Source organism: Rana temporaria, chromosome 5 (assembly GCF_905171775.1).
Source record: "Rana temporaria chromosome 5, aRanTem1.1, whole genome shotgun sequence".
Lineage (NCBI taxonomy): Eukaryota > Metazoa > Chordata > Amphibia > Anura > Ranidae > Rana > Rana temporaria.
The window spans coordinates 348,249,257-348,393,435 of NC_053493.1; the positions used below are offsets into that span (position 1 = coordinate 348,249,257).

General features: G+C 44.3%; 1 protein-coding gene across 2 annotated transcripts; it reads right to left on the minus strand.

Annotated features, from left to right (window-relative positions):
• Positions 1–1,714: 1,714 nt before the first annotated feature.
• SNX16 (sorting nexin 16) lies at positions 1,715–61,369 on the minus strand. 2 transcript variants are annotated; one of them, XM_040354516.1, is made up of 8 exons: positions 61,204–61,366; positions 49,434–49,875; positions 38,437–38,523; positions 35,602–35,750; positions 14,789–14,858; positions 14,401–14,537; positions 5,351–5,467; positions 1,715–2,804 (listed from the first exon to the last, which is right to left on the minus strand). In XM_040354516.1, the coding sequence occupies exons 2-8, from the start codon at positions 49,788–49,790 to the stop codon at positions 2,699–2,701; spliced, it is 1,023 nt and encodes a 340-aa protein (XP_040210450.1). In that variant the 5' UTR covers positions 49,791–49,875; positions 61,204–61,366; the 3' UTR covers positions 1,715–2,698. The 2 variants fall into 2 exon arrangements, with proteins under 2 accessions (XP_040210450.1, XP_040210451.1); XM_040354517.1 differs by lacking the exon at positions 5,351–5,467 and having other exon boundaries at positions 61,204–61,369.
• Positions 61,370–144,179: the final 82,810 nt, after the last annotated feature.

Below are 144,179 nucleotides of genomic sequence, written 5' to 3' on the forward strand. Positions count from 1 at the left end.
TAAACGTCAGTCTAGTCATGAACACAGCGAGGCATGGGCAAAGTGAGGCATGCGCACATTGAGGCATGCGCACAGTGAGGCATGGGCACAGTGAGGCATGGGCACAGTGAGGCATGGGCACAGTGAGGCATGGGCACAGTGAGGCATGGGCACAGTGAGGCATGGGCACAGTGAGGCATGGGCACAGTGAGGCATGGGCACAGTGAGGCAAAGTGAGGCACAGTGAGGCATGCAGATGGACACCCTAGGCTTATACTCGAGTCAATACATTTTCCCAGTTTTTTTGTGGTAAAATTGGGTGCCTCGGCTTATATTTGGGTCGGCTTATACTCGAGTATATACGGTATGTGCTCGATTGTGAAGGTTCTCCTCTATTTAGATTATAATATATAGTAGTAGTTTGTCACATTCAACTAGACTTGTTCAAGACATTTTGTAGCTTATCCAAGAACATAAGAAGTAGCTATGAAACATCTTCAATGTTACAGTCCTGAACGCGGCCAACTACTATTAGAGAAGTCATGTGATTCCACACCACAGATGTGGGTATAGCAAAAAGAAAACAACAAAAGCATTACACTGCATAACATATACACAAGCATCCATTTCCTCTTAATGTATAAATACTTTGGAATTTGGTACAACTAGATTCATAGTTAAAATATTGGAACATTTATATATAAATGTATATATCTAAAAACCATCTGGAAATTAGGATTGTGTTTGAAGACCTGCCATGAACGGAGATAATGGAGTTCTTTGGGAGGCAGGACACAAATTCAGTATACTGCAGAACCCTTTTCCAAAGTCTCCCTCTAGTGGAGTGTGGGAGTAACAGCAGCACAGCATGAAGTAGATTGAAGGAGGCTGCAGACCCTGGGGGGTGTAAGGGGAGAGCATGCAGGACCTGCAGTCAGTCACTAGCATAGCATGGGGATCTGAGTAAAAAGAGCAGTTACACTATATTACCAAAAATATTGCAACACCTGCCTTTACATGCACATGAACTTTAATGGCACCCCAGTCTTGGTCCGTAGGGTTTAATATTGAGTGGCCCACCCTTTGCACCTATAACAGCTGCACCTCTTTTGGGAAGGCAGTCCACAAGGTTTAGGAGTGTGTCTATGGGAATGTTTGACCATTCTTCTAGAAGCGATTTGTGAGGTCAGGCACTGATGTGGACGAGAAGGCCTGGCTCGCAGTCTCAGCTTTAATTCATTCCAAAGGTGTTCTATCTCACTGAAGTCAGGACTCTGTTAAGGCCAGTCAAGTTCCTACACCCCAAACTTGTTCACCCATGTCTTTATGGACCTTGATTTGTGCACTGGTCCAAATCATTTAGGGGAGGGAATTTTGGACAATTTCATGCTCCCAACTTTGTGGGAACAGTTTGGGGACGGCCCCTTCTTGTCCCAACATGACTGCGCACCAGTGCACAAAGCAAGGTCCATAAAGACATGGATGAGCGAGTTTGGGGTGGAGGAACTTGTCTGGCCTGCACAGAGTCCTGACCTCAACCTGATAGAACACCTTTGGGATGAATTAAAGTGGAGACCGCTAGCCAGGTCTTCTCGTCCAACATCAGTGCCTGATCTCACAAATGCACTTCTGGAAGAATGGTCAAACATTCCCATAGACACACTCCTAAACCTTGTGGACAGCCTTCCCAGAAGAGTTGAAGCTGTTATAGATAAAAAGGGTGGACCAACTCAATATTAAACCTTATCAACACTGGGATGCCATTAACGTTAATGTGTGTGTAAAGGCAGGTGTCCCAATACTTTTGGTACTATAGTGCATCTTTAAATATGTTGTGATCTCACCTCAATGGTCAGTCCCCATGGCGCAGTTCTACAGATCAATGTGATCTTATGACACAGCTTATAGCTCTTCTCTGAGAATTGGGACACACGATTGCATTGCAAGTGGATCATGACAAGCGATTAGAAGACCAAAACGCTGGGTAAGAGCAGTTCATATTTTAAACATAAATCGTCATAAACAGTATTTAATTCCATCTCCGTTCACGACAGGCTCTCTAACAATCTAAAAAGCAGCCATTTAAAGATCCCTTAGATTGTAGTTCTTCCTCAGGCACCAATGTACACAAAGGTTTCAGGTCTTCATGGAAACGTGCCATAAATCTCGGAGGGCACTGCTGGAGGTCAGGTGTGCTGCCAGCACAGCAGAGTCACCCGAGTCACAGCGCTCTAAGAATAGAACAACCTGCACTCCTATGTTGTTGCTCAGTTACTACAAAATCTCCCTCTCTGAGCCGTCGCTGATTAAAATAACATGATTGGCAATGTCCACAGCAGGAAACAAGCGATTCTTTGTGTGGAAAAAGAAAGCAAGCAGGAAGCAAACTTGGCAAAGCAGAAGAGGCCCGTGTGGCACTGATGAGATTAATGTGGACTTCAACAAAAGTGCTTGAAACAAGGCCAGTCCCACAGACACAGCGAGACAGAAATGTATCATTAATGTGCAGGAATCGAAGGTGCAAGTCACCTCACGTCCCCGGATTGTAGAGCAAACTTCAATTGGCTGGCCACATAGCAGCAAAGACGGCACTTTCCTGTTTAGTGTTATCTGTGCGTGTAAACATCCCGCATTAGTGAGTTAAAGGCTCCACTACGTCACTGGATGGCACATAGACACCTAGGAGGAGCAGAACTCGTCCATTGTATATATAGGCACATTAGATGTCTTCATCTGGATCTGCAACCTCAGCAACTTCAATCTCTGGGGGAGGCTCTCCATGGGAAGACTCATTCCAGCAGTTCTCATGGCTGTCTCTAAAAGAGCTGGGAAATAAGAAAACAACAAACATCAGGGCTAGATGTAAACAAACTAAATATCAATAAAATGGATCCAACAATGTAATAATTGCTCTGTAGCTATTTTGTAAAAAAAAGGATAAAACTCTACAGCATTCAGCATTTTATCCATAAACTTTAGGAAACATTTATAATAAAAAATAGGGCTGTGGAAATTAAAGATTAATTCCCCGATTAATCGTTATTTTTTTTGATCGATCAAAATTCTTTTGATCGGTACTAGTGGTGCGACGGATCTTAAATGAACCCATGATCCGAACGGGTCACCATATGCAGATCGGCACACCATGTGATCCGGAGCTCTGCTGCTGCCTCGGCCATAGGAAAGGCCGCGGCTTTGGCCTAGCTCCCGGAGCGGCGGCCATCTTGGTCCACCCGGCGGCGGCCTAGGTGAGCCTAGAGCAGCGCGCTGACATCATCACCCGGCCTCAACTGCTCGTGTTCGGCCGGCTTCTCTGGTAAGACTAAGCAAGCACTAATCTTCCTGTACAGTGGGGGAGATGTGGACCATATTACAGTGGGGGACATGTCTGTGGCTATTACAGTGGGGGACATGTCTGTGGCTATTACAGTGGGGGACATGTCTGCGGCTATTACAGTGGGGGACATGTCTGCGGCTAATACAGTGGGGGACATGTCTGTGGCTAATACAGTGGGGGACTATATATGGTGGTGATCCGAAAAATGTATGTGCGCTATAATTAATCGAAATGAATCGATTAGTCAAACACGAAAATTGTAATCAGTAACAGCCCTAATAAAAAATAAAAATACAAATTATATATAATATACATACACACACAGTATCTCACAAAAGTGAGTACACCCCTCACATTTTAGTAAATATTTTATTATATCTTTTCATGTGACAACACTGAAGAAATGACACTTTGCTACAATGTGAGTATACAGCTTGTATAACAGTGTAAATGTGCTGTCCTCTCAAAATAACTCAACACACAGCCTTTAATGTCTAAACCGCTGGCAACAAAAGTGAGTACACCCCTAAGTGAAAATGTCCAATTGGGCCCAATTAGCCATTTTCCCTCCCCGCTGTCATGCGACTCGTTAGTGTTACAAGGTCTCAGGTATGAATGGGGAGCGGGTGTGTTAAATTTGGTGTTATCACTCTCTCATACTGGTCACTGGAAGTTCAACATGGCACCTAATGTCAACATATTGACACTTTGGACATTTTCACTTAGGGGTGTACTTACTTTGTGGCCAACGGTTTAGACAATAATGGCTGTGTGTTGAGTTATTTTGAGAGGACAGCAAATTTACACTGTTATACAAGCTGTACACTCACTACTTTACATTGTAGCAAAGTGTAATTTCTTCAGTGTTGTCACATGAAAAGATAATACAAATATTTACAAAAATTTGAGTGGTGTATTCGTGTGTGTGTGTGTATATATATATATATATATATATATATATATATATATATATATATATATATATAAAACCTGATCAGCGGTGTCCAATCACAGCTAATAAAATTGTAACCAGGAAGTGCTGTTATAGGCTATTCCTCTATTCATGCTGACAGGGCACGAGTAGAGGAGAGCCGATAAGTGGCTCTCCTGACAGTGCAGATCCATTGTGCATTGATCAACAGTGCAGATCCATTGCGGTGCCCACAAGTGCCCACCTAGAGTGACAATCTGTGCCCACCAGGAATGACAATTAGTGCCTTCTTCATCAGTGTTGCCTATCAGGGCCATCATTGCCCATCACTGCTGCATATTAGTGCCTCATCATCAGGGCTCATCAGAGGCCATCAGTGTCACTTCATCAGTGCCGCCTCATCAGTGAAGGAGAAAACATACCTGGCCTGGGCAGGAAGGGGGTGAAAGTGCCCTGTATTGAAGTGGTTAATGCCTTCTGGGTGCAGCCCCCCTTATACTTACTTGAGTCTGATCTTGAACCAGCGATGTGCACAAGAGAAGCAGCTCTCCCAGGTCTCTTATTGGCTCATACAGCAGTGGAAGCAATTGGCCCCTGCTTCTGTCAATCACAGCTTAACAAAAGATCGGGGTAAAGGGAAAATCACAGCAGCCCTCTACCATGTGAGCAGCTGTGTTCAATGACAGCTGATCATGGATGTAAACACAAGCTTATTACTGGCTTGTGTTAAAGGGACATCAGCACTGATAATCAGTGCAGTCCCAACAGTGCCCACCATTGCCACCTATCAGTGCAGCCTCTTCAGTGTCCACCAGTGCCACCTATCAGCACCGCCTCATCAGCGCCGTTATTGTGCCATTATCACATTCTGCTCTCTGAGCCCATTCTTTCTAACTTTTTCACATAAAAAAAAAACAAAAAACACAAATTCTAAGGATGTAGTTACTGTTGCACATCTGTTTATACAGTTCCACAGAAGCCATAGGCAACAATGGGCATGCATCTGCTGCAGGCATGCATATTATTTTCTGCCCATTTTCTAGACTTCAGACAGTTCTGCTCCATTTTCACAAAGGAGAAAACCCAACACAAGTATTACTTACCCATTCTCTGTAGAAGCAGCTTGATCGGCTTCAATGGCGGAGGACTCCACCTCACCACTGCATTCGCTCTCCTCTCTGGAAGGTCTACGTGCCGTACTGTGTCCCATACTCATTTCCCTACAAAGAATCAGATTTGATTTTTTTTACTAAGGATGTTACAGCTGGACTCCAGGGAAAAAGCCAAGTACACAGAGGATACATATATGGGAACTGTTTTTGCTAAAGGATTTGTGTTTTTGCGCATCAAGTCTTGAGCTTTACACCGTACAACCAGGAGAATGACACCACTTCCTCAGTTACAGGAATGCAGTGATGTCATCTCCCACCCCGGCATGTGATTGGACATTAAAAGTACAGCAACAGACTGATGACCTCATCTCTCTGATCACTGTACTCTCCTATCAGCGAGCTTCTTGTCAACTTGTCAGTTCACACTTGCCTGCTGGTGTCCTTAACCCTTCCCGTTGCCGCCTCCAGGCCCCTTTATAAGCTTCTAAATGTCGGGAAGCGGAGGTGGGCATTAGGCCTCACGCACACTGGGCGTTAAAGTTATAAAAACGCAAGTAGCTCATTGGACATTAAAAAAGCATTTGACACCCTCTCCTGGCCCTACTTACAGTTTGTACTTCGACGTTGGGGTTTTGGGCTGCACTTCTTAAGCCCTGTACACACGATCGGATATCTGATCACACGATCGGATATCTGATCACACGATCGGATATCTGATCACACGATCGGATATCTGATCACACGATCGGATATCTGATCACACGATAGGATATCTGATCACACGATAGGATATCTGATGGAATCTAATCTGATGGATTTTTTTTCGGCGGATATCCGATGAAGCTGACTTTGATCAGTTTTGCCTACACACCATCGGTCAAAAATCCGACAGTGTCCAAACGCGGTGACATAAAACACTACGACGTGCTGAGAAAAATGAAGTTCAATGCTTCCGAGCATGCGTGGATTTTTGACCGATGGACTTCCACAAAGACGATCTTTTTTTCTATCGTTTTTTTATCCATAGGAACATTTTAAAACATGGTATATTTTTTTTCACTGATGGAAAACAAACCGATGGGGCCCACACACGATCGGTTTGTCTGATGAAAATGGTCCATTTTCATCAGACAAACCGATCGTGTGTACAGGGCTTTAGCCTGCATATCCTCTTTATACACCTTCCCTACAGGCCATCTTAAGTACACAGGATAGAAGTCTGACCCTTTTCCCATAAAACGAGGGACAAGATGCCCCCTATCCCCACTTGTTTTCGCCCTAGCTATCGAGCCCTTAGCCCAACGAATCCATTCCAATCCTGATATCAAATGAGTAGAGCTAGGGGGCCACCACCACAAACTCTGTCTATTCGTGGACAACATATTTCTCTTTCTATCCTCCCCCCAATTTGCGCTAATTTCTGGCTTAATTGTGAACCCCCAGAAGTCTAAAGCTAAAGGAATCAACTTGACCTCAGACTCTAATGCATCGTATTCCACCTACTACCCAGTGATTTTGACCCACTTAACCAATCTCATGTCCTCGTTGTCCGTACTCCCCCTGGCGTGGATGGGCCGCATCGCTGTTACCAAAATGGCAATCTTGCCGAAAATACTGTATCTTTTTCGAGTCTTACCGACCCCAGTCCCATCCCACTTTTTAAGAATCCTGTAACGTCATATGTTCAACTATGTTTGGGGCAGTTCAAACCTTGTAATCACAAGGCAAATTCTATACTTATCCAAACTGAAAGGAGGCCCAGGACGCCCCAATTTTACCAAGCCACGCACCTGGCTCAACTCCCCAAATATCACGCGACATAGGAAATACCCTTGTGGGTGGCACTGGAGTCGGCAGATTGTAATCCCCTATCGGTAGCCAACTTACTGTGGCTCCACCCAAGAGACCCCAGATCACCAAGAAACCCGATAACCTGTGACTCCTTAACGATCTGGGATAGACTTAAAAATAGGTATGGCCTCCAATCTCCACATAATCCATTCGTGTCATTCCTCCGTAGCCCAGCCTTCTATCCAGCCTGGACCTCCCCCTCTTCATTCCACAGGTGGTCTTCTGCTAACCTTATTCGGGCCCACAATTTTACAACTCCTGATGAATTTCCAGTTATTTCTGACCCTGTGTGAATCCCGTGATATCCCCAACTCGAAAATTTTCTGATATCTCCAAAATTAATAATTTCTTTGCCTCCTGCCTCCAGGAAAACACATCCCTACCCACCATGTCAACATTCAAATGCATATGTAAAACAGACCCCCATGCTCGTGGCTTAATCTCCAGCATATATTCCCAATTTATGGACTCTTCCTCTCCTACCCTATGCAACCAAGTGGGAGAGAGATCTGGGACTCCATCTTGACACCAATGTTTAGACGGAGATCTGGGAAGCTACCAAGTCAGCGTCACAGAATATAGTGGCGTTGAAAACAAACTATAAGGTTCTTATGCACTGGTATCTGGTCCCTGCCTGCCCGGATCACCAAATTCCACCCCACCTACCCTCCCAACTGCTTTTGGGGCTGCCCAGAGGCTGGTACACATCTCCACATCTGGTGGACCTGCCCACTTGCCCAAACATTCTGGACAGAAGTTTTCCAAAATTGGTCAAAGAGCCTAACCCTGCCACAACCCTACTTAATAAAAAGCCCCCGGAAGTGATCCGCCCACAATTTAAACACCTCTTATAGGTTACTACCGCGGCAAAACAAACCATCGCAAAGGCCTGGAAATCTCCACACCTTAGCATCACAAAAAACAAACCCTATGAAAACCATGGGTGGATCACCATCTCCCACCCAATTTCGACCAATCACTGCTGTCCCCATAATCTCCCTTACTCACGTCACTAGGGACCACCAAGTGAAAACCCCTAAGCCCCTCTACTACTACACCCCCTGGGACCTATCTTCATATCCACCACCCCCCTCTCCTCTCAGCCCCCCTACCACCTTTTTCTCTCTTTCCTTACCTCCATTCCCTCCTTCTTCAGATGACACAGTCTTAGTCCAACACTGATTACCCCAACCAAAGACAACGCATCCATACAAGAGCATGCATAAAAAGTCAGCTCCACCCATCGCTACACAATCTTTACTCCGCACATTCTCTCTAAAAATAGCCTAAGTTGTTCTCCCAAACTGTCCACCTACATACTGCTACCTAAATACCACAAATTGTACAGGTTGTTCTTTGGCAATTAGTTCAAACAGCAACACAAATATGCTTATATGCCAGAAGGGGGTGCCTCCCTTCCCTGCTTCCCTTGTTCATTCAAGTTAAACAGTTCAGAACAACCACATCTTTCTGCATAGCGTTATGCAACAGCTACCGCAGGTTATGTGCCAGTTAAAGATCTTCCTCACCAAATCAATAGGGGCTGCGTCCCCACACAAATGGCGTGATTTTATTCTCTGTGTATTCTGAGACTGATTCTGTACCATTTTGTTAACCTTTTCTTTCTATACCAATAAAAACATTGAACAAGAAAACCGCCAGTAGCTTTGCTGTGAGATTTTCAACGTTTTTGATATAGCGTTTTTTAGGTCTTGAGGTCATGTGACTGCTGTGATTGGCTGTCACATGATCGTAAAGTTCCCGATTGCAAGTATGCATTGGGAGCATGTGTTCTCAGCACAGAAAAGTGTTTACACAGGGACACATGTGGCCTCTCTATGTTAAAGCCCACCCGATAGATGCCACATCGGTGGGAAGAGGTTAACAACCATGACTCATACTTGCTGTCAGTGGGGCATTCTCCATGAATGGCTCTTTTGTTTACATTCTGAAAGCAGGGAATCTCCTGCTGACAGCAAGAACCAGTCACTGGTTGCTAGAACACTGGTGGGCGCCAGCTCAACAACCAATGCAAAAATGGACTGTTGACATCCATTTTGGTTTGCTTCTGTTTTTTAAATGGAACACAAAAAATAGACTTGTGCTGTATATTAAAAAAAAAATTATGAAATGGATGGTGTGGCACTATAATATTATCAGGCCAGTGGTCTCTATCTCCTGCACAAGTTCCCCAGTCTGTAATCGCTCTGGTAGCACATCCATTCTGAGTATCTTCTGAAGGATGTCCATGCCCTCGGACAGTCCTCTGTAGCAGTGTTTCTCAACTCCAGTCCTCAAGGCGCCCCAACAGGTCATGTTTTCAGGCTTTTCATTCTTTTTCACAGGTGATTTGATCAGTTTCACTGCCTTAGTAATTACCACAGCCATTTCATCTGAGGGAAAACCTGAAAACATGACCTGTTGGGGCGCCTTGAGGACTGGAGTTGAGAAACTCTGCTCTGTAGTATTACATATACTGAAGTATTATATATACTGAAGTATTATATATACTGATTATTATGTGCAATCATTGACAGATGAAAAATGAACAGCAAAGTATTCCTATGAGTAAACAGATGATCATCCATTTACACCTGCGTCCATTCAGGTTTTTTTTTTATAAACATATATTAGAGGTAATTTTGCACTATGAAATTATAAAGTAAATATATACTGTAACAGTACCCATCATCCAATGATCTACCGTAAGGTTGAGACATGACTAATTAAATGATGATGCGGCGCTACAATATTACCAGGCCAGTGGTGTGGTTTTATTTAAATTATAAATTTGATTATGCGATCTACAAAACACCACACTTGTCAATAGTGATAATACTAGGCTTCACCTACACTCAATTCATACATGCACTTATAGTGAATATATACTTTCAGTTAAGAACTCGTAGTTGGTGCAAACTACAAAGCACCTCCCTCCTCTACTTCAAGTGTTAAGACTGGGGAACTTCTGCACGGGACTAATTTGCTACTGGAAATCACTGGCAGCACATCCCTTAAAGTGTTACTAAACCCTGCATTCACTATATCTGGTCTCCCAGAGTACACAGAACATGACAGAAAAAACGTACTTGCCGTTGTTTCAGCGAGCGTGCCGTTACCGGTGGCTCCCACATGCATGCACAGGAGTGACGTCATGACGGCTCCGGCCAATCACAGCGCCGGAGCCGCGATACCCGGAAGTAACTCCGGGAGCGATGTTGCCGGCCGGTGCTGTGTACGGGCACCGCAGAGGGGACTTCGATCTCAGGTGAGTATTGCCTAATGAGCTAGTATGCCATGCATACTAGCTCATTATGCCTTTGTCTTACAGGTCTCTTTTTTCGATGTGGGTTTACAACCACTTTAAGAATGTATAGGATACTGAGATCAAATAAAACACCACTATATAGTGAAAGAGAAAATAATTATAAAAACAAGCAATTTAAGAAAAAATATTGTCCATAAGTGAATATAGTCCTTAAAAAGGTTGTAAACCCAAAAATAGATAAAAAAAAACCTGCAAGACAAAAGCCACAATTTGCTAGTATGAATAGCGCACTAGCTCATTATGCATTACTTACCTTAGATCGAAGCCCCCGAAGCCGTCCTGCCCTCCCCCTCCGGCCACAGACATCGCTCCGGAAAGGTTACTTCTGGGTATCAGCGCTCTGATTGGCCGGAGCGCCGATGACATCACTCCGCGCGGGAGCTGTCAAAGCTGGCATTATATACTGATAAAACGGTCATTCTCAGTGCGCCTGCGCCGTTGTCTACGGTGCAACGATGTTGCATTCTTTGTGGCAAATATCTCCTAAACCGTGTTGGTTTAGGAGATATTGCAAACACCTACAGGTAAGCCTTAATCTAGGCTTACCTGTAGGTAAAACATGTCAGAGTGGGTTTACAACCACTTTAAGCAGATGAGTAGGTCCATGAGCAAAACCTATGGGCAGCCAGTGTAGGAGAGCCCAGGGCTTGACAAATTTGCTTGGAATCTAGTAGCCAGCTAAAAAAGTTAGGAGCCAGGAACGCGCCCTGTCCCGCTGAGCTTGCGTGCAAAAGCGAACGCATACTTGAGTAGCGCCCGCATATGAAAGCGGTGTTCAAAACAACACGTGAGGTATCGGCGCAATTGGTAGAGCGAGTGCAATAATTCTAGCCCTAGACCTCCTCTGTAACTCAAAACATGCAACCTGTAGAATTTTTTAAACGTTGCCTATAGAGATTTTAAAGGGTAAAGGTTTGTCGCCATTCCACGAGCGGACGCAATTTTGAAGAGTGACATATTGCGCATCAATTTACTCGGCGTAACATTATCTTTCACAATATAAAATAAATTGGGCTAACTTTACTGTTGTCTTATTTTTTCATATTTTTTCCCCAAAAAGTGCGCTTGTAAGACCGCTGCGCAAATACGGTGTGACAGAAAGTATTGCAACGACCGCCATTTTATTCTCTAGGGTGTTAGAATAAAAAATATATATAATGTTTTGGGGTTCTAACTTCTAAGTAAAAAGGGAAGGAGATGGAAACAGGCAGGGAAGCTCCATTAGCATTGCTGGCTGTCTTGCCATACCAACGGCCACCACAATAGGGCGCCAGATTCCAGAAGGAACCATAGGACTGCAGAAGGCCGCAAATGCGCGGCCTCAATTACCGTCCGGTGCGCACGGAGACAGGGTACCCCAGCTGTGCAGCCCCAGGTCGCTAATTATAGTCGCAATTGCAACCTGGCGCCCGGGTTTGTCGAGCTACAGTAGAAGCAAAACTATGGCAGAGAAGAGGGAGGGAAAAAACCACAGCGCCTCTAAGTGCAACATGCACAGACCATTTATTAAAATAGTAAGCGTGTAAATTGGCTACTCACAAATGGATAAATAGATTCAATGTGCTTACCTTTTATCTTGTGAGTAGCCAATTTACACTCTTAATGATTGAATAAATGGTCTGTGCATGTTGCACTTAGAGGCGCTGTTTTTCTCTCCCTTTTGTCTACACAGAACATGAAAATGCAGTTATTTTAGTAAATATAAACTGCTGAATACCTTTTCTCATCAGCAGTTAGAGCAGTCTTGTGACTTCTATTAGTGTCTGGTTAAAGCTTGTAGGATGGGTTTCCATTCACCTCTCCAACGCTTCTACTTAACCATTTTTTCTACACAACTAGGGGATGTGATGATTATTACAGCTGGATTTGCCTATATGTAGTTTTCATTCTCCTCTGACTGTCCTAAGAAGCTGCAGAACCCCTCTGTCTGAACAGTGCTGATTGGCCCTGTGCTGAGCACCTGCCCAAGAAAAAAAAAACTCTTTAGCAATACACACCAAACTGACCATGTGCAGAGTACACCCAAGGCTCCATTCTATCAGGAGATGTATTGGGGATGATTTTACTATTGTGGGTTTAGTAACACTTCAACAAGGCAGTGATCCTGCTCCCAGAAGTAAATGCTTTGGTCCAAGTGGTACACAGTAGGTATCCAAGGGTGGCATGAGGCCAACAGACAACACATAGGGCACCAGCGGGAGAAGCCCAGGTGGGTTGAGCCTAGCCACGAATAAGCGCCAATATATGGCGTGAAACGCGTTAGCTGCTTTTTCTACACATGAATTAACTGTATTGGATTTTACATGATTAATACAAATTCCTTCTATGGTGTGTGGCCATCCAGGACTTTTTTTTCTTTCTCCATGGGTTGAGCCTACATATATGATTATGTAGTACAATAAAAGTTACAGTGGAATTGTATATCTTGTAGTGCAGTGGTCATCAACCCTGTCCTCAGGGCCCACTAACAGGCCAGGTTTGCAAGATAACTGAAATACATCACAGCTGATATCATTTGCTGCTCAGTGATTGCAGTATTCTAGTCTGCATCTCCCCAAGGTAATACATAAAATCTGGCCTGTTAGTGGGCCCTGAGGACAGGGTTGATGACCACTGTTGTAGTGTAGCACTTGTAATTTTCTTTGTAGACCAAGTAGAAAAAATAGCTGCACACCAACATCCGTCCAACAGGTATATTGAAAGACTGCCACCAGGACTATAACAAGGGACCATGGGGTGATGACATTTCACACGTACATTGTGCTTCGTCAAAACCCTTGGGTCTTGAACATGGCAGAGAGCCAGCACACAAGGCCGGGGAGAGCGATTCTATGGAGTGTGGTCACATACTTCATAGAATCATTTAGTAAGAAGCTGCAATTCATTTACTTTTGGACCGTGTACCGTATATACTCAAGTATAAGCCGAGTTTTTCAGCCCTTTTGGGGCTAAAAATACCCCTCTCTGCTTATACTTAAGTCAGTGTAGCTTCGGTGTCCATTTTTTAAAACTCGTGGCTTCCTCCTGGTCCCGTCCCATATTGTGATAGGCGTTTGACACTGTGTTCAGTGTTCCACCTATCACGGACTGTCTCTTGTCCAAGGATAAAATAACGTCCGTGATAGGCAGAACACTGAACACAGTGTCAAACGCCTATCACAAAATGGGACGGGACCAGGAGGAAGCCACGAGTTTTAAAAAATGGACGCCCGCAGCGCAGCCTGTCAGGATTATCAGGTACGCTGCAATGGGCACAGTGAGGTGGCAATGGGCACAGTGAGGTGGCAATGGGCACAGTGAGGTGTGCAAATGGGTATTGTTGACCCTCTTTTCTGCTTACAGTGGCTGATGCATTTCTCACCCTAAGTCTTTACTCGCGTCAATACATTTTCCCATTTTTTTGTGGTAAAATTAGGTGCCTCGGCTTATACTCGAGTATACACGGTACTAATCCCAGGGCAGTGATGCCCAACATCTTGAGCTCATATGTAGCAAAGAATGTGACGGATTTAGGTTCCAAGACTTTAAGACTAACAGACTTTTCACTCCTAAAATGTTTGCAGTCCATCTGTTCCCAGACACAAGTGTGGCTAACAGTAACACAAATGTTGCTTCTATTTAGGGCCACATTCAGACCGCAATAAAGTGCTTCCTATCCCAGGTGTATGACCATCTGGTGACCTACAGAGGCTGCAAACACCAATAGTGCCGAGAATTACAGAGAGCTAAAAGACAAAAATGAGGCAATTCCTTCCAGAATGTGAAAATAACTCCAATAATTTAGAAGTAAAGAGCACGCAGAGCAATGAAATTGTAGCCAGGAAATGTCCTCAGACGTCGCACTTTAATAAGAAATACTCACTGAATCTGGCTTTCCAGGGTCTGTATATGCAGCTGTTTCTCATTTAACAGCTTCTTCATGGCTTCCAGCTCTTTCTGCTTCTCGGCAAGATCCCTTTGAAGTCTGTAATTTGTTTCTTCTAACGTCTCGCAGAAAGCCTAAGTGCACAGCAACGTTCAGTCAAATTTGGAAGAAGGAAAAAACTTCTAACATCATAAAGCAGAGAAGGCGGCATTATACGGAAGAGAAGAAGGCATCGGATTAGTCAGCCTGCGGCTTCTTAGCTGCTCTGGAACCACAGATCCCAGCATGCTTCTTCATTTCATGGAAGCCATAGCTGCCTAAGCCTGCAGTAACATATGAAGATAATAAACAAGCCGATATGAAAATTAATTACAAAAACACTCACCCTGCTCTCTTCTAGACTATCAAAAGGACCAGGAGGATCATCTAAGCAGAGGAACAGCCTCACCGAGGCACTGAAAGAAAAACACGTCTCATTAGTATAGTTTATTTCAGATTCTGCACAACAAAAAATATGAAATGTTAAAAAGGCAATTCCCCAAAAAATGTATTACGCATTTTAAGCCCAACCTTACCCCAGACTTTTTTTTTTGTAATAGTTTGAATTAGGGTTGTCCCGATACCACTTTTTTTGGACCGAGTACAAGTACCGATACTTCCCCCCCCCCCCCCCCCCAAGTACTCGCCGATACCGATACTTTTTTTAAATCTCATGTGACAGCAGCACATGTGTCAGTAGTTCATTTTATTTTTTTTAGCTTTAACAATTTGTTTTAAATTTTTTAATTTATTTATATTGCTTTCTTTTTTTTTAGGGGGGGGGGGGGGTGGACCATGTCAGTGTGTTTTTTTTATTTTCTACAATATTTTTTTTTATTCTTTATTTTTTCAGCCCTGTTGGGGGGCTTTGGTGAGATATCAGGGGTCTTAACAGACCTCTGACATCTCCCCTTTGAGACAGAGAAAGGGACTAGGGACACATGTTCCCCAGTCCCTTTCTCAGCAGCGCTGAAAATGAATGTAGAGAAGACAGCATCTTCTCTTCATTCATAAACTGAAACATTGTAATCACAGTTTACGATGTTTCAGTTATGTGAATAGACAGTCAGTGATCACTGACTGTCCATTCGGAACAGTATGGAGACAGATTTACCAGCTCCTACCCCGCTTTCCATCCTGACATTTCCAGGGGGTAGAGGAGGAGCACGAAAGGGGAGGGATACATGGAGGGATACACGGCGGAATACAAGGAGGGAGAGAGAAACACGGGGGGACACGGAGGGAGGGAGAGAGAGAGACTGCAGCAAAACGGAGGGAGCTGGAGGAGGACACGGGACAGTCAGCGGTGATCGTGTGTGGGGGAGTTACAAGCACCGATCACTGCTGATTTTTAAAGCAGCTGAAAGCCGCGCGCAGGGGGGGGGGGGTGATGTGAAGAGAGAAGCGGAGAAATTACTTTTAAATCTATACAGCTGTGATCGGTGCTTGGAACTTCCCCACGCACTGATCACCGCTGACTGTACAAGTATCGGGTGAAGCATCGGGAGCATTTGCCCGAGTACAAGTACTCGGGCAAATTCTTGGTATCGGTATCGGGACAACCCTAGTTTGAATAGAATAGGAAAGAGGACAAGAAATGAGAGGGTGACGTTGTCACCAGGAACCAGGGTGGATTAGATTTAAATCACTAGTAAAAAGGCTCCATTTAAATCATAATTTTTAAAGAGCAACTGTCATCTCTGTCCCCCAATGGCTCCTCCTCTGACTGGCTGTTGACTTGCAGAGAGTCCCATTCACTTTAATGGGATGGCTGGTGATGCGGCATGACACAAGGTGAGGCGACGTGGTGGCAGCAGGTGAGTGGGTGCCCGCTAACAGGCGCTACCATGATGGATGTGAAATGACAGGTGCTCTTTAAATGCAAGGACTCATTCCTGCTGGTAATTAGAATCTTTAAAATTTGCAAACAAAATTAAGGTTTTCTATTTAGAGTAATAAGTTGTCAGGTTAGTAAAACAGCGATACCAGAACCGATTTAATCATACAGTTTATACATAGTACATAGATTTGCAAAACAATGGGATAAATGATTATTCTTGAACTTTGTTTTATCTCATGGTTACTGTGAAATTGTGTGAATGCATCAATACAGTGCATGTTATCTCAGCTTGCATTCATTGAATAAGTTTACCAAAAATGTAAACAGAATATACAGCCTCATGCTACATAACTAAGCTCAATTTCATGCTAAATTATTAATGCATCTTAAAAAGAAAAACTATCTTTATATAGATTTTAACTCCAAAAGCATTTTATTAAAATGTATTTGATAAAAAAAAAAAAAAAAAAAAAAAAATATGATTTAAGTAAAAAATAAATAAAAAATCTGATTTGTTTGATTTTCCAAAAACAAATCATTGATTTATATCCACCCTGCCAGGAACAGAGAAAGACATTAAAAAATATATCTTCATTTTATTATTCTGAATATATTGGAAACAATTCCATACAGGCCCTAACCAAGTATTTAAAGCGGAGGTCCGCCCAAAAAAAAAAAAATACATAAAAGCCAGCAGTTACACATACTGCAGCTGCTGGCTTTTAATAATAGGACACTTACCTGTCCTGGAGTCCAGCTATGTCGGCATTCCGGCTGATGTTTCCATCAGCTGTCAGGTGCTGCCGCCACCATTGTGGGTAAGAGAACTTGACAGTGTACCCTTACGGCTTCACGCCGGGAACCTTACTGCGCATGCGCGAGGCCCGGCTCCTCTCTCCTACTGGCCTGGGGGAAAAGGGAGGAAGGCCCACGTCATGGGCCGCGGCGCCGACTCCCGCAAGTGGGAACAAGATACCCGTCAAAGATAAGTATGCTGTCCCCCCCCCCCCCCCACACACACACACACACACACACACACACGGTGCCAATTGTGGTAACAGAGGGGGAGAGAAGACAAATGAGTGGAAGTTCCACTTTTGTGTGGAACACGGCTTTAAAGTGGAACTTTAGGCCAAAAATAAAAATGGCAGGAATTTTAATGCAGAAGACGACATGCTTCGTCTCTTCTACATTAAAATGACTTGCCTGCCCGTCTTCCCCTGTACATGGATCGTGCACACGCAGCTCACTATACAAATTTGGCAATGGCGAATCTGACTGAACTCCCACACATGTGAAGGAGTGATGCCACCCACTTCTTGCCAATCGAGACCTGAAAGTCGGCCGTGAGAAGATGTCAGCGGCCATGTGGGGAGCTTGGGGACACAGTGTCGCTAGAGCCAAGGTGAGTATAGTTTTCTTTTTAAAATGTCATTAAAAGACAACTCGACAGGCGTCCTAACCCCTTTCCACTTTACCTAATAAAATAAGGGGACCAGATTTTTTAAATGAAATCCGGGGACATATTTTTTTTTTTTTACTAGTAATGGCGGCAATCAGCAACTCTCTGCCCGTCACCGCCGCCGCCCACCTCACAGCCTTTTAAGTCTCACTCTCCGGGCCCCGACTACTACCGGGTGAAGATCACTCCGCCATGGAAGGCAAGGAGATAAGCAGGCAGGCGGCTGGCCGAGACTTGAGCCAAGGCAGAAGAACATGCGAGCGGAGCTGAATGGGTATGTGCCCGAAACTGAAGAAATATTCCCTCCACTCCGACCAGCACATGATCATCAGAAAGGGGCACAGATAATGGAAAATACACCCCCCTAAGCTAGTAAGAGGAGCGGGGGGGGTGTAATTCAGATTTTTTTTTTTTATTCTGCACTGACTGCCTTTGAAATTGCCCCAGCTCCTGTTCAGATCCAATCCGGGAACAAAACCCGAGGACAGACTTGGTCCCGGGACAGTGTCCTCAATCCGGGGACTGTCCCCGGAAACCGGGGATGTCTGGTCACCCTATAATAAAAGTACGGTAAGACCTTGCATTGAAAGTACCTTTGTTTGAGAGTGTTCTGCAATAGAAGCAATTTTTTTTTAAAATCTGACTTGATATACAAGCGATGTCTTGATATACAAGTAGCGTCACATAGATAGAGGTGCCTCTAAGTGTAGCAATAGGGTTACATTTAATGAAGGCACAACATTTAGCAAGTCACATGGTTGATGAGTAAAACATACATATCTAAGTATGCAGGCATCCGGGGTAAAGCTGTCCACATAGACCGACCTCCTCGCCACCATCGACGTCATCCATTCCACGCTGTTCTCCACGAGCACTTCAAGCCTCGCTTTCAGATTACTCTACTGCAGGGTAGTCTTCCCGGTCACGGTTGCAGACTGACAGCGGTGATAGCCAGCGGTGCGGAGGATGGTGTATGTGGACATCTTTACCCCGGATCCCTGCATACTTAGAATGTGTCTGTTTTTATCATCAACCATGTGAGTTGCTAAATGTTGTACCTTCATTAAATTTAACTATATTGCTACACTTGGAGGCGCCTCTCTTCTCTTTTATACTCTGTAGCTCCTGCTGGATTTTGCTTCTATTCCCTTTGTGGATGGACATTTTATGGTTACACAACCTGGTCACATTACTAGAATTGTTTTATATGGACTATAGACTGAAGTACTTATGAATAAATGGTTGTGGAACAAATTGAGTTTCCATTATTTCTTGTAGAGAAATCCGCTTTGGACTACAAGCATGTTTCCAAAATGAATTATGCTCGCAATCCAAGGTTTTACTATATATTTCTGGTCACCTCTGCCTCTATCTAGGTCCTAGGAGATACTGTATCCCATCATGTCCGTATGACACATCAAAAGAACAGGAAAGGACGGTAGATTTTCCCAGTAGGTACACAAATAGCAATAAAAAAAAAAAAAAAAAAAAAAGGGATATTCTAACCCTTCTGTATAGAACTAAAAATCAGTTTTTGCCTGGAGTTGGGCTTAAAGCGGGGGTTCCGCGGGTATGCCTTTTTTTTTATTAAATGATTGTGACGGTGTTACCTTATTTAATCCTGCACTCGCGTGTCCTAATACTTTAGCCGTCCGCATAGTCATTCAGCAGGAAACGATAGTTTATAAAAATTTGGGATGGACGTTTCCATCTTGCTTGTGGGCAGTCTGAAGCCCACAAGCAAATGCTTCCGGGATACGGTGAATGTGCAGTGTTGACGGCGAGCGGCGCCGTCAACACTACACAGTTGCCATCCCGTGACCCGCGAGATAACGCGGGATTTCAGTACAGCGCGTCTCCTGGGAGGCTCGATACATCACTCCCAGGAGACATAGCGCACGGCCAGGGAAAACAAAATACACACCCACTCCCGCAGGGGAAGGATCCCGGAAGTAACACTAGATGCTGGCTTAGCAAGGTAAGCAATCAGATTGAAAAAAACACGACGGATTCTGCTTTGACGATGGGTACTGCTATGATTGAGACAAACTTGATATTTAGGGTGAATCTCCGCTTTAAGGAAATACAAAACCTTTCTAAACATACATCTTTTAAAAATAGCGAAGGCTTGCATTCTACTTCGGTGGAAGCAAAATATGCCACCCACAAAATCTCTTTGGTCTTCAAAGGTTAATGAGATCGAGGAAACAGAAGATCTTTGCTACTCTACATAACACTGAAGAGATCTTCAGGTCTACATGGAGGCCCTGGTAGTATTTTGTCTACACATGCCTATATAAAACACACCCTTGCAACCTGAGTAATCTGTTCAGTCCTCACTTCTTCCTCCTAAGGAGAACCTTCTGCCCCCCTTACCTACCCTCTCCTGCCTTTTCCTCCATCTTTGTACTCCCCCCTTCTCCACTCCCATTTCTATAGTCTCGCTGACATTGATACTATGTCTTGGTCATAGACTACAATATTCACTTAGATAATTGGACTTCAACTCAGCAGGAATCAGACATGCTATGGCCTTTTATGGGACTCACCAGCTAGCAAGGTTATTGCTGCTTCAGGATCAATGATCGTGTCCAAAGTTCACTAACCTTTAGCAATAATTAGATTTTAGTTTATTATAAGTAGAATAAAGCCATGCTAACTAGTTTCTAAAGTACAATACACAGGATTGAAAAAGCAATTAACAATTAGGCTCCTTTCACACTGCTGGACCGATCAAGTCTACTTGTCAGTTTTTCAGGAGGACCCGATCAGACTATGCATTGCTCTCTATGGAGCTGCAGACGTCAGCGGACATGTGTCAACTGACACCCGCCGGCATCTGATCTGCTAAAAACAGATGGATGGGGACATTCCCCATCCGTCCAGAAGATTGGATCGGGTGACAGTTGGATGGAAATGGACAGGTGGTTGGTTTCCAATCCAACAGCCCCATAGAGAACAGCGGGCTGTGTCTGTTCTGCATCAGCAGAGCAGACACAGACCTGTCATCTGCCTGCTCAGCGGGTATCAGCAGAGAGATCCCCTGCTGAGGTGGTGGGCTGCATTAGTGTGAAAGGGGCCTTATACTCACCTAGGTGGATGCACCATCGATCCAATGCTACATCTGTCGGCTCACTGAGAATTAAGCGATCAAACACTGCTGATCGTTCAGTTCTCCTCTCTGCTTTCCCCTCCGACACTCACTGGAGCTCTGGGCTGTGGCGGGAGTGAGAGGGGCTGGCTCAGACTCTCAGTTCATCCCTGAGAGGCTGAGCCAGGTGTCGGTCCAGGCTTCTGGGTGAATCCCGACCACATGGTCAGGATGAGTGATGTCACCCAATGAACAAATTGCACACCTGTGAGAAGTATGGCCAAAAAAGCTTTTGCAATACTTCTCCTTTAACACCAGTTCACATGTGCATGCTGATGTGTGTTGTGCGTTGTGCAGGCATGGTGAGATGTATTTTTTTTTTTTCTTTTCTTGAAGCGTTACTAAAATGACAAACTAATGTTTTCATATCTAGGATTCATATCTATGTACTGCAGTGAAAACATGCACACAGGCTGCATTTGTATGCAGTCCACACCACACATTATGGTGTCAACAGGGCACAAACAATTGTTTTCCATGTGCCCTTGCATTGATCTGCATAGATGGTGGGAATGAGCCTTCTCTATGCTTGCATTGATCTGCATAGATGGTGGGAGAGAGCCTTCTCTATGCAAAGTCAATACCGACGTTACAGCTTCTACTCCTCGTAGTAAATCAGCCCAGTGATCCCTTCTTTCAATAATGCAGTGCTTTTTATTTTTAAATTCTGAGAATCTAAAGTAGTACTGGCAGTCCCTTCCCTGAGTCTATCACTTCAGACTACTGGACTAAATATAAACCAAAACAGTTGAAGCAATAAATTACAGAAGGGACCGCCATCGCAGGCTCCCTGGACATAGGGCAGAATAGGTTGCCAAATTAGCTCCGTTATCAGCAAATAAGGATCAGCACAATAGAATGTACAGGATACGTTACCATCAGGGGGGACTGTACAGGCCTTGTTCAGGAAGAGTGACATGGGAAGAATTCCCACACAATCATATTTTATGTCATCCTGCCAAAATCAAACTACACAGTTCCTTGTTATGGGGAGAGATGCTAGCCCACATAGTCACAACAGTCTGCAAAGCAGAAAGAGCAATTATTCATGTGCTTCCCCGCTGTAAAGACCCATTATACTACAAGAGCCACTGTGCGACAATGTTCCCAGCAAAGACATTTCCAACTGACCTCTTTCCACCCTCTTAGGGGACAGGCCATCGCTGCTAACGTCAACGTACTTTGTGAGCAGAGCTGTGTACAATATAGGAAATATGCTGCTATTGAGTTCATTTATTTTATGGTTCCAAATAGAATAATACATGTATTTTCTTTCAATTTTCCCAATCTCTTGCACATTTCTGGGCCAGTTTACAACTAAATCACACAGGAACGCAGCTTGATTCCCGATCGGATTTTCAGCGCAGTACAATTTTACAGCCCATTAATATGAATGGGGTGAAATAGATTTTACAGCCTATTAATACGAATGGCGTGAAATCACACTGGATCATATAAAAAAAAGTAGTGCATGCGCTACTTTAACCACTTGCTTACTGTGCACATATACCCCCTTCCTACCTAGGCGAAATTTCAGCTTCCGGCACTGCGTCGCTTTAACTGACAATTGCGCGGTCGTGGCTCCCAAACAAAATTGACATCCTTATTTTCCCACAAATAGAACTTTCTTTTGGTGGTATTTGATCGCCTGTGCGGTTTTTATTTTTTGTGCGATAAACAAAAAAATAGCGTCAATTTTGAAAAAAAAAAAAAAACAATATTTTTTACTTTTTGCTATAATAAATATCCCATTAAAAAAAAAAAAAAAAAAAATTCTCAGTTTAGGCCGATACATATTCTTCTACATATTTTTGGTAAAAATTGAAAAATACAAAAAAAAAAAAAAAAAAATAACCATAAGCGTAGTGACTGGTTTGCTCAAAAGTTATAGCGCCTACAAAATAGGGGACATAATTATGTTTTTTTTATTATTATTTTTTTTTTACTAGTAATGGCAGCGATCTGCGATTTTTTATTGGGACTGCGACATTATGGCGGACTCATCGGACACTTGACACATTTTTGAGACTATTCACATTTATAAAGTGAACAGTGCTATAAATATGCACTGATTACTGTATAAATGTGACTGGCAGGGAAGGGGTTAACACTAGGGGGCGAGGAAGGGGTTAAATGTGTAGCCTAGTGAGTTATTGTAACTGTAGGGGCAGGGGACTGACTGGGGAGGTGACCGATCTGTGTCCCTATGTACAAGGGACACAGCATCGGTCTCCTCTCCCTGACAGGACGTGGATCTCTGTGTTTACACACAGAGATCCACAGTCCTGCTCAGTTACTGGGCAATCGCAGGTGCCCGGCGGCCGCAGGGCACGCGCATCGTGTTCCCAGTAACACGGCGGGTGCACGCACGTGCCCCCTAGTGGCTTTAAAAGACAAGGACGTCATATGACGTCCTGTCAGAACAACTGAGTTACTATGCCGCCGTCAATTGACGGCGGCTGGTAGATAAGTGGTTAAAGAATACGTTTATTCCCCCACCCCAGTGCCCATTCTAACAGCGATTTTCTACCTGCACCTGCTGTCAGCCACCCGGTTGCATCATTCATTCATTCACAGAGTTCAGTGAAACAATTACCAACTACTGTGATTCACTGCAGCTGTTGGTTTGTAGTTCTCAATGAACTATCAGGGTGCTGATGAGCACTCTAGGTAGTTCATTGATGCTCCTCGTCATTTAGTAACTGCCTCCCCGTACAAGGTATGGGCAGACGGCTACATGGACAGTCTGCAGGAGCCTGAGATTGCATCCGCAATCTGCTGATCACGGGTGCAATGATTTACAGACTCCAAATGAAAAATAAAAATTCACTTTATTTTTTAACTGCAAAGATGTGCATTTATGATTTATTAATTTTTAAATGTGAAAACACTGAAACTGGATTGCATAGTACTGCCGTGCCACGGCCCACACAGTGCGTCTGCAACCTGGGTTTAGGGTGTTAGGAATACAATCCACACCTGCGCAGATTGCACGCCAAGTGTGTTTTGAAGAACTTCAAACCAGAATTTACTGCAATCTGTATTTATTTTTTGCGCCAATATCTTGCAACTTTGTATTTACTTGTTGTTTCAACTGTTATATTCACACACATTTTTATAATTATATATATATATATATATATATATATATATATATATATATATATACACACACACATATACATATATACACACACACATATACACATACATACATACACACACACACACACAGTAAAACCTTGGTTTGAGAGCGTTTGGCAAGACAAGAAATTTTTTTAAATACATTTTGACTTGATATTCAAGCGATGTCTTGATATAAAAGAGTAGCGTCATGTCACAACCGAGTATAAAAGAGAAGAGCGGCACCTCCAAGTGTAGCAATATGGTTATACTTATTAAAGGTACAACATTTAGCAACATATTGCTAAACTTGGAGGCTCCTCTGTTCTCTTTTATACTCTGTAGCTCCTGCTGTATTTTGCTTCTAATCCCCTTGTGGAGGCTTCCATTTGTGGATGGACATTTTATGGTTACACAAAACTGGTCACATTGCTATAATCTTTTTATATGGACTATAAACTGAAGAACCTATGAATAAATGGTTGCGGAACGAATCATCTGAGTTTCCATTATATTTGTACTTTGGATTACAAGCATGCTTCTGGAACGAATTATGCTCGCAATCCAAGATTTTAATATATATTTTATATATATATATATATATATATAAATACGTTTTTTAATATACACAGAAAGACCCCGAAATTCAAAGAGCTGTCACCAGAGTACCAAAGTATTGTGCTATAGATTATAGTCCATTTTCAAAAGATACGTTAAAGCTGAAATCCAGGGATGGATTTTACTGCACAGTTACTCTGGTGCTGCTTGCGACAGTTTAGGTATGCATATGCCATACATGTAGGATCCGTGTGGAAGCAGAGGGCGGCTGTAGTAGTCGCTGCTACTATAGCGATCGTCGCAGTCTTTCAAATCCCCTGCCCTACTGCATAGTAGCCACAGGGGGTTGCTCACTTGGCACAAGAACGCTTTGTATTATTTTCAATGAATGTAAGCCAGCTCCTCATTGGATTAGGTGGCGAAGCAGGGTGTGATGTCACAATCTTCATCTAGTCCACGTGTGTCAAATACAAGGCCCGCTGGCCCAGCTTTGCGGCTGGATCGTGGTGGAAATCTATTCTACCACCTCAGGCTCTCACTCTCTGCTCCTTGCTGACACTTGTAAACAATCTACTTGCAAGGCAATGCTACCTAACCAGAGAGGTATAACAGAGCCAAATACATGTGTAGTAGAGAGAGCCACCTACACAGGTGGAGTATTAGAGTCATCTACATGGTTAGGAGGTAGGCATGACTAGATATGCAAAAAAGAGATTTTTAATACAGCTTACCTGTAAAATCTTTTTCTTGGAGTACATCACGGGACACAGAGCGGCATTCATTACTATATGGGTTATATGGAGTACCTTCAGGTGTAGACACTGGCAATCTCAAACAGGAAATGCCCCTCCCTATATAACCCCCTCCCATAGGAGGAGTACCTCAGTTTTGTAGCAAGCAGTATGCCTCCCAAAATGGTCCTCAAAAAAGAGGGGTGGGAGCTCTGTGTCCCGTGATGTACTCCAAGAAAAAGATTTTACAGGTAAGCTGTATTAAAAATCTCTTTTTCTTTATCGTACATCACGGGACACAGAGCGGCATTCATTACTATATGGGATGTCCCAAAGCAATGCTTACAATGAGGGGAGGGAGAACATCTCCAAGACAAAAGGATTTAATTTAGAGATATACTCAAATCATAATAAATCCAACTTAGTTGAGAAAAATAATTTTAAATTTTAAATTTAACTCAAAAAAGAGGAGCCCCCGGAATCCGAGGGTCTCAAACTGCAGCCTGCAGCACTGCCTGCCCGAAGGCAGTATCAGTATTCCTTCTTACGTCCAACTTGTAGAATTTTGTAAACGTGTGGACAGAAGACCAGCTTGCCGCCTTGCAAACTTGAGCCATAGAGATCTGGTGGTGTGCTGCCCAGGAGGCGCCCATGGCTCTAGTAGAATGAGCCTTTAATGATACTGGAGGAGGCAACCCTTTCAAGCCGTAGGCCTGAGTGATTAATTGCTTAATCCACCTAGAAATGGTGGACTTTGCAGCTGCCTGCCCCTTCTTGGGCCCATCCGGTAGAATGAACAGCACATCTGTTTTCCGGATCTTCTTTGTAGCTTTAAGATAGGCCTTCATGGCCCTGACAATATCCAAGGTATGCAGCAACCCTTCCTTTCTGGAAGTAGGTTTAGGGAAGAAGGATGGTAATACCAAATCCTGGTTCAAATGAAAACTGGATATGACCTTCGGTAGGAAGGAAGGATGAGGGCGGAGAACGACCCTGTCCTTATGAAAAACAAGATATGGTTCCTTACAGGATAAGGCCGCCAGCTCCGAAACTCTTCTTGCGGAAACTATGGCAACCAAAAATACTAACTTCCTTGTCAGTAGAACCAAAGGAATATCAGCCAACGGCTCAAACGGTTGTTTCTGTAAACTTGACAGAACAAGATTTAAATCCCACGGACAAAGCGGGGATTTAACTGGAGGTCTAATACGTAAGACCCCTTGAAGGAAGGTCTTAACCAGCGAGTGGGTGGCCAGCGGCCGCTGAAACCACACTGACAGAGCAGAAATCTGTCCTTTGATTGTGCTTAATGCCAATCCTTTATCCACTCCTAGCTGGAGAAAACTTAATACTCTATCGATGGTAAATTTGCGAGAAAGCCATCGCTTGGACTCACACCAGCCTACATAGGCCTTCCAGACCCTGTAATAAATCACCCTAGAGACCGGTTTCCTGGCTCTGATTAGGGTAGAGATTACTTTCTGAGACAGACCTCTACCCCTGAGAATCAGGGATTCAGCTTCCAGGCCGTCAAATTTAGATGCCGTAAGGCAGGGTGGAGGATCGGACCTTGCGATAGCAGGTCTGGCCGTAGAGGAAGAGTCCAAGGGTCTCCCACTACCATCCTTAAGATTAGTGAGTACCATGCCCTTCTGGGCCATGCTGGAGCTACCAGGATGACTGGTATGTGCTCCACCCGGATCCTGCGCAGCAGGCGGGGTAGTAACTGGAGCGGGGGAAACGCATAAAGAAGTTTGAACTGATGCCAAGGGCAAACCAACGCATCGGTTCCGCAGGCCATCGGATCCCTTGAGCGGGATATGAACCTGTCTAGTTTCTTGTTGAGTCTCGATGCCATGATATCCACGTCCGGCACTCCCCATCTTTGGCAGAGTGCTTGAAAGACTTGTGGATGCAGAGACCATTCCCCCGGCCATAGAGTCTGGCGGCTTAAGAAGTCCGCCTGAAAGTTGTCCACTCCTGGAATGAATATTGCCGATATGCAGGGCACATGAGCCTCTGCCCATAGGAGAATCAAGCTCACCTCTCTCTGAGCGGCTTGACTCCTGGTTCCCCCTTGGTGATTTATGTATGCCACGGCCGTGGCATTGTCTGATTGAATTCTCACCGGGAACCCCTGCAATTTTGACGTCCAAGCCCTGAGGGCTAGTCGAGCAGCTCTGAGCTCCAAGATGTTGATGGGCAACTGCTTCTCTGGCTTTGCCCAAGTACCTTGGCGAGTGCAACCATCCAAAATTGCTCCCCAGCCCGTCAGGCTGGCGTCTGTGGTCACTATCTTCCAAGCCACTGGGCTGAAAGACTTCCCTTTCAGTAGATTCTGAGGGTCTAACCACCAACACAGACTTTGTCGGACTCTTGATGAGAGCGGCAACGGGATATCCAAGGCCTGTGGCCTTCTGCTCCATGCTGACAGGATGGCTGCCTGTAGGATGCGAGTGTGGCTCTGGGCGTATGGTACCGCCTCGAATGTGGCCACCATCTTGCCTAGTAACCTCATACATAGGCGAATAGTCGGTTCTTTCTTGCTTAGAACCAGTAGGATTAATTCCTTGATGGCTTTTACCTTCCTCAGAGGTAGGAACACTCCTTGTTGTTCTGTGTCTAATCTCATGCCGAGATATTCCAACTGCCTTGTGGGCTGGAAAGCTGACTTTTCTCGATTTAGGACCCAGCCGAACCTCTCGAGGTATTGGACCGTGAGGGCCACTGCTCGCTCCAAGCCGGGAGACGAGTGGTCTATGACTAGGAGGTCGTCCAGGTATGCTAGGATCGTGACCCCTTGGATCCTTAGCTTGGCTAGGATCGGAGCTAGGACCTTCGTGAACACCCGGGGGGCCGTAGCCAACCCGAAGGGAAGCGCCACGAATTGGAAGTGACGCGAAGCCACCATGAAGCGTAGATATCTTTGATGTGGCTGATAAATTGGAACATGAAGGTAGGCATCCTTTATGTCTATGGACGCCATGAAGTCGTCCTTCTGGAGTGTGGCAGCTGCTGACCGCACGGATTCCATCCGAAATGAGCGGATCTTTAGATATGCATTTACCATCTTTAGGTCCAAAATTGGCCTGACATCTCCATTGGGGATGATGAATAGGTTGGAGTAGAAACCCAGCCCCTGTTCCAGGCTGGCCGGAATCCGAGGCGGATCGTTTGGAATCCTCGACTCCTGGAAATGAGGAGGAGGAAACCTTAGGAAATCTAATTTGTAGCCTGTGGCCACGGAAGACCGTACCCACTCGTCGGGAATGCTGGCTTCCCAAATCTCTGAAAAGAGTCGCAGCCTTCCCCCCACCTTCGTGGGTGGGGGCGCCCCTTCATAAGGTTGGCTTGGGGGCTGGTTTTGCTGGTTTGCGAAACCACTGCCTTTTGCCTCTAACAGCCTGTCCTTGTGATTTGCTGTTGAAGCCGAAGTTTGCTTTTGCAGGAGGCCGTCGATACTGCTTGGCATTAGAGGGCCCCTGCCCAGGGGAATACTGTCGTTTAAACGCAGGCCCCTGAACCTTCTTCTTAGTTGGCAAGAGAGTACTCTTGCCGTTTGAAATGGTCTGAATGTATTTATCTAGGTCTTCTCCGAAGAGTCGTCCTCCATGGAAGGGGAACCCTACCAGGAGCTTCTTGCATGGGGGCTCAGCCTCCCAGCTTTTTAACCATAAGAGTCTTCTCATATGGATAAGGGATAACGATAAACGTGACGCTTGCTGGATAGAATCCTTGATTGCGTCTACCGTAAAACATATGGCCTTAGGGACATCCGAAAATTCTTCTGCCTGCTGGGCAGGAATAAGTTTAAGCATCTGCTTAAATTGATCCGATAATGCTTGAGCGACCCCAATCGCAGCCACAGCTGGCTGTACTACTGCCCCTGCAGTAGTGAAGGAGTTCTTAAGTAGTGCTTCCAAGCGCTTATCAACTGGATCCTTGAACACCTGTATGTTTTCTACAGGGCATGTTAACGATTTGTTAACACATGAGATGGCTGCGTCCACTGCAGGAGTAGCCCATCTTTTGGAAAATTTTTCTTCCATAGGATATAGGACAGAGAACTTCTTAGGTGGTAAGAAGATCTTATCTGGCTTGTTCCAATCTTGGAACAAAACTCCCTCTAATAGAGGATGGATCGGAAACACAGCATTGCTTTGAGGCGCCCTCAGTGAACCCAAAGCTGAAACCGTCGATACCTGGAGATCTGGTACTGGCAAGTTGAATGCCCTATGGACCAAGTCCGACAATCCTTGAATCCACCAGCTCTCCCTCAGGGAGACTGCCCCAGACTCCTCTGTATCCGGATCTTCGATCCCTGAACCTACTTGGTCCTTGTCCAAGAGGTCGTCCAATTCCCCTGAGGAAAGGACCTCCTCTCCTGAGGGTCCGCGCTCGGGCGACGGAGATCTATTCCGCTTACTGCCCCGCATAGCTGCGGCTATCATTTTACCCATGCTTTTCTGCATCTCTTTTAAAGAGGTGAGTAATACCTCCTCCGTGACCATCTTAGGGTTGGACTGACCCGCGTCAGCTCCAGCCCCAGATCCCGATGGCCCCAAGGCTCCCTGTGGGGAAAGCAGCGGCATAGCATTGTCCGAGACCTCAGACTCTCTGGGGGAATCCCCACCTCTTGTACCCTTGTTTTTTGATGCCATGGTACAATACCGAGGTACACCTGCTACTTATTGGTACCTGGGACTTATAAATAGTTAAATGCCCAAACACCTGTTTGGGGGATAAAAAATGCTTCCTCTCCCCTAGATGACACTTCTCTTTTTTTTTTTTTTTTTTCAAAAAAAAATCTTTTTTTTTTTTTTTTTTTCAAATCTAGGAAAGAAAAAACATTCTGTCCCCCTGAGTAGTATTGCAAGAAAAACTATGAGATGGAAAAGAAACAGCCTATTCCTAGGCTTGAAAACAGTCTTTCTGAAGACTGCAATATTCTTTCTGGCCACTGTGTGTCCTCGGCGCCCCGTGCTTGCCGTTCTGGTCTTTCCTCCTCAGTTCCAAAGTATTGAATGAGCTATATGGAACAAACAAGGAAGGGCCGCCCCTTCCTTAAGCCACTGACCCGCCCTTCCCCCCCCAGCAATCTCAAACAGGAAATGCCCCTCCCGACAGGGGGGGGGTGGGGTTGGGAGGAAGGGACCTCTCTGCTCCAGCAAACTGCAGCCATGAGGAGGTCAGCGTTTTGCCTGCTTTGCAGGCCGTGAGGAGGAAGACTGAATGGAGCATCGCCTGGAGGCTTGCAGGTAAGCACAGCTCTCTGACACACACATATATTTTTATATAACACAGGCCCCACTCAATGCTTTTCCAACACTACAAGGGAGGTCACATCTTATGGGGAATAATACATATAGAGCCATCCTATCTTTATGATATGTGACTAGTTTGCCAGATGCAGTGCATAACTTTAGGCATGTCCCCTGTGACCCCCCAGAAAAAACCTGCTAAGAACCAAGTTCCGCAAGTTTTCCCCCTCACTTACCTGCTCCATGCCGCAGGACTTTGCCAAGCAAGAGGCCCAATCTTCCCCCATCTCGGTGGGGATGTCTAGACCTTCAGGCCCTGGGTTCCTATGAAGGATCCACTGTCCTGGGCCCATATAGCACTCTGGCAACAGAAACATTAGGCACCCAAAGGTTTCTAAGTTCTGGGCCCAGGGTCCAGCTCTCTAAAAAGAAAAGCATTATGGGCTATACCCCAAGGGTTTGGGGTCCGGTTACTGACCACTTTAGCGCTGAGGCTTTTTTGGACAGAACCGGTTAGCTCACCTAATCCCAAGGATGTGGAGGCAAGCTAAACCATGACTAACACCTAAGACACTGGCGGAAAAACTGAGGTACTCCTCCTATGGGAGGGGGTTATATAGGGAGGGGCATTTCCTGTTTGAGATTGCCAGTGTCTACACCTGAAGGTACTCCATATAACCCATATAGTAATGAATGCCGCTCTGTGTCCCGTGATGTACGATAAAGAAAAAGCTTTTTGTTGGGGGGGGGGGGGGGGGGGGGGAATAGTGCTTCCCTGAACTCTACACTCTGTACACAGCGCACTCCTGAATTCCGTTGCTAGAATACCTGAACGGTGACTGCATTGAACTGGCTTAAGTGTCTGCTCAGCCCACACTTTTCCAGCTGAGAATTTTCTTTGACTCCTCCCACAAAAGTCAAATAACAAATGTATTGATTAAAACAAAACAAAAAAGTAATTCATTTTGGACAATTCAGCAGGTAAAGGGCAAAAATCGATCCATGTATTGTCAGCTTTATAGGGTTTTAGTTTGGGTTTTACATGCACAACACAGGGCTGTAGAACATTCTGAAGATGTTTTTCTTACACCAACCTATTAAAAAGGTCTATTTCACATGGAATGGTTTTTCCTCTCATTTGGACTTCATTCTTACAATTCTCCACTTTATAGTTTTCATCTACCCAGATTCTTAGAAGGTGAGAATATGTCAATGATTTTAATGTCTTATTTACAGAGAATAATAATAATGAACTGTATAAAATGACTGCTTGGCTTCGAACAATAGAGAGAATATCACACTGCACTGCGGTCACTACGATTATTATTTTCATCTAGATTAAAACTCATCTGACAACTATAAAAGCTTTAAAAAAAACACTGAACAGGTCAGATAGGATGTAATAAAAATGAGGCGTAGGTGGCGGGTCAACAAACTGTTCTCAGAGAAACCTCAACTGGGGATGCTGCACACGTCTTTTTATTATACAGGGTTTCTATAGCGCCAACAGATTACGCATCGCTTTACAATATAAAGGGAACAGTACAATTACAATACAGAAAGAATAGGAGGGCCCTGCTCATGGAGCTTACAATCTAAAATGTATTTTGTGTAAAAGTGCAGCAGGCACAAATGAAAACTGCCAGCCCATCTACAAAGCATCTTATTATAAAAAGTTATAACCGTTTCTTAAAGTGGAACTAAACTGTATCTGAGCACCACTATCTGAAAAATATTTAATGTTCAAAACCAATTCCCCCGTCCATGTCTCCATTCTTTATTTTGTTGAGAAACAACATTTAACCCCCCCCCCCCCCATTTCTAGCTGTAGCCACCTTCAATAAGGGCAGATCATTTATGCAGCATTTACTTCCTGGAACTCATCTGCCCTTAGCTCAGGCATATCGGCAGGAGGGTGTGCTTAGCAAAAAAAAAAAATAAGGAAGTTTTCTGCCGGGACAGCTCTGAAAAGAACAAACAGTAAGCTATTCACCACTGATTACTGTTTTGTTGCAGCCGGACTTCTTACCACTGCAGGTCCAGACACCACCATTTTTGATATGAAAGTCGACAGGGACTTCCTAAAGGATTACAGCCGGATTTCCGCTATGTGAACGCAGGATTGCATGCCACTGTGGGACTGGTCCTGCAGCTTCCAGGGATGTGTGACATTTCCCAGGAGGTCATGGGAGAGTGCTTTGGGCAGGGGGTGTACCTAAGTGTATGTCAATCTCCCCTAGGCAAGGATTGAGAAAGTGGGAGTGGTACCTGTCAAAAATAATGAAAAAAAAAAAAAAAAGGCGTTTGGGGGGGTTAAAGAACCGGACTTATCACTTTTGAGTGAAGGTCTTCCTTACTAGTCAGTGGTGTGTGGTTTTGTGTTTTAAAGGAATATAAAAACCAACCCCGTGGCTGTGGTAAATCTACTTCCCCAAACTACTGAACACTTAAAATGACTAGTGATAAAAATTACTGAAATTCCACTTCACTGTAACTGAAGTCTTTCTAGAATGCCATGAGCGTCCAACAGCTAGGGGTGATCCATTATGTTGATATGGACGTCACCTAGAAATGTGGCTCCTGAACACGATCATTGGTCACCTATCACAGAGATAGGCCGATAGTGAAGGGTCAGCCAAAGTTTTAAAGTGATCCGCTTCTCCTCTTGTGTCCACCCCTATAGCAATCTGCTTGTTATGGGGGTAAATATGTGGGTTCGCTCCCGAGCCAGGATGTGGGTCCATAGACACACAGCGAGGCTTGGCTCCACCCCCTCCTCATTGGTTTTGATTGACAGCAGCAGGAACTAATGGCTCCTGCTGATATATATCTGCCCCAGGAGAAAGAGCAGTGCTGCTGAAGATAGGCACAGCATTTTATTAATACAGGGTTTAGGTATTTTTTTGGGGGGAGCTAGTCAAAGTTTTTGTTTACCTCAGTGCAGGTAATGCATGAAGGTAAAATGCCCTGTGACTAACTGCCTAGCCAAAGACAGTATTTGCAAAGTCAAGGGCTTTAGGTTTTGGGGCTTTCTGGGCGCTCTAGAAAGAAGCTGAAAGAGACCTGTACTGGGAAAAGAAGTATGCTTTCATTGCCAAACTCCTACATAAAAAATGCTAGTCTTCAGTATTCCCTGAATATTTTGTTTAATCAAAAGACTTTTTAGTAGTTGAATTTTGCTCTGGATTAATGACTCAAAAGTACTGATGCCAGAAGCAGACAGACAGCAAGCATTTTTTTTATGAGGGGGTCAGCAATGGTGTCCTCCATACTTATTTTACACTCTATTAAATTTAGTAATCATGAAGGAAATTATAGGATGCTGACATGTCTGAAAATGCTAATTGCTTGGCTGTCTTGATCACTGAACTGGCATGACCATACAAAAAAGAGATTAAATGTCATGACTGACTATTTGCATACGTGACAGTAGCCAGGCAATTGAAGTGGTTGTAAAAGCTCAAGTTTTTTTACCTTAATGCATTATATGCACGAAAGTAAAAAACCTTCTGTGTGCAGCACCCCCCCCCCATAATACTTACCTTGGCTCCACCTTGATTCAGCGATGTGCACGAGAGCAGCGGCTCTCCCAGGTCCCTTTCTCCTCATTGGCCAAGACAGCAGCAGGAGCCAATGGCTCCAAAAACAAATAGAGAGCAGCGCCAGCTAAGTGCAGCAATATGAATTTTAATCCAAAAAATGACAAGTGGAAATTCACAAAATAAACAGGATGTCAGCGTATTCAAAGTTGTATAAGGGTACATCCACTCCCGGGGAAGACGAACTGCACACAGGTGGAGAAGCAGCTGATGGAACCGGCTGCGCTGGTTGCCCCCAGTGCTTCCAGAGACTCAGGTCGGCTCAGAGGCAATCGCTGATGTCACATCCGGATGGAGAAAGAGTGGTGAGAAGCGCATGTTCGGAGCATACATGCTCCTTCATCTGGCAGCTACTGTCAATCACAGCCTGTGAGCCAATGAGGAGAGAGAGTGGGGGTGGAGCCAGGCCACGCTCCATGTTTGAATGGACACACAGAGCAGCAGCTCGGGAGCAAGCAGCTTGCTATGGGGGCACTCCGCAGAAGGGAGGGGCCAGGAGTGTGGACGGGGCACCTGAGAATAGGAGGATCGGAGCTGCTCTGTGCAAAACCATTGCACAGAACAGGCAGGTAGAACATGTTCACTTAAAGAAACAGGTCAGCAATGGAAGGCATCACATTTCTCTTATATCAGGTTTCTTTTAAAAGAGAAGTATGGGTTTCTATTTTTATTTGGAATCCATACTTACCTGCATCTGTCCAACGGCACCTCTGCATCGCCGATCACTCTGTTTTCATAGCTCCCAGAGCAAAGAGCTGTAGACTGTCAGTCACAGCTCTCTGCTCTTCTCCCTTCTCACTCATTGGAGCACTGAGCTGTGGAGGGGCGGGGAGCGGGCGTCTCAGCTCCTCAGCAGTTGGCTGAAAGGCTGAAACCGGTGTCAGTCCAGGTACCTGGTGGATCCAAACTGCCTGGACTGAAATTTGTGATGTCAACAGAGAGAGGACTTTAGACAGCTCTCTGCTGAAAACGGGTCACATGAGTGCAAAACAAATTGCACTTCTGTGATCCACAGAAGTCCAGCCAAGCGAGCTTTGGCTGGACTTCTCCTTTAAGATACCTGGTCTTACAGCCTTTTCCGATTAGACTGTAAAGTAATCATATAGTATTTGTACATTGTGCTCATTGCATTAATCACACCGTTTATGAATGCCATAAATATACCGTGCGCAATATACAGGATTAAACTTTTTCCCCTAGAGGAACTGAAACAAAAAGAAGAGGAACTGGTCTATAATCTGCAACCCTTAACCAGCCACAATTTTTTCAAATCCCTCGAACACAAAGCAATATTTACAAAGCTAATGATCAGTTTCACTGAACTGTAATTTACACTGCGACAGGTGGGAGGAAATCTCACTCAAAACAAGAGTTCAGAAAGATTCACAGATCACGGGACTGAATGCAAAATCAAGCTGTAATAGCCGGTCATACCAGTTTGCAATATCCTTGTGTGCCACCAAGTTTTGTAGAAATGCCTGCAGACCCAGCTGTCGATCCTCTAGAAAATCTAAATCGTAATTGTCCTTAAACCATCGTTTAGGAGGAAGAGCGAGCCGGAAACCAGGAAACATTTCCTTAAGCTGGAAGAAATTAAAACACACATTTAGTTGTCATAAATGGAATCAAGACTCTAGAAATCAGGAACAATGAGTCAAGCAGGCGTCTAAATTATGAGGCCTCATACGCAGCTGTCAAACACCTTTTTTTTGTGCCCATAAATGCCCCTCTATTTTAGCCTATGTACGCATAGGCGTTTAAAGGCAGAAATCTGCACACCCTGGTCACGTTCAGGAGAGGAGCACTTGGGCAGAAAAAAACACCTAATGCGTCTAAATGGGCGTGTTTAGCGCTTGAGCTCATTTCAATGGCCAGAATAAATTACACCCAAACATTTGATGCACCTGAACGCATCTCAACGCAATTGAGAAACGTGAATTTAGGAGCGTTTTTAATGTTGCATTTCTCCTGTCAGATAAAAATCGTACCTAGCGTGCATGAGGCCTAAAAAACACCAGTAAACGGTTGAGTTATGTTTGGTATTACAGCACCAGCAACCCTTGTATTACAACAAAGTTAAGACGTTTGATAAGATTAAAGTAAGAACAAAGTAACTACATACATGTAAACTCAGTCAGTTGCTCAAATGTTTCCCACACTTCTTACATTAAGGCTTCATTCACATGGGCGTTTAGACGCGTGGTGAATCCCAGCAGCAAGAATCTACCGATTTCCTGCAGTGGAGATTGAGAGCTGTGTGGTCATAGCTGTAGCCGGCAAGCCCATACACTGCAATGACAGGCTGTTGGCACCCGCAGCTATTTGTGATTAACTTGGTAATCGTAGCTGGACGCACAAAGAGTGTCGAGCCACGATCCAGGGATGTCTTTAATATGTCTAGTCTTTGCAGAGCGCCATCTATCAGGCAGGAACGATTTGAACAGGTTTGGTCATTATTGTTTCCAACACAGCATTCGGAGCAAGTTGTATTTGTATAGAATTGTCTGAACCTCTTACCTTCCCAGCCGAACGTTATTAAGCTTTCAAACTGTCCAAATTTAAGGATAAGTTCACCTTTTATAACATGTTACACCCATACTCAGGGTGTAACATGTTATGACTGGACACCCCCCCCCCCCTCAACTAACTGTCACAAATAAAAAAAAAAATGCGGCCTAGCGGGGCTCCGGCTGCGCCACTCATTCACAGTCCTCTGTGAATGGAAAAATGAAAGTCCCGACAGCCTTTGCGGCTCTTGGCTTGTAGTATTAACTACCACGGTGCTGTGGAGGTCTGTGGTAGTTCGAGTCTTCCTGTCAGATTGTATCTGCTTACCCGTACGATGTACAGATACACTGACAGGTCTACAAGAGAACTTCATGGCACCAGTGATCTGCCAATTGCTGCTGAAATGCTTTACAGGCTCCAGAAACAATAAATATTAATATGTAAAAAAAAGTTTACCTGCAAAAAACATGCATTTAGAATTTTTTTGTTAAAAAGGTAAACTTATGCTTTAAAGTGGTTCTAAAGGCAGATTTTTTTTACCTTAAAAAGAGAAATATGTTTTTTTTTTCCCAGATTCATACTTACCTAGGTGTATGAAGCATCGTTCCGATGCTGCATCTGCCCCCGGCGCCTCTGCACTGAGAACCGACTGATCGAACGCTGATGGCTCGGTTCTCTCAGCTCCCCTAGCAGAGAGCTGCTGACTGTCAATCAGCAGCTCTCCACTCTGCCCCGCCACCGAGCTGTAGAGGGGCGGTGAGCGGCCATTTCAGTCTCTGTGGTTAGCTGAAAGGCTGAGATGGGTGTCAGTCCAGGCACCCGGCGAATCTAGACTTTACTGTCACGACGACGCAGTGACAGGACTGATTCCTGTCACGTCTGCAGAGAGCGGACTTCAGACCGCTTTCTGCTGAAAACAGGTCACAGGAGTGCAAAACTAATTGCACTTCTGTGACCCAGAGGAATAGCCCAGCCAAACAAGCTCAGTCTGGACTTCTCTTTTAATTCATTCTCTGCATTAAAGAGGAGCTCCAGGCTCCTTCAGAAACAATTAAAAGTCAGCAGCTACAAGTACTGTAGCTGTTGACTAAGGGTCCTTTCACACCAGCGGACCGTTCGTCCGTTCATTACAAAACCATTAACGGACTTGTAATGAATCCCTATGGGAACGCGTCCGTTAGCGGATGGAGCATCCGCTAGCGTCCGCGTCAGTCGGGATCCGCTTTTCCGAACGGAAGAAACCCTATTTTTCTTCCGTTCGGCAGAACGGACCAGATGCAGACGGACAGACGGTCCGTCTGCATCCGGTCCCCCATAGGGGACAGCGGATCAGAGACAGGGCGGTCCCTGCACCGTGTGCCCCCTCTGAGCTTTGGCGGACACACGGAGCGGACGCAGAAACGGTCCGCTCCGTGTGAAAGATCCCTTAATATTAGAGCCTCTCTAGAAATCCAGCGGTGTCCTCACCCGAGCCAATCAATTCAATTGTCTATCGGGTGCTGCTGCTGCCATCTTGACTAAGGGAAACTGGCAGTAAAGCCTGGGAGGGGGACCAGTAGTCACGTGATTGCTTAGTTCTCGGCCTTAGAGAGCCCGGGGGACAGCTGCAGCCTAAAAGCAAGTATAGAGGTTTGTTTGTTTTTTTATTCACCCCAAACTTCTTCTGAACTACATTATTTTGCTGCAGTTTTTCTACTACTGTAGGTGTCCCAATCATTGCAAATGTACAGCGTGGCAAAGATTAAACGCTTTCCTCCTTACCTTGTCATTAAGTCTGGAAAAATCTGTGTATCTTCTGAATACAACCCAACTCTCATCTGGACTTCTTCTAACCAAAATTTTGTAAACCTGTCAAAAGTCAATTATAAATCAGTTATCTGGTATAGCATTACTTGGGCGATACCAAAGTTAGAGATAGCAAAAAGACAAAAGGCTGATTCTAAGCAAGCTTATAACAAATATTTAGTTACAGACATATGAAATATATTCCCAAACACACCAACTGCACTGCCTGATGTATTAGCCTAAGTAGTCTATTCATTCAACTATAAGGAAATATTCTTCTAATGATATGTGCCAGCTATGTGTACTACTACTATACACAGGAACACAACATTGACCCAATATGGGCCAGGGATCTCATGGGCTGTGCTTAAAACTGCTATATTATTTATCTTTTTCCAACATCAGATGTTTGCAAAGCACAAGTTCACGTCCCCAACCTCAGGAAAATGCTCTTATCCAATTCCGGAAAGAGCCCAGAGAATCCTATAAATATATATATGGCCAGGTAAAGAATGATTGTACTGGACAGGTGACTCACAACTCAACAAAAGCCACACTGTCTATTGTGTATTCTTCTGCTTTCTATGAACTCTACATTTACAATCATTAACTGAAAGCAAATAAAAGAGTCTCAAAAGGGTAATTTAAACACAGGAAAACACCAGAAGTAACAATAGTTTATCTATTCATAAGACGGATACTGCAAACTACTCATGTGGAGCGGGAGACCGAGCTTCTAATGAAGTGCAACCCCATAAAGCTCCATGCTTATTTGTAGGAGTTAGAAGCATCTAGCCATGTGAAATTCATACATTTTACTGTATACTAATGTAATCCAACCATCAACAGTCATGAATTCACCAAAGGAGCTTACAGTAATACAATGGGCCGTATTTATCTAGATCTGCAATGCGGATGTGCTCATAAACATAGAATTGGATCACTATTCCTTCCCCCGACACCAAAGATGGGTCACTATTCCTTCCCCTGAAACCAAAGATGGGTCACTATTCCTTCCCCCTACACCAAAGATGGGTCACTATTCCTTCCCCCGACAAAAAAGATGGGTCACTATTCCTTCCCCCGACACCAAAGATGGGTCACTATTCCTTCCCCTGACACCAAAGATGGGTCACTATTCCTTCCCCCGACACCAAAGATGGGTCACTATTCCTTCCCCCGACACCAAAGATGGGTCACTATTCCTTCCCCCGACACCAAAGATGGGTCACTATTCCTTCCCCGACACCAAAGATGGGTCACTACTCATTCCCCGACACCAATGATGGGTCACTATTCCTTCCCCCGACACCAAAGATGGGTCACTATTCCTTCCACTGACACCAATGATGGGTCACTATTCCTTCCCCTGACACCAAAGATGGGTCACTATTCCTTCCCCCGACACCAAAGATGGGTCACTATTCCTTCCCCCGACACCAAAGATGGGTCACTATTCCTTCCCCCGACACCAAAGATGGGTCACTATTCCTTCCCCGACACCAAAGATGGGTCACTACTCATTCCCCGACACCAATGATGGGTCACTATTCCTTCCCCCGACACCAAAGATGGGTCACTATTCCTTCCCCCAACACCAAAGATGGGTCACTATTCCTTCCACTGACACCAATGATGGGTCACTATTCCTTCCCTCAACACCAAAGATGAGGCATAATTCTTGCCACCAACAATGGGGAACTATTTCTTCCACTGACATCAAAAATGAGGCACTATTCCGTCCATAAACACCAGATCAGGCATGGTTTACTCCCACTGGGCAGTGTGTGGCCCCCCTAAAGTCTGATAGACAGTAAACTGGCCCTCTTTTTAGAACGTTTGGAGACCCCCAATATAAAGAATGAAAATACATATCTACAGGTCTACATGATGAAACCCGATCCAAGGTAGCCATGAACAAACTTTTTGGTACCCTTCTATGAAAAATTACCCCACAATTTTCTCTGAAATACCTTGAAAAGTAATTGACATCCATCACTGTTTATTCCAAATTCAGACTTTGCTTTTGATTAAACAGAATAATTGACATAACAAAACAAATCTTAAAATACCATAGACAAAAATTATATTATCCAAACATTTTGTTGCACAGCCTTTAAAGCTTTGTACATACGTTGAGAATATCGAACGAGTGATCGCATGTTTTTTTGGAATGCTAGTTAATATCGAAACTGAAGAAGAGGTTACTAAAGTTATGAAAATTCTCATACGATAGAATACAACCTTGGAAGTGATGTAATGTTTTGTATTGTATTGTATTTAAATTATTATACAAAATGTATATAGCGCTTTAGAACATAGAAATCTCACCCCGCGCAGCCTGTACCACAAAAAATTCAATAAAATATTTAAACAAATTTATACAAATGCTGCTGCAAGCTATAACACTAAAATTGTGATTTCACAACACCCTCGCCTTAAATGAATTATAGTAATTAGTGCAACGCAACTAACGCCACTTTATTATTAGATACACCTTGCTAGTACCGGGTTGGACCCCTTTTTGCCTTCGGGACTGCGGTAATTCTTCATGGCATAGATTCAACAAGGTGATGGAAACATTCCTCAGAGATAGTGACATGATGGTATCACACAGTTGCTGCAGATTTGTCAGCTGCACATCCATGATGCGAATCTCCCGTTATACCACATCCCAAAGGTGCTCTATTGGATTGAAATCTGGCGACTGTGTAGGCCATCGGAGTACAGTGACCTCATTGTCTTTTTATAGGCTTTCCTGTAAGCCAGGGGTTGACAAATTTGCTTGTAATCTAGGAGCCAGCTAAAAAAGTTAGGAGACAGAAAACGTGCCCCGTCCCGACGAGCTTGCGCGCAGAAGCGAACACATACGTGAGCAGCGCCCGCATATGTAAACAGTGTTCAAACCACACATGTGAGGTATCGCCGCGATTGGTAGAACGAGAGCAATAATTCTAGACCTCCTCTAACTCAAAACATGCAACCTGTAGAATTTTTTAAACGTCGCCTATGGAGATTTTAAAGGGTAAAAGTTTGTCGCCATTCCACGAGCGGACGCAATTTTGAAGCGTGACATGTTGGGTATCAATTTACTCGGCGTAACATTATCTTTCATAATATTAAAAAAAAAAATGGGATTACTTTACTGTTGTCTTATTTTTTTAGTAAAAAAAGTAATTTTTTCCCAAAAAAGTGCGCTTGTAAGACCGCTGCGCAAATACGGAGTGACAGAAAGTATTGCAACGATCGCCATTTTATTCTCTAGGGTGTTAGGATAAAAAATATATATAATGTTTGGGGGTTCTAATTAGAGGGAAGAAGATGGCAGTGAAAATAGTGAAAAATTACATTAGAATTGCTGTTTAACTTGTAATGCTTAACTTGTAATACCAACAGCCACCACCAGATGGCGCCAGCTTACATATCTGGTGTTAATAACTTGTAATACCAACGGCTCACCACCAGATGGCGCCAGCTCACAAAAAAAGAAAATAAAAAAAATCTTTTTTTTTGCCCCCCTTCCAAGCCAAGTCGCCAGGACCCTATTTCTAGTCGCCATGGCGACCTGGCGCCCGGGATTTGTCGAGCCCTGCTGTAAGCACAAGTGCCAAAAAAAGGTTTACTTCCACTTGAAAGATGTTTGGATGATACAGACGAGCCCAATTTTGAAGCATTTAGGGTAAGCAGGGTTTTCACCCGTTTGGGGCACAAGTCAATGGAAGAAGTAAAGATAGATGATCACCGATTGCACTAGGGTGCTGGACTCTGTACATTTTGCACATCTTAATTTTTTCCATATTAGACGGTAATTTATGGAATATATATATATATATATATATATATATATATATATATATATATAAATAAAAAAAAAAAATCACTGAAAATTTATAGGTCAAATGGTGTAAAAGCAAATAATAAAGTCCATATGTGAAGTGGCAGTCAACACTGCTGTAGAAGAAGATTGGCCGTGGACAGACGTACACCAGGAGTGACGCGAGACGGCACCGAGAACGCCACTGTCTGTTTTATGCACTCGTTTTATTTACCGCATGTAAGCACATTTTACCCTAATAAATGCTCTTTAAAGCGGATGTGCCACGGGAAAATAATATTAAAAGCCAGCAGCTACAAATACTGCAGCTGCTGACTTTTAATATTAGGACACTTACCTGTCCTGGAGTCCAGCGCCGATCGCAGCAGAGCACGAGCGATCGCTCGTCTCTCTGCTTCTCCCCCCGCCATCCACGCTGAGGGAACCAGGAAGTGAAGCGCTGCGGCTTCACTGCCCGGTTCCCTACGGCGCATTCGCGAGTCGCGCCGCGCCCGCCGATTGGCTCCCGCTGTGTGCTGGGAGCCGAGTGTCCGATCAGCGGGACTCCACTTTAGGGTGGAGAACCGCTTTAAGCTTTAATACTACACTATTGGAGGCCCTCTCTTCTGTCCCTTTTTGTTCCCGGGTACGGAGTCCTTTTAGGTACTGAAGGGAGACTGGTTAAGGCTTTGACCATCCGGACCGTGACACACTCAGGAAGTCCGTGGAATAGTGTATACATGTGAATTCATCTCTTATTGTACCGCTGATTTGATCCATTGGTAAGGTGAGAGTTCTGGGAGACCAGACTAAAGTCTTTTTGGTGCAGTTTCTCCTTCTTCTCTGGGATTGGTGGACATCTATTCTTCTTCTACAGCAGTGGTCTCCAAACTGCGGCCCGGGGCCGAATGCGGCCCTTTGCTTGCTTTTACCTGGCCCTTGGGGCAGTATTTTATTGACTGATGCCAACAAAGGGGCACAGTTTCTCCCAATGACACCAACAATGGGGCCCAATAATACCAATGATGGGGGACCCTTCCTTCCAATGACACCAACAATGAGGCCCACTGACACCAATGAACGGGCACTATTCCTCCCAATGACTCTAACGATGTGGCACAGTCCCCCCCAATGACATCAACAATCCAACTGATGCTGGGACAATTTCTACTTATGATGGCCACAGTCCGGCCCCCGTAAAGTCTGAAGGACAGTAACCTGGCCCTTTGTTTAGAACGTTTGGAGACCTCTGTTCTACAGCAGTGTTGACTGCCACTTCACATATGGACTTTATTATTTGCTTTTACACCATTTGACCTATTTGGTCACCTCTAGTACTTCACATTATTTATATTTATATATTTTATGTTTTGGTCACTATATATCTTTGGTCACTATATGATTTTATGTGTTTTATATTTTGCGCAACAACCTTATTCTATTTATTGCCCACCTGCACAAGGACATGCTTCATGCCAAAAATGAAACCCCTGTCACACTCAGCAGGCAGCATCATGCTGAAACACAAACCATTCAACAGGCAAGTATTCACTTTAAAATGTTTTTTTTTTTTTTTCAAACAATGCCGATTTAAAAAGGGGTTGTAAAGGTTTGATTTGTTTTTTTATTTAAATAACAAACATATCATACTTACCTCCACTGTGTAGTTTGTTTTGCACAGAGTGGCCCTGATCCTCCTCTTCTGGAGTCCCTCGGCGGCTGTCTCGGCTCCTCGCCGCAAGAGCTCCTCTGGGAAGCTCTCTCCCAAGGGGGTTAGCTTGCGGGCGCGCTCCCGTGTGATACAGTGGCGGCCATAGTCGCCAAGTGTATCACTCAGCCCCACCCCTGGCACGCCGCGTCATTGATTTGATTGACAACAGCAGGAGCCAATGGCTGTGCTGCCATCAATCATACAATGAAGAGCCCACAAGAGCTGGGGGAAAGCATTGCGGCATCGCGCCCACGGAGATGCGAGGCTCAGGTAAGTAAAATGGGGGCTCGGGGGACGGGACGGACGCAGAGAGTGCAAGGTGTTTTTTCCAGGGCTGTGGAGTCGGTAGATAAATGTTCCGACTCCTCAGTTTTATGTACTTCCGACTCCGACTCCCCGACTCCGACGTATTAATATGTGAATGTATTTTATACATTCCTTGAGGGAAAGAAACGCAACCTACCACAGGACTACTGGCTGGGAAGCCAACAGTCTACTGTATTGCACAGTTTAAGCAAAAGACAAACACAATGAAAACAACGTTTTATAAAAAAAAAATGTATTAATCAATCAAGTGGCTGGATAGTAGCAGCAGGCATAAACCTCAGGAACAGGATTTTTACCAGTTCAAAAATACAAACCACATTATTTGGTTGTTTTAGAACAAAAACAAAGCTTATCTATAATGAACCAAAAACAAAATCTGTAAAACCTAGAAATGGTTTATATTAATCTTGAAATGTAGTTCTAGGCTTAGCAAATGCAAATCAATTCAATGTAGAGTTCTAAGGAAGAGAATTGCCTCTGCCAGATCCTCTTTCATAGAGGCTCTTAAGTCAGACTTTATTATTTTTAGGGCTGAAAATAATCTTAGAGAGGTAGTTGGGCTGCTGCTTTCTCCTTTGTGTGCTTATCTGCTGCTGAAGATAGGGCAGTGGGAGGATCCAGGAAGGGGCATTTATTCTAAAACATGATTTTCATAGGAGAATCCCATAGTCATGTTTAAAGTTTAAGCTAACAATCGGAGTTTACAAGTTTTTATAGCCTTAGCTAAATGACAGCAGTTTTTCCAATGGTTTACAGCTTCAGTCTTGAACTATTGGCCCTCCATTCCCTTCACTTATACAAGTGTCTCACTCTCTAGTCCTGCAAAAAACATATTTATTTAATCCCTTATCAGTGAGAGGCTAGGTTACCCATGGACGCTGCGTTCCCTGTAAAAGCAGAACACAACACTATGGAAAGTAGAAGTATTGCAGCTCCTAATTGTGCGTTGGGTGCCATATAGTGAAGCACATGAAAAGCATGCTTCTTCACGGTCACTTAACGTGTTCGTTTTGCGGTTACGTGAGGCACTGCATGCATTGGTCTTTATTCTTACAGTAGAGAAGTCATTAATTATAACTTTTTGTGAATTGTGACATTTAAACTTGCTTTTTTTTTTTTTTTATTCCAATCTAAATTTAGTAGGAGTCGGTGTCGGTGCATTGTTTGCCGACTCCGACTCCAGGTACCCAAAATTTCCCCCGACTCAGACTCCTCGACTCGGACTCCACAGCCCTGTTTTTTTCACGCTAATGCATTAAGGTGAAAAAACACGAAGCTTTACAACCCCTTTAATAAACCTGCAAATGTTGGCTCCATCTGAACAGCTGGTTGTGACTACACATCAGACTTTCTGAATACTTTCCCAGCCAGGTGGAACAAAATGCAGACCTGGAGTTCTGACTATGCTTGCTGCATGACCGTTTCAGGTCAGAGATTCCGAGAGAACTGAAGCCAGGGGATCAGAATGATAAACAGGCAAACAGCATTTTTCAGAAGGTTGTCAGCCATGATATTCTTATTCAGCCTGTGTTACTGGGGTTTCGCTACTTGATCATCTTTGCAAGCTAAAAGCCTTGGCTGGGTTATAGCAGGCCTTTCTTACGGTGGTTGGGCACTCTCTTTCTGTTTGAAGTCACTGTGGTGCCATTGAGAAGAGGATTCGTTTCCCCAATATGGACCATTAATATGCCATTCTCTGAATGATTGGGACTCTGTAGCGCAGCTTCTCTTTTTTATTCCATTTTTTATTGTGTGCATCTCATTTCAAGCTGCTGCTTCATATTATATGTATACTTGTTTTGTTTTATTTGATTTCATTTATGGTAGATCTCTAGTGCGCTTTCCTTTGCCCAAAAAAAAATAAAGATATTCCTATTATTTGTTTTCTGGGATGTTGGTGCAGGGCGTCGCTCCTTTGAGGCCTACTAGTGAATCAGCCGACACTTTCTGATCCTCGGAAAGAATAGAAATGAACAAGGTAGAGATTTTGCACCATTAACTTGGCAAATTATAAAGTCTGAGCAGCCTAAAATATGATGTGTTCCCGGTACATAGAATCAGACAAGAGTCATTAGGAAGTCCTTAGAAGAGACAGAAAAGGCAATAAAAAAAATCAATACAAATAAACATCTGAATAAAAACGATCTCTAATTTAAACAAAAGTAAAAGATCAAGTGCATACAAAAGTATACGGCGAGACTGCCTAATGGGCAGACATTTGTATGGATCTAGCTAATGATCACACAGCCTCCAATCAATACAGCAACATTACTGAAGGGAAGATAGATATCTGATCACCCTTAGCACTTGTTATGAAGATTTCTCTCTAAATACAGACAATAAAAGCATATGCTGCAACAGATGAGATGATGCTATTAGATTCCTTTCTAATGACCGACATTCTTTGAAGGCTCTTGTTAGTCAGAACATATTTTTAGAAAAGATCAGGACAAGCAGTATATAGATTAAACTCAATCTCGTGTGCAGGAAATGTGCCATGACTACAGATTTCAGTGTATGGCAATGTAAGGAGATAAAACAATAAATGATGTGTCAACAGTTCCATTGTTATTGTTATCTGCAGCTTTCAGTCCAGCCCTCCCTTAACCACTTCAGTACCGGCCACTTTCACCTCCTTCCTGCTGAGACCAACTTTCATCGCTGTCGCACTTTGAATGACAATTGCGTGGTCATGCCACACTGTACCCAAACTCAAATAGAGCTTTCTTTTGGTGGAATTTCAAACACTGCTGTGTTTTTTACTTTTTGCTAAATAGACAAAAAAAATATATATTTGTTTTTGTTAAACAATTTTGCAAATAAATAATTGTTCTTCAGAAATTTAGGTCAGAGTGTATTCTGCTACATTTCTTTGGTGAAAAAGAAACTAGGGATCAACCAATTATCGTGACGGATGATTATTGCAGACTGAAAAAAAATTGGTATTGGTCACAAACTAGAGCTACACGATTAATCGTGCAGAATCAAAATCTTTTTCCCTTCCCGATCTTCAAAACAGAATGTCACAATCTTTCTAACAAGTGCAGAGAGTTCTCACAGCTGGAAAAACAAAATCCAGGCAGCCTACCAAGTTTTAATACAACACACAAATAAGTGGAAACAAAGTACATTATCTTAAGTCCCCTTTCACACTTATACGACTTGTCCCACGATTTTGTACTGCAAAATCGTATGACAAGTCATTCTCCATGATTTTCAATGAACACCATTCATACTGGCACGACTTTAAGTAGTGCCGACTTCAAAAGTAGTCCCTGCACTACTTTGGTCCAACTTCCATGCGAGTTGATGTCCATAGACCTCAATGTTAAACCCTCAAGTAGCATGCAAATCGTACCTGAATAATATAGACACCATTTCAGTACAACTTTGTAAGCACAAGCAGCTTGGGGGGGATAGTGCCTCATCATTGATGTCAGTGGGGGGGAATAGTGCCTCATCATTGGTGTCAGTGGGGGGGGGGAATAGTGCCTCATCATTGGTGTCAGTGGGGGGGAATAGTGCCTCATCAGCGGTGTCAGTGGGGGGGAATAGTGCCTCATCAGTGGTGTCAGTGGGGGGGAATAGTGCCTCATCAGTGGTGTCAGTGGGGGGGGGGAATAGTGCCTCATCATTGGTGTCAGTGGGGGGGGGGGGGATAGTGCCTCATCATTGGTGTCAGTGGGGGGGGGGATAGTGCCTCATCATTGGTGTCAGTGGGGGGGGGGGGATAGTGCCTCATCATTGGTGTCAGTGGGGGGGGGGGGGGAATAGTGCCTCATCATTGGTGTCAGTGGGGGGGGGGGAATAGTGCCTCATCATTGGTGTCAGTGGGGGGGGGGGGGGGGGAATAGTGCCTCATCATTGGTGTCAGTGGGGGGGGGGGAATAGTGCCTCATCATTGGTGTCAGTGGGGGGGGGGAATAGTGCCTCACCATTGGTGTCAGTGGGGGGGGGGATAGTGCCTCACCATTGGTGTCAGTGGGGGGGGGGGGGGATAGTGCCTCATCATTGGTGTCAGTGGGGGGGAATAGTGCCTCATCATTGGTGTCAGTGGGGGGGGGATAGTGCCTCATCATTGGGGGGGGATAGTGCCTCATCATTGGTGTCAGTGGGGGGGATAGTGCCTCATCATTGGTGTCAGTGGGGGGGGATAGTGCCTTATCATTGGTGTCAGTGGGGGGGGATAGTGCCTTATCATTGGTGTCAGTGGGGGGGGATAGTGCCTTATCATTGGTGTCAGTGGGGGGGGATAGTGCCTTATCATTGGTGTCAGTGGGGGGGATAGTGCCTCATCATTGGTGTCAGTGGGGAGGATAGTGCCTCATCATTGGTGTCAGTGGGGAGGATAGTGCCTTATCATTGATGTCAGTGGGAGGAATTATGTTCCACAGTGGATGGAAGTTTCTCCCAAGGGTCGGATAAAGGCAAGCCATGTTGCCCAGGTTGAGCTAATTGCCCATCTCCCTCTTCTCCTCCACATGCAGGGAATATGTGAAGAATGGACCAAGGCCAAAATACAGCGAGTAATAGCAAGAAAACCTGTAGGATTCAAAAACTAAAACCTATAATTTTTAATCAAAAGAGGATTGAATACATCTAAAGAAGGGGTCTCAAACTGGCGGCCCTCCAGCTGTTGCGGAACTACAAGTCCCACAAGGCATTGCAAGGCTGACAGTTACAAGCACGACTCCCACAGGTTCCCAACAGCTGGGGGGCCACCAGTTTGAGACCCCTGATCTAAAGGTTAAGTAGAAACTGTATTTAGCACAAGTGGGAGTCTTTTTAATGGGTTTGTAAAGCTGGCTTGTTACTTTTCCAGTTAAGACTAAATAAAGATCATAAGAGGGACATTAGTGCTCAGGTGGGAAGCCCAACACTAGATTTTTACCAGATGGGCTGCAGACATTGTGGGAGGCCGGAGCCATCGGAGGAGGTCAGTACAGGCTTGCTGGAAGAGGACTCGGGAGAAGAGGAGGATAGGGAGAGGGGGTGGGTGACTTCTGATGTATTATAAAACGTGTGCGTTTGTATGTGCGTCTTTTCCACTGTCGGCAATGAACACCCCACACAGGGTTTTTGGAGCCGATAAACGTAACATTGCAAATGGATAAAACTCACCGTAAACTTGGCCCGTTCTTCCATTACTTCATATCCTAAAATGGTTGGAGTTGAAGGCCTTTCCTCCAGATCCCCTGAATTTGGTATGTGTTCATGTTCCACTGGTCGGGAACTGTACTCTACTGACGAGTCAAACTTAGTCCTGACCAGAGGGCTGCCGCATACAGACGAAGTGCAGCTCAAATGATCGGGTGCACTCAGCTTCTTGCGCCCTCTGGGATCTTCATGTGGCTCCTTTGATGAGTTTGAACTGGTTGAGCTGCTTCCAAGCGAGGAGCTCCTTTGGCTTCTAGTTGTAATGCTGCCTGCAGAAGAATTTCCCATTGGTACAGGCACAGGCACAAAAGGAGTTGCCATACTTGTTGCACTTTTCAGCTGTTTGACTGTGCCAAACGACACCACCCATCTAACAAAGCATTCTGGTCGCCCAAAAATGCAGAATCTGGTGGAAAAAGGAAACAGAAAAGATTGTGAAAGTATGCAAACCTAGTTTTTATTTAATTCAACATTTGATGTGTTTAGAAGTGACAAGAAAAAATAAATAAAAATTAGACCCTTTCACCATTAAATAAAATTTGTAATACTTTTAAAGTATTTTAACTGCGTACCGTTTTCCTTTGCTTAAATTTTTTTTCATTCACTTGCAATGTGCATTTAAAGTGTCACTTAACCCACATCATACATAACTATCAATAAATGGTGTATTACATGTTGTTCATACTCAGTCACTATGAGATTCACTTTCTGTATTCTGAAAAAAAAACCTGGTTGATCCTTGAGTCCAGCGATGTCGGCACCGCAGCTTATGTTTCCATCAGCTGGTCGGGTGCTGCCGTCACCATTGCGGGTAAGGCAGGGCTCGACAAAATCCGGGCACCAGGTTGCAATCTCGACAAGAAATTGTGACCTGGCGCCCGCCGGTAATTGAGGCCGCGGCCGATGCCGATATTTGGAAATCGGGGCGGCCGATGGCCGATATGTGTTGCCGATTTTTGCGGCCGATATTTTTTTTCCTTCATCTCAAAAAACCTAGGGTGGAGAGGTAGGGTGCAGCCTGTCAGTGCCACATCAGTGCCCACTGGTGCAGCCCATCAGTGCAGCCTATCAGTATCCATTAGTGCCCACCAGTGGAGCCTATCAGTGTCCTTAAGTTCCACATCAATGCCCACCAGTGCAGCCCATCAGTGCCACCTCATTATTGCCCACCAGTGCAGCCTATCGGTGTATATCAGTGCCCACCAGTGCAGCCCATCAGTGCCACCTCATCAATGCCCACCAATGGACCAGTGCATCCCATCATTGCCCACCAGTGCATCTCACCAGTGCCAACCAGTGCATCACATCAGTGCCAACCAGTGCATCACATCAGTGCCAACCAGTGCATCACATCATTGCCTCACCTCATCAGTGCCAAACAGTGCATCACCTCATCAGTGCCTCACATCAGTGCCCACCAGTACAGCCCAATGTTATTCACTGCCACCTCATCAATGCCCACCAGCGGAGCGCTCCAGGCTCCGTTCCATCTCCTAGCCTAGCAAAAGAAAGTTCCATTTGTCCCTGGCCCTGACATACTGCCCCGCCTCTGCCTACAATCCCCAGAATGCAGAGCGGGCCGGTAACAGCCAATCGGCGGTCGCTGCTGCCGACATCCTCCACTGTAAAAAAAACGTCCCCTGACGTGCTGCGCGCCCTGCCTCTGCCTACAAACCCCAGAATGCAGCGCGGGCCGGTAACTGCCGGCCCGCGCTGCATTCTGGGGTTTGTAGGCAGAGGCAATGGCGTGCAGCACGTCTTTTTTTACAGTGGAGAATGTCGTCAGCGGTGGCCGCCGATTGGCTGTTGCCGGCCCGCTGGTTGGCTGCCGACTTCCTAAACTAAAAAAAGAAAAAAAAAAAGTCAGCAGCGAGCGAGCAGGCGAACGAGCGGGCGGGCGGGCAGGTGGACAGTTAATCGGCCTATTTTTCATAATAATCGGCCGATGTCGATATCTTTAAAAAGGCGAAATATCGACCTCTAATTAGAACCCCCAAACATTATATACGCCGTATTTGCGCAGCGGCCTTACAAGCGAACTTTTTTTGGGAAAAAATACACTTTTTTTAATAAAAAAAATGAAGACAACAGTAAAGTTAGCCCAATTTTTTTATATATTGTGAAAGATAATGTTACGCCGAGTAAATTCATACCCAACATGTCACGTTTCAAAATTGCGTCCGCTCGTGGAATGCCGACAAACTTTTACCCTTTAAAATCTCCATAGGTGACGTTTATAAAATTCTACAGGTTGCATGTTTTGAGTTACAAAGGAGGTCTAGAGCTAGAATTATTGCTCTCGCTCTAACGATCGCGGCGATACCTCATATGTGTGGTTTGAATAACGTTTACATATGCCGGCGCTACTCACGTATGTGTTCGCTTCTGCGCGCAAGGTCGTCGGGACGAGGCGCGTTTTCTGGCTCCTAACTTTTTTAGCTGGCTCCTAGATTCTAAGCAAATTTGTCAAACCCTGGAAGGGAACCCGGCAGTGTAGCCTTTTGGCTTCACGGTCGGGTCCCTACTGCGCATGCGAAGTGCACTGCACTTTCTCACTGGCCCGGCAGAAGGGGAGGGGTGAGGAGGGGGACCGAGCTGCTGACGTAATTTGCCGTGGCCCAGTCTCCTGGAAGTGGGAAGATGGTACCTGTAAAAAAATAAATAAAAAGAACACACAGGTACCCACTCCCCCTCCCCCGAAAGGAGCCACTAGGGGGAAGGAATCGGATAAGCAGAAGTTCCACTTTTGGGTGGAACTCTGCTTTAACAACCCCTTAATGCATAAAATGCATGAAGATAAGAAAACCGATTTTCTGACTTTCCAATCATTTTAACAGAAAAACCACGCCGGGTCCATTGTACTGTGAATTTTAAAAGGCAGCTATCAGTTTGCTCTCTTAATACACAGGGAGCAGCATATTTACCTTCTATCCATTATAAGAACCTGGAAGACCGGTCATGCTGTATGCCAACAAACACACTGCTCCAGCTACAACGTATAATTAGGAACTATTTAAAAAAACTAAAAACAAAGCCAGATCGTAAACTGAGCATCTCGTTTCTAAACAGAAAAGAAGCCCAATTCCACAAGGCATGATTACTTTACAGCACCAAAACATTAGTTTATTCATAAGGAAATCCTGTAAATCAGTCTGTTTACATGCTGGGATTGGTACGGCTCCCGCTGTACTTCCTGTAAGTGCTGTAGGTCTGCGGTCATGACTCCGCCCCCTCTACCCCTGACCATTTCCAAGACAAAGCCCTGGGGTCTATGGATCTGTTGCACTTACAGGAGGTATAGTGGGAGCCGTAATCTCGGCATATAAACAAACTGATTTACAAGACATAGAAATAACCCTGCATTAGGGGGCATTGCTTCAGAGGCAAATGCATGTTGTTCTGTTGTAAACCTGGTGATAAAGCCCCCCATTTTGATTAGAGCAAGGGAGGTGGGACATCTGTAATTTTTTTTTTTTTTATCATCTCAGTCTCATTGGAGAAATTTCCCTTCACTTCCTGTCCATAACCAAGACAGGAAGTGAGAGGAAAAAACTCTAAAGTGAAGGAAATCCTGGTTGTCACCAGAACTAGTGTCCTCACTTGATGATTTCTCCTTCATTACTGTTCTGGATACAAAAATAAATTTGGGACCTTCTTTCACGTTCAGTGATGACGCTAAATAGGACAAAAAAAAAAATGTGCATCTCCCTAATGTGAACAAAGACAGCAACAAAAACCTGACAGGTGTTAAAAAATATTGCTTTTAGTTATACTTCAAATGAAAATTTAAGTGTATTAATTTTTGAAGCCCAACTCCAGGGAAATGCGGAAAAAAAACCACACACACACACACACACTACCCCTGCAGTGCCGCCCCCCAATCAAGGTTTTCTAACTCCGGGGCATGAGGAACAAAGTGTAGGCTCCACTGGCCTAGGCAACCGGTCTCCCGAAGCCTCTTCTGTATCAGGGGTCTCCAAACTTTATAAACAAAGGGCCAGTTTATTGTCCTTCAGACTTTAATGGGGGGCCGGAATGTGGTCAACAGGAGTGGGCATTTTTTTGGCATCAGAGTAAAAATTACCACATTTAGCATTAGGGGGAGGAAGAGTGCCCCTTTCGTTTTTATCATTGGGAGGAATCATGCCCCCCTGTTGGTGTCAGTGGGAGAAATTGCGCCCCATTGTTGATGTCACTTGGCAGAATAGTGTCTCGTATCAGTGGGATGAATAATGCCCCAAGGGACAGAGAAAGACGAGCAAGGGCGCGCAGTTTGGAGACCATTGTTCTATATGATGCTACTGCTGGTAGTCACACAATGACCTCATCAAGTACAATGCAGGACCTGCAGCTGCGCACTGTAAAACGAAGATGGCAAGGAATTTCCCACAAGTACTACAAATTGTTCCCCATTCACTAGGGCAGGGGTGGCCACCAGTGGCCCGCTGAGCCCTCTGATGTGGCCCGCGACCTCCTGCTCTGGGATGGCTGGTTGGCAAGCCCAGATTGCAGGTTGCCGACCTGCCATCCGAGAGCATCAGTGTTGTAAATGATTCCGAGGAAGTAAGCGGCTTTTCAGAAAGTGCACCACACCTGCAGGATATAATAGACGTCTATGGCAAAGTGTAGCTAACCGGCGGGAAAACCACAGGTACACTGCACCGCAATAGACCGCAGACCATCAGTGAAAAAACAACATTTGTTTAAACACAGCTTTCCCGTTCTTCACTGTGGCGCTGTGATCGATCGTGTGTTCCCTTATATAGGGAATCACAATCGATTAAGTCACACCTACAGCCACACCCCCCTACAGTTAAAAACAGACATGAGGTCACACATAACCCCATCAGCGCCCCCTGTGGTTAACTCCCAAACTACAATTGTCATTTTCACAGTAAACAATGCATTTTAAATGCATTTTTTGCTGTGAAAATTACAATGGTCCCAAAAATGTCTAAAAATTGTCCGAAGTGCCCGCCATAATGTCGCAGTCACGAAAAAAAAAAAAAAAAAAAAATCGCTGATCGCCGCCATTAGTAGTAAAAAAATAAAAAAAATTATTATAAAAAATGCAATAAAACTATCCCCTATTTTGTAAACGCTATAAATTTTGCGCAAACCAACCGATAAACGCTTATTGCAGATTTTTATACCAAAAATAGGTGGAAGAATACGTATCGGCCTAAACTGAGGAAATTTTTTTTCCTTATATATATATATTTTTGGGGGATATTTATTATAGCAAAAAGTAAAAAATATTGAATTTTTTTCAAAATTGACGCTCTATTTTTGTTTATAGCGCAAAAAGTAAAAACCCGCAGAGGTGATCAAATACCACCAAAAGAAAGCTCTATTTGTGGGAAAAAAAAAGGACGCCAATTTTGTTTGGGAGCCACGTCGCACGACCGCGCAATTGTCAGTTAAAGCAACGCAGTGCCGAATCGCAAAAACTGGCCGGGTCTTTTAGCTGCCTAAAGGTCCGGGTCTTAAGTGGCTAAAAGGTTGGGCACCCTTGCACTAGGGGTAATGAGCATTTAACCATTTAAACTTTTTTTTTGGCAATTCCCTAAATTGGGATTTAACACATGATAAAACAAACAAAAGAAAAAGATAACCAAATCTGAGAGACAAAATAACAATCAACTTCCTGCATGAATCAAAGGAAGCGTTCAAGGAATAATCTCTACCGTTTATTATGAATACAAAACCATTGTGAAAATCTGCTGCTCGGTTCTGGCAAGACAGTTCCCAATTTCCGAGAACAGTCCACTCCCTTCAAATGCCAATGTTTTCCTGGAATGGCATTCGTCTATCAGGGTGTCCCTAATCTTGTTATGTCATTGCAGGATCAGGTCCTTGGGAAAGGTCTCTCATTTCTTCAGTCACTTATTTATTTGTTCCAGGTAATTACATATTGTACACTCACATCACTCCCTGCCCTCAAGGTGCTTACGATCTAAGATCGCTATCTCACATACATACACATACTAAGGCCAATTCAGAGAGCAGCAACCTACCAACGTGCGAGAGAAAACTGGAGTACCTGGAGGAAGCCCGTTCAAGTACAGGGAGAACATGCAAACTCCATGCAGACAGTGTCCTGATCATAAAATACCAGAAACAAAGGCAAGAAAGGGACTTTTTAACCACTTAAGAGCTGGAAGATTTTCCCCCTTAATGAACTGGCCATTTTCTGCGATACGGCACTGCGTTGGTTTAACCGACAATTGCGCGGTCGTGCGACGCTGTACCAAAAAAAAAATTTGACGTCCTTTTTATCCCACAAATAGAGCTTTCTTTTGGTAGTATTTGATCACCTCTGCGGTTTTTATTTTTTGCTCTATAAACAATAAAAGAGCGACAATTGTGAAAAGAAAAGCAACATTTTTTACTTTTTGCTATAATAAATATCCCCCAAAAATATATTAAAAAAACAAATTTCTTCCTCAGTGTAGGCCGATATATGTTCTTCTACATTTTTTTTTTTTTACCAAAAATATCGCAATAAGCGTATATTGATTGGTTTGTGAATTTGCGGGAACCACAGACGAGCCGACCTGCCACAGTACGATGAGGGCGGCTGGTCGGCAAGTAGTTAAAGGGGTTGTAAAGGTAAACGTTTTTTTGTGCTTTTGTGAGGAGGAGCAGAGACGGCCGCCGAGGGACACCAGAAGACAGGATTCGGGGACACTCTGTGCAAAACAAGCTGCACAGTGGAGGTAAGTATAACATATTTGTTATTTTTTTTTTATTCTGCCTTTAGTGTCCCTTTAATTTAAAGATTAATGATGTGCTTTAGTTATACTGACATCTGAGATACACAACGAATGCTGCCATTGTTTACTCCTGGAAAATGCTAGTCGCCTGGCTGAATTTCTCCGTCTTGAGTCAAGGTACTGGGTCAGATATTCCTGCTCTTCATTGCCAGTGGATTCTTTAGCGCTATATAATTCTACACAGTACCATGTAACAAGTTATAGTTACCCGCACTGTGGGTGCAGCGCAGTGTACCAGTGGTTTAACAGCACTGAGCCATAGATTTCTATTACATCTTGCAGGCGTGGTTGCACTTTCTGAAATTGCACCAAACCCACATTGTCATACTGACGTATATATTTGAAATCAAATCTTTATTATTTTGTGAAAATAACATGGTGTGGGTGGATTTCTGTCAGTCGCAGACCATGTCACGCCCCTACAGCCTGTGTCTTAAGAGGGAGGTGAAGCCTCAATTGATCTACATGTAATATCCCGCCTCCACTGTGTTTAGCTGGTTAGTGGGCACAAAGGAGGAAAGGAGTGGGCTGTCATTTACCACTGTGTATACAACCACATGTTTCACTCTATAGTCACATGGGCTGCTCAGATGTTATAGGAAGGAAATTCTCAGTATAGAAACTCACTGAAAACTGAGCATGTGCAGAGCTGCCACCACAGCTGCTAAATCCCTTCCTAAATTGGGGACATGAACAGAAGGGTGAACACCCCACTATATTTCTGTTCTGCGTTTCCAATAACACATCATACTTAAAATGTATTAAATAAGTCTTACCATTTAGATTCTTTGGAGCAGGGGTATACAATTACATACACATACACATGAAATTATATAGAATAGCTTTCATGATTTGATTTAGGGAAAAAAAATGTAAGCGCAACATACAATGCACCATCCAAGCCTTGACATTTTAAACCAATTGTTAGGACAGACAGAGTACACATCTAGTTTACACAAACTACTGACATCTGCCAGCACAGTGCAGACAGAGGTAAAGTGGACCTTCCCAATCCCCCCTCCCTCTATCAACAATGGACATTGTTTCACTGCCCCCTTCAGAGATGTACCACATGGTTTGGGTCCCTAGAAAGCCCTGCAGTACATCTGCACATGCGCTGGATTTCCCTGGTCATCTGCGCATGCGCAGGGTTTCCTGAACAAATACAGCTACATCTGCCACCACTTGCCACCCAAGGACATCCCTGTACGTCCTTGAGTTGCAGTGGTTATACCGGAATGATTTCTGCAGCTACAGGCATCGGGTGGGTATCTTTTTTGCAATGCTCTTTTTTTTTGTAAAAGTGATCCTACATCTAATTAGCTGCTAGATTGCTTTTACAGGGATGACCCCCACTCCCCGCTGTATTCTTGGGCTCTCCCGTTCCACGAGGAACCTGGGATTGCAAGCAGCGGTTCCCCCGGCTGACCATGGAGATCAAGGACTGGAAAGTCCCCGATAATCTCTATGCTCTAGCGATCTACGCCATGTCTGGGACCACCTCACCCCCCCCCAGCTGTCTCCTGGGAGACACACAGGTCCCAGAAGACAGCAGGGACCAGTCAGGACACACAGCGTGACTCACGCATGCGCAGTTGGGAACTAGGAAGTGAAACCGCAAGGCTTCACTTCTTGATTCCCTTACTCAAGATGCCACCACTTGCCACCCAAGGACATCCCTGTACGTCCTTAAGTTGCAGTGGTTATACCAGGATGATTTCTGCAGCTACAGGCATCGGTGGGGGACCTTTTTTTTTTGCAATGCTTTTTTTTTGTAAAAGTGATCCTACAGCTAATTAGATGCTAGATTGCTTTAACAGGGCTGACCCCTTTGCGCTGCATTTTCGGGTTCTCCCGTTCCACGAGGAACCTGGGATTGCAAGCAGTGGTTCAACCGACTGACCATGGAGATCGAGGACCGGAAAGTCCCTGATGATCTCTATGGTCTAAGACCCTGGAAGCAAAGAGTAAATCAGTCACTTCCAATTTCAGTTTTCTGTTTACTGGACAGTAAAGCAGCCAATCAGACCGATCTATGTCTGATCAGCCGCTTTGGAGGGCAGAGGAGAGACGTGGGATTTAATAGACCCTATATCTCTCCATAAAGAGGACCTGTCACGGACCATGCTATCACAAGAGATGTTGTTCATCCCTTATTATAGCAATGAAAAAAAAATTGGACAGAAAAAAAAAAAAAAAAAACAGAACCTTTTAAATAAAATAAATAATAACAATACAAAACAAAGTAAAGCACTCCTGCCACCCTTTGTGCTCACATGCAAAAGGGAATGCATACATGGGTTGAGCACCCATATGGAGGTTTTTCGGTCCCGTAATTTGGCGCTGTTCCATGAGTGTACACAATTTTTAACCATGTTAGGCATCTATTTACTTGGCATAACATCATTTTTTTTAATATATTTTACTGAACAATTGGGTGTTATATTGTGTTTTTGCATGTTAAAACTCATTAAATTGTATTATCTCTAAAAAAATTGCATTTGAAAAACCACTGTGCAAATATCGTGTGACATAAAAATATGCAACACCCTCCATTTTTCTCTCTAGAGCCTTTGCTGAAAAAAAAATATATATAATGTTTGGGGTTTCAAGTAGTTTTCTACCCAAAAAAATAAAGATTGTTTAAATATTTTTACACATAGGAGAGGACTTTGACAGCTGCCGGTGCCACGGCTGTGCCCCAGCCAATCAGGAGGAGAGTCCAGGATGGCCGAGGGAATCATGGCCATCGCTGGATAGAGAAAGGGCTAAGGGTAAGTTTTAGGGGGTGCTGGGGGGGCCTGCTATACACAAAGGGCTAGATTTAGAGAGAATTTACGCCGGCGTATCTATTGATACGCCGCGTAAATTCAAATTTGCGCCGGCGTATCTTCTATCTGTATTCAGAAAGCAAGATACGATTTCAGCGTAGAATATGCAAATTAGCTGGATACGACGATTCAGAAACATGCGTGTGCCCGGCGGAATGTTTTACGTCGTTTGCGTAAGGCTTTTTCCAGCGTAACGTTGCTCCTGCTATATGAGGAGCAACCAATGTTAAGTATTGACGTCAGGCCAGCGTCGAATTTTGCTTTGTTTACGAATAGGGCTTTGCATAAATTACGTCTACGTCGAAAGCATTGACGATTTGCGGCGTAATTTCGAGCATGCCCACTGGGATTCTTTCACGACGTCATTTACATGGGGTCATGTTTTATTTACATAAAACACGCCCACCTCTTCAGAATTTGAAGCGCTTACGCCGGCAGATGTCCGCTACACCGCCGTAACTTAGGACGCAGATTCTTTGTGAATCCAGCCCCAGCCTTTACTAAGTTACGGCGGCGTAGCGTATCTCTGATACGCTACGCCCGCACAAACTTACGGCGGGCTTTATGAATCTAGCTCAAAAGGTTTTTTCATCTTAAAGCGGCGTTCCACCCAGAAATGGAACTTCCGCTGATCTGGTTCCTCCCCCCCCCTCCGGTGTCACATTTGGCACCTCTCAGGAGGAGGTGGAGGGGGGAGCAGATACCTGATCCAGGTCATTTCAATCACTTCCGGGAAAAGAGCGCTGAAGTATTCGTAGCGATCTACTCCATGTCCGCCCCCCTCCCCCGCTGTCTTCTGGGAGACACACAGGACGCACAGCGCGACTCATGCATGCACAGTAGGGAACCAGGAAGTGATACCGCAAGGCTTCACTTCTTAATTCCCTTACTGAAGATGCCGACGCCTCCATCCGAGAGGCGAGGGACGGGTCGGCTTTGGGTGACATCGCGGGCACCCAGGACAGGTAAGCGTCCTTATTTTAAAAGTCAGCAGCTGCAGTATTTGTAGCTGCTGACTTTTAAATTATTATTTTTTCCACCTAAAAATAAACTTTTAACATTGCATTTATGAGATTAATGACAATTAGAATCGGCTGTTTTTTTTAAAAAAAATACGTCCGTACATACCGTTTCCTATATGTGTTCTCACCGCCGCTTCCCGGTATGATGGTCGGGGCTGGGCGTTCCTAATTGATTGACAGGCATCCAACCGACGCATACAGTGCGTCACGAAATGCCGAAAGAAGCCGAACGTCGGTGCGGCTCTATACGGCGCCTGCGCAACGACGTTCGGCTTCTCGTGACGCGATGTATGCGTCGGTCGGATGCCTGTCAATCAATTAGGATGCCCAGCCCATCATACCCGGAAGCGGCGGTGAGAACTTATATAGGAAACGGTATGTACGGACGTATTTTTTTTTTTAAAAAAAACAGCCGATTCTAATTGTCATTAATCTCATAAATGCAATGTTAAAAGTTTATTTTTAGGTGAACCTCCACTATAAAGATAAAAAAAAAAAAAAAAACTTCTCTCTTTACAACACCTTTAATTTTATATTGAGTTATAATCCCTGTCCTGTCCCATAGCCAAAACAGGAAGTGCTGGTTGTCACCAGAACTAGTGTCCCCATTGGAAGATTTCCCCTCCATTCCTGTTCTGGTAACAACCCAAAATTTAGGATTGTTTTTCCCCATTTTCGGCGATAATGGTAAACAGGACACATAGAGAGGGTGAATCTCTCTAACGGGGACACAGACAGCAATACAAACCTGACAGGGCTTCTAACTCCTCGCCACACACAAAATAGAAAAACAAAATTGCAATGAATAATACGCCAATATTACATAGAAGGGAAAGGCTGAGCAGTACAAAGTGAAGCTGGAAGTTGTGCAATGTAAATGGGGACATGTCACAAACAGAAGGAAGGTGTTATCCCTATTTGGTTGTAAAGTGCAAATACACGTTAAGAATAAAGTGAGAGTTCCTGAGCTCCTCGGTGATGTCAGCGGACACTCGGGGATGATTCCCTCAGAACTACACCGTACTATCATAGGACTAAACACATGCCGTCCCCCCAGTGCAGGGAGTACAGTGGTTGTCATGGCTCCCTATAGTCAGCACTGTACCTGTCCTGGTCTCAGGTCCCTCCGCTCCTCTGTGATAGGAAGAAAAACATGCAGCTTCATTCCCCTGCCCAGCTCAGGCGACTACACGATCTATTCCTCTACAACCAAACCTCACTCCGGATCACAACCAAGCCTCCACCTGAGAACAGAGCCAAGCCTCGTTCTGAAACCAGGAAGTTTCACTAATCCTGGTTCCCGCCTCCCCTGTACACTCTCCTAGGACATTCCAAACAAGAATTTACAAACTTGTAGAATGTCTGTAAAAGGAGCGCTTCTTCCAGTGTAGAAAATTGAAAAACCTCTGCTTTGTTTAACCACTTCCATACCAGGCACTTACGCACCTTCCCGCCCAAGCCAATTTTCAGCTTTTAGCACTATCGCACTTTGAATGGCAATTGCGCGGTCGTGCGACGTGGCTCCCAAACAAAATTGGCGTCCTTTTTTCCCCACAAATAGAGCTTTCTTATGGTGGTATTTGATCACCTCTGCGATTTTTTTTTCTGCGCAACAACTAAAAAAAGACTGACAATTTTGAAAAAAAATTAAGTTTTTATTTTTTTCTGTTAATTTTTTTGTAAATAAGTAAGTTTTCTCTTTCAATTACGGGCACTGATATGGCGGCACTGATGGGCACCGATGAGATGGCACTGATGGACATCGATGAGGTAGTACTGACGGGCACAGATGAGGTGGCACTGATTGGCGGCGCTGGTATGCGGCACTGATGGGCACACATAGGCGGCACTGATGGGCACACATAGGCGGCACTGATGGGCACACATAGGCAGCACTGATGGGCACTCATGGGCGGCACTGGGCACTCATAGGCGGCACAGATGGGCACTCATGGGCAGCACTTATGGGTGGCACTGATGGGCACTGATAGGTGGGCACTGGGCATGGATGGGCACTGTGGGGTGGCACTGATGGACACTGTGGGGTGGCACTGATGGACACTGTGGGGTGGCACTGATGGACACTGGGGTGGCACTGATGGACACTGTGGGGCAGCACTGATCTACCCATGTTGCCAGTCAGTGCCCATTTGTGAGCACTGATTGGCATCTTTTTTTTTTTAAAGCTTTTTTTTTTCAAGACTTTTTTTTTTTTTTTTTTAATTTTATGTGCCCTTCCCTGGTGGTCCAGTGTGGCGATCCGAGGGGGGGCTGCGCTGATAAACAATCAGCGCGAATCCCCCCTGTCAGGAGAGCCGCAGATCGGCTCTCCTCTACTCGCGTCTGTCAGACGCGAGTGAGGAAGAGCCATCAACGGCTCTTCCTGTTTAAATCGTGATCAGCCGTGATTGGACGCGGCTGATCACGTGGTAAAGAGTCTCCGCCGGAGGCTCTTTACTGAGATTGGAGATGCAGGGTGTCAGACTGACACCCCGCATCACCGATCACCGCGCTGCGCGCCCCCACGGGCGCGCGCGGCATGAAATCCTGCAGGACGTCCATGGACGTCCAGTCAGGATTTCAAAACCACTTCCCGGACGTAAATCGGCCATAGGCCGGGCGGGAAGTGGTTAACCTCCGGATGATTTACCCCCTTTCACGACCAGGACATTTTTTGTGTCACCGCACTGCGTTATTATAACTGACAATTTCGCGGTCGTGCGACGCTGTACCCAAACAAAATGTATTTCATTTTTTTCCTCACAAATAGACCTTTCTTTTGGTGGTATTTGATAGCCTCTGTGGTTTTTATTTTTATAAACAAAAAAAAGAGTGAACATTTTGAAAAAAATAAATAAACAAAAAACAATATTTTTTTACTTTCTGCTATCTAACACATCAAATAAATAAATAGAAAATCGAATTTCTTTATCAATTCAGGTCAATATGTATTCTGCTACAATTTTTTTGGGGGAAAAAATCCCAATAAGAGTATAATAAATGGTTTGCGCAAAAGTTATTGCGTCTACATACTGTTGGATATATATATATATATATATATATATATTTTTTTACTAGTAATGGTCAGCAACATTTATTATTGTTATATTGCGCTGGCCAGTCGGGACACTAACTGACACTTTTGTCACTTTTTAGGGACCAGTGACACTAATGCCCTGTACACGCGATCAGAATTTCCGATGGGATAAAATCGGATGAAATTTTCTGTCAGAATTCCGTTCAAGCTGTCTTGCATACACACTGTCAGACCAAATTCCGACCGTCCAAAACGCGGTGACGTAAAACACTACCACGAGCCGAGAAAAGTTCAATGCTTCCGAGCATGCGTGGTTTGACTTGATTCTGAGCATGTGTGTTTTTTTCTCCGTCGGAGTTCCACACAGACGATCGGAATTTCTATAGGAAAAAAATAAAACATGTTCTATTTCTAAACTCCGACGGAAAAAAGTCTGGTGGAGCCCACACACGGTCGGAATATCTGATGAATAAATTCCGTCAGACTTTTTTCATCGGAAATTCTGATCGTGTGTACAGGGCATAAGACATTGATTTACACCTATGCATTTTTAGCGCTTTTGGCATTTTGGAGATTTGCACTACAGGCCATTTTACATGGTTTCCTGTGGAACACGTTCTGTAGAGCAAATCTGCAAAATGCAAAAAGCACTAAGCAGGCGTAGGTGTGAAACAAGCATAATACAGTGATCAGTGCTAAAAAATATGCACTGTCACTGTACCAATGACACTGGCTGGGAAGGGGTTAACATCAGGGGCAATCAAAGGGTTAAATGTGTGCCGGACCAGTGCTTTACTGCTGTAGGGGATGTGCTTGTACTAGTGGAAGGCATGGATCGATGCCCCCGCTTTGCAGAGACACAGGATCCATGCCTTCTGTACTGACAGAGCGGCGATCTGCCTTGTTTACATAGGCAGACCACCATTCTGCCTATGCTCCAAAGCATTGGCGGGTGGCGGTGCACAAGGAGAGCCACCTTACCGACCGTATATATACACTGGGCTAGATTCAGATAGGTTAGCGGATCTTTAGATCCGCGTAACCTATCTGATTTACGATCCGCCACCGCAAGTTTTTGAGGCTTAATTCAGAAAGCACTTACCTCAAAACTTGCGGCGGCGTATCGTAAATCCCCCGGCGAAATTTAAAATACCGCGGCTAGGGGGCGTGTAGAATTTAAATCAGGCGCGTCCCCGCGCCGAACGAACTGCACATGCGCCGTCCGCTAAATTTCCCAGCGTGCATTGCTCCAAATGACGTCGCTAGGACATCATTGGTTTCGACGTGAACGTAAATTACGGCCATCCGTATTCGCGAACGACTTACGCAAACGACGTAAAAAAATCAAAATTCGACCCGGGAACGACGGCCATACTTAACATAGGATACGCCGCATATAGCAGGGGTAACTATCCGCCCGAAAAAGCCGAACGCAAACAACGTAAAAAAAAAACGCTGGGCGGGCGTTCGTTTCTGAATCGGCGGAAATCCTAATTTGCATATTCGTCGCGTGAAAAAAACGAAACGCCACCCAGCGTCTGGCCTGGAATTGCAGCCTAAGATCCGACGGTGTAAGTCACTTACACCTGTCGGATCTTAGGGAGATCTATGCGGAACCTAAATTCTATGAATCAGCCGCATAGATCCGACCGGCGGAACTCAGAGATACGACGGCGTATCAGGAGATATGCCGTCGTATCTCTATCTGAATCTGGCCCACTGTGTGCACAATTATTAGGCAAGTTGTATTTTTAAGGAGTAATTTCATTATTGAACAACTATCAATCCAATCCAAAATGTTTATAAACCTCGAACCTGGGAGTTGATTTTGAGTCGTCTTCAACCTAAAACGGTCCAAATAGCTCATCTTTAACCACTTAAGGACTGCTGCACGACAGCTGGCAGTGGGGCTGAGCACATGGCCGGCCTTAGGTGTTCAGGCGCCCTGTGCGAGCTAATCCTGTGGCGCCCCCCCCCCCCATCTTCACCCCTCGCCCCCTGGTCACCTAAACATACACAAAGAGGAACAAAAATATTTGCAATATTTTTAACAGTTTGCACCCCTTTACATTACACATCCCCCTGCACCTCTGGACCCCTTTACATTACACAGCACCCTGCACCTCTGGACCCCTTTACATCACACAGCACCCTGCATCACTGGACCCCTTGACATTACACAAACCCCCTCAGTGCAAATTCCTCCCATTCAGTACCTCAGATCAGCGTGCGGCAGCACATGCACAGAAGGTCCCCTCCCCCTCTGTACACATAAACAGTGAGGAGGGGGAGGCGGCTTCACTCGGCTGTGCCTGTGTGACATCAGGTGTTCTGTGAGAAGTGCCGAACACAGCTAATCAGGACAGCTCAGCCGCAACCGTGAGAGGAGGGGGATGGATGGTGCAGCGATGTCACCCCGCTCCCCCCCCCCCAACCCTTTGTATCGCGGTATCTGCCTGTGCCTGGAGTCTCTCTGCAGCTCTTTTTTGCCGCGGTGCTGCCTAAAGTCACAGAGTGTCGGCGGCGCTGTTACCGCTTAAGTCACGGAGGGGGGCCCCCCCAGTGTGTGGCACCCCGGTGCAGCCCGCCACCCACTTAGTACGGCTCTGGCCGCACGGCGCCCCTGTTGCCCATGGCGCCCTGTGCAGCCGCACAGCTCGCACACCCCAAAGGCCAGCCCTGGCTGAGCACTGCGCTGGGTCTCCTGGGCACTTGTAAAAGCACGACCAGTGTGCATGAGGACTTAACTGCATCAACCGAAAATATCAAATAAGCAATAGTAAGCATTGACATGTGTGTCCTATGTGGTTTAGTCATGTTTTTGAAACCAGAGGACACTTTTACATGAACTTTGGATATATTTTCAGTGTGTCTGTAAAGCAGTAGATGCAATCACATGTTCATGTGCACTGAAAACACATCCAAATTTCCTTGGAAGTGCTGACATAAAAGAAAAGAATTGGAAGCATTTTAGGATGTGTTGCAATACTGTCAAGTGCAAAGGAAAAAACAAGGGAACCATTGTAGTGTATACTCAACTATAAAGTGACCCTGTTGCCTGACCATTTATTTCAACATCAATCTTCCCATAAGAGGTATAGGTGTATATAACATATTTTTTTTCTCTGTAAACGCCTCCCTTTTGTACACATCTAAAAGTCCTGATATTGCCGCTCGGTGTCGCCATCTTTGACACAATGTCAGCAGAATCAGAGCTCAATACTCGAGTGACACTCTACTGTAAAGTATTCATACAGTAGCTACATAAAAGATAATTAAACTTAATTCTCTGCAGCTTCACTCTATCATTCAACATTGCCAATCTTTATGCTAGCATTAGTAAATAGATAGGAAGGTATATTATATTTACTTATTTTTTTGTTTTTGTTTTATTTCTTCAGTTACTTTCTAGTTTCCTGGTCTTTTTAACTACATCCCCAGAGTATTCATGAGGTGGGGAGGGGTTTTCTCAGCAGAGCAAACCTTTCTGCCTGCATCCCTTAGCATTTCTGACCACGGCCATCTTGAGTAAGGGCAGATAGATTCCAGAAAGTAAATGCTACTTGAATCATCTGCCCTTACTCAAGATGGCCGTGGTCAGAAATGCTAAGGGATGGGGGGGTTTCAAAGAGATTTCTCAGCAAAATAAAGCATGGAGACATGGATGGATGGGTGAGTTTGCTTTGAATGGAAAAAATAAATAAATAGCGTTTTTGGTTTGTAGTGCTCAGATGCAGTGTACCTTAGTTTTAGGGATATGAGGAGTAAAGTTGCTGAGCCAGCCAGCCACTATTCAGACAGTCCTAGAAGAGTAGAGGTCTATGAAGTACAAAAAGGGAGGAGGATGTGCTAAGGAATTTACTCTCCTGAAGAAGTCAAGTTTGCCAATAAGTTCAATATTTTTACATAGAAAGGCGCTACACTGCAAAAAAGCACACAGAGGGCCAGATTCACGTAGAAGTGCGGCGGCGTAACGTATCGTAGATACGTTACACCGCCGCAAGTTTTCATCGCAAGTGCCTGATTCACAAAGCACTTGCAATGAAAACCTACGCTGGCGGCCTCCGGCGCAAGTCCGCGTAATTTAAAGGGGCGTGTGCCATTTACTGTGTGTAAACACAGAGCTCCACGTCCTGTCAGGGAGAGGAGACCGATGCTGTGTCCCTTGTACATAGGGACACAGATCGGTCACCTCCCCCAGTCACCCCCTCCCCCTACAGTTAGAACACTCGCTAGGCTAGGCTACACATTTAACCCCTTCCCCGCCCCCTAGTGGTTAACCCCTTCCCTGCCAGTCACATTTATACAGTAATCAATGCATATTTATAGCACTGTTCACTGTATAAATGTGAATGGTCCCAAAAGTGTCCGATGTGTCCGCTATAATGTCGCAGTCCTGAAAAAAAATCGCAGATCGCCGCCATTCCTAGTAAAAAAAAATAAAAAAAAATCATAATTATTTCCGCTATTTTGTTGGCAATATAACTTTTGTACAAACCAGTCACTATACGGTTATTGCGATTTTTTTTTTTTACTAAAAATATGTAGAAGAATACGTATCGGCCTAAACGGAAATAAAAATTTTTTTTTTAAAAAAAATGGGATATTTATTATAGCAAAAAGTAAAAAATGTTTCTAAATTTACGCTCTTTTTTTGTTTATAGCCCAAAAAATAAAAACTGCACAGGTGATCAAATACCACCAAAAGAAAGCTCTATTTGTGGGAAAAAAAGGACGTAAATTTTGTTTGGGAGCCACGTCGCGCGACTGCGCAATTGTCAGTTAAAGCGACACAGTGCCGTAAGCTAAAATTTCGTCTGGGCAGGAAGGGGGTTTATGTGCACAGTAGACAAGTGGTTAAAGAAAAATTTCTGGTATGGTATGTTTATACATAGTTACATTGGGCCTGCTTGGACCAATGTACAGTAACTATGCTCGGTAAGTACCATACCTCAGGGCCGGCCCTACCATGGGACCCGATGGGACCATGGTGCCAGGCGGCATTTAAGAGGGGCGGCATCCTGGACCAGTAAGCAGGAGTAGAGCAGAGCCGATGCTGGTCGACGGTGCGCTGTGCGCTGCCTCCTGCACTGGTTGCTATAATAGCTTGCCGGCTGGTGCCTAGCAACCAGTGATGTCAGAAGCCGTGGCCGCCCCAGCATTCAGAGCGCTCTGCCTCCGCGCCAATCAATTGCTCCGCCCACCTATTCCATCACCAGCATGAGGGAAGGAAGGGTCTGAAGAGAGCTGCCTATGACAGTGTGAGCTGAGCCAGGGGCAGATCCAGGGGGGGGGGGGTGACAACTGGTCAATGGCCCCCCGAGAAAAAAAAATGGTAAACAGGCTGTGCTGATGCTGACCCCCCCCATCAGCCGTTGCTGACAGGCTCTGTGAAGGGAGTCGAGGGACACAGGCAGAGCCGCAGCTGCGGGGGATTTCCACCCCTCCTTGAGCCGAGCAGCTGGGAAACTAACATAAGAGGATTATAGGACATATAGTCCCTGATACCAGCAGGCCCAGGATGCAGCCCCCCACATGCCAAGCGGGAGGAGGGGAGAGGAGGACTGTGAGAACTTGAGAAGAGGAACCATGAGGTTGTCGGGTGGAGGGAGCCAGAGAGAAAGTGCCAGTGATTTTACTAGGCAAGGTAAGAACTTAACTCGAGGGAGGGGAGGGATGCAGGCTTCCATAGAGGTACAGGACTTTATTACTGGCTGCTTCCACTCCTACCCTGTCCTCCCCTCCACCTGGTCGCTCCTACCCTGTCCTCCCCTCCACCTGGTCGCTCCTACCCTGTCCTCCCCTCCACCTGGTCGCTCCTACTCTGTCCTCCCCCCCACCTGGCTGCTCCTTCCCTGTCCTCCCCTCCACCTGGCTGCTCCTACTCTGTCCTCCACTCCACCTGGCTGCTCCCACTCTGTCCTCCACTCCACCTGGCTGCTCCCACCCTGTCCTCCCACTCTGTCCTCCCCACCTTGCTGCTCCCGATCTGTCCTCCCCACCTGGCTGCTTCCCACTCTGTCCTCCCCTCCACTTGGCTGCTCCCACTCTGTCCTCCCCTCCACTTGGCTGCTCCCACTCTGTCCTCCCCACCTGGCTGCTCCCACTCTGTCCTCCCCTCCACTTGGCTGCTCCCACTCTGTCCTCCCCTCCACTTGGCTGCTCCCACTCTGTCCTCCCCACCTGGCTGCTCCCACTCTGTCCTCCCCTCCACTTGGCTGCTCCCACTCTGTCCTCCCCTCCACCTGGCCGCTCCCACTCTGTCCTCCCCTCCACTTGGCTGCTCCCACTCTGTCCTCCCCTCCACCTGGCCGCTCCCACTCTGTCCTCCCCTCCACTTGGCTGCTCCCACTCTGTCCTCCCCTCCACTTGGCTGCTCCCACTCTGTCCTCCCCTCCACTTGGCTGCTCCCACTCTGTCCTCCCCTCCACTTGGCTGCTCCCTTATGATGTTAATAAAAACCTGTCCCTGTAGTACAGTGCCCATATGCTAATTATGATTAAGCTTCTCCTATGGAGTTAATGTCCACTTCAGAAAAGAAACCCCACTTTTTATACCACAACCTGTATAACTAGAGAATGTTCTCTTAACCACTTCCATACCGGGCACTTACGCACCTTCCTGCCCAAGCCAATTTTCAGCTTTCAGCACTGTCGCACTTTGAATGACAATTGCGCGGTCGTGCTACACTGTACCCAAACAATTTTTTTTATCATTTTGTTCCCACAAATAGAGCTTTCTTTTGGTGGTATTTGATCACCTCTGTGGTTTTTATTTTTTGCGCTATAAACAAAAGAAGAGTGACAATTTAAAAAAAAAAACACAATATCTTTTACTTTTTTATTTAATAAATATCACAATTTTTAAAAAAAAAACGTTTTTTTCCCTCAGTTTAGGCCGATACGTATTCTTCTACATATTTTTGGTAAAAAAAATCGCAATGATCATATATTGATTGGTTTGCGCAAAAGTTATAGCGTTTACAAAATAGGTGATAGATTTATGGCATTTTTATTTTATTAATTTTTTTACTAGTATTGGCGGCGATTTGCGATTTTTTTACTGTCACCGTGACATTGCGGCGAACACACTTTTGACACGTTTTTGGCGCCATTCACATTTATACAGCGATTAATGCGATAAATATGCACTAATTACTGTATAAATGTGACTGGCATTCAAGGGGTTAACACTAGGGGGTGAGGGAGGGGTTAATATGTATACCTGTATTGTGTTCTAACTGTGGGGGAAGTGACCGATCTATGTCCCTATGTACAAGAGACACAGATCGGTCTCCTCTGTCCCTTGACAGGACGTGGAGCTCGTTACCGATCGCGGGTACCTGGCGGACATCGCGACCGCTAGGCATGCGCATCGGCATCTCGGGGACGCGCCGGGCGCGCTCGCGCGCCCCCCAGTGGCCGGAGGAATAAGACGTCCTGTTGAATATTCAGAGTCACAGTGAAGCCGTCATTTGACGATGGCCCGGTGCTCAAGTGGTTAAAATGTTGACGCCAGCAGAAAGGATGATTATTATTATTATTATTATTATTATTATTATTATAATACAGGATTTATATTGTGTCAACAGTTTGCACAGCGCTTTACAATATGTGTTGATTTGGGTGTCCAAGGTTTTGTATGTAAGCCAGGATAGTAGGAATTTGTCTTTAGTAACTTGAACCACTTTTACTATAGTTCTGGAGCACTCTTCACACATTTAATAGTTGTAATGTTTTCTTATTAACAGCTCTCAAATGACACTCCTAGGGAACTTTGGCAGCAGCTTTCAGGTGAACTCGCAGATACTTTGGCTATGTTTCTCAGACAAAGATTACAGTCGGCGCTCTCTGTTCTTACTTTTTCTCTACCAACCTTTCCTTTTTAGAAGCACAGTGGTAATAGACCTCTAAACAGCCTGGGATATATCTTTTTCTACTCTTTTAACTTGGCACACTAAGCACACGGGCTGATTTTACTGGAGCAAAAAGGGCAAAAATGCTGACTACCTGCTTTGTCAAAAGGTTTGTAAAGGTTTGTTTTTTATTTTCTAAATAGGTTCCTTTAACACTAGTGCATTGTTGGTTCACTTACCATTTCCTTCGATTTCCCTTCTAAATGTTTTTTTTCTTTGTCTGAATTTCTCACTTCCTGTTTCTCCTCAGTAAGCTTGCCCCCAACAATGCACTAGTTAACCACTTCCCGACGGCCGTACGACTTTGTACGGCCGCAGGGTGGCTTTAAATCTCTGGGAGGCCGTCTTTTTATGGCCACTGGGGGGCGCGCTCGCGTGCCCGCCGCATTACTGAGATGCCGATGCGTGTGCCTGGCGGCCGCGATGTCCGCCAGGCACCCGCGATCGGCGGTTTCAGAGACAAGGACGTGGATCTGTGTGTGTAAACACACAGATCCACGTCCTGTCAGGGAGAGAGGAGACCGATCTGTGTCTCTTGTACAAAGGGACACAGATCGGTCACCTCCACCAGTCAGTCCCCTTCCCCCACAGTTAGTAACACTATGCAGGGTACACATTTAACACCTCCCTCACCCCCTAGTGTTAACCCCTTCAATGCCAGTCACATTTATACAGTAATTAGTGCATATTTATAGTACTGATCGCAGTATAAATGTGAATGGTGCCAAAAATGTATCAAAAGTGTCCGATGTGTCCGCCATAATGTCGCAGTCCCAATAAAAATCGCAGATCGCCGCCATTACTAGTAAAAAAATAAATAATAAAAAATAATAATTCTGTCCCCTATTTTGTAGGCGCTATAACTTTTGCACAAACCAGTCGCTTATTGCGATTTTTTTATTTTTTTTACCAAAAATATGTAGAATACGTATCGGCCTAGACTGAGAATTTTTTTTCTTTTATTTTTTTTTAAATTTGGCTATTTATTATAGCAACAAGTAAAAAATATAATTTTTTTTTCAAAATTGTCACTCTTTTTTTGTTTATAGCGCAAAAAATAAAAACCGCAGAGGTGATCAAATACCACCAAAAGAAAGCTCTATTTGTGGGAAAAAAAGGACGCCAATTTTGTTTGGGAGCCACGTCGCACGACCGCGCAATTGTCAGTTAAAGCGATGCAGTGCCGGAAGCTGAAATTTCACTGGGCAGGAAGGGGGTATATGTGCCCAGTAAGCAAGTGGTTAAAGGAACCTATTTAGAAAATAAAAAACGAACCTTTACAACCCCTTTAAATTAAAGTCTATTTTTAGTGCGGGCCACAAAAAATAATTTAAAAAACACCCCCGATGATGTCAGTTATAGTAGGGTGGAGTCTATGCTAATTCTCACCATCCTAGTTCCTATGTGATCTGCAGACTATTTTTTACCTTGGAAACTGTTTTATCCTTGTCTGTTTGGACTTATGCTACCTCAATAAACCATCACAGTTTTATGCTGTGTTGGCGTTCTTCTCCTTTCTTTTATCGTACTTGGTAGCGAGAAACTGAGAGAGCCACCTGTGCTGATACTTCCATCATCCTGTTTATATCTAAAGGACGGATCGTATGTATTACGCTTTGCTAGGCTCCTATAACATGGAGTCTAGCCATCTTAAAGGGCACAAGCTTTCTTTTTTCACGGTGGAAGGTGGACTTTTGGTGTTCAATCGTTTATCATCACTGAGACATGAATATTTAGGCACGGCTATTGCACACTCTAGGCCGTGCTGATCGTGGTTGTCTTCCCTGCCGCTTCTCGGCCTTTTGGCTGGGACTAGGTGTGGTATCTGTTCTTATCAGTTGTCAGAGGAGCGCTGAAGCACCTCCATAGGAAGGGTGGATGCAATCCAATGATGTCATTGCACCTGGAAGGATGGTTTCAGCAGGGACTACGCTGTGCTGCCCGACAGAATACTGGGGGCTGGCCCATGGTTGAGTCTGAGCCATCTGGAAGGGTGCTCCTGGTGAGGATGGGTGCTGCGCTTGGTCTTAGTCTTTTTGCCGAGTTCTAGTCTGGCCTTCTGGCTGGCTGGTGTAAGTGCTATCTTTGTCAGCGATCCGGTTGGAGAAGCTGGTAATGCCCTGTATGGTGGAACGGGGTAGGACCATGCAAATCCGCCGGGTTGGCTGGCAGGGGTGGAGGGCTGCACTGGCCGGTCGGGGGGTCGGATATGGAACGAAAAGCCTATGGTGCATGTGCCCCTGGAGTGGCAGTCCAGGGGTATCTGAAGATCACTGTGTGTGAGGGACACATTGATTTAAGATACCACGGTCACTGCACCAGATACACGCTTTTTTTAGCACCTGCCTCCTGGGCCGGGCCTTTTGGCTAGGACCGGAGGAATTTTTTATTCCTGGCCGGAGGGCCTGGTCATTGTTGAACACAATGACCACTTCTTTCACTCTCCTCTTCACTATCCCTTTCCCCCACTTTATTTAATTTAAGCCTGTGTTTGTCACTTTTTTGTCTTTTTTTGTTGTGCACGTTTTGTGTCACTGTGTGATTAGTAGGGTGCGGGTCCTCGGGCCAGCCCTGAACGTCTTGGGAGTAGGTGGACATGGCCTTCTGGCTTAGTTCACTTGTTCTCATGGGGTTTCCCTTCGGGGGAGCCCCACCTAGTACTGGGAGGGTTCTGTTTCGGCAGTCCCTCCGAGGAAGTTGGGTCCGTGTCGGCTTCGGTTGCTCGGACCACAGTACCTCAGTCCCCGTCTGGAGCCTAACGCCCCAGGGGGATCAGGGTTTGGGTCCCTCTTCACAGGAGGACCACTTGAGGTTGCACCCGTCTGCACGTTTTTGTGAACACTCTTTATGTGTGTGCACATTTTTTCTGCACCGGGTGAAGTTTTTTGAGTGTGTTCACACGCCATAGGCTTTAAAAAAAAATAAAAAAAAAAATGAATATTTAAGAACTTTATTTATGTTGCATTTCCTCACGGATTTGAATACGAATATTTGAGTTCATTTTGGTTTTATCACTTGCTATTTTAACGCTGCAATTTTAGGTTATATAGTAAATAAAAAAAACATTCAGCTGCTATATTCACCTGATTTCCACTATTGTCCCCCGCAGACTGGCTGATCCAAGGATACTGCATCACTCCTTTAAAGGGCTCATAGGAACCTCTCCCATTGGAAGGAAGTAGAGAGAAGACATTGCTGAAAATGGCAGCAGATGAAATTTTTCCTCCTCTGAAGTCTGGAGATCATACGACCATCACATTGCCTCCACCTCCCTCCCTGATAGAATATAGAAATAAAGAGAAGATTCTAGAAGTCATCAGCAAGATCACTGGGCTGCTGACAGGAGAGGTTCCCATAAGGTGTCAGGATGTCACTGTCTATTTCTCCATGGAGGAGAGGGAGTATTTAGAAGGACACAGGGATCTCTACAAGGACGTCATTATGGACAATCAGCCTCACATCACCAGATGGGTCCAGTAATGCTGCTAATTCGGCCCGCCGACTTGTTTGCTTTTAAGGCAAATATATATTTCCTTTGATGTAAGTGCAATACTTTGATCACTTTGAATAAAGTTTTAGGGATTTTATGCTATGGTGAGCCTTTTATATTTTGGGGTTATCACCTCCTGGATGGTTGGTCTACATGTCCAAAGAGGTTCCACGGATGGTGTTAAGACCCTGGTTGGGTTTAAAGCCACAAGTGTCACTAACCTTCTGTGATAGGAGGTCTGTGCAAGCTGGTAAGTGAGTACTTTGGAGGTGATAATTGAAGAATCACACACTACAAGGTGGTGGATGGTGCAGAATGCAGATACTGCAAACAGAATACTTTAACTCCTTTTCAGACTTTATTATATCACTGTGTTTGGAGCATTCAGTTTCAATCCTATTAAAAGCGGAACTCCGTCATTTAACTTATTTCCTTTGCGTACAGGATGTCAAGGCTTCACCCCCTTTCTCAAAGGAGAATGCTGTAGAGAGCAGGTGAACATGTTCCCTGTTATGTGGCACTGCTATCTGTAGCATTAAAGCGGAGTTCCCCCCAAAAATGGAACTTCTGTTTTTTGGAACGCTCCCCCCCTCCGGTGTCACATTTGGCACATTTCAGGGGGAGGGGGGGGGGGTGCAGATACCTGTATAATACAGGTATTTGCACCCACTTCCAGGGAGAGACTCCCACGGGAGTCACTCCACTACCCCGCCCCCCCACTGCCTTCTGGGAAACACACTGGTCTCAGGGGACAGCGGGGACCACTGGGAATGCGCCACGCAGTAGGGAACAAAATTAAGTAAATAATATGTAAATGATATAGTCCATGTGTGATGTGGCAGTGAATACTGCTAAAGGAGAAGCCACATCACACATGGACTATATCATTTACATATTATTTATTTAATTTTGTTTATTTATTTATTCATTGCACTTTGGATTATCTCTGCACCATCCACTATCTATGCACTTTTTTGGTCACATTATTAGTGTGTTTTATAGATTATGTGCAAGAATTCACTTTTATTTATTTACTTATTGCTGTGTATTGTAAACGCTGCCAGTTTTTGCTGCATTTTCAACATTGTTTATTTTGGAAGGCTTTGTTTATTTATTCACTGTGTAGTACCGTGTTTCCCCGAAAATAAGCCCGGGTCTTATATTAATTTTGACAACAAAAGACACAGTAGGGCTTATTTTCAGGGTAGGTCTTATGATGCCATGTGCTGTGTCTCTCCCTACCTGCCTGTCACGAATCCCCTATGTAAAAGTGCTTGTAGAATGTTGTTATCACACAATGCAAAACTGCTGCATGCTAATATGTAGTGCCACATACCTTCTTATATCGCCTGTGACACGCCGGAGGTCTGCAGAGGAAGGGGGGCCCGAGATCCCCCGCTGACATCTTGGAGAGGGAGAGATTAGAAGAGTGCAGCCCATCACTTGCTTTGCACGGAGAGGGGGGCCGAGATCCCCCGCTGACATCTCGGAGAGGGGGAGATCAGCTGAGTGCTATTCGCCACTTCCTTAGCCTGCCGAACCTCTCCTCCCTGCTCCGAGCACTGTGGGAGTGGGGGGTGAAATCCCCCCGCTGACAGCGGGGAGGAGAGGAGGAAAGAAGCAGGAGATCAGCTGATCGCAGAGCGGCTGTATTCTGAAGGTACTTGGCACATTTGACACACACAGTCTACACTATACACTACTGCAACGGAGTAGTGTATACACTATACACACAAGCACTCTACACTAGGGCTTATTTTCGGAGAAGGGCTTATATTGCAGCCCTTCCCAAAAATCGGGGTAGGTCTTATTTTCGGGGTAGGTCTTACTTTCGGGGAAACACGGTAGCACGAAAGACTGACTGTTACTCTCTGTATTGGTTTAACTACAATACAAAATGACTAAAAACAGAAGGTGATTACTTGCTATTGGAGACATACATTCCTTGAGTTCCTTGAGTCATTTTCAGTCATTAGAGTAAGCGAGACATTCCCTTAAGCCATTGTTTCAGTCTACCTCAGTCTTTTTACCCTAGAAGAACCTATAAATTTATGTTTAGCACCCAAGGAACCCCTGCTAGTTCATTCGTTTAGTGGAAAAATGCATCTTATATTGGTGATCAGTGTGAAGAATGCTGTTCTTACAGTGGGTATGGGAATGGCACCATTAAAGATCTCTGATGTCATGTAGGGATGAGTTCAGGTGAGTGTGTTTAAAGTTTAGTCTGAACCCACCTACTGTAAATGATCACGCCTGCCATCTGAACTTGGCCAATCACAAGCAGCCGGGCTACATATCCACACCCTTGGTATACCTGCGGCTGCAGGGAGGAAAATGCCTCATCAGTTTATAATTGGAAGGGTACAGGAGACAGCTTTCAGGAGGGATCACTCAGGTGGGTTCAGGCTAAGATCCAAACACACCTGAGCTCATTCCTAGTGTCATGCAGCTGATTCTGCCAAGTGCAAATGGCCTTAGAACTCTGCAGACACCATCAGATGGGAGGTCAGTCAGCCACAGCTCAAGAAACCGCTATTAACCTCTGGAGGAACTTTAGGGTTACACAGAAGCCTGGGTGAGAAAGGCTGGTCTGCTTCGTAGAAGGTAAACCATACTCTGTGCAGTACGCTGAAATGCATCCTGTTGCTTTTCAAAATTGGGGCCATGGATTGCCCAGTGGTTATCACAAACATACCCCCCCTACTGACTAATACCAAAAGTGTCGGTTAAATCTGCAAGTAGGAGCAAATGTGGATCAGGAAAAAGGCTGAAACATGGGAATTTGGTTTATGTGGAACCAGCTTCAGATAATTACATGACTTTTGTATGTAGATGTCTGCCACCTACTGGGATCATGGAGAAATGCACTCATTGACAGGAAATTAATACATTTACCTCCACAAAGACAAATATGGTTGTTGCAATAGCTGACTTCTTTCTATACCTCCCAACTTTTTGAGATGGGAACAAGGGACACATATTAGCAAAAGTATGTAGGCATAGGACACATCCCCTGCCATGCCCCCTTAAAGGAGAATTATATATAAAAAAAGTGCTTTTATTTACCACTACTATTCCTTTATACTGGCTTTTGAATTTTACAAATGCAGCAGTTTAGAAATTGGATGAAAGATTTAGCACTGGGAAACACTTAGGATAAATAGTGAATTTTATATGCAACTATATAGATCAGACCAAGATGAGGGACAAATGAGGTGGAAAGAGAGACTTTGTTGCAAATCATGGACTGTTGGGAGCTATGTTCTTTCTGATAATGATAGTTGACTGGCTGTTATGTTGACCCATACTACTTTCTGAGTCACGGATTAAGCATGGGTTGACCATGGATTGAGCGCGGATGGAGCATGGATGGAACATGGATGAGTCAGGCATAGATGGAGCATGGTTGAACATGGATTGAGCACGGATTGAACATGGATTGAGCACGGATTGAACATGGATGAGCACGGATTGAGCATGGATAAGCACGGATTGAGCATGGATGGAACATGGATGAGTCAGGGATAGATGGAGCACGGATGGAGCATGGTTGAACATGGATTGAGCATGGTTGAGCACGGATTGAACATGGATGAGCACGGATGGAGCATGGATGAGCATGGATGGAACATGGATAGAGCAGGAATGAGCAAGGAATGAATGGAGCACAGATGAGCCAGGGATGGATGGAGCATGGAAGAGCCAGTGATGGATGGAGTATGGATGGGCACATATGGAGCATGGATGAGCCAGGGATGGATGGAGCATGGATGAGCCAGGGATGGATGGAGCATGGATGAGCCAGAGATTGATGGAGTATGGATGGGTGGGCACATATGGAGCAAGAATGATCCAGGGATGGATGGATGGATGGATGTTACATGGATGGGCACATATGGAGTATGAATGAGCCAGGGATGGATGTTACATGGATGGGCACATATGGAGCATGGATGAGCCAGGGATGGTTGTATGTTAAATGGATGGCCCACAGCGCTGCTGCACTTGGCTACCCCCTCTCCTCACACACTGTACCGATCAGTGCGAGGAGAGGGGAGGAGTTGCACTGGACAAGCTCCAGGTTGTTGACAAGTGATAGCTCTGTCATTGGACGGAGCGATCACGTGGTAAAGGGCCGCTGTCATTGGCCCTTTACCCCCTTCCGTGACTCACCGCGCCCGGAGAATCCAACGGTCATGAACATTCCCTTGTGTGCACGATTCTGGGAGGACGCCATGGAATAAGCAGACCGTGCTGTAGCTGTCTTTTGGCTATGGCACGGTTCGCATGTGGTTAAAGGGGTTGTAAAGGTTTTTGTTTTGTTTTGTTTTTTAAATAACAAACATGGAATACTTACCAACACCCTTGCACAGAGGGGCCCCAATCCTCCTCTTCTGGGGTCCTGCAGCAGCGCTCCTGGCTCCTCCTCTTCTTGAGTGCCCCACGAAGACTCACATTCCCTGCGGGCACTCATGCGGGTGCGCTCCTGAGTCCATTGCTGCGCCCCGCCCCTCAGCTCCCATGTCACTGGCTTTGATTGACAGCAGCTTGAGCCAATGCTCCTGCTGCTATTTAATCCAGAGCTCTGGCTGCTCCCTTTGTCAGTTTTCTTTTGGGCAGAACACCCCCGGCTTCACGGCCGCGCTAGCCTGGTCTGTTTTTTCCTCCTCGCTCCTTCCAATTCTGCTGTGCTGCCAAGTCAGGCTTGTCACTATTCTCCGCCTGGGCGGCATGGCTGCTGTGGTGTCCTCCGCAGTCCGGACCTCCCTAGCTGCCGCCCATATGTACCTGAGGTTGAGCCAGCTTTTGTCTACCCTGGGGGGAGGGGGTTGCGTATTGTGATGGCAGTGTCCTCCACTGCCCAAGGTGAGCTTGTGGTAAGGGGGTGGGGGATGTGGGTTAGCATTGTGTCAGCCACCCAGTCACTTTAGCTGCCCTGAGCTGATGTGAAAATATGGAGGGGTGTTTGTGTCTGCCACCGTGAACCGATTAGCACTGGTGAGCCTGCACTGATGGGCACTGATTGGCACTGGTGAGCCTGCACTGATTGGCACTAGTGAGCCTGCACTGAATGGCACTGGTGAGCCTGCACTGAATGGCACTGGTGAGCCTGCACTGATGGGCACTGGTGAGTCTGCACTGATGGGCACTGGTTGGCACTGGTGAATCTGCACTGATTGGCACTGGTGAGCCTGCACTGATGGGCACTAATTGGCACTGGTGAGCTGGCACCAGTTAGCCTGCACTGATGGGCACTGGTGAGCCGACACTGGTGAGCCGGCACTGATGGGCACTGATAGAGCTGCACTGATTCGCACTGGTGAGGCTGCACTGGTGGGCACTAGTGAGCCTGCACTGATTGACAATTGTGAGCCAGGACTGGTGAGCTGCACTGATGGGCACTGGTGAGGCTGCACTGATTTTGAACTGATGAACTTGTGCAATAAATATTCTTGAAAACATTACAAATCTTTGTGGGTGTTTTTACATTTTAAAGTTGGGGGGGGGGGAGATATAGGATCCGCCCCAGGTGCCAAATGCTCTAGGTACGCCCCTGCACCCACGCACTGTGTTGAGTGTAGTGCATTTAACCCGCTCCCTCCTCCTCCTGCTGCAATGTTTTGTTTTCCCGCACAGAGGGGGAGGCCGGGAGCATGCACTCCACTCTTGCAGAACGGCGACCTGTTACTGTGCAAGTGGCGCTTGCAGAGGAGGGGCCACTTGTCCATGATGGAAAGCTCCGTCCACTGATCGCTAGACTCAGGAGGAGAATCAGCCTGCTATCAGCCTGCTGCCAGCCTGAAGGTACCTGATGGGGGTCCCATGTGACGGCGGGCAGCCATTTGGGAGAGTAAAGGGGAATAGACGGAGGGGAGGTTTTGGTTTTGTACCCTGCCCTACTGACCCCAGGTCCTCCGCCCTGACCCCTGTACCCTGTCCTACTGACCCTTGGTTGTCTGTCCTGACCCCTGTACCTTGTCCTAATGACCCCTGGTCCTCCGTCCTGCTGACCCCTGTACCCTGTACTACTGAACCCGGGTCCTCTATCCTGCTGACCCCTGTACCTTGTCCTACTGGCCCCTGGTCCTCTGTCCTGCTGAACCCTGTACCCTGTCCTACTGACCCCTGGTCCTCTGTCCTGCTGACCTCTGTACCCTGTACTACTGACTCCGGGTCCTCCATTCTGCTGACCCCTGTACCCTGTCCTAATGACCCCTGGTCTTCTGTCCTGCTGACCCATGTACCCTGCCCTACTGACCCCTGGTTCTCCTTCCTGACCCCTGTACCCTGCCATACAGACCCCCTGGTCCTTCATCCTGACCCCTGTACCCTACTTTACTGACCCCTGGTACTCCGTCCTGACCCCTGTACCCTGCAAAACTGACCCCTGGTCCTCCATCCTGCTGACCCCTGTACCCTGCCCTACTGACCCATTGTCCTCCATCCTGACCCCTGTACCCTGCCCTACTGACCCCTGGTCCTCCATCCTGCTGACCCCTGTACCCCGCCCTACTGACCTCTGGTCCTCCGTCCTGCTCACTAAACACGCTACTTCCTCACTCAAGTGTCCCTCATTCCAAAGTTCAAAAGTTGGGAGGTATGCCATCAGGGGCTCTGGTGAAGAAGCAGGCTGGGACTTAGACTCTATACCCTGGAGGACCCTGAGTTGGCGATCTACAAAGGGCTCACTACCTCAGATGCTTGACAGTAAGCCTTTTCATCCAGCAGACTTCCACAGCTGAGAGAGTGATACAGAAAGAGAGCCTCTGGCATATGACAGCTCAGATATAAAAAGTCCTGTGGTCAACTAACTAACTATTGAGGTCTAGTTAATGGGTGGACCTAGGACTGAAGGCCTTATCCCACCCCAAGCTGTGTTAAATAGCACATTTATTTATACAGAGTTGTAGAAGAGACTATAGGAGCAAGAGGAAACGGACACATGAGCACTGGGGAGCTATGAAGAACCCTTGTAGGTGTCAAAGTAAATTCACCCTCCTTACCGTCTTGCCAGACCTTTGCTGACCCTATGGCTTTATTTCAAAAAATTTACAAGTACCATTTTGTTTTTGTAAAAAACAAACAAGTAAAATGACTCAAGTATATCCGGTCCATTGCTGCTTCATTTATTATTAATCTCCTTCCAGCACAGTGCAATCTCCTGCTGGTTTTGGTTCCATCAACCCCATCTCTCTGATTTGGTTTGCAAAGCACGCAGCTTTATCCTTTTATACCATCTTCCAGTATAAGCATGAAAATGATGCCAATGTTAATAAAATGCTGCACCTTGCCCTGATACATACAGTATAATACACAATGTCATCATGAATTCAATCATTTAGTTGTCAGCCTATCAGAGTCATCTCTGTTTTTACCATATAATCACATGCGATGTTCCCTCTTGAAAAGACTGCATCAATTTTGAATTACGATTGCGCTTCCTTTTGAAAAATATTTTCATGTGTGGAAAAAGAGCTTCGTTTTTTTTTTTCCATCTATAAAAATCTGTAGCTCTGCTGTAATTCAGATGGTTACTAAATAAAATGGAAGCATACCTGACTGTTCAATTATTCATTTTCCTGTGCTGTGTGACTAGGCATAAATTTACATCTCACTTCAGCTGAATTTGTACATTCCCCCAGCCAGTACCCAGCACTCACCCTGGCGCTGAGATGGTACAGAATTAGCAGCTGAATCTAACATTAGAAAGAAATGCTATCATTATGAGTTGTAGACTTGTTTTTAATATACTCTTTATTTAAGACATTTTTCATATTACTCTTCCAGCAAAGAAATCAATGTCAGAGAGTAATAAATTAAATATAAAGGCCCGGATTCACATACATCGGCGCATATTTATGCCGCCGTAGCGTAACTCTTTTACGATACGCCGGCGCAGCGCACAGAGGCAAGCACTGGATTCACAAAGCACTTGCTCCCACTCGCTGTTAGAGATACGCTGGGTTTCCTCGGCGTTAAGCCAGCGTAGGTGGAAGTGGGCGTGAGCCATGCTAATGAGGCGTGACCCCATGTAAATGATGGGCCAAGCGTCATAGAAGTACTTAAAATGAACGGCGCATGCGCCGTCCCGTGGCCGCATCCCAGTGCGCATGCTCAGAATCACATCGAAACAACTGCCTAAGATACATCGAATCACTGCCTACGACGTGAACGTAACCTACGCCTAGTCATATTCACGTACAACGTAAACGAAAAAAGATACGACGGCTTGTGTTCCCTGGTCCATACCTTTGCATGAGTTGCGCCTCCTATATGGGGAATAACTTTACGCCGGACGTACGACATACGCAAACCGTGTATATTATGCGCTGGGCGCAACTACGTTCGTGAATCAGCGTATCTCCCTCATTTGCATATGTGCATAGAAAATCAATGGGAGCGGCAAATGCGCCCAGCGTAAATATGCGCCCACGATACGACGGCGTAGGAAAGTTACGTCAGTCGGATGAAGCCTATTTTCAGGAGTATCTCATTTTATGGGCACGGCGCACAGATACGACGGCGCATACTTACACTTACGCGGCGTATCTGGAGATACGTCAGCGTAAGTGCTTTGTGAATCCGGGCCAAAGCATGTGTGATGATAAAAGGAAAATAAATCTTGTCTGGGAGGGTACACTGTAATGCCCTGTACACACAATCGGTTCGTCTGATGAAAACGGTGCTATGTTTTTTTTCCCATCCCATTTAAAATTTTCTGATGGTTAAAAAACTCATAGAAAAAAAGGATCGTCTGTAGGGAAATCCATCGGTCAAAAATCCATGCATGCTCAGAATCAAGTCGACGCATGCTCGGAAGCATTGAACTTTATTTTTCGATCTGATTTTTAACTGATGGTGTGTAGGCAAGACTGGTGAAAGTTTCCTCGGATATCTGATGAAAAAATCCATCGGTCCGTTTTCATCGGATGAACCATTCGAGTGTACGTGGTATTAGTTATTCCTTGTGATAAAACTCTTGATAAAACTATATGGCTTGAATTGTGATACATTTGTGCTTAGAGATGTTTTGTGACAATTTAAATATGCTATGATCAAGTTTGAGTTATATATTTATTATCTATGTCTGGAAAAAAAATAAAACTTGCCGCTTTCATAAACAACACAAAGTATAACTAAGGCTCCTGTATGAGAGTCTAGACAAGTAACAAATCCGGTTATGATGTGATGCACAAGCTTCACAAAGTAAACCAAAAATGTATTTTGCCTTCCAAACTGAGTCAACCCCCCCAAGGTACTGCAGCTCACAGCGTGATGCCGCGTACACACGATCGTGAAAGAAAAATCGACGTGATTCTTGTCAAACCTGCCTTGCATACACACGATCGTGAAAACAAATGCTTGCGCAAAGCGTGGTGACGTACAACACGTACGACTGCACTATAAAGGGGAAGTTCCATTCGAATGGCTCAACCCTTTGGGCTGCTTTTTCTAATTTCGTGTTAGTAAAAGTTTGGTGAGAGACGATTCGCACTTTTCAGTCTTCGTGCTTTTCAGTCTGTTACAGCGTGACGAATGTGCTATCTCCATTACAAACTCTAGTTTTACCAGACCGAGTGCTCCTGTCTCATAACTTGCTTCTGAGCATGCACGTTTTTTCCCCATCGTTAAAGCCTACACACGACCGTTTTTCACGACGTGAAAAACGATGAGAAAAATTAGAACATGTTCTAAATTTTTAATGCCCATTTTTCACGATAAGAAAAATGCTCTGGAGCCTACACACGGTCGTTTTTAATGACCAATTTAAAAATGGCATTTTTTTCGTCATGAAAAATGGTCGTGTGTATGTGGCATGAGGGTTTTAGCAACAGAAGCAGCGCTGTCAATTCAGGAATAAGCGTGGCCAGGTTCTGATTGACAGGCTACAGGCTTGTGAATCAGCAGTGCCAATGACCCCTTGCAACATTTTTTTCATCCCACTTAAGCCTCGTACACACGATCAGTCCATCCGATGAAAACGGTCTGAAGTTGTCCTAGGTTAACCGATGAAGCTGACTGATGGTCCGTCGTGCGTACACACCATCAGTTAAAAAAAACAATCGTGTCAGAACGCGGTGACAGAAAACATAACAACGTGCTGAAAAAAACAAAGTTCAATGCTTCCAAGCATGCATCGACTTGATTCTGAGCATGCGCGGGTTTTTAACCGATGCTTTTGCATACTAACGATCGGTTTTGACCTATCGGTTACCAATCCATAGGTTACATTTTAAAGCAAGTTCTCATTTTTTTAACCTAAGGTTAAATAACCTATGGTGCCTACACACGATAGGTTTGGACTGATGAAAACGTTTTCATAGGTTTAACCTATCGTGTGTACGAGGCTTTAAATGCAATCAGACACATGAGAGTGGCAACTCTGCTCTAAGTTTAGGAGCAGTGCAGCATTGTTGCCACACCATCTTAGGAAGCTGCATTAGGTGGAGTTATTGGCAAGCCCTACAGGTTTTGTAGAGCTTTGCAGGGGGGCAAAGAAAGAACTGTAAATGCAGGTACACTTATAATTGAGTGCTACAGCACATTTTTATTAATTTAGAGGTCATCATTTTGCTTTAAGTTGTCTCTGAAGACAGGCTCAAGCCATCTCCTAAAAACCATACCCAGGGTGTCATCATCAGACTTCCAATTTACTGTAATGCAATAAAATCTAAACCTCCAGCCATGAAAAAAATGCACTATTGTTTACCCCTCTGACAGATAATGTACTAGGCAATCTATAGTTTTTAATTTAAAATATAGTTAAATACAGCATCAGTAATACACTGTAGAAAGGTACACACAGTGCAGATCATAGCTGAGTGAAAGATAATCAAATTTTGTGTTGTGAGGGAAAGAGCCGAGGAGGCGATCTTGCTGCCTGTGCTCAGGCTGTGCATGTAAAGTGCAGGGATGGGAGCTACGCAGGGTGCCCTGCCAGCGGTGACCCCTGTCCTCTCTCCTTCCAGCGGTGACTCCTGTTCTCCATCTTTCCAGCGGTGACCCCTGTCCTCTCTCCTTCCAGCGGTGACTCCTGTTCTCCATCTTTCCAGCGGTGACCCCTGTCCTCTCTCCTTCCAGTGGTGACCCCTGTCCTCTCTCCTTCCAGTGGTGACCCCTGTCCTCTCTCCTTCCAGTTGTGACCCCTGTCCTCTCTTCTTCCAGTGGTGACCCCTGTCCTCTCTCCTTCCAGTGTTGACATTTTTATTCCCTAAATATTAAGAACAATACCACTAGGACTATATCTATTCCAATCAATTAGGGAACCATAATCGCTATGTGACATATTACTTTTGTATACAGAAAATGTTATACCATCACTATGTTAGTGTTATACTAATTAGGAAGTATTTTAATTTAATTTTATTTAAGTATCCTTTCAATATTGTTTAAATATTTGTCATGTATGTATTGTATATGCGTATGACCTGTGTTCCCTTATACATCGTGGCAGAGTATTAGTCCACCCTATTAATGTCATTATTAATTTAGTTGTTTTTTATTTATCTTTATTCCCATTTTAATTTGAATACAGGTATCTATGTTTGATCACTATGTAGGTTTTCTTCTCCCTTTTTTCTTTGTTTTCTGTTTCTGTGCTGTTTTTCTTATTTGGACGTCTGTGCCCTTTTTACTGGTGAGTACGGCGGCTGGTTTGTATACTTTGGTAATTTGACGAATAATAGTGTTCCTGGGTCTGGCTGCTTATCTGGCATTTGTCATTTGCCTTTTACAAATGCTCTCTATGCCGAGCCAATTGCGAGCGTGTGTTTATACCTGGAGGCGCGGACGTTCTGTTGCTGTGTTGCGGTGCCGCCTACTCATGACGAGCAGCCCTCTGGTTAGTACAGGGTAATGAGCCGGTAGTGAGCGTGTATGCGTCATCACGCCCACGGGGTATATCTCCGCCCCCACCCATTCACGGTAGCTTCCTTGTTTATGCGCCGCTGATGGATGCGGCACACGGTAGTGACGTCATCACGTCACATTGCGCATCCAGACTATTTAAACTATTACACAGCACAGGCTGCTACCCTGGGGCACACGTGAGCCATTTTAGGCCACAGTAAGTAAACAAGTACCTTATCTTTTACCTTGACTGTTATATTTCTGGACCGTGCAATTGAATTTTCCTTTATTCATTTTGCTTCCCCAGGAGCGTTTGGCTAGTTGGACTATATTGTCCCAAAGTGTTGACCACTCAAACTAAGTTTGGATCTCCACTATACGTATGCCTGTATTTGACTCTGTGAAAATCCGCCCCAGCTGCACTTTTACCATAGGACCTTTTAGGTATATTTCTTTCTTTTCTATTACTTTTGGCCTAAGTAATATGTATGCTCTGCTATTGTGCGACTCTGTTGTCTGTACATTACATGCTTGTTTGCCGTATATATATTTATTTTTACGCATTATTCCTATGGTGTTTCTCTACAGAATGGGGCTCATTATCTTTTGCTGACCACTTGGCAACGCCCCATATATCCTTGTCTCAGTTTTTCTTCTGCTGTATGAATTATATTATATAATCTTTGACATCACTGGATTACCACTATAGGTGCAATTAATTAGTACTAATGGTATGTCAATTTATACTTTTTCGTTCTGTGTATTCTGTTGTTTTTTGTTTTTTGTCTATTGTTGCCTTCTGTTTTTTTATTTCTTTTGTTTTTTTGTTTTTTAATTTCTTTCCTTTTTGTTTTGTCTCATCCTTTTCCTCATCCTTCCTTCAATTGTTTCCACCCTTTTCCTTCTTTTCTTACTTCCTTACCTTCCCCCCTTCCTTGTCCCCATTTATTATTCTCTCCCTACCCTCCTTTTTCCCCCCTTTCTCCCTCCTCCCCTTTTCTCCCGCTCCTTTCTTCCTTGCTTTTGTGTCTTAAGTCGTTTTTTTCATTTCTACTATAGATTTTCTATATATTGTGAAATCTATACAATCCTTATACTTTTCCTACTCAATAGATGATCAACATTCTTTTTGATACAATTGGAAGTAGTATGAAATCGACTCTCTGATATCTCGGCATTTGTTTGTGAAATGCTCTGAACATTTTGGATGGACATATTCACCATGATGTGTTAGGTGACGTAATCATGTTGTGTGTATGTATATATATGTGGATGTTTTAATTTAGTTTTTCCTTGTGTAAAACCATTAAAGATGTTTTTATGCTGTACTAACGTGATACATATTGTTCCAGATTATGAAACAATATCTGTATATTGCCAAAAATCCTTCTTGTCTCATCCTGAGGAAGCCCAAAGGCGAAACGCGTAGGCGACTTCAAAGGATTTGTCCATATTTAATGAATTATTATTTACATGGTTTTACCTATTTTCCATCAATGTTGTAATTTTTCTATTTTTGTAATAAATAATATATTTTATACATACTTCCATCTTGCCTCAAAGTCCGACCATCAATCACTCTAGTGATTGTGTTTTTTCCTTGTTTCTACCATATACGGATGTGGCTTATGTGAGTGCCATCCTCGTGTATCTCGTCCTTCCCTTCCCTTTCCTTGCCTTTGCCCTCCTTTCCCGTGTTTTTGTGTTTTCCTTCCTCCTCCCCTTTCCCTATTTTGATTTACTTGCAGATCACAAACATTCTTCTAGGTCCAGAGGAACAACTGTGTCAACGCTGGACTCAGCAACCACCGGATAGGCCCACTCTAACTGTCCTAGCAGCTGGTGCGAAGCTTGATCAAAAGCTAGTCTCTGCCAAAGACTAGGTAGTAGAATTTGTTCATTAGTCTCTGCCACAGACTTGTTGAACTTAGGATTTGCTCAATAGTCTCTGCCACAGACTTGTGCAACCCCTCACTTGGTTAACTTCTGAAGAAAAGAACAGAACACAGCTCTCAGTGCCAGGATCTCTCAGCCATTCCGGCAGCACTGTGAGGTAAATTTTGATCCGGATACATCCTCCAATTGAGTCCTCAATTGCACGGTCCCTTCCATCAGGTAAGGCGATGCTGGATTATCCCTGGATCAGTTGTGAGGCCTCGGGCCAATGTGGCCCAGAGGCGGGAACTGCCAACACATCCCTGAGGCCAGGAGGGCCCTCAGGTGAGGATCGGAAGACAAACCCCACAAAATGGTGTCTGTCCCTTAAGAACCCTCTCCCAGAATCCACAGCGTGTTCACCGAGCCCTCTGGGCTGTTTCTAGGAAAAGAGGCACCCAATGCATCCAGCCTTTTGCCTTTCCAACCCTGACCAGCGGTGACAGCGACACCCATCATCAGTAGGAAAATCATGCAACCAGCTGAACTGAGACAGAGCCATAATTTAAACACAATCCTTGTGAGCCAACTACTGCTCAGATAACTATAATTTTAACACATAGCGCCCACTCATTGGAAGCAGGGCGCTACAGGTGAAGCTACACCTACTATATATAGATAACTGGTACTTGGAGAGAATTAAATCTGTAACATGACATTCTTTCATACTGCGGTTAGATTTATAACATTTGGTGTAAGTGCTAAACCTCAAATTAAAAGGAAACGCTAAAAAATAAGAATAAAATAAATATTAGCTATACTTACTGGTAGGGGTGCAATGGATCGTCACGATCCATGATCCGAACGGGTCACCCCGTTCGGATCGGCACACCACGCGATCCGCGGAGCGCTCCGGAGCCTCGGCAATAGGAAAGTCCCCGGCTTAGGCCTAGCTCCGGAGCGGCGGCCATCTTGCTCCACCCCCGTGTGCTTGTCAGAGCACAGCGTGACACGCCTCCCCGCCTCAGCGCGCTCACTACAGACCCGGAACTGCCTGCAGACATGTGGAGACAGCATCGGTGAGCTTTGCACCTGCAGGTAGGAGCTACACCATCACCTGGGGAGCATGTCTGTACACCAGGGTGGAGGGGGGTGACACCAGGGTGGAGAGGGGTGGATAGTGATTAGGTGGGTGTAACAAGATTTTTTATTTTTTTTTGCTGATCCGAAAATGATCCGATCCGTGACTCCTGATCCGAGGATCGATCCGATCCTCGATTTCTTTGATCCGTTGCACCCCTACTTACTGGTAATGTTATGTAGGGGGTGTTGTTATTTAAGGGGGATGTTTTTCTTTAGCTAAAGAATCAAGTAATAGTCATTTAAATTCTTGTTGTATCTGATTTCTGGTCGGAACTCATACCCTTGAATTATAAATAGTAATATCTTTTGGAAGCAATGATCATTAATCTTCAGTTACTGCTTAATGAGTACCTATTGTGAGGCACAGATAGACACCTTTCTTGAGGGCAGTTATGGCACACTATAATAGTAACACCTTTATTTTTATATCTAGTTATTACTGCTGTAACCAGATGGTCATTTACATATTGGGGACATAAAAAAACATTATATCTCTGCATCAGAGTTACTGCAATCCTGCAGAAAAAAATGGTATGGGTTCTGCAGTAAAATGACCATCTGGTCAATATATATATTCACAATATTTTAGCTTTCACTGCTGCATATGGATAAGATTATACATTCACACAACAGAATGTGTTCTGTTACAGAAGCCCTACCATTAATACCGGGTAAAATGTATGTTAGGATTTCTTCAATTTTTTCCTGTGCAAAACATGTTGTACGTGATGATCTCCTTAAAGTTTTGTCTGTAGTCTTTGGGAACATTGTATTCATTTACTGTACCTGTGACATTGGGACAAGATATTAGAGAAGTTGACAAGGAAAGCATTGTTAGGAGTTTTAAATGTTCCCCATTCTACTTGTAATATGATTTTATTACAAGTTTATTTTAATACGTTGAAGATATTTCCCACCTCTTCTTACTCTGACAGGAAGTGTGGGGAAATACAAACACAGATGTCAATGAAAACCTTTACAGAAACTCTAATGCCGGGTACACACGATAATTTTTCGGGTTGTAAAAAATTACGTTTTTTTTTATGTCATTAAAAACGATCGTGTGTGGGCTTCAGAGCATTTTTCGGGTTCTGAAAAACTGTCAATTTTTTTTTCGAACAGCCTCCGGCGGAGGCTCTTTACCACGTGATCAGCTGTGTCCAATCACGGCTGATCACAATGTAAACAGGAAGAGCCGTTAATCGGCTCTTCCTCACTTGCGTCTGACAGATGTGAGTAGAGAAGAGCTGATCGGCGGCTCTCCTGACAGGGGGGGTATGCGCCGATTGTTTATCAGCATAGCCCCCCCCACCGCGGATGCCCACACTGGACCACCAGGGGAGCCACCAGGATCACCAGGGAAGGGGGCAACATGTGGATGGCCAGGTATGTACCCCATGGCCATCCACATGTTAAAAAATATTTGCAACAGATGCCAATCAGTGCCCACAAATGGGCACTGAGTGGCAACATGGGCACAACATAGGCAACATTTAAAAAAGTGATGCCCATCAATGCCACCATCAGTATCATCAGTGCCACCCCTCAGTGTCCATCAGTGCTACCTCTCAGTGACCATCCATGCCCATCAGTGCCCACCTATCAGTGCCACCCATAATTAACCATCAGTGCCGCCTATGAGTGGCCATCAGTGCCGCCTATGAGTGCCCATCAGTGCCGCATACCAGCGCCACTTATCAGTGCCCATCAGTGCCGCCTATCAGTGCCCATCAGTGCCACCTCATCGGTGACCATCAGTGCCGCCTTATCAGTGCAGCCATATCAGTGCCCGTAATTGAAGAAGAAAACGTACTTATTTACAAAAAAAATTAACAGAAAAAAATAAAAATATATATTTTAAAAAAAAATAGGTCTTTTTTTAGTTGTTGCGCAAAAAAATGAAAACCACAGGGGTGATCAAATACCACCAAAAAAAGGTCTATTTCTGTGAACAAAATGATAAAAAATTCATTTTTGGTACAGTGTAGCACGACCGCGCAATTGTCATTCAAATTGCGACAGCGCTGAAAGCTGAAAATTGGCTTGGGCAGGAAGGTGCGTAAGTGCCTGGTATTGAAGTGGTTAAAAGTCAGTAGCTACAGTGTTTGTAGCTGCTGACTTTTTTAAAAAAATATATATTCGGCTGGAACACCGCTTTAAATCGGCTGCTCACTGAAAATAAAAATAAAGAAAAAATAAATCAGACAATGGCAAACTGAATAACCCAAATTATCAGTGAGACTGAGAATAGGACATAGGGAGGATGCCATCAATGTTCCATGAAAATGTCACATGCAGAAATGCCGTGCACATGGCAACGTTTATTTAGGGATTTACTAAAGCTGTAGAAAGATTTCTCTTTGCAAAATGAATGTTCACTAGACTTAGTAAATAAGGGGAAACTGTACTCACTTCAATAATTTGATCCCATGCAAAAAATAAATAGAAAAATGTATTTCCCTTGCACAAGATTGTATATCTAAAGTTAAAACATTTTGACCCTTTTTTTCCCCCCTACGTTTTGAACAGTTTCTATCCCTTTATTAAATCAATCGCAACGATAGGCAGGATGTTTATCGATATCCCAGTGAATATGATTGTGACATTGCCATACGTTTTTGTAAGAATTGCAATGTAATACCACCACCTACCCATCAATCATGCATTGGTTGGTGTATTTGATTAGCAACTGGGTGGCAGTTCTGATTAATGCATCAGAAATCAGATTGAGAAACAAAAATCATTGGTAGCCATGTTACTATGTATCATTGTAGAGATAGACTAAAATATGAAAAATTTCACATTCGTTGGGAGTATATTATCTATTGCGCAAATTTAAAATGCCTACTGGGTTTCTAGTTCATTGAGACCTTTGCAATGTTCTAGTTAGGAATTCTCCCACTTGGAATAGTCTGTTCGGTTACGCATGCACAGCATTTTGATGCACTGTATTATTTATACATACTTGTAAGTGTATAATACATTTCCATAAATATTTCATTGTGTTTATTTGTGAAATAAATGTGGATTGTTTTAACTTCAATTTGAAAGGCCAAGTGATGAGGCTATATTTTTCAGTGATGAGGCTCACATTTTTCAGAACAACCAGCAGGAAGCCCTGACAAATTGTGACAGTTTTTCCCTAAAGTACCGTATATGGATTACGGCGTACACCCAAAGTGCTAATGTTGAGCTCGCTCATATATAGCTAAAACAAACTTAACGATATGCTTTAAAAATTAATGTTTACAATGAATGTTTACAATGATGTTTACAATGATGTTTACAATGATGCCCATTGATGTTCTATGGAGCGATTCATCTCAGTCACTTGCTGTGACAAGGGTGTGCTAGAGGTGGTATTCTGTATTATGGATATTTGATGTCCCAGCCAACCATTATGCCGCGTACACACCATCACTTTATGTGATGAAAAAAAATGACGTTTTTAAAAACGTCACTTTAATTGACTGTGTGTGGGGGAAAACGTCGTTTTATGTCTTGTAAAAAACGACCAAAAAAAATTGAAGCATGCTTCAATTTTATGTGTCGTTTTTCAAAAGTGCACTTTTTACTTCACAGAAATTGACCGTGTGTAGCAAAAAACATAGTTTTCTAAGACGTTTTTTCATCCACGCATGCCCAGAAGCTACTTCAATGGTAAAACGTGGTGGAACGTAACCTCACTTTGCAAGATCATTGTGAGAAAACGATGGTGTGTAGGCAACTTCGTCTTTGAAAATTGAAGTTTCAAAAACGTCATTTTTTACTTCACAGAAAGTGTCGTTTTTTTTCATCACATAAAGTGATGGTGTGTACGCGGCATTAGGCTTGGGGGCCTGCTAATGAAAACTGGGAGAGTTATTAAAGTGGAGGTTCACCCAAAAACTCAATTTTTAACCTTAGATTGGGCCTAATTACGGGAAGCAGAATCGGGTGTTTTGGTTAAAATCAATGCAGTACTTACCTTTTTTGAGATAGATGTTCTCCCGCCGCTTCCGGGTATGGGCTGCGGGACTGGGCGTTCCTACTTGATTGACAGCCTTCCGACCGTTGCATACAGCGCGTCACCAGTTTCCGAAAGTAGCCGAACGTCGGTGCACAGGCGCCATATAGCGCCGCACCGACGTTCGGCAACTCGTGACGCGCTGTATGCAACCGTCGGAAGGCTGTCAATCAAATAGGAACGCCCAGTCCCGAAGACCATACCCGGAAGCGGCGGGAGAACATCTATCTCAAAAAAGGTAAGTACTGCATTGATTTTAACCAAAACACCCGATTCTGCTTCCCGTAATTAGGCCCAATCTAATGTTAAAAACATTTTTTCGGGTGAACTCCCGCTTTAAATATCTGATGCACTTCCTGGCACATGGTCTTCCTTCCTGGGTTTTTGCCTTGTGCATTGCTCCCAAACGTTCCTGATTTCGAGGGGCTGACCCTGATTTTGAACAAAGTCTTTCTATTCCTCTTTCCTCCTCATTTTCCCCTCATTTTCATCTGATCTATATAGTTGTATATAAAAAGCACTTTTTATCTTTCAAAAAGTGTTTCCCAGTGCTAAACCTTTCATCTAATTTAGAAATTTCTGCATTTGTAAGGACCCTTTTACACATGCGGACAGTATGTCCGTATTTCATCCATCCGTTTTCGGATTAAATACGGACATACATGTATCCCTATGGGATAGCGGGTGTCAACAGATGAACATCCACTGACACCCGATCTCATTGGTCCCCGCTATGGTCCGATTCTGCAGACGGAGGAAAATCCTAATTTTCCATCCATCTGCAGATCGGATCGGGTGAACACAGACAGATGGTCCGTATTTATTCGATCCCCCCATAGAGAAGAGCAGAGATCTGACAGGGTGGTCCCTGCACAGTGTGCAGGGACCGCACTGTCATCTGCTGGCTCAGCGGGGATCAACGGAGCGATCCTCGCTGAGCAAGCGGATGAGAAATGTATGGATCCTCACGGGATCCGTACATGTGAAAGGGCCCTTAATTTCAAAAGCCAATATAAAGGAGTGGTTAAATAGAAGTGTATATACAGTATATATATATAGATCTCTCTCTCTCTCTCTCTCTATATATATATATATATATATATATATATACATCTCCCTCTCTCTCTCTCTCTCTCTCTCTCTCTCTCTCTCTCTCTCTCTCTCTCTCTATATATATATATATATATATATATATATATATATATATATATATATATATATAAAATCTGCTGTCACTTGAGTACCTGTTGAGATTGATGTTTTCTGTATTTTGAGATATTGTCAGATTTTACCATTTAAGTGGTTGTACAGTTTTGTAATGCACTGTTCTTCTCTTGAAACCCCTCTCCCAAGCTCTGTGTGCATGTGCAGGGTGCCTTGTTCTCGGCTGAGAGCATAGTACTTTTTTTTAAGTGAGAACTGTGTGCCTTGGGCAGAATAAAAACAAACATTTTGCAGAAAGCATAGAGATTTAGTCAGCTTAGCTGTGTGTATCTGTTGTTCTTTGGTATGGAGTGATTCATCTAAGTCCCTTGCTGTTTTAAGCTGCCTCCAGCAGGGTGTGCTGAAGATAGCTTTTTGTATTACAGATAATTGACATCCTCGACCTAGCCATTCAGCAGACTTGGGGGGGAGGAAGGGGGGCTGCTGGTTTATGATGGAAGAGCTATTAAATATAAGGCACTTTCTTGCACATGACACTTCCCTCCCTTTTGCCTAGTGAGGATGCAACTGCAACAACTAACTTGTTACTATTCCATAGTTATTGTACAAATTATGGTACCAATTTGCTTTCTATAGACCTTAAAACCCGACTGAGCTTCCAGCTTAAAGGGTTTGTAAAGGAAAATATTTTTTTTATCTTAATAGCTTCCTTTACCTTAATGCAGTGCTGTTTTCATGTCCTCATTGTTTGTTTTTGCTCTCAAGTTGCTGTAATTCTTCTCTAATCTCCACACTTCCTGGTTGTCTGTTTCCTAAAAACCACAGTACTGGGAGCTTTCTCTCTGTGGTCACTAACTTCAAGGAGGTGTGATTACTGTGTGTCTAAAACCCCACAGCACCAATCAGTTTCGTTTTCCAAACCATCACTGCCCTGTATTGGCTCTGTGGCTGGAAACAACATGCAAAAACGAAACTAGAAACTACAGGTACATTATATGATTAATTTGTATCTATTTTTAATAGTTTTTAACCACTTCCCGACCGCCGCATGTACATATACGTTGTCAGAATGGCACGGACAGGCACATCAACGTACTTGTACGTGCCTGCCTAGACGTGGGTCGGGGGTCCGATCGGGACCCCCCCCCGCTACATGCAGCGGTCGGGTTCCCTCGGGGAGCGATCCGGGACGACGGCGCGGCTATTTGTTTATAGCCGCTCCGTCGCGATCGCTCCCCGGAGCTGAAGAACGGGGAGAGCCGTATGTAAACACAACTTCCCCGTGCTTCACTATGGCGCTGCATCGATCGAGTGATCCCTTATATAGGGAGACTCGATCGATGATGTCATTCCTACAGCCTCAACCCCCTACAGTTGTAAACACACACTAGGTGAACACTAAATCCTACAGCGCCCCCTGTGGTTAACTCCCAAACTGCAACTGTCATTTTCACAATAAAGAATGCAATTTAAATGCATTTTTTGCTGTGAAAATGACAATGGTCCCAAAAATGTGTCAAAATTGTCCGAAGTGTCCGCCATAATGTCGCAGTCACAAAAAAAATCGCTGATCGCCGCCATTAGTAGTAAAAAAAAAAAATTAATAAAAATGGAATAAAACTATCCCCTATTTTGTAAACGCTATAAATTTTGCGCAAACCAACCGATAAACGCTTATTGCGATTTTTTTTCTTACAAAAATAGGTAGAAGAATACGTATCGGCCTAAACTGAGGGAAAATTTTTTTTTTATATATGTTTTTGGGGGACATTTATTATAGCAACAAGTAAAAAATATTGAATTTTTTTCAAAATTGTCGCTCTATTTTTGTTTATAGCGCAAAAAATAAAATACCATGAAAAGAAAGCTCTATTTGTGGGGAAAAAAGAACGCCAATTTTGTTTGGGAGCCACGTCGCACGACCGCGCAATTGTCTGTTAAAGCGACGCAGTGCCGAATTGTAAAAACCCCTTGGGTCATGTAGCAGCATATTGGTCCGGTCCTTCAGTGGTTAAAGGAATCAGTTAACTATTATGTCTCTATACCATGTAAACAGTCATTTCAGCAAAAAAAAAAACATTTTTTTATTTACAACTCCTTTAAGTCAGCTATATACATTCCAGGTGCATCAAGGGCCTGTAGACAAGTAGAAAAAGAAAAAATGAGAATCAGTGCCAAATATAATCAAATAATTGGTAGTGATGCTACACCAAAAATGAGTAAGAACCAATAGAGTATGAAGCAGTGAACAAATAGGCGCAAAAAAAAATATAAAACACAACAGGATGTGGGAGTGAGGCTACTACTAATTATACACCATAATTTAAATGATCAAAAACAGTCCAGCATAAATGTGCATAAACAATGAACCGTGCCTCATAAAGTGCAATATGCTTATATCAAAGTGCTCCACCCGAAGTGATATATTTATATGTGCTCACCAGATGTCACTGGCCACAGAGTGACCACCAGGCATATGATATAGAGACTTCTTCCTCATTAGGCTCAATCCTTCCAAATCGCATGTAATTCCAATCGACAATCTCCCAAATCAATCGGATTCCAACTTGATCATAAATGGAAATGATACTCCTCCAAGTATTTCACTCTCAAGTGCATATCCACAGTTCCTTTCAAGTAATATAAGTAATCTGTGAAGTTGGGCTCCCCAAAAACGAGCCACAGAAAGGCAATACTGTATAGTGTAGTATTGTCTTTATTAAAAGCACTTGCATATAAAAGATGCCATAGATAGCAGCTTCAGGAAAAAGATGGGCGCTAGAGCACAAAATGCATCTAAATTGAAGCCTGCCTTCACCTGACATTGGAACTTTCTTCTCTTTTTATTAACTTCTCAGCTAAGACGCACGCACTCATTTATCACCCATGGAGTGACCGACCGGCCCATGCCTCATCACACAGCTGTGCCGCTATCTATGGCGTCTTTTATATGCATGTAAGTGCTTTTAGTAAAGACAATACTACTACACTATATTGCCTTTCTGTGGCTCTGTGGCCAGGTCTTACTAATGATTTGTACAGGGGCAAAATGATTGCTCTCTCTGGGGCACATTCACGTAGATGGGCGTATTTTTGGGCGGGCGTAACGTATTTGATTTACGTTACGCCGCCGCAAGTTTTTCAGGCAAGTGCTTTATTCACAAAGCACTTGCCTGTAAAGTTGCGGCGGCGTAGCGTAAATCACCCGGCGGAATTCAAATTTGGCGGGTAGGGGGCGTGTTTTATTTAAATGAAGCGCGTCCCCGCGCCGAACGAACTGCGCATGCGCCGTCCCTAAAATATCCCGGCGTGCATTGCTCTAAATGACGTCGCAAGGACGTCATTGGTTTTGACATGGACGTAAATGGCGTCCAGCCCCATTCACGGACGACTTACGCAAACGACGTAAAATTTCTAAATTTTGACGCGGGAACGACGGCCATACTTAACATAGGATACGCCACCTAGGGGGCAACTTTATCTTTACGCTGGCATACCTCTTTCGGAAACGGCGTATCTTTACTGCGACGGGCAAGCGTACGTTCGTGAATCAGCGTATCTAATAATTTGCATATTCTACGCCGAACTCAATGGATGCGCCACCTAGCGGCCAGCGGAAATATTGCACCCTAAGATACGACGGCGCAGGCCGTCGTATCTTAGGTACGTTTAAGTGTATCTCAGTTTGAGCATACACTTAAACATGCAACGGGCTTAGATTGCGAGTTACGTCGGTGTATCTACTGATACGCCGGCGTAACTCTTTGTGAATCTGGCCCTGTCTCTTTAGTCCATGCCTCTTTCAATACAAACAAATATTCTGCTAGCTTTATAAACTGCAGTTTGGCAGTGCATGCTATTAAGTTTGATTTACAAGAGCATCCAGATCCTTCTCCACCATTGATTCCCTCAGCTGTTCTCCTCCGAGTATGTATGTTGCATGCATGTTTTTAGTCCCCAAGGGCCAGATTCAGGTAGAATCGCGGCGGCGTAACGTATCGTAGATCGTAGATACGTTACACCGCCGCAATTTTTCATCGCAAGTGCCTGATTCACCAAGCACTTGCGTGAAAAATTACACCGGCGGCCTCCGGCGTAAGCCCGCGTAATTTAAAGGGGCGTGTGCCATTTAAATTAGGCGCGCTCCCCCGCCGGACCTACTGTGCATGCTCCGTTTCAAAATTCCTGCCGTACTTTGCGCGAACTGACATCATTTTTTTGATCAGCGACGTGCGTAGCGTACTTCCGTATTCCCGGACGTCTTACGCAAACGACGTGAAATTTTAAAATTTGACGCGGGAACGACGGCCATACTTTATACAGCACATACGTGTGCTGTGAAAAGTTAAGGCCCCAAAAACGTCGACTAACTTTGCGACAGGAAACTAGACTAGCGGCGACGTAGCGAACGCGAAAATCCATTGTGGATCGCCGTAACTCCTAATTTGCATACCCGACGCTGGTTTATGACGCAAACTCCCCCCAGCGGCGGCCGCGGTATTGCATCCTAAGATCCGACAGTGTAAAACAATTACACCTGTCGGATCTTATGGATATCTTTGCGTAACTGATTCTATGAATCAGTCGCATAGATACTCTGAGAGATACGACGGAGTATCTGAGATACTCCGTCGTATCTCCGCTGTGAATCTGGCCCCAAGTGCATAACTGTACACTTATTAACAACCCATGCTGTATGTTGCTTAAAATATTGTTTTCTAGCAAAAACTTTTCCATGTGGCCTTGTATTAAACTCTCCAGTGTCTTCTTGAAAAAATACATTTAACTAACTGGTCTGTAGTCACTTGGTAAAGACTCTGACCCCTTTTTAAATATATAAGCACCATATCAGATAAATATTTCAAACCGGCAGGTTTATTATATTTACAAAAATCTGCTTATTCTTAACTTCTAAGAAATAGGAAAACATTTTTTCCCCCCACAAAACAGTTGCAGACATTTAATTAAACATGAAGTGTGTGCCAGGCCTCTTGGCAAATAAATCTTGATAAATGTGTGCATATTCCTTTTACAAATAAAATATAGGAAAGCAAGCTGCAGAGAGGATTTTTTAAATTCTCTCTATATTTGATTAGCCATATTACTTTATAACATATTTAAAAAACTCAGTCAGCATGTAATTGCAAATGTGTAACTTGAAATAGCAGGGCTTAAATCTGAGGTGAATGGACAACCCAGTTACAATACTGGCACTAAATATGTTATATGCTTACAGTACTGGCATACACGTAGACACTTATATCATCCTGTGTACTGGGTAGAGGGTGACATTGTACCTTAGTTTGTGATCTATTGTGGCTTTAACATTGTACTAGCTGCTGACTGTCATTCATTCTGTTTTATAGGTTACTGACTTTTTTAAAAGGCTTCAGGACAAATGTTATACCACTGACTGCAGGTTCTAAGAATATGAGTATATTATAGATCACAAAGATTCAGGATAAAGAAAAGGAGGACCCCAGTCCGGCCCCATTAAAAATCAAATTTCTGTAATCAATGTGGATTAAATAATGTTAAAGCTGCAGTATATTCCAGATAGATAAAGAATAAAAAATGTATTACAATCAATGGAGTTAATAAAATGGACATACAGTATCTCACAAAAGTGAGTACACCCCTCACATTTTTGAAAATATGTTATTACCGTATATACTCAAGTATAAGCAGAGTTTTTCAGCACATTTTTTGTGCTGAAAATTCACCCCTCAGCTTATACTCGAGTCACCTTTTTGTGCCTGATCTCTTGGACTTTGGGCACCCGGTACCGGCCGGCCGTAGGTCTCCTGGACGCCAAACTTGGCACACATATAGCCACACTCTTCCTCTACAAGTTTTTCACAAGTTAGGCACCCTTTCCATAGACTCCTATGTTAAACGTAAGTCTAGTCATGGACGCAGTGAGGCATGGGCACAGTGAGGCATGGGCACAGTGAGGCATGGGCACAGTGAGGCATGGACACAGTGAGGTATGGGCACAGTGAGGCATGCACATGGACACAGTAAGGCAAAGTGAGGCACAGTGAGGCATGCAGATGGACACCCTAGGCTTATACTTGAGTCAATATGTTTTCCAAGTTTTTTGTGGTAAAATTAGGTGCCTCGCCTTATATTCAGCTTATACACGAGTATATACGGTATATCTTTTCATGTGACAACACTGAAGAAATTACACTTTGCTACAATGTAAAGTAGTGAGTGTACAGCTTGTATAACAGTGTACATTTGTTGTCCCCTGAAAATAACTTAACAAATAACACACAGCTGGCAACAAAAGTGAGTACACCCCTAAGTGAAAATGTCCAAATTGGACCCAAAGTGTCAATATAATCTGTATAGTTGGGCTCCCCAAAAACAAGCCACAGAAAGGCAATATAGTGTAGTATTGTCTTTATTAAAAGCACTTGCATATAAAAGATGCCATAGATAGCAGCTTCAGGAAAAAGATGGGCGCTAGAGCACAAAATGCATCTAAATTGAAGCCTGCCTTCACCTGACATTGGAGCTTTCCTCTCTTTTTATTAACTTCTCAGCTAAGACGCACGCAGCACTTCATTTATCACCCATGGAGTGACCGACCGGCCCATGCCTCATCACACAGCTGTGCCGCTATCTATGGCGTATTTTATATGCATGTAAGTGCTTTTAGTAAAGACAATACTACTACACTATATTGCCTTTCTGTGGCTCTGTGGCCAGGTCTTACTAATGATTTGTACAGGGGCAAAATGATTGCTCTCTCTGCCCCTGGGCCCTTTGCAGATGGGGCTAGGAGCAGAGAGGAGACTATTTAAAGGGGACCTTAACCCTCCCCAACTACTTTCCATAATTTCTCTCCTTACTCCCCCTCATCTCTAACAATTACTGGGCCCCTGCCCTCTAGATCTTAAATATACCTCACCTCTGTGCTTTACATAGTTCTGTTCTCTGCACTAAATATATTACACATACATAACCTCTGCATTGTATACATTACAGACACTTGACCCCTGTACTCTGTACTTATATACTCCTGACCCCTGCACACATAGCCTTTTAGCAGTGTTTAAAGGGGTTGTAAAGGCAGACCGTTTTTTATCTTAATGCATTCTGTGCATTAGGATAAAAAGCCTTCTGTGTGCAGCAGCCCCCCTCAGCCCCCCTACTACTTGCCTAAGGTCCCTCTCTGTCCAGCAATATCCACGAGTGTCTCGGCTGTTTGAGATTCTCCCTCCTGATTGGCTGAGACACAGCAGTGGCCCCATTGTCTGTTGCTTCTGTCAATCAAAGTCAGCCAGCCAATCAGGGGAGAGAGGGGACTGGCCAGGTCAGGGCTCCATGTCTGAATGCACACAGGGAGCTGTGACTTGGCTCCAGTGCCCCCATAGCAAGTTGCTTGCTATGGGGACACTGAACAGGAGGGAGGGGCCAGGAGTCCAGAAGAGGGATACAGGAAGAGGAGGATCCGGACTTCTCTGTGCAAATCCATTGCAACAGAGCAGGTAAGTATAACATGTTTGTTATTTTTATGGGGAAAAAAACAAGACTTTACAATCATTTTAATGCTTAGGGGCTTTAAGAGATAGGAAAAACCCCACCGCCAGTGCGTTCAGGAGCAGCAGAGTTTTGGTAGAAAAAAAAACACTTGACGCTGCTAAACTTGAGCATTAATTAGTTTCAATGGCCGGAAAGAAAATTGTATTTTAATACAGCTTACCTGGAAAATCCTTTTCTTGGGAATACATCACGGGACACAGAACCTTAATTACTTAATGGGTTATGTAGTCACCACAGGTGATTGTACACTGGCAAACCCAATTAGAATTGAGTTCCTCCCCTATATAACCCCTCCCTAATGGAGAGTACCTCAGTTTTGTAGCAAAGCAATAAGTGTCCCACATTTAACTCTGAAGAGAGGCGGGAGCTCTGTGTCTCGTGATGTATTTCCAAGAAAAGGATTTTACAGGTATGTTGTATTAAAAAATCCTATTTTCTTTCTCATACATCACGGGACACAGAGCCTTAATTACTTAATGGGATGTCCCATAGCAAAACTAAAATTAAGGAGAGGGAGACACTGATCAGAAATAAGACCATTGGGCCAGAGGATCTATACTGCAGTACACTACGCCCGAAGGCGGCATCCTCATACCCTCTCACATTTACCTAGTAGAACTTAGTAAATGTATGGACCGAAAACCAAGTAGCAGCCTTACAGATCTGCGCCATGAAGGCCTGGTGATGCACTGCCCATGAAGCACCAACTGTTCTAGTTGAGTGCGCCTTCACCTGAAAAGGAGGAATCTTCTTTTCTAAACCATAGGCCTGAATAATGACTTGTCGAATCCAACATGCAATGGTAGATTTTGACGCTGCCTGGCCCTTCCTTGGGCCCTGTGGCAGAATAAACAGACAATCAGTCTTTCGTATCTGAGCCGTAGCTTGCAGATAAACTTATACCACTCTTACAACATCTAGAGAGTGTAGACTCTCTTCCTCGCAGACTGTGGATCTGGAAAAGAAGACGGTAGGACTATATCTTGAAGCCACCTTAGGTAAGAAAGTCAGGTGAGAACGCAGCACCACCCTGTCATCATGAATAATCATATACGATTCTTTACATGAAAGAGCCGCCAATTCCTTGCTGAGGATATGGCTACGAGAAAAAAACAGTTTCTTTGTCAAAAGACTTAAAGAAGCATGGTGTAATGGTTCAAAGGGTAGTTTCTGTAAAACAGACAATACCAAATTCAAATCCCATGGGCACACAGAGATTTAACTGGTGGATTCAAGTGCAGTGCTCCCTGAACAAAGGCCCGGACTAGTGAATGAGAGGCAAGCGGTCTTTAAAAGAATACCCAAAGGGCCGAGATTTGGCCCTTGATTGTGCTCAAGTCCAACTTCACATTTAAGCCCAACTGAAGAAAGGCAAGAATCCTATTAATGACATACTTCCTAGGATGCCATCTTCTGGGTTCACACCAGGAAACATATGCCTTCCAGATTCTGTAGTAGATGAGCCTGGAGGCCGGCTTCCTAGCATTAACAAGAGTGGATAGGACTGGACCTGAGAGCCCACGTTTTCTCAGAATGTGGGTCTCAACAGCCAAACCGTCAAATTTAGACTTTGTAAGGCAGGATGGAATATTGAACCCTGCAATAGCAGGTCCGAGCATAATGGGAGAACCCAAGGTCTTCCTTCTGCCATCCTTACAATTTCCGCGTACCAGGGTCTCCTGGGCCAAGCCGGGGCGGAACTGGAGGGAACGCATAAATCAGAGAATATTGATCCCACAAAATTGTCAGGGCATCTGAACCTTGAGCAAAAGGATCTCTTGTTCTTGACACAAAGTTGTCCAGTTTTGTGTTGAACCTGGAAGTCAACAGGTCCACATCTGGGGTACCCCATTTCTGACATATGATTTTAAATATGTCGGGGTGTAGATACCATTCTCCTAGACTCAGCTGCTGGTGGCTTAAAAAATCCGCCTGCCAATTTTCTACCCCTGGATTGAAGACCGCAGACAGGCAAGGAATATGCCTTTTTGCCCAGGACAAGATGTGATTCACCTCTCTTTGAGCATCCAGACTTCTGGTGCCCCCTTGGTGATTGATATAGGCCACAGATGTAACATTCTCGGACTGTATCCTAACAGGACAACCCTGCAGTCTGTAAGACCAGACTCTGAGGGCCAGATGAATTGCCCAAATCTCCAGAATGTTGATGGGTAGGAGCATTTCGGCTCCGGACCACTTCCCTTGGGCAGATGTCTCTTATAGAACTGCCCCCCAGCCTAGAAGGTTGGCGTCTGTGGTTACCATTTACCAGGTAACCGGAGAGATCTTCTTTTTGATAGATTTTGGGGGAGCAACCACCAGTTGAGGCTCTGGCAAACCTTTGGAGATAAGATCATAGGAAGGTCCAGGGCCTGAACATCTTTGTTCCAATCGGACAGAATTCTGCCCTGAAACGGCCTTAAGTGAAACTGGGCGTAAGGGACAGCCTCGAATGAGGCTACCATCTTTCCCAATAATTTTATGCATGAACGGATGGGAGGCCTTCCTTTTGCCTTTATCACTCTGACCAAGTCTCCTATGGCTTTTGCCTTTGGCTTGGGAAGTAATACCTTGCTTTGGGATGTGTCTATAACCATGCCCAAATATTCCAGCCTTTTTTGAGGCTGTAAGTAGGGTTTTTCCAGATTGAGGACCCATCCTAGGTACTCTAAATACTCCACTGTGCTGTGCACATTGTGGCCCAAGCGTGCAGCGGACTGATCTATGAGCAGCAGATTGTCCTGATAGGCTGTTACTGCTATGCCTGTGCCCTCAGCCTTGCCAGGGCAAGTATTTTTGTGAACACTTGAGGTGCCGTAGCCAGCCCGAAAGGAAGGGCCACAAACTGAAAGAGGCGCTGATCCACCTCTCTGATGTGTATTGATGCCAGGAATGCTCCTCCCTGGAGGATGGAAACAACTGAACAGACAGACTCCATGCGAAAGGAACGGATGCTCAGAAACTGATTCAGGCTTTTCAGATCTAAAATAGGTCTGAAATTCCCATTTGGTTTTGGAACCGTGAAAAGGTTTGAGTAAAACCCAAATCCCTGATCCTCTGGGGCTAACTCTATGATGACCCCTTGGGACAACAGGCATTCCAAGGCAAAAAACAAAGGCCTTCTTGTTTCCGGATCTTTGGCAATTCTTGATCTCAGAAAACGGGGTGGCGGAAGTTCTCTGAACTTCAGCTTGTAGCCTGAGGACACCGTGGAGATGACCCACTTGTCCTGAACTTCTTCCCGCCAGGCGTTTGCAAATTGCAGCAGCCTTCCCCCCACTCGCCGAGCAGGGGTGTCCCTTCATGGGGAAGTTTTGGGGTTTTGTTTGGAAGATTTTGAACCCCAAGTCCCTTTCTGCCCTTGGGCTTGGCTCTGGGCCTTTCCACTAGTGTTAGACTGGGGAGGCCATCGCCACTGCCTGGAGAATGAGGTTCAAGGGGCTGTGGAAAAAGAACGCTTAAATAAAGGATGTTTACTCTTCTTTTTAACCAGCAACAGAGTAGACTTGCCTCCGGTAATCTTTTGGATGTATTTATCCAAATCATCCCCAAACAGGCGTCCACCGCCAAAAGGAAATGCCGCTGAGTATTTTTTTGCAAGAAAACCTCGGCTTCCCAATGTTTCAACCAAAGGGACCTGCGCATGTGAACGTTTAGAATATTCCCTTTCCAAACACAAGGCAGCTACCGACACTCCACAGTCAGGCGAACGAGACCCATAAGAATAATTCCCCCCATTTAACGAGACACAGCTCTGTTTGAGGTTCAAGCAGGAAACACATTAATTTATTGGAAGGAAACAGTCCCTTTTTATACACTTGAGAATACTGAACAATGACCCAGATCCACCCACAACATAACACAATGGTTACCTAACGAGCCCCCCAATACACATCATCCTCAATAAATCTCTTAGCAGACACACTGACTTCGGGACCTGACCTTATTTACATGAGCTAATTAACTACAGCGGATGACTCATACACATGACCTTTACGTTTCCCAGACTGGCTGTCTGCTAACTTACAATACACATTATCACAGGACTCCTTCACACAATACAGGGTCATTTGGCACAAGCACAATAAAAGATCCTCCGACCTCGTACAGACGACAATCCAATTTTCTCCATTCCCGTCAAGGAAATAGAGAACATGCTTTCTTTTTGGCTCGTCGAGTTTCTCGACAGTTTCCTGGACGAAAATGTACACACGACCAGTTTCCTCGGCAAAAAATATCTCCCAGCAAGTTTCTTGCTGGTTTTTGCTGAGAAAATCGGTCGTGTGTACGAGGCCTCAGAAGCCATCCTAGATTCATTTACATCACAACAGACAGACAGGTGGGCTGGAGTTGATGACATTAGCATCTAACAGTATGTGTCCCAACATTATGAATGAGTCACTCTTTCAATTAACCCATTGAGTTTAGAATCAACAAACAGTAAATGGTTCTTTACAGATATCCCGGAATATATTGTGGATAATAATTACATAATCCCATCTCAGGTAGTCCAAGATATAATTTCTCAGTCATCCTATGCCCCTAGTGAACATAAGATGATTTTAGACATAAGAGGGTCCGGGGAAGCAAGGGTATCTCATACTTTTCAAGAGCTTGTGGGTTCCACGGGCCCTCCCGTTACACTCTCCATTTGGGAGGGGTTATATAGGGGAGGAACTCAATTCTAATTGGGTTTGCCAGTGTCCAATCACCTGTGGTGACTACATAACCTATTAAGTAATTAAGGCTCTGTGTCCCGTGATGTATGAGCAAGAAAATATTATTCTGGCCAATGACTTGAATTACCACCCAAGCTCTTGACGCCTGTAAATGTGCCTTAAAGCTTGTAAAAGCTTTAGACACTTTTGCAAGCGGCAGGCTTTTTTTCTGCCAAAACGCTGATGCCAGGAGGAAAGGCTTCTTAGAGAGTTGGTAGAACATCCTATGTGCAATGAAACCTGCAATTTGAAATGGATGGTACTGTTAGATTTGTAATACGTGTGGCCAGTAACACTATGATTATGTGAACAGCCACAGCTGCAGGACTCTCTTGTGTGGAAGGTTTTCTACTGCTTACCTACATTTATTGCTTTTGGAGAAGGACAGATTTATGGCATGGGGTTGAAGTAATCCATACACGTGATTCATATACAGTATGCAAGGGAAAACCACTATAATCGTGCACTACATTATTGGTAATTAAAAAGATATATGTTCCTTTTAAGAAATGGACATTGATTCAGAAAGTGTGTCAGGAACAGTGCTATTAGACCATATTTTAATTTGCTAATTACATTTTTTTAGTTTTTTTTATAATATAATAGTTTGAGAACACTGCTGTTGTACTAAGATTCCCTCTACCGCTGGTATTACTACAGTACTGAGATGAAAGCAAAATTAGGAAATTAACTTTTATCCCAAGAATCATCCACTAGTATTTAAGGAACTTTAGTCAGTTAATTATAATGCATTATTCCTAGGACATATATGGTAAGTAGAGCCCAATTTTAATATACAAGCCAATCTATGTTATATTATATTCCACTGGGATGTACTGTACCATAAATGTCTAAAACTAGCTATTTATTTGACATGAAACCATGACGCATTAATTAAATGAACCAGGTTGCAGAATTATAGCTTTTAATTTAATAATTCCTCAATTGCCTAATCTCATTGATATCTTAAGCATTAAATCTGACAGTTGGATTTTAAACAAGATTAAAACTGCAAGAGGGCTAACAAGATTAATTAAAGTTTATGTAGTGTGAATTTTACTTCCACAGTTTGCAATACATAAAATTTAAAGCACCGCATAGTCAGCCATTGACTTTTTTTTTCTTTTACATTCTTTTCATTATTTTACCACTTTTTTTGGTTCAGCCTTTATCCTTACAATATGGTACACGAGTCAATTTAAGATGATAGAGTATTTCTTGCATAAGAAAATACAAGACTTTTTTTCTTAACTGAACTAATTGAATATTACATGACTCTGGAATATTACAACCACTTCATTAATTGGGAAGTTAAAGTTTATGTAAACTCTATCATTATTGTGGTACCAATGTTCAAGTGTGGGCCGAGATATGTACCTGGAAACTACTTGCCAGCCAGCCTAACATTAAAAGTTTGTAAACTATTGGAGGGGATGATAAGGGACCATATTCAAGAATTGTTGATAAAAATATTATCACTCAAAAAGACACTTAGGTGTCCGTTTATGAAGCAGTGAACAGTGGTGATCCCAAGGATCACCACTGATCACAGCCCATAAACAGTTTATGAAACAGAGATAATCAGGGGGAGAAGTGTTTGAACTTGTTCTCCCGCCGAGGGGGTTCTGAGGAGGAAGGAGGAAGATTTTTAACTTCCTTCTACCTCGTTCAGACCCCCCAACACTGTAACTATGCCCCCTGTAATATTTATGTGTATACATATATATACATACATATTGTATACTGTATATAATGTGTACATGTATATATATATATATATATATATATATATTTATAATGTGTGTGTATATACATGTATATATAATGTGTGTGTGTGTGTAGACATATATATATTATGTAGGGGGACTTGTGTTTTTAATTACATTAACCACGTCGTCTGTCAGTGTACCGAGCGGTGATAATTTATCACTGATCAATAAACTGACATCTCGGTGTTTCAGTGAATTTCTGGTACTGTAATCTCATAAAGTCTCACGAGATTCCAGTATCAAGGGCCGTTCTCCACTGTTTGAAGCGTTGGTAGATCACTTCACTCCTCCAAGGGTGAAGCGATCTACTCCGCTTCATAAACAGGCACACGGAGGAAATCTCCTCCGTGAATGCCGGAGAACGAAGCCGTGAATAGATTTCACTGCTTCATAAAAGGACACCTTAGCCACTAAATGAAGATGGATTAGAAGTGATTCAACCTTAAATGGTGTAGAGGTTTTTTCACTGTTAGAGCATTAACTCCCTTACACAATCAGTGGTTTCAGATAGAAGTGTCACTAATTTTAAATATTTTTTTTAGATGGGCATCTTACTAAACCTAAAATACAGGTATATGGGAAGTGGTAGAGACACACACACCTACACAGGTTGAACTAAATGGACTGGAGTCTTTATTTAACCTTACCAACTATGAAATTATAAAACTATATCTCATATAAGCTTTAACATGTTAATGCAATTTTTAAATGTGATTTTCGATGCTAAATAAAAAATAATACAATTTAAAATAATACTTGGGGACCCTGCCATGTTGGTCCTTCTCAGAATCTTCCAGTTAGAGTGACAACTATCTGTCCTTCTCTCTCGTTTTGTGCTCCTGTGTTGTCACCCTATATCATAACACAGGCTTCTGATGGGAACTACAAATGTCTATAGCATACATTGTGCTGACTAGGTTCACTGTTGTCATCATTTGGAGACCCACCCTGAGTATAGACAGATAAGGGTCCATCCAATAGCACATCTGTATACTCATACGAAGCTAAACCCAAATTTAATTTGGACTTTACAGGTACCAACCCCCTTTTGAAGTGTTTTGTAGATCTAGTCTGCTTCTTCAGTATGGAATGGTGAACTCATCAACAGTTTTGTAGTGCCGTATGTGTTTATTTCATAATTGGAACTGCTTGTGCGGACATACTGTAGGTTGCAACTGCAGATACCAGTTGGGAACTCTCCAAAGAAGAGGCTTGTATCCCAGTATTCAACAGAAGACACTATGCACCAGATTCCAAGAGCATGAAGGCCATAAGCATCTTCAGGTGTCTGAACAGCACCTCATAGTACCTCATGGTAAATGAACAGGAATCCCCCAACCCGACCCTAATGCCTCGTACACACGACCGGATCTCCGCTGGACCGTTTCCAGCGGAGATTCCTCCTCCGGATTTGGATCCGATGGCGTGTACACACCATCGGATCAAAATCCGTGCGGAATTCCTCCGCGGTGACGTGTCGCGCCGTCGCCGCGACGATGATGCGGCGACGTGCGAGACGCTGGAAGGTAAGTACTTCCACGCATGCGTCGAATCATTATGATGCATGCGAGGGAGGGGAGCGGACGGATTGATCCGGTGAGTCTGTACAGACCACCGGATCAATCCGCTGGTCCCGATTCAAGCGGATAGATTTCTTAGCATGCTAAGAAATTTCTATCTGCTTGAAATGGACTGGCCGGACGAATCTCCGCGGATAAATATCCGCTAGGCCATACAGACGACAGAATTTGTCCGCTGGAACTGATCCGCGGATCAATCCCAGCAGATAGATCCGGTCGTGTGTACGGGGCCTAACAAATGCCATAGTTTGTGTAGATTGGAAGTGGCTGCAGGAGATACGCAGCAGTGAGATTCAACAAAAGGATGAAAAAAATCTTTTTGACCAAATATTTTATTTAAAGCCTAACTCTGGCCAATCCAAGATCCCCCAGCCTGGATCTCAACAGAGGTATGAAGAGAGGTGTCACATAGCCCATTACTGGACTGACACATAGTGGAGGCTAGCAAAGGTCAACAGTTCCCATCAGTGGTTCAAGGCTGAACCTTGTAGTTGTAGCTCACCAAAGCTGGGGAGGGAGGGGAGTTTAATCTGTACACTACTGTCTCCCACCTCACCTTCATTAATCTTCTTTAAGTGGAATTTTCCTTTAAAACACCTTTGTGATGCACATTTTATCGACAAAGCATGTTGTTTGTCTCAGTAAGTTAACTTTATCTGCTATGTAACTGGCAGCTGAGTGTCATGGGAAATGTACAAGAGATTATTGCTAGTCTTTATTATTGATGGGCATCTGGACTGGAAAGCGCTTCTCAAACAGAATGTCAGAGATAAACCTTTACTAAAATGTAGCACACAATAGTTCAGGAAGTGCTTCAGTGATCAGAGGTATTTTGTGCCAATTATTTACTTATCACTCAGCACAAATGATGCATTTCATTAGGTTTTCAGGACAGAACTTTTAGTATAAAAAGGGGAGAGTCCTCTTTTTAAATTCTGTGAATAGAGCTATTAGTGAAAAAGAAGTGGTAGTGTGTACACTGCACAGTTCTAGTTTTTGCCTAAGGAACACCTAGGGACATCTCTTTTTATAAAGTAATGAATGGGAATTTCACCAAACATTTCCTTGTGGTGAATTGATCATTGCCATTTAAAATACATGCACTGTAGTGAATGTGTTGTGAATTGCAGATTAACTTCTGTATATACATGCCATCTAATAATAAAATAACGTTAGCAATATGTGTATGAATTTACGATCGGTCACAAACAACAAAATAGTAAGCAGCCACTTATATAACTGTAATACCAGCTCTTAACAAAACAAGAAACCAGTGCTAATATTATAAGTGCATATATATCAAAGAGTAATTCAAAATAAATGGCCATTGGTAAAGGGCAAGGCCCGGATTCACAAAGGATTTACGATGGCGTATCTCCAGATACGGCGTCGTAAGTCCGAATGTGAGGCATCGTATCTCGGTGCCTGATTCAAAGAATCAGATACGCCAGAATTTGTCTAAGATACGACTGACGTAAGTCTCTTACGCCGTCGTATCTTAGGTGCATAATTTACACTGGCCGATAGGGGCGCTTCCGTATATTTCCGCGTCAAATATGTAAAATAGCTAGATACGCCGATTCACGAACGTACTTGCGCCCGCTACGCCGTTTACGTAAGGCTTGCGTCCGGCGTAAAGTTACCCCTGCTATATGAGGCGCAGGTAATGCAAAGTATGGACGTCGGAACAAGCGTATCTTTTTACGTCGTTTAGGTAAGTCGTACGTGAATGGGGCTGTGCGTAGGTTACGTTCACTTCACAGGCATTGAGCCGGCGTATCATAGGGCGTAAATTCGACGTGATACTGAGCATGCACGCGAATGCGCCGTTCGTTCATTTACGTGGGGTCACGATTCTTTTTAATACAACACGCCCCCTACCAGCCTACTTTGAATTAGGCGGGCTTACGCCGGCCAATTTACGCTACGCCGCCGCAACTTACGGAGCAAGTGCTTTGTGAATACTGCACTTGCCTGTCTAAGTTGCAGAGGCGTAGCGTAAATAGGATACGCTACGCCCGCACAAAGATACACCCTCCTACGTGAATCTGTCCCGTTGTTTTTTTAACTTCCTCTAGCAGTCCAGCAAAAGTGACAGTTAGAGGGTTGGGACAACTCATCTAACACTGACAGCTTTTATTCGTTTATGTAAAACCTTTAACCCCCCCAAAAAAATGAATGCTGTAACTGCTTTAAAACTTAGCTAGGTTTGGCTTTAATTTACTAGTCAAGTCACCCAAATCTTCTAGTGCATTCAATGCTACCTTCAACATAGGTTGAAATTGTTTCTGCCCAAGGTTGACTCTATTCCTCCATCACAGAGTGGAGCCAACACTGATCAAAATTTGGGCAGTACGGAAGAGACCTATCAAATTTTGATTATATTTTTTTCCTTTCTTTCCCCTTCAATCCACTGGCTGGACAAAAAAAACTAAGGCCGCCCATACATTCGAACTGTTAATGGGCAAGTTTAATGTACCAAGCTGATCGATCAATCAACTTGGGTACAGCTATCCTGCCGATTTGTTTGTGATTACCTCAAGCGGCTGCTATTGCCATTGTGATTTTTTTTTTATGTTTTAGATACACTTTTAGGGTAAGCTCCCCTTTTTCTGTAGAGTATATAAAAAAAAAATCATTATACTGTACATCTTGTTCCTGAGTCAGGAGGAACGTCTTTACTGATGCAGGTACTTGGTAATTAATTCAAGAAAGGGCAATTTCCAAATCTTTTAGGGATCATTCACATCAGAACCTGGTGCAGGAAACTTGCATTCAGTGTGTGTTTCCTGCACCACGTTCTAAACGCACTAGGTGTGTGATCTGCTGCAGGTGTCAATGTATTCCAGACAACACCGCAAACGCTGATTGCAAATACAGTGTGCGTTTGCCTGCGCCGGATTGCATAGTACCAAAGTGCTATGTGATCTGGTCGCAGTGCGCTTTTAAAAGTAGTACATGCGCTACTTTTGGTGCAACTCAGTGTGATTTCAAATGAGCGGGCTGGCATCACATCACCGATGGCATTCCTGTGTGATTTCGGCTGGGTTCACACTGAAACGACAAACGCTCCGACATTAGGAGCTCATGTCGCATGACGTGTGAAAATCAATGTTTCCCTATGAGAGCCGTCTTAACTGGTCCTACACAAGTCGGTCCGACTTTGAAAATGCTCCCTGTACTACTTTTGGTCCTACATTGATCCTACTTCAGCCCATTGAATATCATTGAAGTCGGACCAAAGTAGTATCCTGTTCATGAAAGTAGGATGGATGTAGGACCAATGTAGGATAAATGTAGGACCAATGTAGCAGAGCAAAGTAGGATGAAAGTAGTGTAGTAGTGTGAATCCAGCCGGAAGCTGGGTTCACACTATACTACACGACAGCAGTACAACTTTCATCCTACTTTGCTCTGCGACATCTGTCCTACATTGGTCCTACATTGATCCTACATTGGTCCTACATCCATCCTACATTCATGAACAGGATACTACTTTGATCCGACTTTGTGATAGTCTGACTTGTTCTTTGACCAATCAAAACAATCCCAGAGTGAGATAAATTCCTTTTACTGCTGCTGTAATCACATGTCGGAAGTCACAAGTCGGATGGTAAGGACAAGGCTCCTACTTTGGTCCGACTTCAATGAATTTCAATGGGCTGAAGTAGGATCAATGTCGGACCAAAGTAGTACAGGGAGCATTTGCAAAGTCGGACCAGTTAAGACGGCTCTCATAAGGAAACATTGATTTTCACATGTCATGCGACATGAGCTCCCAATGTTGGAGCGTTTGTCGGACAAGTGTGAACCCAGCCTGAGGTGTGAGCCAGCCCTTAATCAAGGCTCACACTGTTGCATTGTGGTGATAAAAATGCGGTAATGCAATCAATCAGAATTAATTTTGCTATGTGTACGCAATGGAGGATTTTAACCAGATGTTTTGCATGCTGAACCCTGCACATCTTGAATGGGTAAATTAATATATTGGTCACAGATGGCTAAACATTTTTTTTCCCCTTTCAGCTTTATCAGGACACTGAGGCTGGGTTCACACATCTCCAATGCAAATTGTATGTCTGTTTTCACTGCGAATAAAAAAAGCATTTATTTAGTGGTTTAGGTGCAAATCTCAGGACCAGATTTTTGTTACAGCTGGGAATTCAGTGCTGGCCAATACATAGTAGGTAAAGGGTGTCAACTCCTGTAGTAGGAGAACAATCCGTGATGAAAAGATTCAGAAGTGTTCCCATAGAATTTGATACCTGAACCGCAGTGCAGTGCTCAGAAAAACCACAGGACTATTTTTAAATTCGCACTGTGGATGCACCGCAAATATGTAAACAGCTGCCTATGTAAACAAGGCATTTCCCTGTTCTGCCTAGTGACATGACAGGGATCTACTGCTCTCTGTCATTGGGAGCAGTGATCAATGTCATATCACTTGTAGCCCATCCCCCCCACAGTTAGAATCACTCCCTAGGACACACTTAATCCCTTGATTACCCCCTAATGTTTAACCCCTTCCTTGCCAGTATCATTTATACAGTAATCAGTGCATTTTTATAGCACCGATTGCTGTATAAATGACAATGGTCCCAAAATAGTGTCAAAAGTGTCCCGATAAAAATTGCAGATCGCCGCCATTACTAGTAAAAATGAAATAATAAAACAATTCCATAAATCTATCGCCTATTTTGTAGATGCTATAACTTTTGCGCAAAACAATTAGGTAGATTCACAAAGAGTTAGGCCGGCTTATCAGTAGATAAGCCGACCTAACTCTGAATCTACGCCGGCGTTTGTTTAAGTGTATTCTCAAACAGAGATACACTTAAACAAAGCTAAGATAGGCCGGCTTGCGCCGTTCTATCTTAGCTTGCAATGTTTCTGTTGTCCGCTAGATGGCGCTTCCATTGCGGCCGGCGTAGATTATGTAAATGAGGGGATACCCCGATTCATGAACGTACGCCAGGCCTACACCGTCGCATTACGTAGTTTCCGTAAGGGATAGGCCGCCTAAAGTTATTCCACCTATGAGGTGGAATAACAATGTTAAGTATGGCCGCCGTTCCCTCCGCGAGGTTCGAATTTTTTCCGTCGTTTGCGCAAGTCTTCCGCGAAACGGGATTTACGTAGTTTACGTACACGTCGAAATCAATAGGCCCGTACAGCCTACTTAGCCGCAATGCGCACTGGGAAATGTAGTCGCCCGGCGCATGCGCAGTGTCAAAAAACGTCAAAAAACGTGAGGTCAAGCCTCATTTCCATACAACACGCCCCCCTCCAAGTCATTTGAATTAGGCGCCCTTACGCCCGCTCGTTTTAGGCTACACCACCGTAGATTAGCAGGTAAGTGGTTTGTGAATCACTACTAGCCTAACTAATTTACGGCAGTGTAGCCTAAAAAGGCTAGGCTAGGCCGCCCTAAAGTTAGGCCACTCTAAGTGAATCTACCTAAATATATTTACCAAAAATATGTAGAAGAATACATATCGGCCTAAACCGAGGAAAACATTTTTTTTTAATATATTTTTTTATAGTAAAAAGTAAATTATATTGCTTTTTTTTCAAAATAGTGCAAAAAAATAATAATTGCAGAGGTGATCAAATACCACCAACAGAAACCTCTATTTGTGGGAAAGGAAAAGAAAAGGATTTCAATTTTGTTTGGGTGCAACGTCGCAGTTAAAGCAACGCAGTGACATATCACAAAAAGTGCTCTGGTCAGAAAGAGGGTAAATTCTTCCGGGGCTGAAGTGGTTAATAAAAGACCACATAGACGAGTTCTTGCTGGAAAATAAAAACATTTTAAGCAACAGACAGCATGGATTCATGAAAAACAGAAATTGTCAGACAAACCTGATTTCTGTTTTATGAAGAGGTAAGTAAAACCTTGGACAGAGGCGTGGCTGTGGACGTGATATACTTGGATTTTTTGAAAGCGTTCGATACAGTTCCGCACACACGGCTCATGTGTAAGGTAAAGTCTACAGGATTGGAAATATCAGTTTGTAAATATATAGGAAACTGTCTAAAAGACAGAATTCAGAGAGTCGTGGTTAATGACTCATACTCTGAATGGTCCAAGGTTATCAGTGGTGTTTCCCAAGGTTCAGTGTTGGAACCCTTACTCTGGGATCAAAAGTAAAATTTCTGTCTTTGCAGATGACACCAAGCTTTGTAGTGGAATAACGTCCTTACAGGATGTCTCCAATTTGCAAGGCGACCTCAATGCTCTGTCTAATTGCAACTATGTGGCAGATGAGGTTTAACCTCCCTGGCGGTAAACCCAAGCGTGACTCGGGGTTGATTTTTTATGCTAGGATCGGTAACCCCGAGTCACGCTCGGGCTGGACGTGCAGAGAGTGCAGCGGCGCGGCTTACCTTTCGCTGGATCCACAGGCAAGATACTTACCTTGTCCCTGGATCCAGCGATGCATCCCCGCTGTGTGAGCGAGCGGGACCTCCTCGCTCGATTCACAGTCTCCCCGTGCGCCGCCGATCTCCATTCCCTGCGACGTTACGACGCACGGGAGCGGAGAACGGCGCCAAATTCAAAAAAGTAAACAAACACTTTACATACAGTATACTGTAATCTTATAGATTACAGTACTGTATGTAAAAAATACACACCCCCCCTTGTCCCTAGTGGTCTGCCCAGTGCCCTACATGTACTTTTATATAATAAAAAATGTTCTTTCAGCCTAAAAACTGTAGATTGTCCAAAAGTGTCCCTTTATGTCAAAAATGGTTTTAGATCAGCTAGAAAACAGCGATAATAAATTATAATCACTTGCAGAAATGTGCGATAGCGATTTGTGGGGAAAATTCGTCATAAAAAAAAAAAAATGACAGCGACAATTCTGCAACTGAGCAAATTTCAGTGATTTTGAGTTGATTACATTATTGAATAATTTTTATTATAATTATATTATTATTTGTTATAATTATTTATAATTATTTATTATATTATAATTTTATAATTTTGTTTTAAAAAAAAAATCATACCCGGGATGCCTACAAGACTCTTGCTTGGTCAGATTTAAGTGAGTTATTTCTAAAAATTACAGACCTACAGTATAAAATGCCAAATTTCCTTGCAAAATAATTGTACCGCTTTTGGTACGTAATTCCAGACAGAATCATACCGCCAGGGAGGTTAATGTTGATAAATGTAAAGTTATGCACTTGGGGGCTAAGAATATGCATGCATCATACATACTAGGGGGAGTACAACTGGAGGTGTCCGTAGTGGAGAAGGATCTGGGGTATTTAGTAGATCATAAGTTCAATAAAAGCATGCAATGCCAAGCAGCGTTTTTTACAAAGTGAGCAAAGTCCGAGAGGTATGGACTCTAGAGAGAGAGAGAGAGATATCATTCTGCCCCTGTTCAAATCATTAGTAAGACCTCATCTGGAATATGCAGTTCAGTTTTTTGGTACCAGTTCTCAAAAAGGATATCGGGGAACTGGAGAAAGTGCAGAGAAGGGCAACCAAACTGATAAGAGGAATGGAGGAGCTCAGCTATGAGGAAAGATTAGAGGAACTGAATTTATTCACTCTTGAGAAGAGGAGAATAAGGGGGGATATGATCAACATGTTCAAATATATAAGGGGTCCATATAGTGAACTTGGTGTTGAGTTATTCACTTTACGGTCAACACTGAGGACAAGGGGGCACTCTTTACGTCTAGAGCAAAAGAGATTTCATCTCCAAATAAGGAAAGGTTTCTTTCACAGTAATGCTGCATACACACGATCGGATTTTCCAGCGAAAAAACCTTGGATGTTTTTTCCGACCGAATTCTGCTCAAGCTTGGCTTGCATACACATGGTCACACAAAAGTTCTCTCAACTTTCGACCGTCAAGAACGCGGTGACGTACAACACTACGATGAGCTGAGAAAATGAAGTTCAATGCTTTCGAGCATGCGTTGAATTGTTTCCGAGCATGCGTCTGATATTTTTAACCTTCTGTAGCAAATTGGAGCATGCTCTGCTGGGGTTTTTTGTCTTCCTCTGGATCAACTGTAGGTATAGAAATGGGTATATGGGATTGTATGATATTTTTTATTTTATTTATTTTTATGGTTCAACAGGATGGAATTGTGTCTTTTTTCAACCTGACTTTGTAACTATGTAACTATGATTGGTTTCTAGGACTCAGGGTGGTCCTAAGCAACCAATCACCAGCTTGCTAATATGAAAATTGACTCTGCCAGCTCCCGCCCTCTGTCCAGAAACTGTTCTGCCTCCTGGTCTCCACTCTTGAAACAGGTAGGACACTGCTTTGGGTGGGAAGGGGGGGCAGAGGTTACTGCTATTGGGGAAGGGATGGGCAAGGCAGAACCCTGCATTCTGAGCGCAACACACTCCCAAACCCTGCATTCTGGCGCAACGAACTCCCGAACCCTGCATTCTGAGCGCAAAGCACTCCTGAACCCTGCATTCTTAGTGCAATGCACTCCTGAACCCTGCATTCTGAGAGCAACACACTCCTGATACCTGCATTCTGAGGGTAACAAACTCCTGAACCCTACATTCTGAGTGCAACACACTCCTGTTTCCTGCATTTTGAGAGTAACACACTCCTGTTTCCTGCATTCTGAGAGCAACACACTCCTGTTCCTGCATTCTGAGAGCAACACACTCCTGTTTCCTTAATTCTTAGAGCAGCACGCTCCTTTTTCCTGCATTCTGAGGGTAACAAACTCCTGATCCCTGCATTTTGAGAGCAATGCACTCTTGAACCCTGCATCTGAGAGCAACGCACTCCTGAACCCTGCATTCTGAGGGTAATGCACTCCTGAACCCTGCATTCTGAGAACAATGCACTCCTGAACCCTGCATTCTGAGAACAATGCACTCATGAGCCCTGCATTCTGAGGGTAATGCACTGGTGAACCCTGCATTCTCTGCATAACACAATCTTAAACCCTGCACATATATTATTTTTGTCCTGAGTAGAAATATTTAAAAAAAATATTTTATAAAAAAACAAAAGAGTGAGATCAGTCTTACTGTCTTTTTTTTTTTTGGGGGGGGGGGGGGGGTGATCTTTGACTTCATTAGTGTTGTTCAAGTAGATCTCCATCTCTCAAATAGAAAACAATGTCTCCTCCTAATCCATACCAGATGGAAGTCCTCTGGCAGCTGATGACTCATCGGTTGTTAAGGACGTGGCACCCGGCTTCCTGGCCCGCTCCTTAGCAACTATCTATATACAGTGAATGTAAAAAAGAATCTTTGTGGCAAAAATGAATTACTTGCATTTTGGATGCAGATTCATTGAAGTCTATTACATGCAAAACACTGCATTTTGCTGGAAAAAAGTCTCCGATCCATTCCAAAAAGGCAGAGGCACAAAAATGCATTTATGTGAACATGTTTCATAGGAACCCATGTTAAAAAAATTCCCTGCTTTTCTGTTAAATGCAAAAAGCATCAAAAAATGCATTAGTGTGAATCGAGCCTTATATCTACTTAGCTGTGATTTGGAACGTGGAGTGATATAACACTGCCCAGCAGATGTCAGTATGACACTTTAGTACTAATCAGGTACACCTATATCATAATATAAAAATGAGTCTCACTTAAAACAAAAGCCATAAGCACTTCCTTCTGGCTATTGTAAGTTTATCAAGTAAAGGTCAATTAAATCCATTAAATCAATATTAATTTAGCTGCTGGAGAGATTTAGAGGAAATAATATATTTAGCTGTACAAAAGTAATCTAACAACGTATTGTTTTCAGAGCAGCTTTCATTTATTCTTTCTTTTTAATAGATGGCTCTATTTGCAATGAATTTGTATACAGTATGATAATAGTTTTTGACAATAAATAGGATTATCCTTTTTTTTTTCCTCTTCTCCAAATAAGAAGCCTATTAACATTTCATGCCCGCGTTGAATAGACTTGATGAGTGGCAGTTGGGGTTTTGGTTTTGGTGGAGATAGAAAATGCTTTGCACTGTTTTGTTCACACGTAATTGTTTGTTTTCTCTGAATTTGCATTTTTTTTTTTTGTAAAGCAGCATCTGGGTGGCAGCGTGTTCAAATTTTGTGGCGCTGTGGGGTCTGTGACACTACAAATACAAAAGAAATGGAGAAGCAAGCCAATTCATATATTCAAATTACTTTTTAAGTGTGACTCTAACCCCAAAATTTGAGAATTACAACAGAATTTTTTTTTTTTACTTTTATGGTGTATTTTTGTGCTGTTCTTAGTCAAATTTCCTTTTAGTGGAATAGCAGCCCGAGGAAACTGCATTAGAGCCACCTGAAACAATCTCCAACAGGCAAGTCCAGTGGTAGATTTAAGTGAATGAAGGACCTAAAATGGATTTAAAATGTGGAGTCAAATTAGGTGCATCAGTGTCTGTGTGACTTTACAGGACATTGATTGAAAGGGGGGTGAATGGCAAATGTATGTTTGTGCCACATCCAGTATATATGAGAAAAAAAAAGGGGTTCCCCTGGGTGGACTTTTAAGGCACTGATAGTATTAATTCCAAATATATGGGATATTGAGGAAAACAAATTGTTTTTATTCACAATTATACATATTTATCAAGAAAATGAAATATTGAATTAAAATATACATTTCCAAAGATTGTCACCATATAGGTAAATACATGAAAACCTTCTTTACACCCAACATGTTTCGGGGTAACCTTCTTCAGGGGTGTGTAGAGAAGGACAATTAATTCATGTATTATAAATGTAGTAGAGGGATGATGAATATTTCATTTTGATATGATTTTTTAAAAGCATTGAAAATATAAACAGCACGCTGGATTCTGTCAATGAGGTTGCCAGTCAAGCAAGAAATGGGTATCAGAATATACAATTAATGCAGGTTTGAGACGGACATTTATAATGGGCACATGAGCATCAGAATTAGACCATGGAGCAATAAAAGAAGGTGGCCTGGTCTGATGAATCACAGTTTCTTTTATATCATGTGGATGACTAGATGTGGATCATTCTCTTCATCCCTCCAAAGACCTCCTGCTCTCTAGCTCTCTTGTCACCTCCAAGACTTCTTCTGACCCTCTCCTATCCTATGGTATTCCCTACCCCAATCTGTCCAACTATCTCCTAGTCTGTCCACTTTTAGGGGGTCCCTAAAAATCCTTATCTTCAGAGAAGCCTATCCTGCCTCCATCTAACAACTGTACTTTTATTTTTCTCTAACAATCAGGGCCCTTTGATTCCTACTGTATTAAGTTGTATTGTAATTGTATGCTCTGCCCTTATGTTTGTAAAGCTCTACGTAAACTGTTGGCGATATATAAATCCTGTATAATAGTAATATTATTAACTGGTTCCATGTGCCTTGTTTACCTGGGGAAGAGATGGCACCAGAATGCAGTATGGGAAGAAGGCAAGTCGGTGGAGGAAGATGCCACAGCATACCTTTAGAGGTCTGGTGGAGTCGTTGCCTCGATGGGTCAGGGCGATTTTGGTTTGCAAAAAAGGGACCTATTCAATATTAGGTGGGTGGTCATAATGATATGTAAGGTAGTCATAATGGTATTGGCTGATCTGTGTATAATAAAAAAAAAATATTTTATATAAAGATTGGGGTGATTAGACTCAACTTGTGGTGCATGCATTTTCAAGAAGTTGCGCCAGTCCAGAACTGCATCTTTAAGAGCACGGCAGCTCACTTTTATTTAAGGGAATGGAAAAATATCACAAAAGAGAGCAATTTCCCATGCAGGGGTTCCACCATTACTGTAACTTGCACAATACTTCAGCCTCCTGGCTTACTCACTTGCCACACGGCTGCTTCAGGCCCCAAGCCTAGGTCTTAGGTCTGCTCCTCAGACCAACACAACGGTTCTTTCCAGTTAAGCTCTCTCATAGCTTACTCATGACCATCTCCTTGCTGCTCTGTCGTGGACTACATCTGCCTCCTGCAGACATGCACGCTCTGGCTTACCCATGCAGTCTCTCTGACTCCTAGAGAGGATGAAAGTCCTCCCAACTCCCATGCACTGACCTCAAGTCTGTTGGGTTGAGCCATCTCCAACTGGGAGACTTGAGCTCTTTTCCCGGGTCTATTATGAACACAGCCCACACCTGTGCAATCAGCATGCTTGCCTCTCCAAAAATCTGGCTTAACCACTTCGGCCCCAAAGGATTTCGCTGCCAAATGACTCGGCCACTTTTTGCGATTCGGCACTGCATCGCTTTAACTGACAATTGCGCAGTCGTGCGACGTGGCTCCCATACAAAATTGATGTCATTTTTTCCCCACAAATAGAGCTTTCTTTTGGTGGTATTTGATCACCTCCGCAGTTTTAATTTTTTGCGCTATAAACAAAAAAAGAGCGAAAATTTTGAAAAAAAACAACAATATTTTTTACTTTTTGCTATAATAAATATCCCCCAAAAATATATAAAACAAACTATGTTTTCCCTCAGTTTAGGCCGATATGTATTCTTCTATATATTTTTGGTATAAAAAAACGCAATAAGCGTATATTGATTGGTTTGCGCAAAAGTTATAGGGCCAGATTCACGTACAATTGCGCCGGGGACACGTAAGCCATTTAAGTTACACCGCCTTAAGTTTTCAAGGTTTAGTGCTCGATCCACAAAGCATTTACCTGGAAACTTGCGGCGGTGTATCGTAAATGCGTCCGGCGCAAGGCGGGCCAAATAGAATGGGGCGAGTACCATGGGGCGACGTTTTGTGAATCGCGACGTCAAAAAAGATTTACGCCGGGAAAAATAAATGATTTGAAAAAAATTCAAAAGCAACGCGGGAAAGACAGGCATACTTTAACATGGTGGAGTACTTTTACACCATATTAAAGGTGCCCTATCTTTGCGACGGAAATCTAACACTCGCGACGACGGGAAAAATCTTCGTGGATCTCCGTAACTCCTAATTTGCATACCCGACGCTGGTTTACGACTCAAACTCCCCCCAGCGGCGGCCGCGGTATTGCATCCTAAGATCTGACAGTGTAAGTCCATTACACCTGTCAGATCTTCTGCCTATCTATGCGTAACTGATGCTATGAATCAGTCGCATAGTTAGAAACAGAGATACGACGGCGTATCAGGAGATACGCCGTCGTATCTCTTTTGTGAATCTGGCCATAGTGTCTACAAAAAAGGGTATGGTTTTATGGCATTTTTATTATAATTTTTTTATACTAGTAATGGCGGCGATCAGCGATTTTTATTGTGACTGCGATATTGCGGCGGACACATCGGACACTTTTGATGCTATTTTGCGACCATTGTCATTTATACAGTGATCAGTGCTATAAAAATGCACTGATTACTGTGTATATGACATTGGCAGGGAAGGGGTTAAACACTAGTGGGCAAGGAAGGGGTTAAGGGTGTCCTAGGGAGTGATTCTAACTGTGTGGGGGCTGGGCTACCAGTGACACAACACCGATCGCTGCTCCCGATGACAGGAAGCAAACAATCGGTGTCCTGTCACAAGGCAGAACAGGGAGATGCCTTGTTTACAATGGCATCCCCCCGTATTGCTGCTCCGTGACACGATCGCGGGACACCAGTCACGGAGCTTGCGGCGGGCCCGCTAGATAGCAGATTTAAAGCAACCTGTACGTTGCTTTGCCTGCCCGTGCCATTCTGCCGACATATATCTACGTTAGGCAGTTGGCAAGTGGTTAAACTGCTAAAATAAACAGTGGCACGGGCTCCCCTCTTTCCCACACAGCAGTTTTTTCTCTATTTTTTGTTTTTTAAGATATAATTACCATACAACATATTGATTTAGCAATAAATTCAGGTGAACAGTTTTTTGCTTCTTATGATCCACAGCAAAGTGTTTAGTGTTCTATGTGCTGTATAACACAGCCTTAAAACAAAACTATGTACTAAGACAGCGTAGTTTGGCAGAAATCAATACAGCATTACATTTTAACAATCACTTTGCACCGCTCTGAGCCTATAATAACAGCCTGAATAAATGCATAATACATTTGTTTTATTAATAAAACATGATCTAGCATACCAAAAGATGCAAACAAAAAACAGTATAAACAATTACCCGATTTGTACCACTTGCTGCATTTAAAGGTCATGTTGTTGCTTCTTTTGTCCTGTTGACTCTGACCTTGATATGTGCTGTAGGTGTTACTTGACCTGGCTGTTAAAAAGACCTTACTTTTGTCTTGTGTGTTTTATACTCCCTGGGGTCCGATGACTTGTATACCCCTATTCTGCCTAGTATTTAATGGTTTCTATGCATGTTTTCTTCCTAGCATGTATGGGTTGTCTTGTGACTTTTATATCTTTATAATTATTGTCATCTAATGGTATTTGTGTCCTTATTTCCTCAGTTATCATTTTTTTTTTTGCCTGTGCATAGTAAATCAACTTCATGATCTACTGTAATAATTAACATATACCGTACTGTATATACTCGAAAATAAGCTGAGCTGAAAATGCCCCCCTCGGCTTATACTCGAGTCACCTTTTTGCGCCTATTATCCTGGATTTGGGGACCCGGTACTGGCCAGCTGTAGGTTCTCTGGACCCCAAACTTGGTACAAATGTAGCTCCACTCTTCCTCTACAAGTGTGCAAAGTTTGTTGTTCAGAAGACTCACACCCGGGGAGTACCAATTTTTCAAATCTGGGCACCCCTTCCATATACTCCCATGTTAAATGGTAATTTCTCCGGTGATTTTGGGGACCCGGTACTGGCCGGTCCTAGGTCCCCTGGACTCGAAACTTGGCACACATGTAGCCCCATTTCTCCTCTACAAGTGTGCAACGTTTGTTGTCTAGGGGACCTACGGCTGGGGAGCACCGATTTTTCAAAGCCGGGCACGACTTCCATAGACTCCCATGTTAAACGTCAGTCTAGTCATGGACACAGTGAGGCATGGGCATAGTGAGACATGGGCACAGTGAGGCATGGACACAGTGAGGCATGGACACAGTGAGACAAAGTGAGGCACAGTGAGGTATGCAGATGGACACCCTAGGCTTATACTCGAGTCAATACGTTTTCCCATTTTTTTGTGGTAAAATTAGGTGCCTCTGCTTATATTTGGGTTGACTTATACTCGAGTATATACGGTATATATGGGTGTAATGAATACCCTCAATGGAGCTGTTGTTTCTTGAGTCACCCTGTTCCTGCTCCTATAACTCTGTAACTACCAACACACACTCTCTGACACACATGCTGCATTGGGAATGTTTATTGTAGATATCTGTATATACTGTACACCCCAATGGTTTAAGTGCATAGACACTAAGAATGGCACAGCAAATGGTTAAATAAACACAAGAAGTGTATTACAATAAAATAGACAATAGAAGAAATATATGATAATGAATAAACAGTAGGAAAAATATCCTGCAATGGTTAAACAGTAAAAGAAAGATACTGCAATGGTTAAACCATAGGATAAATATGCTGCAGAAATAATAATTGGTATAAAGTACAACCCAACCTAAACCTTATACAGGAAAACCCTTACCAGGGGAAACTTTACCACAAAAACAGTTCAGAAGTCAGTGATGTACGACCCTGTTTATTTTGCTGGATAGCTAGTTGGGACCCAACTGGTATGGTGGAGCTCTCAGTGTAATGTCCCTTTAAGAACTGATGCAGGCACTGATACTGTGTTTCTTGCAAACTGTCTCTTTTCATCTTTTGTACCTAGATGTAGTACAGAGTTGGCCAGTGAACTCTCACCAACTTTGTGTCAGCAAAAAAAAAAAGGGAGGAATCTCTTTCTGCTTACTATGTGACTTCCCCTCGGTCAATGTCTTCAGCATCTGGCTCCTAAATCAGTGAGCTCATCCAACATCCAAGACCTCCTCTGATGTTCTGGAATTGTTGACAGTGTGTCTTTCTCAGGTGTAGCAGTCTGCTCACAGTCTTTTTCCCTCTCCCTCTCCTTAGTCCAGGAAAATTACACCACATCTTTTACTATGCGCCCCACCTTTCCTCTAAAAGTCTGAAGCCAACTCAGTCTGTAGAAACTAGGCCTCCCACAACCCTCCACACTTCTGCCGAGAGTCTTTAGCAGTTTACATCCTCAGTGCACCTCTTAGTGGATGGGTGGTGGGCTTAACACTGGCTGCTCTATATTTTGTACATAATCAAAGGCACTCCAATAACCAAAGAACAGCTCCCATGGTAAGTCACACCGAGTACTCCATATTTCATATTTATTTTAGTTATTGTAAAATGCTACTGCAAAAAGGTTATACAAAGTGGATATATTGAACACGGAAAAAAGTGAATTCAAAGTAGAATTCTAGAATAACGCTAATAATACAAATGCTCCCTTCCCCTCCTAACACCTTTTCTAACTAACCTGTGTAAGAGGTTCAGTCATGTGATTTCTCCTGTGTCTGCCAGTGCTGGCTGCAGGGTAGAGGAGAGAAAGCTGTCAATGCTTGAGTGCTGATGTCACCCATAGGTTTACTATGGTCAATCCATTGTCAACACTCTCTCCTCTGCACTGAGGCCCCTGTTAACTGACACACGGGAGACGATCGTGTAAGCGGACCAGAGCGCCCCCAAAATAGGCAAGTATACCGATCTTACTTACACAGGTTAGTTAGAATAGGCGTTAGAACGGGGGAGGGTGCATTGTTAAGATTAGCTTTATCCTGGAATTCTACTATAACTCTAACAATAAGAATGAATAATACCAATACTATATATAACATTTCACCCACATACATTAAAGTGCACAAGTAACAAGATAAAAATTAAAATAGACTAAATAACTATAGAAAATGCAAAAAGTAAATAGGAAGAAAAGGTAAGCATGGATTAAACTGAAGCCAAAACGAAAATAGCAAGGATGGGAAACGAGGCACAAGGCACAGGCACATCTCTTCAATGAAGGTGAGTAGTTCAGCAAACATTGGTTTTCTTGTATTATCTTTTATATGGGATATTAATGTTGTTATTTTGGCTGGAGTTCTATTTAGGATATGCAAATAAATGAATGTTCATAGTCAGATTCACTTTAGTAAATTTTAGTAAACTTCTGTAATACAAAAGTTACAGTTTTATGATAATCACTGCCTACTAAAAGTAGTTAATGTTTCTGTCAAGACATATACTGTTGTAGCACCCTCTACTTGGGTAGGTGCTAGAGGTTGGGATTTAGGTAAATTTAGGCAGTTAGGCCTGTTTATTTTGAGTAGTGTTTGCCTGGGTTGGTTCAGAGTAGGAGCTGTGACTCACAGACAGCATCACTCTACTGTCACCTCCCTGTTCCTTCCAGAGGATTCTAGAAGAGAGGTGGGGAAGAGGTGTGGAGCTGCCTTGGGTATCCCAGGGAGCCCTGACCAAACCCCAACTAGGATGGGCAGGGGCAGGCCTCCTTGAAATACCCAGGGTCAGCCCAGCCTGGGAGGAGTTGTCGGGTAGAAGAACTGAGGATGGAGTACTAGGCTGTCGGGGCCTTGGATAGAGCTCCCCAGTCTGGGGGGGGGGTAGTGACCTTGGGCATGGGACTCGGGTGCAGGACAGATCCCCTCAAGAACTCATGAAGGATCTGAACAGAAGGCACAGAGAGGAGTCAGAGAGAACAGCAGGAGCTAGTACTGCCGGACAAGTCTTCAGGAGGGAACCACCGGTTTACAACCAGGAGGGCTGGTCAGTGACATGTGCTATAAGGAGGACTGGAGAGGCATGCCAGAGAGGACTGAGAGGAAACAGTCAGAGCTGGGTGTGGAGCCAGTAGGGATAATTGCAATGTCACAGGCAGTGAAGTCAGGCAGCTGCAGCCAGGAGGGCTGGCAGGGCCTGAAGGGGTCTTACTGGGAGCAGTAATCCACCTATAGGACAGCTAGCACTAAAGACTTCCTATTCTATTGCTGCTACGTTAAAGGGACCCGTGGTCCCTGCCTACAAAGGAATGTTGCTAAGGCCTAGCTGAGCCAGTGTCAGGCCTAACCATGTGCTAGCTGTATCTGAGAAGTAAGAAATGTGCTGGGGAGAGAGAGAGAGAGAGAGAGAGAGAGAGAGAGAGAGAGAGAGAGAGAGTAACAGTCTGCAAGCAAGAGATGCGCTGGAGGAAACTGGAGTGTATATAGCTGTCCCAATAATTGATTGCTACACAAGCAGTCAATAGTTTGTTTCACTGGACGTCCCATAAATTCCTCTACCCATCCAAGTTCAATTCCCTCAATAAAATTACAAAAACAAGCATATGGATGGTTCATTGTCTCCAAGGTGATAGGGAAGTGAATGCCGGGCAGGGCAGGGTGATAGGTGGGCCACAACATTCAGCAGTGCCTATGGGGGTACCGCTACACTGTATATTGGACTATTGTTAAAGGGTATATATATTGTAATGTTGATTTTCTTAAATGTAGTGTATATGCACGGAAATGTAATTCCTTGGATGCAAAACTATTATCAGCTTGTAATTATGTAGAAAAATGTTTAGATTTCTGTTTGCTGAAATGTGCAGCCAAATTTGTCCACTGTACATGCATGCTGTGCTTTTTGCCTAGAAGCACAGAAAATACCGTATATACTCGAGTATAAGCAGACCCGAATATAAGCCGAGAAATCTAATTTTACCACAAAAAAACTGGGAAAACTTAATGACTTGAGTATAAGCCTAGGGTGAGAATGCAGCAGCTACTGTAAGTGGAAAAGAGGGTCAACAATGCCCATTTGCACGCCTCACTGTGTCCATTTGCACGCCTCACTATGCCAATTGCAACCTCACTGTGCCCATTGCAAACTCACTGTGCCCATGTAATTGCTTCATTAAATTGCTTCAATATTTTTACACCTTCATTTATTGGCAACCAGTTCAACCTCTGTTTATAAACATTTTAATCAATTTTGCTGCTTCTTTATCTCTTATTTTTCTTTCATTTTGAAGGTGATGGCACATACTAAATACTCACTTTGCACAGTTTTTGTGGAACACTCAATTTCCCAGCAGACACTGTGGGCCAAATCCACAGCCAGCGGCGAAAAATAAGTTTTTCCTAACTTATGTCTGTAGCACTGACCCCCGAAGGAGCTGCTGGTTTAATTTTGGCCTGGACTCTACCAATAAACCCCACTAACTTGGCTCAATCCCCTTGGCACAGCTGTGATGCAATGCAATACAATACAATGTAAGACAATACAAAATACCTGTATTATAACCCCAGGATCCACTGACTGCACTTGGAGTGAGAAAAACCGTACGCCACAACAACTGGATACTTAACCAGAGATATATTTTACTGTGAAATATGCAAAGAAGTGATTACAGTAATTGTGCTGTCATCCCAACGTAAGACGACAGCACAATTGATTTAAACATAAGCTATTTGAAAACAGTATACATAAACATTTTATACCTGGGAGCTCCCCCTACTTTATTAGTTATGCGTGAGATCTCACTTAAAGTACTTGGTCTTGGATCTTCTTTTCTTCGCTAGCTAAAGTGATTTGTAATCCACAGTTTTGATGAGTCAAATTGAAGTGAAAATGCTCCTGGTGTAACTGCAACAACTATTTTAAAATCGCTTGAAACGTCAAATTAGATAGGCCTCAAGCCTTCTCAGTTTCAGTTCCTCTGTGGAACTATAAATCCCAGTGAGGCCTGTATATGAGTCTAACTGCGTGTAAACTTAGCAAACTGTGGGTCGTGACCCGCTCACCCACTGGATCGGAGCTCCGAGTAGTAACTTTTGTTCAGGGTCCTGTGACTGCAACTTGCTTCTCCGTCAGCTCTGTTCAGCTCCGCTGGATGGATCCGGTTCTCCGATGCTCGGATGAGTGTCTCTCGGTCTCTGCAATCTGGCCACTGTCCTCTAGCTCTCCGAGCTCAGCCTTCGCTCCCCAGCAGCTCGGCATCAGCATCCAGAAGGCTTTTTGTTTACACTCCTGTCTCCCCTCGTCTCCAAGGCAACCCAAAATCCTCAACCAAACATCTCTCTGCATTACCAGTATTTTGGGTCTCTCCTCGTCTCCAAGGCAACCAAAATACTAAACAAAACATCTCTCTGCATTACCAGTATTTGGTCACTAGATGGCTCCAAATACTTAAACATAGCAATGTCCATAGACGTTGTATTAAAGTATGCAAACACACATCAATATACAAGAATGTCAGCGCTACATGCCATTTAAGTTACGGCGCCCTAAGTTGGTGTCGTAAGTGCCGTATCCACAGCGCATTTGCGCACAAAATTGCGCTTACGTAACTTAAATTCTGAGGCGTAAGGCGGGGTTATTGCAAGTGGAAAGGAAGTGGGCGTGCTTCATTGTAATGAGCCGTGACCCCATGCAAATGAAGGGCCGGCCGTACTGCGCATGCGCGCACGAATCTGCACCTCACTGGGCATGTGCAGAACTTTGCTCGGCACAATCAGTGAGATAGGTAAAAGGCCAAGCATACTTAGTTTGAGGATCGCCCTGTGTGTAAATAGCCCCAGTCAAACACACTTCCCTTGCAAAAGTATTTCCCTGTGTTCCCTTCCTAGAGCAAGTTGCTTCTGCTCTGAACGTTTGTCAGTGTTTGTTGGTGAGTTTTGTGTGATAGAGAATTTGTGGAGGAGTATTAGATTGTAGTTGTTGTTTGTTTCTGATAAGTGTATTTTTTGTTTGATTGTTTCTGCTAAGTGTTTTTTTTTTTTTTTCTGCTTGGATTTTGTGTTTGTTTTTTGGATGTTTGTTTTTGACTTTGTAGTAGCTGTCTGCTTGTGTGTTTTGATTTTTGTTTGTTTGTTGTGTGTGTATTTTTGTTTGTTTGTGGTGTGTGTATTTGTGTTTGTTTGTGGTGTGTGTATTTTTGTTTGTTTGTGGTGTGTGTATTTTTGTTTGTTTGTCCTGTGAGTTTTCTTGTTGCTGAGTGGTGTCTGTGATGGCACCCAAGCGCAGGAAGCTTAATTTTACACATGTGGAGAAGCAAATCCTTTCCAAGATATATCATCCAATATGGGAGATATTTACATGGGCCTGAGAGCCGGAACACCTCCCCGGCCCAAAGGAAGAAGATCTATAAAAAAATTATGGATCACATAAATGCGGCGGGGGGGGGGGGGGAGACGAGGACCCCCGCTGGCATCCAGAAAAAGATCAATGATCTGAAGAGCGTGGTCCGCAATAAGGTGGCAAAGCTCACTGCCCATAGGAGGGGCACTGGAGGAGGGGGACCCTGCCCCATCCGGCTGACTGAGGAGGAATGGGCAGTGGCCCGGTGTTTCCAGCCAGAGCAGGTGGTGGGCCTGCGTGGCTTTGACTCTGATGTTCCTGTGGGGCCAGGTAAGTTTTTGGATTTTCTATCTGGTGATTAGCATGTGTGGGTGGGGGAAGGGAAGATGTGCCAAGTGTGTGGATCCTCAAACCTGTGATTGTTTGGTGTCCTCCACAGATGACCAGGAGGTTGCTGGCCCATCAGGCCAGGAGGATGCTGGGCCATCAGGCCAGGCTGCTGCACCACCCCAAGGACAACAGGCTGCTGAGGAGTCCCCAGGGGAGGGGAGTGGCCAAACCTCCCCTCATGAGGAGGATGAGGGGGAGGAGGATGAGGGGGGGGGATGAGGGGGAGGAGGATGAGGGGGTGGAAGAAGAAGATCTGCAGCTTGGCAGGGAAATCCTTCTGGCCTCTGATCTAATGACATTTGAGGATACCCCTGAGGCTACCCCAGAGCCTACCCCAGAGGCTGGCAGCAGTCAGGCCACCATCAGGGGTAGCCCCTCCCACTCCTCCCCCAACAGGCTGCAAACCACAAGGGTCACTCTCTCCCCTCCTCCAGAGCCACAAGCCTCAGGGGCAGGCAGGATGGCGACCCAGGAGACCAGGGGGGTGTTTGAGCGTCTGCCGGCCAGTCTGCAGAAGGACAATGCCCGGCAGACCCGCACTCTGGGTGACATAAAAAAAACTATGAACAAGATGGAGCACAGCCTGGGTGCAATGAGGGAGTCACTCGGTGATGTGGCCACAAACTCTTTGGGGGTCATCACATGTTTGTGGGACCTGAAGACCGCCACAACAGGCGTGGCCCAGGAGGTGACTGCCCTGACCCAGGCTGTGCAGGACAATACCCGGGCTGTGCAGGACAATACCCGGGCTGGCCAGGCCAATACGGCTGCCATCACTGGCTGTCTGAACAGGATAGCAGTGGCCTTGGAGGGCAGGCCAGCAGGAGGACAGACACCAGGTAAGGCTCCTTCTTCCCCTGCTCACTCACCCCCCCATGAAGATACTCCCTCCCCTGCTAACACCCCCCCGTGAAGATCCTCCAGTTGGCCGTGCCCGTGCCCTTGGGCAGCCCAGACGGAGCACTCGCCGCCGGAATTAATTTGCAGGGGTACTTTTGATTTATTTATTTTTTTATTTTCTTTTTATGATTTTGTTTATTATATTGTATATTATATTGTATTATGATTTGGTTTATGTGTGTGAATGATGTGTAAATGTGGGGGGGGGGGGGGTGGCATTCCTGATAAAATAAGGGTGTCACCCTCAGTTTTGGTGGAGAAGGGATCCCCAGGACCAGGGAGAAGTGATCCCAGGTTCCTGAATGGTGTATGAATGCACAGTGACATAATTGGAGCCGTGGCGTGGCGTTACTGCTCCCAAGTACCAAAGGGGGGGGGTACTTGGATCTAATCCAATTCGATGTGCATGTGATGTGTCTGTGCTAGGGACCACAGTGGTGTGCATTCATGCATTCTCATTGTGACATTATTCATGTGCGTTTACTGTGAAAAGAAACATTCTCATTGTGGCATTATTCATGTGCGTTTACTGTGAAAAGAAACATTCTCATTGTGACAATATTCATGTGCAATTACTGTGAAAAAATGCCTTCTGTGAGGCGTCTCCTGGCTGCTGTGCCCTCAGCAGACCGGGTAGAGTGGGTTAGGGGGGGATTGCCTGGGTCGGGGGTCAGGTCAGCACGTATGTCAATCTCCAGTCCCCTTCTCATGGCAAAGTTGTGCAGAATACAACATGCACCGATGATCTGGCACACAAAGTCTGGGGAATACAACAGTGTACCCCCAGACTTACAGACTTATCCAGGCATCTGAAGCGGGACTTCAGCAGCCCAAATGTGCGTTCCACAACTGCCCGGGTGCGTATGTGAGCCTCGTTGTAGCGTTGCTCTCCTGGGGTTTGGGGGTTCCTGAATGGGGTCATCATATGTGGTCCCAGGGCATATCCAGAGTCACCTGGAAGGGAAAAGACAGGAGGATGTTAGTCATGCATGTGCCCCTCGTGATGTCTGCATCATGGGGGGGGGCATACCTGACACCCATGTCACTCACCAATCAGCCAGCTGTCTCCATACAGGTTCAGCTCCAAATCTCTGGAGATTTTGGTCTGCCGGAATATATAGCTGTCATGGCAGGATCCAGGAAATTTTGCACAGACGTGCCAGATGAGGCCATGGGCATCTACGATTACCTGGACATTTATGGAATGCCAGTGCTTCCGATTCCGGAACAGGTGCTCTGTCTCATGGGGGGGCTGTAGTGCCACATGGGTACAATCAATGGCCCCGATGGTCCGTGGGAATCGGGCAATGTAGTAAAAGTCCGTCATGGCTTTCAATTGCTGGTCCTCCTGGGTGGGTTTTTGAAATTGATTGGCCATGCGTCTCAGTATTGCAGGGACTACTTGATGGACACACCTGCTCATGGAGGATTGTGCCATCCCAGCCAGACCTCCACATGTTCGTTGGAAAGAGCCAGTGGCAAGGAAATGGAGTGTTGCCATTACTTTGATGAGAGGTGGCAGGGCATGGGATCGTTGGGTTGGGGTGGTGAGATCATCCTGCAGGATTCGGGTTAATTCAAGGATGGCTTCCCGGTTGAAACGGAAGTTGCCATAGACCTCAGAAGCAGGCATGCCAAAGAGATCTCGGCGTGGGCGGTATACCCTCTTCTGTGCCCTCCTCCTTCTTTGCGCCTCTAAAGTAGCGAGTGCCGTTAGGATCATGGATGGCCCGGGCATGTTGGCAGACAGATTGAAGTCCAGCAAATATGTGTTCTCAGCTCTTCCTCAATGCTGTTGCTTCAGCAGACCTTTACACAGCATGTGTAAAATTAGGGCTGCTTTAATAACATGTAAATTTGCGCAGGGAAACTAACAGGTGCGCACAGGGCGTAATCTACGGTGCACACACTTAATTTTGTGGATCGCCCTATCTCCCTCATTTGCATCTTTGCCTATCAAAAACAGCGGCGTGACTAGCGTAATTTGCGTCCGAGGATGCGCCGGTGTAATTATTTTAGGTAGGACGGAAAATCCGGATTTTAAGGCGTATCTCGTTTTGAGGATCGGGCGCAAAGATACGCGCGGTGTAAAATTAGAAATCTCGAGTTAAGTCGGCGCATCTGCTTTGTGGATTTGGCCCTGTGTTCAGTGTTCCGCTTATCACGGGCGTCCTTTCATCCTCGGACGTCTGTGATAGGCGGAACACTGAACACAGTGTCTGCTGGGAAACTGAGTGTTCCACCTATCACGGAACAGGACGAGGAGGAGGCACGACTTTTTAACACTGGTCGTCCACCGTCTGACTCTGCATGATGTCACGGATAATCAGGTACACAGTATGAGTATAATCCGAGGGGGGCATTTAAAAAAAAAAATGTGCTGAAAAACTCGGCTTATACTTGAGTATATATGGTAACTGGGCAACACTATACTTTTATCAGTTACTTTTATCAATACAAATCAAAGGACTTCAGCCTGACAATGATTTAATAAAAGTTGGATTGTCACACAATACATCAAACTGCTAACTAGCACAGACACCAGAAGCCTCTAACTAAAGATGTTACAGAAGAACTCTAGCTAATTAATACATAGCAAACAGACCATTAAAAACATAATATTAAAAAAAAACTTTTTATACAGTAGCTATCTATCTGACAATACTGATTAATGGAAATGGATTTCTGAGTGACAACTCAGGGGGAGAGGGGATGTGACAGGCAGTGCACACACACAGCCCCGGCATCCCCCATTCTAAGCTGACAGGTTGTTTTGCTGTCTATTTATCTCTCCTGGTTATTTTAAACTGGGTTCAAAGTTGAAGCATGCTATTCAGGGTAATAAAGAGAATGAAAACTGTCAGCTTGTCTTGTAAATGATTGTAGCTGGAGAAAAGGGCTTTCATTCACAAAAACCACAAGCTGACAACCGGCCACTAGGCTGTCTAGATCAAGTGTAGTAGCTGATGTGTGCTATTGTCAGCTTGTGCGTTGTGCTCTCCTCAAGCTGAAATCATTCAAAACACAAGCTGAGAGTTTCCACTCCCTCCCTTCCCTTGAATAGTAAACTGCAGCTCCACACTGTGTGTACAAAACTGGAGAGATGGGGGGCGACATGGTGTTTTGGGTAGAGCTTTGCATGACCGCGCAATTGCCAGTTAAATACTTCCTGTACCAGTACGTCGGTAGAATTTGGTGATTATACCAAGATGATGCCTGCAACTGCAGGCATTACCCCAGTATCGCTTTTTAGAGCCAGCGGTCAGCTTTCTTGTAATAGTAATTGGAGCAGCTAACTAGCCGTTCAATTGCTATTACAAGCAGCGGGAGGAGCCCCCTCCTATCGCCTTCCGCAGCTTGCTCAGGCTCCCCCTCTCCCCCTGTGTAAACGGCAACAGTGTAACAAAAATTATAAATTAATAATTAAAATTACAAAATGTAAGTGTCTCCCTCCTCCCATGCAAAGGCGGACGCACGCATTGGTCCCACACGCATGCAAATAACGATCGTCCCACACATGTAAGGTATCACCGCAAACATCAGATGATGGGCGGTAACTCTTAACACCAGGCTACCTCTTTAAATTTAAAGTGGTTACTTGTAAAGGATTTTAAACCATCGAATATGGATAGGAAAATTTTATGTAATTTTTTTCTGTTGCACGGCAATGCGCAATTTTAAAGTGTGACGTGTTTGGCATCTATTTACTCAGTGTAACATCATCTTTTATATTTTACAAAAAAATTATTTATGTATTGTGTGCCATAAGAAATTGCAAAACCCACCACTTTATTATCTAGGGCATTTGCTTAAAAAACATTATATAATGTTTGGGGGTCCTAAGTAATTTTCTAGCAAAAAATATTGATTGTTACAAGTGCCAAAAAAGACCCAGTCTGGAGGTGGTTAAAGTAGCGCAGTGCCGAATAGGAAAAAATGACCTGTTCATGAAGGGGGTAAAATCTTCTGGAGCTCAAGTGGTTAACAAGCTTTTTTTCCTCTGATGAGAGTTCTTCTTTAGGCCCAAGCCATCATGGACTCTTGCACAGCCTGGGACTGAGAAGCCGTACAGTGATGAGCTTGTCTTTCTGTCACTTTGCTTCCGATCAGCATGCTCCTTGTCAGCACATGGACTGACTACCTACTTGTGCTGCTTCTTTCTGTAGCACTCAGGCTCTGCTGTACAGGGGCTGCAAGACATTAATGCCAGGTCAAATTTAGATACAGAACTTGTATTAACCACTTCAACTCCAGAAGATTTACACCCCATTCATGACCAGACCATTTTTTGCGATACGGAACTGCATTAATTTAACCAACTAATTGTGCGGTCATGCGATGCAGTAAACCTGATGGAGCTTGAGAGGTTCTGCAACGAAACTGCCCAAAAATAGGTGTGCCAAGCTTGGAGCATCATACGCAAAAAGACTTGAGGCTGTAATTGGTGCGAAAGGTGCTTCAACAAAGTATTGAACAAAGCCTGTGAATACTTGTACATTGATTTTTTTTTATATTTTTTTAAAATTTGCAAATATTTCAAACAAACTTCCTTCATGTTATCATAAAGGTGTCTTGTTTGTAGAATTTTGAGAAAAATAATGACTTTAACCACTTACGGACCGCCCACCGTCGTTATACGTTGCTAATTTGAAGAGGAATACCGTTGTTATGGTAGCAGCTAGCTACCATAACCCCGGTATCCTCTTCCTCAGCGGGCGGCCCTCTTTCAGATAAAAGTGATCTCTGTGGCGGATGTGCCGCGAGATCACTTTAATCGGCGATGGGAGAGGGGCCCCCCCCACCGCTCTCCGGTGCACTCCACCGCTTACCGGAGCCATCGGCAGCGGCGGAGGCAGCGATCGGATCATTCTCAGTCAGTGGCCTGGAGATGAGTGAGGAGAAGAAAGCCCCCACCCATCTCCATACCACTGCAGAGCGGAAGCAACGTCAAAACGTCACTTCCGCCCAATGCTCTTAAAGGGACAATTTTTTTTAGCATGACATTAAAAAATGTGAATTTAAGTTTTATTTTTTTATTGCATTTTATTCTAAATATGAGATCTGAGTTCTTTTTGACCCCAGGTCTTATATTTAAGATTGTAGAAAGAAATGTTTGGACAGCTGCACTCTGGAAAAACCTTCTCGGTTGCCTTTTGTTGATAAAAGTTTTCAAACACCACACATCACAGCAAAGACAGGGGCATACAGGTGTTTGAAAACTTTTATCAATAAAAGGCAACCGAGAAGGTTTTTCCAGAGTGCGGCTGTCCAAACATTTCTTTCTACAATTGCTTCGTGCATTGCCGGCACCTGGGTTTCTCTGAGAGGATACGGATTCATCCACATACCTAATTGGAGCGGTGACTATCTTCTCTCTTATATTTAAGAGGAACTGTCATGCTTTTTTCTATTAGAAGGGATGTTTACATTATTTAAATAATAGGAAAAAAAGTGACCTAAATCTTTTTGTCTGTCGCCATTCAACGAGCGGGTGCAACTTTAAAGTGTGACATGTTGGGTATCAATTTACTTGGCATAATATTATCTTTCACAATTAAAAAAAAAAATGGGCTAACTTTACTGTTGTCTTATTTTTTAACTACTTGAGGCCCGCGCTATAGCCGAATGACGGCTACAGCGCGGACCTGAATATCCAACTGGACGTCAACTGACGTCCGCCCCTTTGGACGTTCCCCGCGCGCGCTCCAGAGTGCGCAGCGGGGAAACTCTGTGTTGGCCATTTCCCTTGGACACAGCCAATTACAGATCGCCGCGAACGGCCAATCAGAGTGGCCGTTTGCGATGCGATCTGTGCGGCCAATGAGAGATGATCTCATATGTAAACATATGAGATCATCTCTCATTGCCGGATCACACAGAGACAGCGTCCTGTCTCTAGAGAGGAGACCGATCTGTGTCTCTTGTACATAGGGACACAGATCGGTCACCTCCCCCAGTTTCCCCCCTCCACCTACAGTTAGAACACTATGCAGGGAATACATTTAACCCCTTCCTCACCCCCTAGTGTTAACCCCTTCAATGCCAGTCACATTTATACAGTAAATAGTGCATATTTATAGCACTGATCGCAGTATAAATGTGAATGGCGCCAAAAATGTGTCAAAAGCGTCCGATGCGTCCGCCATAATGTCGCAGTCCCAATAAAAATCGCAGATCACCGCCATTTCTAGTAAAAAAAAAAAATAATAAAAAATAATAATTCTGTCCCCTATTTTGTAGGCGATAGAACTTTTGCGCTTATTGCTTTTTTTTTTTTTACCAAAAATATGTAGAAGAATACGTATCGGCCTAAACTGAGAAAAAAATTTGTTTTTCTTTTTAAATTGGCATATTTATTATAGCAACAAGTAAAACATATTGTATTTTTTTTCAAAATTGTCGCTCTTTTTTGTTTATAGCGCAAAAAATAAAAACCACACAGGCGATCAAATACCACCAAAAGAAAGCTCTTCTTGTGGGGAAAAAAAGGACGTCAATTTTGTTTGGGAGCCACGTCGCACGACCGCGCAATTGGCAGTTAAAGCGACGCAGTTCCGGAAGCTGAAATTTCACCTGGGCAGGAGGGGGGTATATGTGCTCAGTAAGCAAGTGGTTAATTCAAAAAAGTGTTTTTTTGTCCCCAAAAAAAGTGCCCTTGTAAGACCGCTATGCAAATATGGTGCAAATATGGACAAAAGGTACTGCAACGACCGACATTTTGTTCTCTTAGAAAAAATAAATATATAATTTTTGGGGGTTCTAAGTAATTTTCTAAAAAAAAAAACAAGTTTTTTAACTTAACCAAATCTCAGAAAGAGGCTCGGTCCTTAAGTGGTTAATCCATTTTGGAACAAGGCTGTAACATAACGAAATGTGGAAAAAGTGAAGTGCAAAGTGAATTTTTTCCAGATGCACTGTATATGAATACATTAATCATTACAGAGCTGTATTATTTTGTGTCTTTTATTGGGACTGTAGGCCATACTCTTTACCCAACAACCTTACTCAAGGCACCATAGTAAATAAACACACTGACCCACCATTGGCGAATAAAGGCCGCGGTAACTTTATTGGTTTAAACACAAAGCATTTTAAAATCAACATAACCATTTTAATTCATAACTTCAAACATCAAAAAATTGCCATTAATCAAGCAAAACCAAAATATGTGCAACTGCTCAGTTTTTGTAACTCGAGCAGTATTTAAATCATTAATTGACATATCACGTCCCACAAGCCGGGTATGAGCATCATGCCCGGCCCCCCCCCACCTCTGTGGCCTGCTCAATTCCATACTGCAATCCCAAATTAAAAATATCGATACCCACGTCCGAGAGGTGGACGCCATCCTGCCTGTATAACCCGGTAAAGCCCCCCTCTAAATCAACATGCCTGTAAGACAAACCACCAATTTGTGGCATGAACTTGTACATGGCCCGATTTATCCGCTTCCTCATCTTCTCCATGGCCCTCCTCTGCGGAGAGGAGAGCCAAGAGAAGCGCGGAATGATTTCTGAGAAAATTAAAATAGTGCCTGGAGAGGCTAGTGAAAACCGCTGCAGATCCCTTTGAATCAAAAATAGCAAATCCAAAGTCCTTACTTTGCCCAAATCGTTCCCACCTGCATGAACTAATAATACATCCGGCTTAGGCCAACGCTGACTAAGCCCACTTAAGTGAAAGTAAAGTTGGTGCCACTGAAGTCCCCGCACACCTTTCCAAAAAACCTGGAATGATTCCGGACAAAGCGATAAATTAGTTGAATACCTACGCAAGGCCGCTCTCTTATGCGCCCAGTGAATGTAGGAATGTCCCAGAATCCAAATTGTGCGGGGCTGACCTGAAATTTAAATAAACAGGTTAGGACAAACGTAAACTTTAAAACAATTTGATTTCCACCTCCCCATGTCTTTAATGTCTGACTCACATACCCCTCTCCGGGCCGCTTCTGATGCGGCGCCTATTCTAAATGAGTGGGAGGATATCCGCATATTCTGCAAACCCAACTTTAGCAGGCATTTGTGTAGTACTGCATCAAATTGATATTTGGTAAGCGGCCCTCCATTCTGGTGAACCAAAAATAACACTGGAACTGGGGGCCTGACGTCCAAAAAGCGAGTCACCGCATCTACGGGGCAGACAGACTTAACGTCCTGGGCTGCCAACCGAATCCTCACACCTTTACCCAACGCGTCGGTCTTAGAACGACTTATCCATAACTGAATTCCCGAGGTATCTACCATTACGTGGTCGACTAAAATACCCGACCCACCCAGTTTAGATTTAGGGATTAGCTCTGATATGCGTAGAGCCCCATGAAAAGCAAGCACGAACGCCGTTCTAAAAAGTATTGACTCGAAAACCGAAAAGCAAACGGACGACGCTATCTCACACAACTTTCCCAAAAGGTCGAGTGAAATCGGCCTTCTGTCATCCGGAACAAAATTAACCCTTTTATAACCTTTTCTAGGCCTGTTTCACTGAGAAGAAAGCTGTGCACGGCGCAAAACCCTGCAGTCGGCAAAAAAAGGAAATTCCTGCTAAGGTTTTTGATATATGGTTAAAAGACAAACTTTGCTCCATAAGGGAAGCCACAAACGCTAATAATGGCCCCTCGGAAGGGCGGCCGTCACTAACTCCTAACTCTTCTGCAAAGGACAGCCAGCTCTTCCAAGAAGCAGCATAGCACAACCACGTCTTTGGTGCCACCGAACCCTGTATTGCTCTTGAAACTATGTCCAGATTAGGTCCCACAAAAATTCCGGGCAACGCATCCCTTCCACATCCGCCTCCGGAAGCAGCTGACGAAAACGGTCCATCTGAAACCGAGATAACGCATTGGCAAGATTATTTTGCACTCCCGGTGTGTGCTTGGCTTTTAGCCAAACATTAAAGTGTAAGCAAAGAAAAACAACCTGTCTTAAAATCTTGACCACCAACAACGACTTTGACGAAAGGCAATTGATGGCAAAGAGGACCCCTTTATTGTCTGTTTCCACCAGAATCCTTTTGTTTGCAAACTGAGCTCCCCACAACGTCAATGCCACCAAAATCGGGAACAACTCTAACAGAACAATGTTTCTTGTGACCTCCTGAACCACCCAAGACTCTGGCCATGCTGCACAGCACCAGTGTGTTCTCCATATCGCAGCAAAGCCCTTGGACCCTGCCGCATCCGTGAATAACCTAAAATCTGGCGCCGCAACAAATTCTTCCTGAAAAAACGATCTGCCGTTATACGTTTCCAGGAAACGTGCCCAGACCACCAAATCTGCCTTAATCGAACTCGTCAGCCTGACGTGGTACAAACGATGCGAAAAAATCCGTCCAACGGGCATGATCCTGCCAGCAAAAGCCAGGACGCCTAGCAGCGACTGCATCTCCTTGAGTCGCACTTTCTTTCTTGCCAGAAAGGAGGCTAGCAAAGAATTTAATTTCACCAATTTTGCCTCCGGCAAACGAAACTCCATCTTACACGTGTCTATACATATGCCAAAGAACTCCAGAGATGTCACCGGGGTACACGTCTTCTCCTCCGCCAGCGGGACGCCAAACTGCGCCGCCATATCCTGAAAAGCCTGCAATAGCTCCTGACAACTCCCAGAATCCTGTGGTCCTATAAACAGAAAATCATCCAGGTAGTGGACAATCTTGCCACTACCTGAACGAAAACCAACTACCCAATGCAGGAAAGACGAGAACGCCTCAAAATACGAGCATGATACGGAACACCCCATGGGCAGACACCTATCAAAGAAATAGGCCCCATCAAAATAAAAACCTAAAGAATTAAATGCCTCCGGGGCTATGGGCAACAGTCTAAAAGCCGATTTAATATCGGCTTTTGCCAGTAGCGCACCTGGACCACACTGCCGTATTTTAACGATCGCCTCCTCAAAAGTCGCATACGTAACTGAGCAAAGTTCCACATCAATCTCGTCGTTAAGCGAATCGCCTTTAGGGAAGGACAAATGGTGTATAATCCTATACGTATTCTGCTCCCTCTTGGGCACCACCCCTAGAGGTGATATGCGGAAATCGTCAAAGGGGGGGTGCTCAAAAGGACCTGCAATGCGACCCTCCGCAATTTCTTTCTCAACCTTTTCCCTCACAATTTGTGGAAACTGACTGACCGATTTTAAATTGCCCACTACTGTGCATCTGGCCCCTGAGAATGAAGGGAGGGGGAAATCAAACTCAAAACCTCTACTGAGGAATTGCGCCGTCACCTGGTCTGGATATATTTCCAGCCATGGGCGCATATTTTCCAGCCTCACTGGCGTGCAGGCTTTTTGGAAAAATATCCCTAGCACTCTGACTGGCAGTATTTGCCGACTTCTTTAAACACTTGGCCGCAGGGTGAGCCCCTGCGCAATATGTACACTCGTGTCTATATTTACAAGCCGCATTCCAGCGGCACTGGCTGTCATTGAACGCGAAACAGCTCCCTTTCCTGAAAGCTGCGCCTGAAGTGGGAACCGTAGCTGGCTTTGTCATGGCAGACCTCTGAGGGGCCAACAGATTTAGCCACAGGCCCACGTCTTTCATACCCCAACGCAACGAGGGGTGGACCACCAATTTTTGTCTAAATGACTCGTCATAATAAAACCATCCGAGTCCACCAAAGCTCTTGTAAGCCTCCAATATATGATCCACATGCTGGAACAGACCACTACTGCGTTCCGGGTACTTTTCTGTCATAACACCTGCAAAAATGCAAAATGCTTGCAACCAGTTATTGAATGACCTAGGTATGGGTCTGCGTCTGTCGTCATCATGTTTGTCATTCTTTTCCATTTTAGCCATAAAGTCTTTCTGGGAGGGTAACAGGGATAGAATGTCCATAAATTCCCCTTTCCAAATTTTATCCTTCACTGACATGCTCAGGTGAAACCCCAGGGGAGACATTTCGCAAGGGCATTACCTCTTTCATGCATGCCTCTGGCACGCTAACCCTCCCAGGGGGATTACCCTCCCCCGCCATACTCCCCGGGGCCATAGACATATTGGGGGATTGATGTATTGGAGCAGTAGAGGAATGTGAGTTAAGTATGGGGTTAAACATTAAATGTGAAACAGGACTTGCAGCCACAGTACCAGCAGGGGTCAGTGTTCTAACCAAAGAGGACAGTGAATCTACAATAACATTCAGAGCCTGTAACTGAGCACACTCACCCACTGGTGAGGCTGTGTATTGATGGCTGGACCGGGCTCTCCTCTCTGCATAGACGCTGCAGGCTCCAGCCTGACAGGTAAGACTTGCTGCTCCTGTCCCCTAAGAGGGACCTGTTGCTGAATGGGTGGACGTGGGGGGAGCGGGCGCCCCCTCCCCACGCTTGCACTGGGCTGCGCAGCCCTGCCTCCCCTGGCTTTTCCCCTCGCAGGTGACTGTGAAAGATTCCTCTTCTGCCGTCCTGAACGGCGCACACTTGCTGGAACGCCCCCGCCATCTTCCTCCTCGCACATGCCGTGCCTCCGCTCCGCCTCTTCAGTTGGCAGGGATTCCCCTGTACGCTCAGGAGGCTGACTCCTCCGCGCTCTGACAGGGGGCTCCCCACTTGCAGACGCGCTCTCTCCCTGCTGCTCAGTGGGTAACATAAACCCAGCGCCTGCCTCCACTTCGGCTGTCTGTTCTTCAGGGACAATGTCCCCCATAGTTAAGCAGCGTTTGAGCCATTCTTTCCCCCTTCGCTGCCTGCCTTCTCTAAAAGTTTCTTAAAGAGAGACTCCATACCTTCAGAGAGAGGGGCAGCTAAACCAGGAA

What these genes read in the sequence shown, in the direction of transcription:
- SNX16 (XM_040354516.1), bottom strand. Translation starts at nt 49,790, where the DNA reads ATGGCAACTCCTTTTGTGCCTGTGCCTGTACCAATGGGAAATTCTTCT. An exon ending in TTTCCAGACTTAATGACAAG is followed by an intron (nt 35,751 to 38,436) that starts GTAAGGAGGAAA and finishes AATTTCTTCCAG; the next exon opens with CTTAAGGAAATGTTTCCTGG. An exon ending in ATAGTCTAGAAGAGAGCAGG is followed by an intron (nt 14,538 to 14,788) that starts GTGAGTGTTTTT and finishes CTGTGCACTTAG; the next exon opens with GCTTTCTGCGAGACGTTAGA.